We start from the raw sequence: 134,725 nt of genomic DNA, 5'->3' as shown, positions 1-134,725 counted from the left end.
AATAAGAGAGATCCACCTGAAAGAAAACACAAGTATAAAATTTAGTCAGGCTTGTTAGGATACTCTGTGTGAAACTTCTTCAATAGCTTCGGGGCTCTGACATGACGTTTATGGACCCACTCATTTTGTGAGGGAGGAGGTGTTTCCAGGCAACTAGGTACTGAGTTGCTCCATGATATCTCCTAGAGTCAAGGACTTCCTTTATTTCGAAGTGTTGTTCCCCCTCCACCATGATTGGAGGTGGTGGGGGGGGGATTTTTGGCCGTAGAGGTGACTGATGCTCTCTTTTCAGCAAGCTGCAATGAAAAATTGGGTGTATTTGCCTGAGATTTTTGGTTAATTCTAATTCTACTGTTACTGGATTTATGATTCTTTTAATTGGAAAAGGTCCTATGTATTTTGGTCCAAGTTTTTTACAGGGCTGTAGGGACTTTAGGTATTTTGTAGATAAGTACACCATCTCTCCTATAATGAATGGTGTAGGCTCAACCCTTTTTTTATCTGCTTGTGTTTTGTAAGCCTGCCTAGCTTCATCTAGTGCTTTTCTGACTATTGGCCAGGTGTTTTGTAATTTTTCCATCCCTTCTTTCAGCGAGGGGATCGTTGGTTCGTTTGGGGTTAATTCTGGCATGGGGTTGAAACTTTGACCGGTGGCTATTTGAAAAGGAGTGTAACCTGTGCTGGAGTGGACTGCATTATTGTAGGCAACTTCTGCAAAGGGGAGTAAGTCCGCCCACTCGGTCTGCTGGAAACTAAAACATCTTAAATATTGCTTAAGTACTGAGTTCATTTTTTCAGCCCCCCCATTTCCTTGAGGGTGGTGGCTAGATGTCAGTCCCTGAGTGGTTCCTAAGAGGGATAAAAATTCCTTCCAAAATGCACACGTAAATTGCACCCCCTGTCAGAGATGATGCGTTGGGGTGCCCCATGCAATCTGTAAATGTGTTGGATGAAAAGTTTTGCTAAGGCTTTTGCAGTGGGAATCTTTTGGCAAGGGATAAAGTGCACCTGTTTGGAAAACAAGTCCGTGACCGTCCAGACAACAGTATTCCCATTGCTTTCTGGCAATTCCACTATAAAATCCATGGCTATTTCTCTCCAGGGGGCTGAGGGACTTGCCACTGTTTGCAATAGTCCTGGCACTTTCCCTTGCAACCTATTTGCCGTGGCACATTTTGGACAACTGGCTATATAACTTTCAATGTCCTTTTTCATGGATGGCCACCAAAATTGCCGTTTAATTAAATGTAAAGTTTTTACAAATCCAAAATGCCCTGCTGATTTTGTGTCATGGCAAAGGTGCATGAAAGTTACTCTTTGAGTTGTTTGTATATATAACTTTTCCCCTATCCAAGGCAACCCGTCTTTCATTGTGCACACATTTTTGTTTTTCTGGAACCAATCATCTGTTTCCAAACTTTTTCTGAATTCAATTCCAGTTTGGCTGTCCAGTTGTGGTTTTAATTTGGCTTGGTTTCTTGTGGTTACTGGTGCTGCCAGTTGTGACTCTGCCATTATTGGTCTAGAGTCTGTGGTTCGTGCTCTGTTATATTGGGGCATGCGAGATAGTTCATCTGCCAGGAAGTTCTTTCTTCCTGGTAAATGTTTGAGCTTAAATTGGAATTGGTGAAAATGCTGGGACCAGCGGGCTTGTTTGGGATTGAGTTTCCTGGAAGTTTTCAGGGCTTCCAAATTTTTGTGATCAGTCCACACCTGGAAGGGGATTTTGTTGCCTTCCAGGAACTGTCGCCATGTGAGTAATGCCCACCGTATCCCATAAGCCTCCTTCTCCCATACAGGCCAGCGCTGTTCTGTTTCCGTGAGTTTCTTGGATGTATATGCACAGGGTTGCAATACTGCATCATCATTTTCTTGTAAGAGCACAGCCCCCACTGCCACATCACGTGCATCTGCCTGTATTATGAAGGGTTTGTCCATGTCTGGGTGCCTTAGTACTGGTTCGGCAGAAAAAAGTCTCTTTAGTCTCTCAAACGCTGCTTTGCACTCCATTGTCCATGTTAGTGGCTGGCTAGGTTTTACTGAGGATGCTCCCTTCGTTTTTAGCAAGTTAGTGAGGGGCAAGGCTATCTGGGCAAATGAAGGGATGAATTTGGCGGTAAAAATTTGCAAAGCCCAGGAAACTTTGTAGTTGCTTTCTTGTGCGGGGTGGTGCCCATTCTAATACTGCTCTGCCCTTCTCTGGGTCCATTTCAATGCCCTGTGGGGATATGCGATAGCCTAGGTAGTCTATCCTTTCCTGGTGGAATTCGCATTTTGAGAGTTTGGCATAGAGGTGAGCGGCTCGCAGCTTCTTTAAAACCGCTCTGACAAGTTTGACGTGTTCTTCTTTTGTTTCGGTAAAGATAAGAATGTCGTCCAAGTAAACAAGGACCCCCTTAAACAGGTGCTCCCTTAGAACGTCATTGAATTTAATTGCATAAAGACTGCAGGGCCCCCCTTGTATCCAAATGGCAAGACTTGAATTGGATAGACTCCATGGGGGCAGTTAAAATGCAGTCTTCCATTCGTCCCCTTCCTTGATTCTCACGCGATAGTAACTTCCCTTAAAGTCCTAGTTTGATAAAAAATTTTCCTTTCGATAGTGTGACAGCTGTCTTTCATGAGGGGCAGCGGGTATAGGTTGCTTTCACTGATTGTGTTCAGGGCCCTATAATCCACGCATAAACGTAAAGAGCCATCCTTCTTCTCTCTAAAAAGGACCGGGGCAGCCACTTTAGGCTTAGCTGGTTCAATGAAACCTCTCTCCAGGTTTTTTTTTATAAATCTTTCCATTTCCTCCTTCTCCTTTGGGCTCATGGAGTATAATCTGGGCTTCGGGAGTTTTGCCCCAGGCTTGAATTCAATGGTACAGTCTGTGGGTTGGTGGGGGGGAAGCTCATTCGCCCTCTCCTCACTGAAGACTTCAGCAAGGTCCCTATATTCCTCTGGTATTTCTGTTAATCTTTTTTCCTCTCCTATGGATGCTTTTTCTATTCTTGATTCTGGTAGCCTCTCTTGGGGTTTTAAGTCCATAGGGTCCCCCTTCGGGAATTTGATTTCTGTCGTCCTCCAATTTACCCATGGGTTCCATTTTTTCAACCATTCCATCCCTAGAATCATTGGGCATTCCATACCTGGGGTCACCACAAACGTTAAGTCCTCTTCATGGTTGCCCAGGGAGAGGTGTATTGGCAGAGTGGCTAGGGTAGCTGGCACCCCCCCTGCTATGGATCCATCTAGCTGGCCAAATGAGATTGGTTGTTCCAGTCTCCTGGATGGGATGCCCAGATTCCCCACTAGTGTTGGGCTAATGAGGCAGCGGGTGCAGCCAGAGTCTATTAAGGCTTTCACCTTCACAGCTTCGGGCATGGGGGGGATTAATATAGTCACTGTTTTGAAGATGGGTGTGATGCATCCACTTACCAGGGGTTCGCCCTCCGAGCTGTCATCTGAGGCATCCACCGGCCCTGTGGTGTAGGCTGGAGTTCTTTCCCCTTGGTGAGCAGAGGTGGGGGTTTCTGCAATTTCCATCATTCTCATGGCTGTTTCTTTTGGCTTAGCTGAATACTTTCCGGGTTTGTTGATTGGGGATCTGTCTGGGTTGTGCTGGGGGGCCTTTGAGCGGCATTCTACAGCTCGATGCCCTTCTCTTCCGCACTTGAAACACCCCATTTGCTTCTTGGCTGTATCCGATGATTTCACCGGTTGGTGTGTCAGCTCAGGCGGGGGGCGGCTCCATTGTTTTCCTCGGCGGTGCCTCTTCAATATGTCGATCTCTGCTTCCTCTGCCAAGACGTACCATTCCTCAAGTCGATGTGGGTCCCCTCGGGGCAGGCAAGCATCATATAGATCATAGTTTAGTCCGTCTTTGAAACGGCCAAGGAGGATGTCTTCTGGCCAATTCAGTTTGCTGGCAATGGCCCGGAATTCTTGTGTATACTCAGCCACTGGGCGTTTGCCCTGCCTCATCGTTGTTATTCTTTCATGGGCTTTGCGATCAGCCAGGGGGTCTTCAAATCGTCTTCTCAAAGAGGACATGAAACGGTTGAAGTTACTGAGTTCTGGGGCATTGGAGTCATGCAAGTTCACTACCCAATCCGCAGCTGGTCCATCCAGGGCAGATTGCATGATCCGGATGCGGGCTTTGTCGCTGGGAATGTCCTGCCCATATTCCTCCATGTAGCTGAGGACTTGGGTTAGGAAAAACCCCAAGCGTGTTGGCTCCCCTTTGAATTTCACTTCCAACGGTGAACGTCTTGGAATGGATCGGTGTCTCTGTTGTGGGTGGTAGTGTCTTCCGTCCAGATTGCCATCTGTGGTCCGGTAGGGGGTGGGGGCTCCTGGATCAGTAGATGTCCCTGGGGTTGCAGGTTCCACGTCCCCCTCGGTGTCTCTCCCTTTGCGGCTCCAGGAGCTGGGGCGGCCGTAGGGCTCAGTATTCTCCTCTCCGAGGAAGCTGAGAGTTCTCTTCATCAGGTCAATAGCTTTCTCTAGGATCCAGTCTGAGTACGGTGCCCAGCTTCCTCCCTCTTCACTTGCGTGCAGGGATTTCTCCATCTCCTGCTTCCATTCTGGTTGCTTGGTCCCCCGTCTCAGGGTCACCTTTCTTGATTCCTTTCCCCACTCACTTTTCTTTCCAACGCCCATCGACCAGCGAGGCTTGTGGTCCTGTGTCTCCACCACTTCTTCTCCTGAGGAATCTGGCCTCTCGGATCCCAACATATGGCAAGGTTCCAGCTGGGTCAGCGGCTCTCTTTCCAGGGAGTTTTCCCCCTCTCTTGCTCCATTGTCTGACATGGTAAATTTTTGCAAAATCCCCCGGCAAGGGTCTCCCTTCCAGGTGGATTAATTTTGCAAGTCCTGTCTAATGTAAGGACCCACCCCACTTTGCATCTTAAGAAGACAGAACTCTTGGAATAATTCTTCCAACAGGAATCCTTTATTAAGAGAAAATGGCTGCAGGCATGCTAGACAGGACTTCGGGTCCAAGCTCTCCCATTCAAGGTTTTAAGGGGTTCCCCAGTAGTCCCACCCAATCAACCCCCCTTCCAGTGATAGTTTCAAGTATCACAATTCCACTCCCTTTCTTCTTTCTTCCGTCTGGATGGAGACTTCAGATAACTACATGAAAGGCAACTTCCCTCCTTTGGTATGTTAACGCTTCTTCGAGGTTACAATAAACACACATTCAGCATTCAGCTCTTTGAAGTGTAAAGAAGGAAGTGAGGGCCATAAAGCCCCTTTGTTCTCCCCCTTCTCTCCCTCTTATGGCAGAATCCAGAGAAGGCAGAATTGGGAGTTTCTATATTTGATAATTTAAAGATGAAATATAATTGGATTCTGACACCTAGTTTTTTTAATGAGTTCATTATGTGATGCTGGAAATGGTTTACTAAAATCCAGATAGGCTATGTCCATACCACCACCTTTGTCCAAAACATTTGTGACAATTAAAAACTTCAATCAGATTAATTTGACATCATCTATCCTCACTATATCTGTTAGTAAGTCTTTATATCTTACAATGTTTCCTGTGTTAAACATATTGGGGTGTATTAGCGCCTCCATAGTTGAGAGCCAATTTGGAATCTTCAAATAATGCTTTCTCTTTACTTTCTCCCAGACTACTAGAGATATTAAACTCACTGGCGTATAGTTTCCAACTTCTTCCCTAGTCCTCTTTTTGTGGATGAGATCAAAATTAGTCATTCATCAATCCTGGGGAACTTTCAGGTTAGTTAATGGTTCAGTGAGCACACCTAGAAGTTCCCTCAGAACTCAGGAATAAATACAATGTCAGTGGCGTTGTTTGTGTTTGTGTGTGTGTGTGTGTGTGTGTAATATCACACAAATATGTACCTCCAGTAGACAAAATGAAATAAAATGAAATGAGGGAATGATAGGAGGAATATTTCAGAACTCATGTGATATAATTATATACTGTTATGGAAACAAATGCTAATGCCCAAGAATATTTTATTTGTTTATTAAAATTATGTGCTGTCCATTTTGTCTGGATAAAGATTAAAAACATATTTTGAAAGCATAGATACTTACACAATATAAAATTAATGGAGACTAATAAAAAATAAATACTTCTTTTGTTTACATTTTCAGCCTAATTCCTACTGTTAATAATAATTATTTTTTGCTTCTACATGGTTCAGCTGAAGCCTTACTCACCCCCATATTCTTTATTAGAAAATTCTTTCATATAATAAGGGAAGTTAAAAATTTCTGCACATACATTAATTTTCTAGAGTACTAACATTCAGGTTAAAATGCTTTCTTGCAGATAAAATGACTTCATTTTAGTTTATTTATTTACAGGAAAGACAATTTTGTCTCCCAAAAAGTAGAGAAGGGAACTAGGGGATTAGCCATTTTGGATCTAATTCTCACTAACAGAGATGAAATAATAGAAGGTGTTGAAGCCACAGGAACTTGGGAGGATGTGATCATGCAATATTGGAATTCAACATTATGGAAGCACAAGCAATAGAACACAGTCAAGCTAGAGTCTTGGACTTTAAGAGAGCTAATTTCAATAAACGTAGAGAGGGCTTGGGAAGGATTCCATGGATGAGAATCCTCAAGAGGAAAACTCAAGGGAAATTTTGAAAAGTGAGATAATAAAAGTCCAGCACAATACCAACAAAGAGGAAAAATAACAGTTCTCAAAATAAATCAGCATGGCTGCATAAAGAACTCTCTGATAAATTGAAAGATAAAAAGGACAAGTATAGAAAGTGGAAAGAGGGGCACATAACTAAGTCAGAATATCAACAAATAGCCCGAGCCTGCAAAGATGAAGTGAGGAAAGCTAAGGCTCAAAATGAACTAAGGCTTCCGACCAAAGTCAAAAATAACAAAAAAACTTCTTTCAACATGTAAAAAACAAGAAAAAAGTGAAGGAAATAATTGGTCCATTACTGGGGGAAAGTGGCAAGGAGGTGACAAGCAACAGGGAGAAAGCAGAACTATTTAACTTGTTTTTTTCATCTGTCTTTAAACAAGGGGAAAAAACAGACCAACCTACCAAAAATAGTGCCATAAAAAACAGAATAGAAACACAAGTTAAGATGGGCAAGAAAATGGTAAGTGAGCACCTGTCCAGCCTAGACGAGTTCAAATCACCAGGACCAGATGGATTACACCCCAAGGTTCTCAAGGAACTGGCAGATGTGATCTCAGAACCACTGAACTATATTTTTCAAAGATCCTGGAGCACTGGCGAACTACCAGAGGACTGGAAAAGAGCTGATGTAGTTCCCATCTTCAAAAAAGGGGAAAAAATGGACCCAGGAAATTATTGACTATATTGAGTCTGACCTCAATACCTGGGAAGATTCTGGAAAAGATAATCAAACAACGAATCAGCAAACACCTAGAGGCAAACAAAGTCATTACTAAAAGCCAACATGGGTTTGTCAAAAACAGATCATGCCAGACAAATCCTATTGCAGTGACAAAATTAGTGGATCAGAGGAATGCAGTGGATATAATTTACTTGGACTTCAGTAAGGCATTTGATAAAGTAGATCACAACCTACTACTTGATAAGATAGAAAAATGTGGGTTAGACAGCATCACCACCAGATGGATCCGTAGCTGGCTGACCGGCCGTACTCAAAGTGTGGTCCTCAATGGAACCACATCTACATGGAGGGAAGTGTATAGTGGGGTGCCCCAGGGCTCTGTTCTGGGCCCAGTGCAATGGCCCTGCAGAGAGAGTTGGAAGATATCACATCTACGCACAGGTTGGAAGGACTTGGCAGGGAAAGCACTCATAACCGTGTGCAAGCCTACGTTGATGACCAGAGTGTGTTTCAACGTGAACAGGTGAGAGCGCCACAGTTATCCGCAAGCCCCCCAAGACCGAGTAGACAAGAGAATCTCAATGGCCAGATGTGTCGAACAGCCAGAGAGTTGACATCGCAACATCTGGATCATGAGATCTTCCCACTGTTGCTGCACCATTGAACCTAACGAACCAAACCACCAATGGCAACTGGATGGGTCCACCTTCAGCGGCGACGGCCCCACAACAGGACCAGCTGCTGCTCTGGGATGAGACTGCAAGAACTGGAGCCAGACTAGAGTCTCTGCTGCACCAACAGGAGGCAGCATCCCAAAAACCGCTACCAGACCTGACCACAGAGGAGAATCTCGACCACCAGCTGTGCCAACCTATCAGGGAGCCAGCAATGCACCACCTGAAAGACGAGAAACCCTCCAACAAGTAAGCATGCAAGAAGCCAGTTCCCCTCAGCTCAATGCCAGAGCAGAAGAATTCAGACCAAGCCAACAAGGTCCTTTGCATGTGACATGGCAAGATACCCTCAGCGGACAACACGCTGAAGAAAGTCACCAGCCAAACATGGCACACACCCCCACTCCTGGAAGTGATGCACCACTTCCACCAGACTACAGCCCATATGCGGGATCGATGTATCCTCCAACATTCGGTGGAAGAAAGTCGGACATGGCATTCAGAGTCATGCGAAAATTCTCCGACAAACCAGGGAAGGACTATTTATTGTGGAAGCAACTTTTCAAGCAAGCCGGTGAGAGGTTACACCCTGGGGAAGAGCTCAGACTTATGACGACATGGCTAGGTCCAGAATCCTCAAAGGCAGTGGATGAGATCTTCGCATCATGTTTAAGTGACTTACCCGGCGCACTTCGACGAGCCTGGGAAACGCTCAACAAGCACTATGGGGTACCTTATTTGACACAGTCCTCATTCCTACAGAAGCTCTATGATTTCCCTAACATCAATATCAACAATCCTAGTCAGATTTGTAGATTCTCCAACTTACTAGATCAGCTCTGAGCAGCACAAGAAAGTTGCACCAAGCCTGGACTTGCCTGCCTTGACCAATCTGACAAGCAGAAGATTATCATTCAAAAACTACCAAGACAGTTGAAAGATAAATGGTTTGACATGACCCAGTCCCACAGGAAACAGTACCCCAGCTACCCTCCACTCTTTGCTGCTCTTACAGATTTTGTTTCCTATCAATCAGATCTGTACAATGACCCCAATTACTTTGACGCCCAGGAAACACATTTCACAACGCCAAAACGGACCAGTCACAACTTTGGCATTAATAAGAATTCTTTCCAAGCCACAAAGGATAGAATTCCCATTTCAATGTACAAAACAGAGATCACGGCCTGGCCAAAGAAGACTTGAGATGCGCAACTGCCTAGAAGTATTCATTCCAAACCTCGAACCATAGGTAATGACCTGACTTGTCCAATTCATAAATCTTCACGCTCTCTAAACAATTGCAGAGAATTTGGGGGAAAATCCCTGGATGATCGAAAGGCCCTACTCAAAAAGCATAGGATATGCTTCAAGTGTTGTGACTCTATGGATCACATGATTGTGCAGTTAGGGTGAAATGCCACCTGTGTAACAGTGACAAGCACCTGGCAACCTTGCATTTAGAATCTAAGAAGCCCTCTTAGGAGACAAAACAAGCGTCTTCGACCCCTCCTATGACGACGGACACTTAACATGACTCCAAAGAGCACCCAGAAATGTACAGGACGTACTACACAGATATATGTTGTAATTCACCACACCCTCCTTCCTGCTCACCTATCTGTCTTGCAAAAGTCTACCTCAATGGGCAACCTGAAAAGGCTGTTACGATGTACGTCATACTAGATGCACACAGCAAGGTCACAATAGCTAAGCCTGCCCTTTTTGACCTCTTCCACCCCCTGAATGAACTGAAGCATTTCACAATAAATATGTGCACAGTATCGATGCACACGGCGGGGAGGAAAATTACTGGTCTTTGCATAGAATCGATAGATGAAAGTTCGCAGTTCCTATTGCCAACAGTATTGGAATGGGAGACCTTATCAGATGTTCGCAGCGAAATTTCAATACCAGAGACAGCTAGAAAAATACCTCACCTGGTGCACATAGCTGATTTAATACCTCCCCTAGATCCAGAAGCCAAAATCCTACTCATGGTGGGATGAGACGCCCCGGAGTCCATTGGTTCCGATGAAAGAATCAAAGGTCCACCAGGAACCCCAGTAGCCATTAAGACAGAACTTGGATGGGCCATCAGAGAGTCGGTCTGGGTTGACCAACCGCAAACTCCAACCCAGGTGAATATTTCAAGAACCTCCATTCTCCGGAATGGAAGAGATTTCCACTTAAAACCACACCAAGAACACTTCACACTTGCAACAACCAAACCCGTTTTGGAAGCAGCAGTGTTCCAGACCAGTGAAAGCCACAATGACTCAGCCATGGCCATAGTGGACAAACAATCTCTGCAGCTACACATTGGCACTACACATTGGGACAGGCCGCGTCTGCCAGAACAAAAACAAGATTGGGAGTCATGGAGTGCACTCCTAAGATGTCTCCAAAGCATATACATGCAGTGCACGTATGTCTCCAGCTCACCCGCCACCATACAAAAGAAAGAATTGTACGCTTCCTCTGATGTGTCATTGAAGGTGAATACAGCCTTAATATACATCACAGTCTACAGCAGGGAGAGCCCCACTTACGTCGTTTTGATTGCAACCATAAGATACATCAGAGTCTACAGCCAGGAGAGCTGGAGTCTCAGTGTCTTCTCTGGAAAAGCAAGATACAATACAACAAGGCCACAACCTACCAAGGTTAGAACTATGTGGTACCACTTTGGCTATAAAGCTCACCAACTTGACAGCGAAGAAGTTGTGCCTTGAACTACAGTCTATCAACTTCTATGCAGACAGCAAGGTGATGTCAAGCTGCATCTGCAAATAAAGCAGACACTTCTATATCTATGTAGGCAATAGAGTAGAAAAGATTGAAACATCTCTAAGCACTGAACAATGGCAACATGTGCCAACAGATAAGAACCTTGTGAACCAAGTTAAGTGGCCCAATCTCATCAGAGTTAACAGAATTGATCTGGCTAAAGGGTCCTGAGTTCTTGGCTTGTCCAGACAGCCTGATGCCACAGAGACCAAAAAGCTATATGCTTCCAGCTCCAAATCAACATGCCAATGTTCAACCTCAGGCACCCAGTAAATTTCAACCAATTAGCTTCAAACCCTCCCCTAAGCAGAGACAACAGATATTAGGCATAGTATTGATCGTCTTGGTCACTTGCCTTAGCATTCCAAGAACTAGCTTTGTAAGAGCCTGCAAGGATTTACAGACTATTGATGGTATTTGTCATGACCTAGTGACTGACAAATGTCTGAAGGCCAAAAATTACCCTCCCCATGCACCTCACATGGGCAAAGCGTGGAAGCGCATGATTGGCATATCCCACAAAATCATGGGCTCTATGTTGTCAAAGAAACCCACACCCACACATGAAGTCCTCACTACCCTCATGACAACAATAGCAGCCATCTTCAACACTCCACCGGTGGTTCCAGACCCTTTGGTTCCTGAGTGTCCAGAGTCTTCTGTTCCTGTTGTTCCTGAGTCTTTTGCTCCTGCTGTTCCTGATTTTCCAGCTCCTGCTGTTCCTGATTCTCCTGCTCCTGTTGTTCCTGATTTTCCAGCTCCTGCTGTTTCTGAGTTTCCTGTGGTTCCAGCTTCTTCTGTTCCTGAGCATCCTATGAATCCAGGTTCCTTTGTTCCTGAGAAATTTTGGGTTCCGGTTTTTCTGTTCCAGAAGTTTCTTTGGTTCCAGTTTCTTCTACAGAAAGAAAACCTTGTCTTGCTGAGAGACAAGAACACATACCAGAACTATTGGCCCATGGGACTTGTGCACCCAGTTTTGCTGGACTAATTCGCCAAGTTGAGGTCCAGATCGTGAAGCCACATGAGTCAGATCGTGACTCAAAGACTGTTGCACCAGGCTGATTACTGACCAAGCCTGTTGCTGAAAAAGATCGAACTAGAAGATTGAACCTCAAACTATGTATTGTGTTTATGCATTGTTTGATGTAACATTTGTTTATTTCTGTTATAATTGTCCATGTTTTATATTTACCTTATAGTTATGCATGTTTTGATATTGTTTTACCTATTTTAGTCATTAGTTAGTTAGCAATGAGAATTGCAGGCTTCAATGCTACGGTTTTTGCTTATTTCAGTTAGTTAGTAGTGGAAATTTATATTTCCAAGCGGGGAGTATTCTGGATCATGTAACCATGACTAGAGCATGTAGATCTGTATTTTAGAATGTTTGACATTTATTGGGTTAAGCGCTGTCTCCTCAAAAGATGGCTTATGGGTAATGTAGTTTTAGCTAGTTAGCTTATTCCATTGTTAACAAGTCTGTAGGAGGAGCCACTCAAAGTTCATCACAGGATATCCTGGCTACGGGCCAGTTTGGAATGACTTTGTCTGAGATAAGCATGGGACCACCCAGGACTCAGATGGTCCCACTCCACGCTAGAAGTTGGTATGGAGGAAGTATTAATTTCTTACCTATAAGGATGGACAGATGTAACATATCCAGAAGCAACAATCATAAATGCAAGTTTTTCCTTCTGAATAAATGTCTGTTTTGCAATCATCTTTATTGAGTTGTCTGTATGATCTGGGATTACAAAGCATCTTAATTCTGGATCAGAACATATACAATGAAGAAAATGATGTCAAAATTGATATTTTCTTTAATAAATTTCACCCACCTGTCTTTTGTTTTTAATTGAAATATTGAATATGGATCTTCAAATATTTCTTTCTCTTGAGCAATACTTTGCTAAGATTTACCGGTATTATGGTTATAGTTAAATTGCCAGTAGGGGCAACAATACTCATATAATGTTTATTCTTAAAATAACAAAATAACGGAGTTGGAAGGGAATTTGAAAGTCTTTGTCCAGTGGTCTCCAACCTTTCTGGTTTTATGGATTGGCGGGGAGAGAGGGGAGGGTTCTGTATGAGCACACCCATGCGTGCAGCTCTATTTATGCAAGTGGCACCACTCGCACAAACAGAGCTACATATGTGTATGCTCACCCGCTGTGTCCATGTACACTTGGTTCTGAATGGGGCGCGGTCTGGTAGTGGGTTGCAGCCTGGTAATTGGGGACCCCCTGCTCAAGCAGGAGACCCTATACCATTTCACACAAATGACTGTTCAGACTCTTTTTTAAAATCCCCAGTGATAGAGCACCTAGGGAGACTGTGTAATTTAGAAAAGCTTTCTCAGCTCTGAAAATATACGACTTCTGACTTCTAAAGGCACAGCAGATCAGTGGTGGCGAACCTATGGCACACATGCCAGAGGCGGCACTCAGAGCCCTTTCTGTAGGTACGTGTGCTGTGCCCTGGAGATGGCGAGGGACTGGCCACCCTGGCCCCACCCAACCAGTCTGCCATGACCATTGCGGCCACACCCACCCAGCACCCAGTGATAAATAAGTGGGCTTTGGGTTGCAGTTTGGGCACTGGGTCTCTAAAAGGTTTGCCATCACTGGCTTAGATTGAACTATAAGTTAAGCTATCACTGTGGAACAATCTATATGTATACCAATGTCATGCAATCTTTTTACCATTTTGGATTGTACCTGGGCCGTATTTATTTATATTCATTTTCCTTATAGCCAAATGGGAAATTATACCATTGTTATTTTTCTATTTGATTTTTGTGAGGGAGTGTCCTGGAGAAGAAATGGAGGAGTATGGAAACACTGGCAAACACTACCTTTCTATGGGCAAACCCATAAAAATTGACTGGCTGATGCCTGGCTAAAATGTATGTAAAAAGTAACTAAAGAATCATAGCCCAGTGGTGGCGAACCTTTTAGAGACCGAGTGCCCTAACCGCAACCCAAACCCCATTTATTTATCGCTGTGTGCCGGGTTGGCGTGGCCAACTGGGTGGGCATGGCCTCAGTGGTCACAGCAGATTGGATGGGTGTGGCCACAGCAGGTGTGGCCACCTTGATGGTGTTTGTGGGGAGGGGGGCCGGGAAGGGTTGGGGAGATCCAGGGGGTCTCTGGCGGGTGGGGCGGTGGACCGGAGGCGCATCCTGTGGGATAAGGCAAGGAGAGGCAGGGTGAGTGTGCCAACTGCCGCTGGGCAAGGCAAGGCAAGGCAGGGGCTGGAGCAGCTGCTGTCTGACACCATCAGCCCCCCCACACACAGGCCAGCGAGCACATGGAGGTCGCCGATGTCCATCAGCAGCCACAGCCTCCTTCATCATGGCAGCCCCATCGGCGTGAGTGGAGATGGCCCCAGGACAGCTGGAAAGGAGCCCTCACCTGATGCAGGTCCTCTCTACAGGGTGGCTCTGATGGGGGCGGCAGCTGCTCCTTTCCGGCCATCTCAGGGCCATCTCCACTCAAGCCGATGGGGCTGCACTGCGGAAGAGAGATGGAAGCTTTGTTTTCACTCACTCTCCCGCCAAAACTGCTCCTTTTATATGTTTCCTCACCCCGCCCAGCTCTTGTAGCTATTCCCGGACTGTGCATGCATGGAGAAGGGGAGGGGGAGGAGCCCAGAAATGGCGTGTGTGCCCATAGGGACAGCTCTTCGTGCCGCCTGTGGCACGTGTGCCATAGGTTTGCCACCACTGCCATAGCCTACATGCTGGCTGAGGAATTCTGGGAGTTGAAGTCCACAAGTCATAAAAGGGCCAAGTTTAAAGACCCCTGGCCTATGGGTTTGGGAATTACCTTTTTAGTAACCCTGCTTCAGTGCTCCAAGAAAGTTCTGGTTACTTTCTTCCTCTCCTCACATTATGTTTTAAGGTGATTTTCAACTCCCATGTTGATCCCAATGATAACTCCCTTTCTCAAATTCTAGTTCTCAGCAACATATTGGCTGCGCATATTCAGATGAACACCAGATGGCAACACAGAAATATGAAATCATTAATTCTTTGTTGCCATCTACTGATCATTAAATAGTTGACAAATTCACAATTTCCAGAATTAAAAAAAAAAGAATTCAATTGATTGATAGTGCCAAGAAAATGATGGGATAACCAGAGTATTATGATGCGGTAACCAGAATATTATGCATGCCCAACCGGAGGAGCCTTTGTAAGAGAATTGGGAACATCAAAAATAAAAAAAACCACACCCCTTAGAATGTTATGTGTTACAACTACAAGGTTGGCAGTGCAGGTAGGCCTATTCCAGATATGCTGGAAAAGTATTAGTTTTAAAAGAGAGAGTTATTTAATAATTTCCCGTGATTTTATTAGAAAAAAGTAGGACATTACATTTCAAAAATATGAGTGATATTGTAATATTGACTGGAAATATGCTTTAAGGGAACATTCAGATACCAGCTATTTATTACTTGAATAAGTTATCTGCAGGCACTGGTATGTGGAATTGAGGAATGAAATAATTATTGCTGTAAAGAAACTGTAATGCAGTATTAGGAGATTTAGTCATAAACATAATCAGTTAAGAAATTTAACTGTTAGATCAAAGATAGCTGACATATTTTTAACTTAAGTACCAAGTAAAACACAAACAAGTAAAAAACATTTTTCAAATAATTGGGGGGGAAAATAGTTTTGAAAAACTACAAGACAAAATCAAAAGTTTTAAAATTTAATCCAACATTTAGAGAGCTAATTAAATTTTGGTTTTTCTTAAAAAAAAGTTCAAGGCCTTTACTGTAAGAAAAAAAATTAATGGATCAGCATGCAATTGAACAAAAAATTGCTATTTCACTTGGTCACTTTTTTTCCACTGAGATCAAATTAATTATATACATTTGATGTTTGGAATTATAAGTTTTAACAGTTCTGATTTTCTTTTCTAAACCCTGTTTTATACATTTTTTGTATCAATGACTTTTCTATTTTATTTTTAATCTATCCCATTTATATTTTTATATGACCTTTGGGTAAATATTGAACTTCACACAGACATCTTAAGAATATTTCTAACAGCATTTTGGGAGGTTGCTGATACACAAGCAGTCTAAGCTGTGCTGTTCTCCATAGAGCATATTTCCTCAGTTATATTTCCACTGTCCATGTGTTCTACAAAATGATTTTTTGTAAACATTAGTGCATAAAGCATCACAAGTAACTCCTTTAGTTAGCTCCATGTTTAAACACCAGGATAGCTGGTTCACAGCTCTTAGAACTTTAGAACAGATTGCTCCAGTGATCAATTGCAGCCTTTGCTTGGAACATAATATAGCAAATGCACTCGCTGAGGTAGTCCAGTAAATCATTGTCTTAGAAACCTTTCAGAATATTTCTGGAAGGGTGACATTACGAAGAAGCCATTGCTGTGAACGGCTACCATTACAATCCTTGATACTGGGTACCTGGCTGTCTTCTTCAGCGGCTTTATCCAGGCACTGGTTACTGTTCACATGCAACAGGATTAATTTCTTTATTGCATGTGTGGAGAATGAAAAAAGAGGAGACAGAGAAAGAAAATGTGTTAACCCAAAATTCCTAAATAAGACCAAATAATTAAGATATTATTAAACATAAAACAGTCTCTTATGGTTAGACATTATGAAGCAATGGAGAATTATTGAAAACATTTTTCTATCAAGTATGTTTTTCACATAGTCATAGAACAGTCATGGCATATTGACAAGATGGACAACTACCAGAAATAGATGAAGATTATAACAAATGATAAACTCCCAAGTCCCCTCAAGAGCTCTCAGGGAAAATATTAACGACCAGGTGACTGCAAAGAAATACAATCCTTCCTCCCCCCCCCCAATCTGGCCAGAACTATCCTTCCATCCCTCCACCATTTAGTCTCAAATGTCAGTGCCTATCCTTCCCCCACCATCAAAACTGATGAAGCTTCTTGGATGACAACGGAAACATTTTGTTCTTCTTCCTCAAGGAAAAAACAGCCCACTTGCCTTTTGAAACAACTATTACATGGATGACTGAGAACCTTCACAGACATAACCAAGGTGTGCTGTTGGGTAAGTCAGCAATCAAGCTGAGATAATTCAGCATTGTTTATAAAAGAGAGGTAGAAGAAATAAAAGTTTGAAATTTTACCTTCATCTTAAAAAGAATAAGAAGGATCTTTCATATGTAACACTTCAATGGCTGAGTAAGTGAATGAGAGATACTAATGTTGTGGAAACAAAACTTTTAAAATTTGCTGGTAGTCTCCTGGAATTGTCAGCTGGCGTTCACTGAGTTTGCTGAATGTAAGATGCCTAATTTTATATCATAGGACAAGCCTCTTAGATCCCATTAACTCATTAGTTCCACTAATGGAAGAAGATGGCAAGACTTTGGGTTCATTTCTTTATTAGTGACTAAATTAGTGAACAAAAAAAATGCTGTGAATATAGTACACTTGGACTTCAGTAAGGCATTTTGCAAAGTAGACCACAGCCTACTTTTTGATAAGATAAAACAATGTAAAATAGACAGTACCACCACCACATGGCTTGACAATTGACTACAACTGCACTCAGCATGTAGATCTCAGCAGAACTACAGCTACATGGAGAAAAGCATGTAATGGGGAACTTCAAGGTTCTGTCTTGGGTGCAGTGCTCTTCAGTATCTTCATAAATGATTTGGATAAGGATTAGGAGAGCTCATCAAATTTTCAGACAACTCCAAGCTGGGGGGAATTGCTATCATTTTGGAAGATAGATACAAGATTCAGAAGGATCTTGACAGAATTGAGCATTGGGCCCTATTCAAGATGCAGTTCAATGGTGAAAAGTAAAGCAGGAAAAAAGAAATGCACATATATAGAATATGTAGTACCTCACTCAATAGTTCCAATTGTGAGAGGGATCTAGTGGACTACCACTTAAGTATGAGCCAGCAAGTGCTGTAGCTGCCAGAAATGCCAATGCATTTTTAGGCTGCATCAACAGAGGGATAGCATCAAAATCATGAGAAGCAATAGTACGTTCTATACTTGCACTTGTGAGGTTGCACTTGGAATACATGCGTACAGTTTTGGTCACCATGATACAAAAAAGATGCTGAGACCTTATAAAAATTGCAGAATGATAAGAGATCTGGAGATTAAATCATATGATGAATAATTAAGGAAACTAGGTATGTCTAGGCCATTGAAGAGAAGGATCAGAGGTGACATGAGGGGAAGTCACAGAGACAAGGGGACTGAGTTGTTCTGCAAAGCATCTGAGACAGGACAAGAAGCAAAGTTGGAAGATTGTTACAGAGATATCATGCCTGGAATTAAGGAGAAATTTCCTGAAGGTGAGAATAATTAACAAATGGATCAGCTTGCTGTTGTGGATGCTGTATCACTGAAGGTTTTCAAGAAAAGATTGGAGGACCATTTGACTGCGATAATATGAGGTCTCTTGCTTTGAGCATATAGATTCCTGAGATCCCTTCTAGTCCTATGATTCTATGTTCTATATTCTATAAATGAGATCAGAATTTGTTACGTAATTTCTATAGACTCTATTGCCATTGTTAAGCAAAGATTGTGGACTATCAAGCAGGGACCTTATATGATCACCATTTATGTCTTCCCGCTGGCTTCCAACAAGCAAAGTCAATGGGAAACCTGGCTGGAAGTTGCAAATCCCAGTCATGACAAGCCCCTCTTTAGATCTCTTGCAACAGGCTGGCAAGAGAGTTTGGATGAGCATGATTGGTTGAGTCCAGTGGAGAGGCAGGAATGCAGGTCCTATAGTCTGAAATGTGTACGAGTGGATAGATGCTATAGCCCAGAGGGCAGGTGGGTAATGGATGCTAATGGGTTCCTACAAATGTGGGTGGACAGGCAGCCAGCTGCCTGGATCTTATACTCGCCCTACCATCTGGGGGCTCCTCAGGAGAAAAAGTGACAGGAGGGAGAGCATCTTACAAGAATGATTTGTGATCTGCTTCCTCACTGACTGTGGGAAGCCAGCAAGGAATTCTGTAAAAGGCAATCATATGAAATTATGAAATAAATTGACAGAATGTCTTACATTAGTTTTCCTTCTATTTTCTATTTATAACCAGATATTTTCTCAAGAGTTGAGTTTGAGGCCATAAAGAAACGTACCACTGGATCATATTCCCAAAGTTGATTGCCTTTCAAGTGATGACATTTGAGCATTGTGACTGGACCATTAAGTTTGGAGACATCTAAGCACAGATCATCTGTTTGGATCTCCTTGTTAGCTGTGTATGAGAAAACCTTGAGAGAAAACCACATTTGATTATAGCAATGATACTTCATTATAAAATCTAAGTATAAAACCTCCTCCTATTCAAATATTTGGAAAACACCAGCCAAATGAATCTCTTTTTTTGTCACTTAAAAAGTTTTGTAAACAATGGCATTCATGAAATTTCCAGTGGCAATAATGTATTTTCAAATTTCCCAAGTTTGTTTAGATTTCCTTTTTCTTCTATTATATTAAAAACTATAATTCTATTAGCACAATTGTGCTGTTGTAAAGTATTGTATTATGTTTACTCTGAACAAAAATAGTACACGTTACAAATTGTGTAGAGTGGAAAATTTTTTTACCAGTGTCTGTAGACATCAGAGATGACAATTGCTACTAGAAATACTAGAAAATGATGCCTATTAATTGGGATTCATATAGCTGAAATCTGAACTGCATTTACTTATTTGATATGGTAAACTGATTTAAATATTAATGATGCAATAGTATGTGGTTGCATGGGTGTATTTAAAATATTAAAAGTTGCTTCACACGAGATGGAGGTTTATATGGATTATCTTGCTGGAAATGCCACAAAAATATTGGCTAAATGCCCAGTGGTTCCATATTCCATAAATCAGACAGGGCTTCAAGAGAGCACAACAATACTGCCAAATTAACTCTGGAAACAATTTGAATTAATCTGGGATGGACTCTTTAATCTATCCACTACCCCTGTGGAAATTTATATCAGTGATTTGTTTAAAGCTGATAAGATGATGATTGTCCATGAAAACGGATTCATGATATTTTAACATAAGCTCCATTACTGATTATAATGAAAAAGGCCAATAAGATAAACATTTTAAATATATTTGTTAAATTATTTACTGTTCAAAATATAATGAAAACAAACTTTTACATCATTACCTGATTACCACCCATTCCATGGCAATTAAAAATTCCAACTTTTTCATTTTCTTTTCGTGCCATATTATCTAGACATTGATTTGTTTCCACATTTCGTATCTAAAGAAAAGTAAAAAAACTCAGACAAATAGGTAAGATATACACCAACACACACACATCCTCACACACCAGTTACATATTAACTAACTTGCACATCAGCCTTAGAAATTGTGAAGAAGGCCAATTGTCAGGACCCACCTCAACATCTCATCCCAAGAAAGCAGAACTCATGGAAACAAATCCTTCCAAAAGGAACTTTTATAAGGAGCTGATGGCAGGCATACTAGACAGGATCTGAGGGACTCTTGTACAGATCGATGGGTTAAAGTATCCCTAAGCAAATCCCACCCCATAGTTCATCCAGATGGTTCAAACTAGCCAATCCCCAGGTGTTATGTCCATCGTGGGAAAGAGGAGATAACATCGGTCCAGCTCTGGTCGTAGCGGAATGTTCAAGCAGCTCTTCACACTTTCTCTTGAGAGCAGAGAAATAAGCTAGGCTCCAGAGATTATATTTATTTCTCCCACCACTTTTCCTAGCTCACAGGTTAGGGAGAAGAAAGTTCAGAGAGAAATACAGTGCAGGAGCGCAAAGTGTTACATTGCAGCAATAAACGAAACTAAGGTGAAATGTCACACTGTACAAATAGGGAAAGGAGGCAGGGAAGCAAAACGCTACATTGTATCAATAGAGGAAGCTAAGGCAATAAACACCCACTCCGTTTCCCCTCCCTTCTAGGAGTATGGCAGAACCCAGGGAGAGAAGAGAATGGAATCAGGAGATGAGAGAAAGAGAGGCAGGAAGGTATGCAATATGATAGATATGGGTTCTGACATCCTGCCCCCCTTAAAAATATGAGAGATCAATCTGTTGAAAGACAAAACAAAAATGGTGAGAGGTTAGTCCGGATTGTTCGGGTAGTCCGTGTGAAATTTTTGTAATAGTTTGGGGGCTCTAACATGGTCTTTGTACACCCATTCGTTTTGGGAAGAGGGGAGGTACTTCCACGCTACTAAGTATTGAGTTGCTCCATGGCATTTTCGGGAGTCAAGGATTTCTTTTATTTCAAAATGCTGCTTCCCCTCAACCATAATGGGAGGAGGCAGCGGGACGGTGGCCAGTCATAATGGTGATTGCTGCTCTCGTTTTAGTAAGCTGCAGTGGAAGATAGGGTAAACCTGCCTGAGGGTTTTTGGTAATTCTAACTCTACTGTTACTGGGTTTATGATTCTTTTGATGTGGAATGGTCCCATGTATTTCGGCCCTAGTTTCTTGGATGGTTGCAAGGATTTTAGGTATTTTGTGGATAAGTACATCATTTCCTCTATGATTAATGGTTTTGGTTCGACTCTTTTCTTATCTGCTTGTGCTTTATAGGCCTGTCTAGCTTCATCTAGTGCTTTTCTAACTACTGGCCAGGTGGTTTTTAATTGTGCAATCCACTCCTTCAAAGAGGGAATGGCCGGCTCGGTAGTGCTCAGTTCTGGCATGGGGTTGAAGCTTTGGCCCATAACTACTTAGAATGGGATGTAACCTGTGCTGGAATGGACTGCATTTTGTATGCCACTTCTGCGAAAGGGAGCAGGTTGGTCCAGTTCGTCTGTTGGAAATTAATAAAGCATCTTAAATATTATTCAAGTACTGAATTTGAATGTTCCGTCCCGCCATTTGTCTGAGGATCATGACTAGATGACAACCCCTGGGTGGTCCCCAGAAGGGATAAGAACTCTTTCCAAAAGTCCAATGTGAACTGCACCCCTGTCTAATATTATACGCTGGGGTACTCCATGCAATCTATATATTTGCTGGACGAACAATTTTGCTAAGACTTTAGAGGTGGGGATCTTTAGGCAGGGAATGAAGTGTATTTGTTTTGAGAATAGGTCCATGGCAACCCAGATCGCCATATTTCCACTACTTTCTGGTAGTTCTACTATGAAATCCATGGAAATTTCCCTCCAGGGGGCTGTGGGGTTTGCCACTGGCTGTAGCAGTCCGGGGGCTTTCCCTTGCAGTCTTTTAGCAGCTGCACAGGTTGGATAGCTGGCCACATAGCTCTCAATGTCCTTTTTCATAGACGGCCACCAGAACTGTCTCTTCACTAGATGCAGCGTTTTCACGAAACCAAAGTGACCTGCCGGTTTCGTATCATGGCAGAGTTGCATAAACGTGATCCTCTGGGCTTTTGGGATGTACAACTTCTCTCCCACCCATGGCAAGCTGTTAATGATAGTGCATATGTTTTTGTGGCTCTGGAACCATTCATCGGTTTCTAGAGCCTTCCTGAATTCTATCCCTGCTTGGCTGGCTATCAGTTGCTTTAGTTTTGCCTGAGCTCTTGTGGTTACTTGTGCTGCCAGCTGCATGTCCAGCATGAGCAGCTTGGTGATGGTTGGCTGGGAACTATTGTACTGGGGCATGCAGGATAGGGCATCTGCCAGGAAATTCCTCCTCCCACCAAGTGTTTAATTTTGAATGTAAACTGGTGGAAGTGTTGTGACTATTGGACTTGTTTAGGGCTAAGTTTCCTAGATGTTTTTAGTGCTTCCAAGTTCTTATGGTCTGTCCAGACCTGGAAGGGATTTTGTTCCCTTCCACCTCATAGCATACGCCTCTTTTTCCCACACCGTCCAATGTTGCTCTGTGTCAGAGAGTTTTCTGGATGTGTAGGCACAGGGTTGCAGCTGCCCCTTGTTGTTTTCCTGCAGCAATACTGCCCCTACTGCTACATCACTTGCATCGGCTTGGATTATGGTCTATCTGGGTCGGGGTGCTTTAGGACCAGCTCAGCTGAAAAAAGCCTTTTTAGTCTTTCGAATGTGGCTTGACATTCCATCGTCCAGGTTAATGGCTGACTAGGTTTTACTGAGCTGCCCCCTTTCATTTTTAATAAGTTCGTTATAGGCAGGGCTATCTGGGTGAAAGAAGGGATGAATTGTCAATAGAAGTTAGCGAACCCCAGGAAGCTTTGTAGTTGCTTTCTCGTGCAGGATGGTGCCCACTCTAACACCACCCGGACCTTCTCCGGGTCCATCTCTATGCCTTCAGTTGATATGTGGTAGCCCTAATAGTCAATACTCCATTTGTGAAACTCACATTTGGACAATTTTGCATAGAGGTTGGCTGCTCTCAATTTTTTTCAAGACTGCTCTGAATAATTTTATGTGCTCCTCTTTAGTCTCTGCAAATATAAGGATGTCATCCAGGTAGACGAGGACCCCTTTGTATAGGTGCTCCCTCACTACCTCATTTTTCCACTGCATGAAAACCGTGGGGACTCCCTGCAGCCCAAATGGCAAGACCTTAAATTGGTAGCATCCCATAGGGCAGTTGAACGCAGTTTTCCATTTGTCCCCCTCCTTAATTCTTATGTGATAATAGGCTTCCCTTAGATCTAGCTTTGTGAAGATTTTTCCCTTCAATAGGTGGGACAGCATGTCTTTCATGAGGAGGAGAGGGTACAGGTTGTTTTCGCTTATGGCGTTCAAGGTGTGGTAATCCATACACAATGTGCCATCCTTCTTTTTCCTGAAAAGGATGGGGGCTGCTACCTTCTTTGGGAAAGCTGGCCCAAGAAGCTCCTCTCTAAATTTTTATCTACAATTTTTTTCATTTCTTGTAGCTCCTCAGGGCTCAAGGAGTACAATCTAGGCTTCGGGAGCTTTGCTCCAGGCTTGATTTCTATCGCGCAGTCTGTGGGTCGATGATGGGGTAGCTCATCCACCTGCACTCCTTGGGTATTTCTGCTGCTGCTCTTTCTGGAGGGCAGCTCTAGGGGGCTTCCTGGGGTGGCGATCCCATTCGGTCCCCTTTTGAGAACCTGAGTTCCACTGTCCTCTAGTCCACCCTGGGGTTCCATTTCTTTAGCCACACCAACCCCCGTACTATTGGGCACTCCATGCCTGGGGTTACCACGAACGTTATAGTCTCCTTGTTGTACCCCAGAGTAAGGTGGATCGGTAGCATGGCTAGGGTAGCTGGCATTCCCCCTGCTATAGACCTATCTAATTGACTGAAAGATAGCGGTTTTGTTGGAATATTCATGAGCAGGAAGAGTCATGTGGTAACTCAGTCAGCCAATGTGAGGAAAGTGCTACTGTGTCTGTGCAAAAAGGGTATTGAGTTGGGAGCTGGATTTCCAGTCTCAGGTTTGTCTCTGTATCTCTCTGTAAGAAGTCTTCAATTGAGCTATGTTGCTGTAAAGAAGAATGTATGGTATTGTAAATATTTTGATATAAATATAAAGAAGTTATTTTGAATCAGCTAAATGCAGTCAACTGTGAGAGCTTCTCATTTATTTTTTCACCAATAGAGAAATTAAAATTTTCTAACAGGTTATGGGCCCAGAGCTTACTAAGGACTGCATTGTAATTTAAAGCTGGAAGAAATTGCCTGTGTTTAGAAAGTATAAGAACAAGGCAGAATTAGCAGAATGGCTGCAATGGATTTTAAGGAAACCTCTGTGCCTCGTTTGGGCCAGAAGAACTACATTGTGTGGGCTGCTAAAATGGAATGTTTGCTCAAAGCAAAAGAGCTGTGGTATATCATAGAAAATCCACCACAAGTGTTTGCAGCTGCTGATCAGAAAAGTCATGATCGAGCAATGCCTTATCTCATCTTGAATTTAGATGATGAACAATTTCTAAATGTTGCAAATTTAAAGACTGCAAAGGAGATTTGGTTGAAATTGAGAGCTGTGCATGTGAATGTTTCTGCATGCAATATAGTGCAATTGTCAAAAAAACTTTACAGGGCCTATTTGCAACCAGGTGAATCTGTGGAACAACATTTAAATAAAATGCAAAGTTTATTTTTGGACTTAGAACAACGTGGGATTAAATTCCCTGAGTCCCAGAAGGTTTTATTGGTGTTGAACAGTTTAGATAAAACCTGGGAGACAGTTTCTGTGATATTTGAGTGTAAAGAAGAGCAAGACTTAAATTTTGAGGCTTTAAAGGCATGTTTGCTTAATGAAGAAGAAAAGCAACATTTTAGAAGCAGCCATGAGGAGGTGAAATTCCTGAGGAAGGGGTCCAGACTGCAAGTCTCCAGAGAAGAAACATTTTGCAAGCAGAAGGCTCAACAAGAAAAGAATTGCTACATTTGTGGAGCAAAGACACATCTGAAAAGGAACTGTTTGCAGAGGAACAATTTGCAGCGAAGGACATTTGAGCAAGCAAAAAGGACTGATTTGCAAAAGGAACATTTTGGTGTTGCAAAAGTTTGCTGTAGCAACAACAGAGACAAGTGGCTAATAGATAGTGGAGCAAGTCAAACAATTGTTAATGACTCTGAATTATTTTGGAGGTTTATTCCAGTAGCACAAGAAGCTGTGGCTTTAGCAAATGGCCAGAAAGCAAAAGTCATCAGAAAAGGAGATGTAAAAATTCCATATTTGGAATCAAAATTTACCAATGTGCTTTGTGTAACTGAGATGGAACTTAATTTGTTAAATGTGTCTAATTTAGACAAACAAGATTTTGAGATCATTTTTGTAAATGGGAAGTGTCTCATCAAAAGGAATGGGAATATTTGTGCAGAAGGCATAAAGGAAGATAATCTATATGTATTGCAGGGACAAAAGGTTCAATGTTCCCATATATTTAAGAATGTTGCAGAGCATGATTCGTGTGTTCATCTTCTACATAGAAGACTTGGCCATGCAAACTTTAAGGTTTTGCAGCAAATGCAAGAGTTTGCAGACGGGCTAAATTTGAAGGGATGCAAAACATATTTGGACTGTGCAGTATGCAAAGCATCGAAGTCAAAGGCATTCCCAGTTAATAGATATAGCACAAGACAAACAAAAAGAGCTCTAGAGCTGGTCCATGCAGATCTGGTGGGACCTATGCAGACCAGTTTGGGAGGAGCAAAATATGCACTGGTAATTGTTGATGATTATAGCAGGTATAGTTTTTGCTACTTGCTTAGAGCAAAGTCAGAGGTGCTACAACAATTCAAACAGTGGGTAAGTTTTGTAGAGAGAAGGTACAGACAACAAGTGTGTCAGTTGCAAACTGACAGAGGTATTGAATTTATGTCAACTAAATTCCAACAATGGTTGGGGCAGTTGGGGATAAGACAGACGTACAAATCCTTACACAGCAGCAGAGAACGGTATAGCTGAAAGAAGGAATGGTGTTTTGCAAACAATGAAAGATTCATTATTAGAGGATTCTGGTATGAGCAGGTCATATTGGGGAGAAGCCATATTGACTGCCAATTATATAGTTAACAGGCTGTGGAGTTCCTCCATTAATAATACTCCATATGCCATTCTATATGAGAGAAAGCCATCACTGGCAAATTTGAGAATTTTTGGAAGTACTGCATGGGTACATATTCCGAAAGCAATTAGAAGAAAGGGACAGCAAAAGGCAAGAAAGCTCAGGTTTGTGGGCTATGAGCCAGGGTCAAAAGGATGGAAGTAAAAGAATTGTAATTTCAAGGTCTGCTAATTTTGCAGAACAAAATTAGAAGCAGAATTTATTGCTTTATCTGAATTGTATTCTGAAGTAACATGGTATGTACAGTTGTTGCAAGATTTAAATATTAATGTAAAAGAATCTGTAAAGGTATTTGAAGATAATGCTGCCTGTATAAAAATGGCAACTGGTGACAGGGTGAAGAACAGAAGTAAACATGTAGACATTAAGTATTGTAATGTCAGGGAAGCTGTAAAAGGAAAATTGATTAGTTTACATCATTGTTCTTCTGAGGATAATTTGGCAGACATGATGACTAAACCATTGGGTGGTGTTCACTATGCAGAATGTATTAAGTCAATAGGTCTGATGTCTTTTCCTGTCATGAAGGGAGGAGTGTTGGAATATTCATGAGCAGGAATAGTCATGTGATAACTCAGTCAGCCAATGTGAAGAAAGTGCTACTGAGTCTGTGCAAAAAGGGTATTGAGTTAGGAGCTGGATTTCCAGTCTCAGGTTTGTCTCTATATCACTCTGTAAGTCTTCAATTGAGCTATATTGCTGTAAAGAAGAATGTATGGTATTGTAAATATTTTGATATAAATATAAAGAAGTTATTTTGAATCAGCTAAATGCAGTCAACTGTGAGAGCTTCTGATTTATTTTTTCACCAATAGAGAAATTAAAATTCTCTAACAGGTTTCTTCAGCCTCCTCAATGAAATGCCCAGGGTTCCCACCAGCGTTGGGCTAATAAGGCAACGTGTGCAGCCAGAGTCTAGTAGGGCTTTAATCTTCACAGCTTCAGGCATGGAGAGGGCTAGGATAGTCACTGTCTGTATGAGGGGCACGATGGGTCCACTTACCAGGGGTTTGTCTTCGGAGTGGTCATCTGGCGAGTTGGACGCTCCCGCAGTGTAGGCCATGGTCCCTTTTCCCCGTTGGGCCGAGGAGGGGGGGACTTGACAGCCTCGGTACTCCTCATGACTGGCTCTCACGGCTTGGCGGGTGACCTTCCCAATCTCCCAGCTGGTGTCCGTTTAGCCTTCTGCTAGGGGTTCTTCGAGCAGCATTTTGCAGCGCAATGAGCCTTATTCCCACACTTGAAACAGCTGGCAGTTTTTTTAGCTGTGGGTTGAGACTTTGTGGGCTCGCATGATGGTTCAGGGGCTTTCCCCGACGATGTCTCTTGAGTAGGTCAATTTCAGCTTCCTCTGCCAGGATGTACCAATTGTGCAATCGGCGTGGGTCTTCCTGGGGAAGGCAGGCATTGTAGAGATCATAATTCAGTCCATCCTTGAAGTGGCTAAGCAGGATGTCTTCCGGCCAATTCAACTTACTAGCAATGGCTTGGAACTCGTGGATGTACTCGGCCACTGGGCGCCTGTCTTGCTTCACCGTCTTAATCTTCTCATGGGCCTTCCGGTCTGCCAACATATCCTCGAATCATAATCTAAGGGAGAACATAAATTGGTTGAAGTTCTGGAGCTTGGAGATGTCAAAGTTGTGTAGATCCACCACCCAGTCAGCTGCCATGCAATCCAAGGCTGCCAGTATGATGCAGATCCAAGCCTTGTCGGTCGGGATGTCTTGGCCATATTCTTCCATGTAGTTGAGGACTTGGGTTAAGAAGAACCCTAGGCACTGCGGCTTTCCCCAAAACTTGACGTCCAGTGGCTGGAATGGAATGGATGGATCGTTGCCCACGTCATCTGTGGTGTTATTCATCTTGATCAGCAGCTGCTGTGTGATGGGGAGTGGGGGCTGGCCCCGCAACAGCTGCAGTCTCAACTGCCAACCTGACGTTCCTGGGGCTTAGGCTTTGGACACCCCATTGGTGTCTCTTGTGTTGCAGTTCACGGTAATGGTGTGGCCGCGGGGCTCGAGCTTTTCATCCTTGAGATGAAGGTTGACTTCATTAGGTCAATCGCCTTCTCTAGGATCCAGTTCGACTGCTCCCTGCAATCATCCTCACCTTCACTGAGGTGATCTCTCCATCTCTTGTTTCCATCCTGGTTGGTGGCTGCCCCACCTCAGCATCACCTTTCTCGAATTTTTCTCCCACTTGACCTTCTTGCCTAAGCCCAGCGAGGTTTAGGGCTGGGCATCTCCACCACTTCTTCCTCCAAGGTATAGGACATCTCAGGAGTCGGACAGCTGGCAGGGTTCTGATTGAAGGGAGAGCTCCCCTTTCGTGGTGGCTTCCTCCTTCTCTGCACCTTTCTTCGACATGATAGATGTTGCAGAGTCCCCCAACAAGGTCCGTCCTTCAGGGTTGATTACTATTGCAGATACTGTCTAATGTCAGGACCCACCTCAACACCTCATTCCAAGAAAGCAGAACTCATGGAAGCAAGTCCTTCAAAAGGAACTTTTATTAGGAGAAGCTGATGGCAGGCATATTAGACAGGATCTGAGGGACTCCTGTACAGATCAATGGGTTAAAGTATCCCCAAGCAAACCGCACCCCATAGTTCATTCGGATGGTTCAAACCAGCCAATCCCCAGGTGTTGTCCATCATGGGAAAGGGGAGATAACATCGGTCTGGCTCTGGTCATAGCACAATGTTCAAGCAACTCTTTGTACCTTCTCTTGAGAGTGGAGAAATAAGCCAGGCTCCAGAGGTTGTATTTCTTTCTCCCCCGCTTTTCCTAGCTGACAGGTTAGGGGGAAGAAAGTTCAGAGAGAGATACAGTGCAGGAGCGCAAAGTATTACATTGCAGCAATAAAGGAAAGTAAGGTGAAATGTTACACTGTACAAATAGGGAAAGGAAGCAGGAAAGCAAAACACTACATTGTATCAATAGAGGAAGCTAAGGTAATAAACCCCCGCTCTGTTCCCACTCCCCTCTAGAGTATGGTAGAACCCAGGGAGAGAAGAGAATGAAATCGGGAGACGAAAGAAAGAAATGCAGGGAAGTATGCAATATGATAGAGATGGGTTCTGACACCAATTTACCCATCTTTTCTTTAACTACTTGATGACATGGTCATAAGTGATGTTGGTTTTGATTGCGCCTTTTGCTTTTTCCTTGATATAGGGCAACATAGTTTCCTCACAGGCTAGCTTTCTGATAAATTAGCAAACTCTTTTGATTCTACAAGATATATGGAAGCCAGGAAAAACATAATTTTACTCATTATTGCTCAGCCTTTTTTAAAATAAAAATATTGTTTTGGTTTACTATTTGTATTTAGTTAGCCTTTGTAATGCTTTGTACCTGTTTTTTTAATTAACGTTATATATGTTTTAATTGTACGTTAATTTATATTTTATATATTAATTTTTCAAACCGCATTAAATGAAACTAACTTTAAGAATACAAACATTTTCTATTTTTGTTTATAATTTGTAATTATTTGTATTTAAAAATAGTTTGCTATGGGAAAATATCTATCAATGGCATGATGTAAACTTGGACATCTTTAATGCTTGGAAATAAATGCTTTGTTCTTTTTCTCTGTTCTTTTATATTTTTATCTTACAATAAAATTAAACATAAAGAAAGTAAATTTTGAAAGCTTACTTCAAAGCTAATATAAAAAGGGTAATATAATCCTATATTCTCCTATTATAGATAGACTTTCGCATTAAGGAAAAACTCTGTCTTAATCCCACTGTTCCAAATGTTATAATTTTCCACATAAAAAAGCTTAGGAGAATAAAATAATAATAATAATAACTACAACAACAACATGATCTTGGAAAACTGCAAGAAAAGGAAGACCAACCTGAATGTGGCATGGATTGACTACAAAAAGGCATTTGACTCTCTGCCACATGACTGGATAATCAAGTGTCCGTATATATAGCCAAGATATTGTTATGGAGTTTGGCTTGGACAAATGTGCCACACTTACTATCAAACAAGAAAAAGTAGTGAAAACTGAAGGAATCAAGATGCCCTACGAAAATAGCATTAAGAGTCTGGATGAGGAAGATTACTACAAATACTTGGGTATTCTTCAAGCTGACAACATCAAGCACACTGAAGTCAAGAAAAAGATTAGAGATGAATACATCAAGAGAGTGAAGAAGATCTTAAAGTCCAAACTCAATGGAGGAAATACCATAAAGGCAATCAACACCTGGGCAATTCCAGTCATTAGGTACACAGCTGGAATAGTGAACTGGACTCAAGAAGAACTAAAAGCAATGGATAGGAAGACCAGAAAAATAATGACAATGAATCATGCCCTTCATCCACGTAATGACATTGACAGACTTTATCTACCAAGGCAAATAGGTGGGCGTGGAATGCTACAAGTACATCAGATGGTTGAAGAAGAAAAAATGGCTTTGGAAGAATATCTTAAGAACAATGATGAAGATGCACTGAAATTAGTATATCAGGAAGGCTTACTGACTACTGGAGAGACCAAACTGGCCTACAAGAAAGACCAAATGAAGAACAGAATAGAGGCATGGGAAGACAAAGCACTACATGGCCAATACGTTAAAAAAATAGCTGGGAAAGCAGATAATAACAAGACCTGGCAATGGCTAAGAGCAGGAAAATTGAAGAAAGAGACCGAGGGACTAATTCTGGCTGCACAAGACCAAGCCTTAAGGACAAATGCATACAAAGTCAAAATTGAGAAGACAGCAACAGACAGTAAGTGCCGCCTATGCAAAGAAGCTGAAGAAACAGTGGACCACTTGGTAAGCTGTTGCAAGAAGATTGCACAGACTGATTACAAGCAGCGGCATGACAAAGTAGCAACAATGGTGCATTGGAAGATCTGCAAAAAATATCATTTGCCTGTAAGCAAAAACTGGTGGGATCATAAAATAGAGAAAGTCATAGAAAATGATAAAATTAAACTGCTCTGGGACTTCAGAATTCAAACAGACAAGCACCTGCAACATAACACCCCAGACTTAACAATTGTCGATAAGAAAGACAAAAAAGTCTGGATAGTGGACGTGGCAGTGCCTGGAGACAGCAGAATAGATGAGAAAGAACTGGACAAGATAAAAAAATACAAAGACCTACAAATAGAAATAGAAAAACTGTGGCAAAAGCAAGCAAGGGTAGTAACAATAGTAATAGGCTCCTTGGGTGCAATCCCAAAACAACTGGAGCACCACTTGAACACCATTGGCATTGACAAATTCGCTATTAGTCAATTGCAAAAGGCGGCCTTACTAGGAACTGCTTCCATCCTGCGACGATATCTGTAATACCATCAAACATCCACATCTGCCTATCCCAGATCCTGGGTATGGACTCGATAGGTAGACAAAATGACAAATCCAGTCTGAACATCTGGCTGACTGTGCGATGATCAATAATAATAATAATAATAATAATAATAATAATAATAATAATAATAATAATAAAGTTGGAAGGGACCTTGGAGGTCATTGAGTCCAATCCCCTGCTCAGGCAGGAAACCCTATACCATTTCAGACAAATGGCTGTCCCGTCTCTTCTTAAAAACTTCCAGTGTTGAAGCATTCACTGCTTCTGGAGGCAGGTTGTTCCACTAGTTAATTGTTCTGTCAGGAAGTTTCTTCTTAGTTCTAGGTTGCTTCTCTCCTTGATTAGTTTCCATCCGTTGCTTCTTGTCCTGCCTTCAGACGCTTTGGAGAATAGCTTGACTCTCTCTTCTTTGTGGCAGTCCCTGAGATATTGGAACACTGCTATCATGTCCCCCTTCTTCCTTCTCTTCATTAAACTAGACATACCCAATTCCAGGAACCGTTCCTTATATATTTTAGCCTCCAGTCCCCTAATCATCTTTGTTGCTCTTCTCTGCACTCTTTCTAGGGTCTCAACAACTTTTTTACATTGAGGTGACCAAAACTGGATGCAGTATTCCAAGAATGGCCTTACCAAGGCATTGTAAAGTAGTATTAATACTCCACGTGATCTTGATTCTATCCCTCTGTTAATGCAGCCTAGCACTGTGTTGGCTTTTTTGGCAGCTGCAGCACACTGCTGGCTCATATTTAAGTGATTGTCCACTATGATTCTGAGATCCCTCTCACAGTTACTACTATTGAGCAAAGCACCCCCTATACCACGGGCAACCTGCGGCTCTGGAGCCGTATGTGGCTCTTTGAACCTTCTCCTGCAGCTCCCAGCCTCCTCCGCCATTTGCAGAGAGAGAGAGAGACAGAGAGGCACTTGCGCTTCCCTTCTCTCTCCGTGTGTTTGTGTGTGTGTCTGTAAAAAAGAGAGTAGCCTCATGCTATTCTTGGACAAGCTGACAAACTTATTGGGCAGGGCTCCTGCCTTTCCTAGTGTCAGCAGGAAGCAGCAGGAAAGGGAGGAGCCCCACCCAATAAGCTTGTCAGCTTGTCCAAGAACAGTGTGAGGCCACTCTTTTACATACATACACACACACACACAAAGAGACAGAGAGAGAGAAGGGAAGCACAAGTGCCCCCCCCCTCTCTCTCTCACTGAGTGAAGGAAAAGGACTGGCAGACTAAGGGCAGGAGAGAGCCAGCCCAATAAGAATGTGTGTCATCTTGTTAGAGAACAGCGTGAAGCCAGCTTGCCAGGTGAGCAGAAGATCGGAGGGAGAGAGAGGGGGAGAGAGGGAGAGAGGGAGAGTGTCAGAATCCAATTATATTTCATCTTTAATTATCAAATATAGAAACTCCCAATTCTGCCTTCTCTGGATTCTGCCATCAGAGGGAGAGAAGGGGGAGAACAAAGGGGCTTTATGGCCCTCACTTCCTTCAGTACACTTCAAAGAGCTGAATGCTGAATGTGTGTTTATTGTAACATCAAAGCGTTAGCACTAGAGGACCTTATCATAACAAAGCAGGGTATTTGCCTTTCATGTAGTTACCTGAAGTCTCCATCCAGACGGAAGAAAGAAGAAAGGGGGTGGAATTGTGATACTTGAAACTATCACTGGAAGGGGGGTTGATTGGGTGGGACTACTGGGGAACCCCTTAAAACCTTGAATGGGAGAGCTTGAACCCCAAGTCCTGTCTAGCATGCCTGCAACCATTTTCTCTTAATAAAGGATTCCTGTTGGAAGAATTATTCCAAGAGTTCTGTCTTCTTAAGATGCAAAGTGGGGTGGGTCCTTACATTAGACAGGACTTGCAAAATTAATCCACCTGGAAGGGAGACCCTTGCCGGGGGATTTTGCAAAAAATTTACCATGTCAGACAATGGAGAAAGAGAGGGGGAAAACTCCCTGGAAAGAGAGCCGCTGACCCAGTTGGAACCTTGCCAGATGTTGGGATCTGAGAGGTCAGATTCCTCGGGAGAAGAAGTGGTGGAGATACAGGACCACAAGACTCGCTGGTCGATGAACGTTGGAAATAAAAGTGAGTGGAGAAAGGAATCAAGAAAGGTGACCCTGAGACGGGGGACCAAACAACCAGAATGGAAGCAGGAGATGGAGAAATCCCTGCACGCAAGTGAAGAGGGAGGAAGCTGGGTACCGTACTCAGACTGGATCCTAGAGAAAGCTATTGACCTGATGAAGAGAACTCTCAGCTCCCTAGGAGAGGAGAATACTGAGCCCTACGGCCGCCCCAGTTCCTGGAGCCACAAAGGGAGAGACACCGAGGGGGACGTGGAACCTGCAACCCCAGGGACATCTACTGATCCAGGAGCCCCCACCCCCTACCGGACCACAGATGGCAATCTGGATGGAAGACACTACCACCCACAACGGAGGCACCGATCCATTCCAAGACGTCCACCGTTGGAGGTGAAATTCAAAGGGGAGCCAACACGCTTGGGGTTTTTCCTAACCCAAGTACTCAGCTACATGGAGGAATATGGGCAGGACATTCCCAGCGACAAAGCCCGCATCCGGATCGTGCAATCTGCCCTGGATGGACCAGCTGCAGATTGGGTAGTGAACTTGCATGACTCCAATGCCCCAGAACTCAGTAACTTCAACCGTTTCATGTCCTCTTTGAGAAGACGATTTGAAGACCCCCTGGCTGATCGCAAAGCCCGTGAAAGAATAACAACGATGAGGCAGGGCAAACGCCCAGTGGCTGAGTATACACAAGAATTCCGGGCCATTGCCAGCAAACTGAATTGGCCAGAAGACATCCTCCTTGGCCATTTCAAAGACGGACTAAACTATGATCTATATGATGCTTGCCTGCCCCGAGGGGACCCACATCGACTTGAGGAATGGTACGTCTTGGCAGAGGAAGCAGAGATCGACATATTGAAGAGGCACCGCCGAAGAAAACAATGGAGCCGCCCCCCGCCTGAGCTGACACACCAACCGGTGAAATCATCGGATACAGCCAAGAAGCAAATGGGGTGTTTCAAGTGCGGAAGAGAAGGGCATCGAGCTGTAGAATGCCGCTCAAAGGCCCCCCAGCACAACCCAGACAGATCCCCAATCAACAAACCCAGAGAGTATTCAGCTAAGCCAAAAGAAACAGCCATGAGAATGATGGAAATTGCAGAAACCCCCACCTCTGCTCACCAAGGGGAAAGAACTCCAGCCTACACCACAGGGACGGTGGATGCCTCAGATGACAGCTCGGAGGGCGAACCCCTGGTAAGTGGATGCATCACACCCATCTTCAAAACAGTGACTATATTAATCCCCCCCATGCCCGAAGCTGTGAAGGTGAAAGCCTTAATAGACTCTGGCTGCACCCGCTGCCTCATTAGCCCAACACTAGTGGGGAATCTGGGCATCCCATCCAGGAGACTGGAACAACCAATCTCATTTGGCCAGCTAGATGGATCCATAGCAGGGGGGGTGCCAGCTACCCTAGCCACTCTGCCAATACACCTCTCCCTGGGCAACCATGAAGAGGACTTAACGTTTGTGGTGACCCCAGGTATGGAATGCCCAATGATTCTAGGGATGGAATGGTTGAAAAAATGGAACCCCTGGGTAAATTGGAGGACGACAGAAATCAAATTCCCGAAGGGGGACCCTATGGACTTAAAACCCCAAGGGAGGCTACCAGAATCAAGAATAGAAAAAGCATCCATAGGAGAGGAAAAAAGATTAACAGAAATACCAGAGGAATATAGGGACCTTGCTGAAGTCTTCAGTGAGGAGAGGGCGAATGAGCTTCCCCCCCACCGACCCACAGACTGTACCATTGAATTCAAGCCTGGGGCAAAACTCCCGAAGCCCAGATTATACTCCATGAGCCCAAAGGAGAAGGAGGAAATGGAAAGATTTATAAAAAAAAACCTGGAGAGAGGTTTCATTGAGCCAGCCAAGCCTAAAGTGGCTGCCCCGGTCCTTTTTAGAGAGAAGAAGGATGGCTCTTTACGTTTATGCGTGGATTATAGGGCCCTGAATACAATCAGTGAAAGCAACCTATACCCGCTGCCCCTCATGAAAGACATGCTGTCACACCTATCGAAAGGGAAAATTTTTTCTAAACTAGACCTAAGGGAAGCTTACTATCGCGTGAGAATCAAGGAAGGGGACGAATGGAAGACTGCATTTAACTGCCCATGGGGTGCTATCAATTCAAAGTCTTGCCATTTGGATTACAAGGGGGCCCTGCAGTCTTTATGCAATTAATCAATGACGTTCTAAGGGAGCACCTGTTTAAGGGGGTCCTTGTTTACTTGGACGACATTCTTATCTTTACTGAAACAAAAGAAGAACACGTCAAACTTGTCAGAGCGGTTTTAAAGAAGCTGCGAGCCGCTCACCTATATGCCAAACTCTCAAAATGCGAATTCCACCAGGAAAGGATAGACTACCTAGGCTATCGCATATCCCCACAGGGCATTGAAATGGACCCGGAGAAGGTCAAAGCAGTACTAAATTGGGCACCACCCCGCACAAGAAAGCAACTACAAAGTTTCCTGGGCTTTGCAAATTTTTACCGCCAATTCATCCCCTCATTTGCACAGATAGCCTTGCCCCTCACTAACTTACTAAAAACGAAGGGAACATCCTCAGTAAAACCTAGCCAGCCACTAACATGGACAATGGAGTGCCAAGCAGCGTTTGAGAGACTAAAGAGACTTTTTTCTGCCGAACCAGTACTAAGGCACCCAGACATGGACAAGCCCTTCATAATACAGGCAGATGCAAGTGATGTGGCAGTGGGGGCTGTGCTATTACAAGAAAATGATGATGCAGTATTGCAACCCTGTGCATATACATCCAAGAAACTCACGGAAACAGAACAGCGCTGGCCCGTATGGGAGAAGGAGGCTTATGGGATACGTTGGGCATTACTCACGTGGCGACAGTTCCTGGAAGGCAACAAAATCCCCTTCCAGGTGTGGACTGATCACAAAAATTTAGAAGCCCTGAAAACTTCCAGGAAACTCAATCCCAAACAAGCCCGCTGGTCCCAGCATTTTCACCAATTCCAATTTAAGCTCAAACATTTACCAGGAAGAAAGAACTTCCTGGCAGATGCACTATCTCGCATGCCCCAATATAACAGCGCACGAACCACAGACTCTAGACCAATAATGGCAGAGTCACAACTGGCAGCACCAGTAACCACAAGAACCCAAGCCAAAATAAAACCACAACTGGACAGCCAAACTGGGATTGAATTCAGAAAAAGTTTGGAAACAGATGAATGGTTCCAGAAAAACAAAACATGTGTGCACAATGAGAGACGGATTGCCTTGGGTAGGGGAAAAGTTATATATACCAACAACTCAAAGAGTAACTTTCATGCAGCTTTGCCATGACACAAAATCAGCAGGGCATTTTGGATTTGTAAAAACTTTACACTTAATTAAACGGCAATTTTGGTGGCCATCAATAAAAAAGGACATAGAAAGTTATGTTGCCAGCTGCCCAACCTGTGCATCAGCAAAGAGGTTGCAAGGGAAATCGCCAGGACTATTACAACCAGTGGCAAGTCCCTCAGCCCCCTGGAGGGAAATAGCCATGGATTTTATAGTGGAATTGCCAGAAAGCAATGGAAATAATGTTATCTGGACAGTCACGGACCTATTTTCCAAACAGGTGCACTTTATCCCTTGCCAAAAAATTCCCACTGCAAAGGCCTTAGCAAAACTTTTCATCCAGCACATTTACAGATTGCACGGGGCACCCCAACGCATCATCTCTGATAGGGGAGTGCAATTTACGTCTGCATTTTGGAAGGAATTTTTATCCCTCTTAGGGACCACTCAGGGATTGACATCTAGCCACCACCCTCAAGGGGATGGACAAGCGGAACGGTGCCAGTCGGTACTTGAGCAATATTTGAGATGTTTTTTAAATTTCCAACAGAGTGATTGGACGGACTTACTTCCTTTTGCAGAAGTTGCCTACAATAATGCAGTCCACTCCAGCACAGGCTACACTCCTTTTCAAATAGCCAACGGCCAAAGTTTCAACCCTATGCCAGAGTTAACCCCAAAAGAACCAACGATCCCTTCACTGAAAGAATGGATGGAAAACCTACAAAACACCTGGCCAATAGTCAGAAAATCACTAGATGAAGCTAGGCGGGCATACAAAGCACAAGCCGATAAAAAAAGGGTTGAGCCTACACCATTCATTATAGGAGAAATGGTGTACTTATCTACAAAATACCTAAAGTCCCTACCGCCCTGTAAAAAACTTGGACCAAAATATATAGGACCTTTTCCAATTAAAAGAATCATAAATCCAGTAACAGTATAATTAGAATTACCCAAAAATCTCAGGCAAATACACCCAATTTTTCATTGCAGCTTGCTGAAAAGAGAGCATCAGTCACCTCTACGGCCAAAAATCCCCCCCCACCACCTCCAATCATAGTGGAGGGTGAACAACACTTCGAAATAAAGGAAGTCCTTGACTCTAGGAGATATCATGGAGCAACTCAGTACCTAGTTGCCTGCAAACACCTCCCTACCTCACAAAACGAGTGGGTCTATAAACGTCATGTCAGAGCCCCGAAACTATTGAAGAAGTTTCACACAGAGTATCCCAACAAGCCTGACTAACTTTTATACCTGTTTTGTTTTCTTGCAGGTGGATCTCTCTTATTGTTAAGAGGGGCCGGATGTCAGAATCCAATTATATTTCATCTTTAATTATCAAATCTAGAAACTCCCAATTCTGCCTTCTCTGGATTCTGCCATCAGAGGGAGAGAAGGGGGAGAACAAAGGGGCTTTATGGCCCTCACTTCCTTCAGTACACTTCAAAGAGCTGAATGCTGAATGTGTGTTTATTGTAACATCAAAGCGTTAACACTAGAGAACCTTATCATAACAAAGCAGGATACTTGCCTTTCATGTAGTTACCTGAAGTCTCCATCCAGACGGAAGAAAGAAGAAAGGGGGTGGAATTGTGATACTTGAAACTATCACTGGAAGGGGGGTTGATTGGGTGGGACTACTGGGGAACCCCTTAAAACCTTGAATGGAAGAGCTTGAACCCCAAGTCCTGTCTAGCATGCCTGCAACCATTTTCTCTTAATAAAGGATTCCTGTTGGAAGAATTATTCCAAGAGTTCTGTCTTCTTAAGATGCAAAGTGGGGTGGGTCCTTACAGAGAGAGAGAACTCATGCATAGCATCCTCTATTTCTTTTTAATTAAACTCTTCAATCAATCCCCCCTCACGCACACACGCGCACAAGTTTTATAGCTCCCAATGTTTTCTTTTCTCTGGGAAACAGGTCCAAGTGGCTCTTTGAGTATTTAAGGTTGCCAACCCCTACCATATACTATACCTGTACATTTGGTTTTTCTTGCCTAAATGTAGAACCTTACTTTTTTCACCACTGAATTTCATTTTGTTACATAGCGCCCAGTGTTCAAGTCTGTCTATTTAATTGTATCTTAAGCCTGTCTTCTGGAGTGTTGGCTATTCCTTCCAGCTTGGTGTCATCTGCAAATTTGATGAGTTTCCCATCTATCCCCTCGTCCAAATTGTTGATGAAGATGTTGAAGAGCACTGGGCCCAGAACAGAGCCCTGGGGCACCCCACTAAACATTTCCCTCCATGTGGATGCAGTTCCATTGAGGACCACATGCTGAGTATGGCCAGTCAGTCAGCTACAAATCCATCTGGTGGTAATGTTGTCTAACCCACATTTTTCTATCTTATCAAGTAATAGGTTGTGATCTACTTTATCAAATGTCTTACTGAAGTCCAAGTAAATTATATCCGTAGCATTCCTCTGATCCACTAATTTTGTCACTTGGTCAAGGAATGCAATAAGATTTGTCTGGCATGATCTGTTTTTGACAAACCCATGTTGGCTTTTAATAATGACTTTGTTTGCCCCTAGGTGTTCACTGATTCATTGTTTATCTTTTCCAGAATCTTCTCAAGTATTGAGGTCAGGCTGATAGGTCTGTAATTTCCTGGATCCATTTCCCCCCCTTTTTTGAAGATGGGAACTACATCAGCTCTTTTCCAGTCCTCTGGTAGTTCCCCAGTGCTCCAGGATCTTTGAAAAATATAGTTCAGTGGTTCTGAGATCACATCTGCCAGTTCCTTGAGAACCCTGGGGTGTAATCCATCTGGTCCTGGTGATTTGAACTCATCTAGGCTGGACAGGTGCTCACTTACAATTTTCTTGCCTATCTTGTGTTTCTATTCTGTTTTTTATGGCACTATTTTTGATAGGTTGGTCTGTTTTTTCCTTTTGTGTAAAGACAGATGCAAAAAACGAGTTAAATAATTCTGCTTTCTCCCTGTTGCTTGTCACCTCCTTGCCACTTTCCCCCAGTAATGGACCAATCATTTTCTTCACTTTTTTCTTGTTTTTCACATGTTGAAAGAAGCTTTTTTTGTTATTTTTGACTTTGGTCGCAAGCCTTAGTTCATTTTGAGCCTTAATTCAATTATTTTATATACATTATATCAGATGTAGGCAATTAAGTTTTCCAATGGGCCATATGAGAAAGAGACTATTGTGGAGGGCCATTGGCCCACCACCCTGTCACTGCCAATGTTCTGCCTGCCATAGTTGCTGCCGAATGCACTAGGACTGCCTGCGGGATGAATGTAGCCTACAGGCCATAAAATGTCCAGGTCTGCAGTATATGATATTGTACATAAAATTGTTACCTCTCCCAAAGAAAAATAGTGTCGTGGTATTTGGGAATCAGGATAAACATTCTCTAAATACCAGGAAAAAGGTTTGCACTGTAGCTTCTGTCTTAATCCAAGTCGTGAAGAAATGTCTCCATAATCCACCTTTGTAACTCCTTTAAAGAAGTATATATTACTGTTAAAGTCTGCCAGAGAACCACAATATTATTTTTTCTTTTGTACAGTTTTAGTGAAATATAAATACAGCATAAATCATATTACTTCAAAACACCAATCTTTACAGATAATCTTTATAAAGGACTCTGAAAAATTATAATAAATTGGATTTTAAACTGAATATTAGGCATGGACACAAATTTGGCTTAAAAAGTAATTCTTTAATTCAGCCTGTCAGCCCTGCCCTAGCTGGCTCTCTAGGAAAGAAAAAACGCTTGACTCCATCTGAAGGTTTCAAGGATCTTTTACTAGAGACAACTGGATACAGCGAAAGCAAGGCTAAATCTGAAGAAAACCCACACAAATTGCTACATTGTTCCAAACCTTTAGCCCTCCCCCATTTGACTAGTTTATCAGTGTCCAATAAGATGGTAGCTGGATATTTTAAGAACAGGACACTTCAAGAAGCAGTTAATATTCCATTCCCAGATCCTGGGCATTCAAAATTGTTTTTAGACCTCTGCTTCCTATTTGCAATAGTCTCCCCCTTTCCCCCCTTTTACAACAGGCCCTCTTACCCTCCCACCCTCTCCCTTTCCAGATTGTGACAGGTGGTGGAGAAGGCAGCCTAACATGCTGTCCCCGTTCCCAGGGACATTAGTCCTGGAAAGAGAAAGAGAGTGTTTTGTGCAGATATTAGTTATGGAATCTCTTGAGTAGTCTGGGAGCAGGCACATGCCATGCATCTACCCATTCTATTTCAGAAGGGGAAAATGTTTCCAGGCTACTAAGAATTGAACTTTTCCTCTGTGCTTCCAGGCATCAAGAATGTTTTCAACTTCAAAATGCTGTTTCCCTTCAATCAGGATGGGGTTGGACATGCCAGTTAGTGCCAGTTTCAACAAGCTGTAATGAAATATTGGATGAATTTGTCTTAGGTCTTTGGGAAGTGTTAGCTGTACTGTGATAGAGTTGATGATTTTAGAAATGGGAAAAGGGCCAATGTATCTGGGCTCCAGTTTTCTGGACCTGTATGTCTAGATTGGAGGTATTTAGTGGAAAGGCAGATAGATTGTCTCCAATTTTGAAATCCTTTGATTGAGTACATTTTTTGTCAGCAGTATTGTGTGCAGTACGTGTTTCATCTAGCACTCTATGGACCAGGGCCAGGTGTTTTGTAGTTGGGTGATCCAATCAGCCAATGAGGTGGTCTGGGATGTATCTTGGGGCAGCTCCGGCATGGCCACAAATTCTTGTCCCATAGCCACTTTAAAAGGGATGAAACCAGTGCTATTATGCAGGGAGGTATTATATGCTACTTCTGCTAATGGGAGGCGATCCGACCAACTGTCCTGCTGGTAATTAATACAATATCCTAAATATAACCATTTTAGTTTGTTCACAGGCTCCATTGGTCTGTGAATGATGGAAACTGCTGAGTTCCTACTTGATGCCTAATAATTTTAAAAATGCATGCCAAAATAGTGAAATGAATTGAACTCCCTGAACTCCTTATGTACTCTGGTGGCCCATGAAGCCTGTAGATGTGCTATACGAAGAGCTTAACTAGAATGAGAGTTGAGGGGATCTCTAAGCAGGTATGTCACAATTCAAATAATGGAGTTTCCTGAGCTTTCAGGAAGCTCAACAATGAATTTCATAGACATTTCCTTCCAAGGTGCCTGGGGTCTTGACACAGGCTGTAGCAGTCCTGGCACATTTCCTGGACGTCGTTTTGCTGTTGCACATACTGGGCAACTATCCACATATGCCTCAATGATTTGTTTCAGGGATGGTCACCAGAATTGGTGTTTTATCAGGTGCAGGGTTTTCATGAACCCAAAATGTCCTACTGTCTTTGAGTCATGATTCTTTTCCAGGACCAGTCTGCTGGTTTTTTTGGGACATATAGTTTTTCTCCAACCCACACACAGCCTTCATGCAAAGTGAAGTCATTCGTATGGTTGTTAAACCAGTCATCATCTTTTAAGGCTGATTTTAGCACTTAAATTACTTGGTTAGTCATGGACTCAGGCTGCTTTGCTTGAGCTCTTGTAACAACTGGAGCTGCTATTTACCATGAGGGGATAACTGGGCAAACAAGTTCTAGTTTAGCGTTGTTGTATTGTGGCATTCTAGATAAGGCGTCTGCCCAAAAATTACAGCCCCCTGGGATATAGCATAAAGGGGAAAATTGAAACGGTTAAAGAACTATGCCCGGGGAGCGTTGCAAAGTAAGCAAACTTACAAAAAGGGGATCTCTCTCTCTCTCTCTCACATACACATACGCACACATGGGAAGATGGTGTGCAGGCAGGCGAGAGAGCAAACTTGCAGATTAGTTTTGTGGTCTATTCTTGCCTCCTCCCTCCCTAAAATCCAGGCAATAATAAAACTCTTTGGATTGAATGGGAAGTTAGGAATTGGTGTGAGTTGAAATTAAAAGGCCGAGTCAACTCCCTACCACCAATTATTTTGTCGGAGACAAAAATACTTCACTTCATCTACTCTTTTATAATTTAATCCAGCCTTACTAATATATTTTGGGTGTCATGAGCCACAGTTCCCATCATCCTGTGGCTATGCTGGCTAGAAATGCAATGCCTTATTTTCTCTGCAGTATGCGCCTAGGAGGCAGTAGGTCTGTGGAATTTAGATGTATTTAAACATTTGTTTCTTTTGCCTAATTTATTAAATCAACATCTAATTTGAAATTAAAAATTTCTGAGAAATCCAGGGTGGTTTACAAGAAAACTCTCTTGTAACAGCTATTGTAAAGCATCACAAGCACTGCTTAAAACAATATTAAAAGTGTATTTTAAGAAAGAAAAATATTAGTAGTAATTTATTTAGTGCTCTTTGACCATAAAATGTGTTGTTGTTTTACATATGCCTGGCTGAACAGTGTGTTTGGAGTTGCCTCTAAACGGGTGAGGGTGCACTGTTCATATTTTCCTTGGGAGAAAGTTCTATAATGGGGGTGCTGTCTCTGAGAAGGCTCTGCTTGTGGCCACTGTTGTATAAACCAAACCAGGGGGACCAATTGGTCTAAATGGATGGTAAACATAGATGATTAGGGGTCTGGAGGCTAAAACATATGACAAATGTTTGTGGGAATTGGGTATGTCTAGCTCAGGGGTAGGCAACCCAAAACACTTAAAGAGCCACTTGGACCCGTTTCCCACCAAAAACAAAACACTGGGAGCCGCAAAACCATTTTGATATCTAAAATGAAAATAACACTGCATATATCCTTTTTTACCTTTATTATAGGTGTGTGTGTGTGTTTGTGTGTGTGTATGTAAGTGTGTGTGTGTATATATATATATGTATATGTATATGTATGTATGTTTTCTGAGGTTTTCGCGGGTATTTGTATGTAGGTCTTTGGTTGTTCGGGTTTTCTCCCGCGTAAAATTGGAAGTGTCTTGGCGACGTTTCGACGAAGTCCCATTCGTCATCTTCAGGCTGGTGTTTTCAGCTTCGTGCTTCGAGCAGCAATGTGTGGTCTTAGCTGTTTCTTCCTTTTAACTGCCAGTGGGGGTATGAACTGATTGGGTGGGAGCTTGGCTGTGTTCTGATTGGGTGGAGGTGTGTTCTGAATGGTTAGGGGCTTGGCTGTGCTCTGATTGGCTGGGGGAGTGTTCTGTTTGGTTGTGCTCAGGTTAGTCTGAGTTGCAGAGGGGTTTGAGATTTTGGGCTGCCTTGTTATTTTTGGCTTCGCGTTCGTGGTCGTGCTTCCTCTTCATGGAGGGTGTCAGTTTGCTTCATGTATGGATTGGAGGGGTTTAAAGTGGCTAATGATGCAGCTGTGGTCTGGCTTCTGGTTTGTGGTCGTGCCTCGTCATCGGTGTGGCTTTGGGTTTGTTTTTTGCGTGGATGTGTGATGGTGACCTCCTGTGTGGTTTTTGTGAGTGTGGGTCTGGTATCATTTTTTGTGTTAGGGAATCATTTGTCAATAAGGGGGGTTTCCAAATGGCTGGTAGGCGGGAGGTATCACCTCGCTTGTTCATGCTGTGTGGGCGTTTTTCTATCTTGATGGCTTCTCTGATTATTCTGTTATTAAAATGTTCACTTTTGGCAATGGTTCTGGTATTTTTAAAGTCAATTTCATGTCCTGTGGCTTTAAGGTGTTGGACCAGGGAAGATGTTGGTTCCTCTTTTTTGACTGAGTTCTTATGTTCTTCAATGCGTGCACTTATTCTTCTGTTGGTTTGTCCGATGTATGTGGTGGGACAAGTGGTGCATGGGATTTCGTATACTCCTTGATTTTCTAATTCAATTTTATCTTTGGGGTTTCTAAGGATGGTGGATATTTTTCTGTTTGTGCAGAATGCTGTTTTGATGTTGTGTTTATGGAGGATCTTACTGATTCTGTCTGTGGTGCCTTTTATGTATGGGAGGAGGGCTTTGCCGTTTTCTTGTTCTTTGTCTTGGATTTTGGTGGGGGTTTCTTTTTGGATTAGGTTTGTAATCTTATTTCTATGGAATCCATTGGATGTTAGTACATTGGTGAGAGTGTGTAGTTCGGGTTTTAGGTGTTGTTCGTCAGCTAAGCGTTTTGTTCTGGGGATGAGTGTCTTGGCTACAGAGTTGATCTGTGCTGGGTGGTGGTGTGAGAGAGCGTGCAGATAGCGGTTTGTCTGGTAGATGGTGTGTCCTAGGGAGCCATTGGATTTCTTGTAGACTAAGACATCCAGGAAGGGAAGTTGGTTGTTAGCTTCTGTTTCCATGGTGAACTGTATTTTGAGGTGTAGGCTGTTGAGGTATGTGAGGAAGTTGTCCAGTTTTTCTTTCCCATGTCCCATCTACCAGAAGAAAACACACACAAACCGCTATCTGCACGCTCTCTCACACCACCACCCAGCACAGATCAACTCTGTAGCCAAGACACTCATCTCCAGAACAAAACGCTTAGCTGACGAACAACACCTAAAACCCGAACTACACACTCTCACCAATGTACTAACATCCAATGGATTCCATAGAAATAAGATTACAAACCTAATCCAAAAAGAAACCCCCACTAAAATCCAAGACAAAGAACAAGAAAACGGCAAAGCCCTCCTCCCATACATAAAAGGCACCACAGACAGAATCAGTAAGATCCTCCATAAACACAACATCAAAACAGCATTCTGCACAAACAGAAAAATATCCACCATCCTTAGAAACCCCAAAGATAAAATTGAATTAGAAAATCAAGGAGTATACGAAATCCCATGCACCACTTGTCCCACCACATACATCGGACAAACCAACAGAAGAATAAGTGCACGCATTGAAGAACATAAGAACTCAGTCAAAAAAGAGGAACCAACATCTTCCCTGGTCCAACACCTTAAAGCCACAGGACATGAAATTGACTTTAAAAATACCAGAACCATTGCCAAAAGTGAACATTTTAATAACAGAATAATCAGAGAAGCCATCGAGATAGAAAAACGCCCACACAGCATGAACAAGCGAGATGATACCTCCCGCCTACCAGCCATTTGGAAACCCGCCCTTATTGACAAACGACTCCCTAACACAAAAAATGATACCAGACCCACACTCACAAAAACCACACAGGAGGTCACCACCACACATCCACGCAAAAAACAAACCCAAAGCCACACCGATGACGAGGCACGACCACAAACCAGAAGCCAGACCACAGCTGCATCATTAGCCACTTTAAACCCCTCCAATCCATACATGAAGCAAACTGACACCCTCCATGAAGAGGAAGCACGACCACGAACGCGAAGCCAAAAAATAACAAGGCAGCCCAAAATCTCAAACCCCTCTGCAACTCAGACTAACCTGAGCACAACCAAACAGAACACTCCCCCAGCCAATCAGAGCACAGCCAAGCCCCTAACCATTCAGAACACACCTCCACCCAATCAGAACACAGCCAAGCTCCCACCCAATCAGTTCATACCCCCACTGGCAGTTAAAAGGAAGAAACAGCTAAGACCACACATTGCTGCTCAAAGCACGAAGCTGAAAACACCAGCCTGAAGATGACAAATGGGACTTCGTCAAAACGTCGCCAAGACACTTCCAATTTTACGCGGGAGAAAACCCGAACCAAAGATAGATAGATAGATAGATAGATAGATAGATAGATAGATAGATAGATAGATAGATAGATAGATACATAGATATGCCAATAACTCATCAAGTCAATAGTACCATAATTTATGAATTTGACAGATGAAGGAGACTTAATGTAGTAGATATCAATTAGTATATTCAGCAAAAGCTGCAAAAAGGCAAATTGAGAAACGATTTTGCCAAGTATTATTGAAGAAAATTTTACATATTACCCAAACAAGAACCAAAGATAACTTGAAACCCAAAATAAAACTATATCATATCAATATCAAGTTACATAGCTCAGTTTCAATTATTGGGATTTTTATGCTAAAGGTGCCTTGCTCACCTGGAGAAAGTATGTAAAAAATTTTTTTGAACTCATCCATCCAAACTTCTGCAAGTCGTCTATTATTTTTATTAATAATTTGTCCAGTGCCTCCTGGAAAAGTATAAGGAGTGGCTTTTCGAAAAACATGTCCCACATGTGAACATGTTACGATTTCCAAAGTTCCTCCACACTGCCAAATCTGAAAATGCCAAAAAAAACCACTATTAAAAATCATTTAAAATAATAAATATAGTTCCTATACAATTCAAAATAAATTATAGTTGTATATTAAAACCTGACCTGTAGAGACTGAATTCTCAGGTGCTCCCTTTGTATCACTCCATTCTGGCATATGAACAAGGCTTATGTATGCCTTTAATAACACTGCAGAAACATTTATGTGAAGATTCTTCTGTTTCTACTGAAAAATACACCCAAACACATGGAATTTAAAAGGATATTTCTTACTCTGAATGAAATCTCAAGGTTTTCTCCTCCCCATATATCCATTCCAGCATCATATGTTCCAATTTCTTGAAAATAATCTCTGTCTATGGAAAAGAGGCCTCCTGCCATTGTAGGTGTCCTAAAACAAGAATAAAATTTTCTGAACAGAAATGTGATATTTATCAATATTTAACAATGAACTCAAATGGTGAGTGCCAGTCAAAATGAAGATAAAACCAGACCGCTAAGAAACAAGGAGACATTGACTTACTCCAGAACTTTGGAGATATTCACTACAACATTCTATTATGTACAGCACAAACTTTTTTCATTACCCAAACTGGTTATTGAAAAGTCCTTTTTACTGCTTATCAAGAGAGTCCTTATTTAAACTCCTGGTCGTCATTGAATAATGGGTTTGTGTATTATTACCAAAGAAAAACCATTGTTTCCCAATTTCCGGTAATTTACCCAGATTCAAGAAGCACTACTGTGGAGAGTAAAGAAAATAACTTTGATGGAGATTACAAGAGCAACAAAGTGAAACACTGCTTAAATTAAAACAATAGGGGAGGATTATGAAAATGACTCAGACACTCTCGCCCCCCCCCCCAGCAATTCACATGAATGTAATACAGAGATGAGGAGAGGAGTAATCAGACTTGCAAAATCTATATAACCAATCTAAATAAATACATTTTGGGGTCTATTATGGAGTCTGCTTTGTAGGGTTGACAATTATCCAATTTGCATTACTCCAAAATCAAAGCATATTTATAATGTTATAACTAAAATAGTATAAAATATTTTTTTCCTTATTTAAGGTATATGTAATTCAATAGGATTAACTTTTTTTTTCTACCTCCTGGGTCTATTAAACTTTGTGGAGATGATTTTTATGAAGTTTTTACAAAAAAAAAAAAAGATTAGCAAAACAGCTAGATTCTGAGCTATTCATAGATTCCAATTCCAGCCTCCCTCTTCTTTTATTAATTGGACTATAATGATTGTGAAAATCAGGAAACAGCAATAATAAGTATTAAAAAAAAGAAAAGAGATTTTCTAGATAATTATTGTCTAATAATTTATTAAGGATAATCAGCAAATTTTAAATGTGCTTTGAGATCCTTTGCCATTTATTGCAAGGATGAAGAATTAGAAAAAATATGAAAAAACAAGAGTTTTGAATTCTCAAATTGAGAAAACCAAAATTATGAAATATCTTGGAATATATTTTCAAGCTTCCAGTGGGAAAAATGCTTATACTATGTAATTCAGAAAATCATTTTTTATTGATCATAGAGTGCTTTATCTATTTCTGCTACCTTAAAGTTATTGTCTGCTAAAGAGTGCTCCCAGTTAGGTTCTAATGGTTACTACAGGCAGTCCTTGACTTATGATTACAATTGGGATCAGAATTTCCATTGCTAAGCAAAGCGGTTGTTATTTATTTATCTACTAAAATTTATATGCTGCCCATCTCACTATCCAGAGACTCTGAGTGGCTCAAGCGACTCTTATTAAATAAATAGTGTTCAATTTTACATTATTTTTTGCCATGTTGCTAAGCAATGCATTGCAGTTGTCAAGTTATGGTCATTGTAACGTGCCCATGCTTACATGATAAAAAATTGGACTTTAGGCAGTCTACCTGGTTTAAGACCAACCACAGAACTATTGCAACTACCCCCTTTACTCTATCTCAGCCAACCACTCTTAGCATGCATAAAGCTGTTGCAGCCCTGGAAGCCCAGGCCTTCTCCTTTACCCCACCAGGCCTAGAAGGCCTCAGTCAGTTATAGGGGCCAGCAGCATTAAATTGCTTCACTTACTTTTGTATTTTATTGAACTTCTGACAGGCACATCCAGACAATATGAGGTGCACCTTTCTATAGAGTCCACCTTACATCTGTCTTTAAGCAAGTGTCATTTTCACTATTGTTCAAAAGTTCCTTATACAATTTGGAGAAGTCTTCCAAACAAATGCCAGAATTGGCACTTGCTTGCAGAACAGTACAAGGCAACCTCTGTAGGAAGGCCATGCCTCACATCAGTTGGGCACACCTGTCAACAGCTGCAGAAAAATATAAAGGTAAGTGGAATACTTCATGCATACTGCTGGGCCTTTAATCAGCTGAGCCTCCTGGACACGAAGTGGGAAGCAGACCGGTTTCCTGGATGTGGTGGGATGGGAAGAAGGCTGGGGCTTTCTGGCCCATGGCAGGTTTCCACAGACTCATGGGGTGAGGAAGGCCCTGGCCACATACTGCCAGGACTTCACCAACCCCATAAAGAAGCCCATACTCTGCTTAACAACCTGTGTGATTCGTTAACAACAACCAGGAAAGCCAGGATTGCTGTTGTTAGCAAAAAGGTCATGTTATATCTTGCTTAATGACTGCTTTGCTCAATTACCAGAAATTTCAGATTCAGTTGTGGTTGTAAGTTGAAAATTACCTGTAAATTCCATCACAAAGGGCTGTAATGTTAAGCCAGGGCAATATTCTACCAACTGCTATACAACTGGCAGGTATTAAAAAATACCCTATGCTACCCATTTATGCCCTCATGGCAAAGGCACTGTAGAATTACTGCTCATACTTCATTATGCCACATGAAATTATACTCATTTACTCTCCCATAGCAAATACTGTGTATATGAATTCTTATTACAGTATAAGCCTTCCTCTCTACCACTCCAATGTTGCCAAATTCTATATCATATTGTTATTAAAAATAGGCAAGAGATGACATTCTCCAACAGTTTTTGTTGACTGAAACAAAAACTTTCAGTAACAAGATGCAAAAACCCTTACTGTTAACATATTAACTACATCTAACAGCTCTATATTTAGAATTTTAAATAATAGAATATAATTCTTTAGTTTTTGGTTATGGATATAGTTTTAGCTTTAAACCACACAACGATTCTCAGGTTTTGGACTATTTTTAATTCAGGTTTTAGATTGTCTTAGCTTTTTTCGCTCTTTCATTTATACGTGTCTAATTCTTGGAGACTGCTTAGACAAGTCTCTTCAGTTTTCTTGGCATGATTTTTTCAAAAGAGGCTGCCATTCTTTTCTTCCTAAGGGGAAAGAAAGTGACTAGTCCAAAGTCACCCAACTGGCTTTGTGCCTAAGAGAAGACTAGAATTCTTGATTCTAGTCTAATGTCTTAACCATTACCCCAAACTGGCTTCTCCTTTTTAACTTAGTATTAAATACATTAGGATAGCATATGCCAAGGCATAGAAAGTCATCAAAATGGATGGTTCTTTAAGGTGCTACTGTTTTCTGAATTTTTATGCTGATCTTTGACTGAAATAAATATGATACTAATATTGAGCCAAGACATATTAAGTTCAATCAGCTACACAGACTGGTCTGGTTCATGCAATGGTTCCTTTATATTAAGCTATAGAAAAATATATGGGTTACAAAGATGCTATAAATCTGTTCATATTAGGAACAGGGTCTATATAGATTGATTCTCATTACACTATTTGTTTTGGGCATTATGCCAGATCTTTATTGCATATTTATTTATTTAAAATATTAATAAGTCAACTTTCAGGACAAAATTCTTCTCAATATGTCCTTAATAAATAGTGTAAAAAAATCAATAAAACACTTATAAATCAAAAAGTTAAAAATCCCCATATGTTGTCATTAACAGATGATATCACAGGTATTGATCATATAACATTATGATCAATTAAGAGTTTTACATTACAGTAACACTTTTTGGTAAAATAGAAAAGTTACTGACTAGGTTACCAACCTCAGTCATATTTATATCTTATGCAGCATTCCCTGCAAATATTTTGGGAAAGTAATTATCAGTGTGATTACATTTTGGCCAGTATGCCACAAATGTATTGAAACTTCATTTCACCCAAAAATATTCATACTACCCTATACAAGCCAAAATGTCTAAATTAGAGATTATCTTGCAAGCCAACACTATCCTGATAACCTCAAGTTACAATTATTTTATAGATAGTCCTCCGGTTACAACCATTTGTTCAGTGACAGTTAAAAGGTACTGAATGAATAGTAGTTCCCACCAGTCTCTGAAGTTCCAGCCATTGAGCTTTCCCAGTATCACATGATCAAAATTCAGATGCATGGCAATTTGCCTATATGTTTGACATCACTTGCCACTCATTACCAACTCCTACTTCTCTTCCATCTCCCTCCATCTTTTCCCTTTTACTCATTCTGCAATTTAACCTCTATCTCAGCTGCCCCACCTGACTTTTGCTGCCTTCTTTCTCCTGTTTTTGATGAAGGGTACCCAGCAAAGGCAGCTGCTGATCCTTTGTGAGGACTTTCCAAAGTCTTGAAAAGCTACAGTGAAGTTTATGAGGCCTTGGGGGAGGCCACATGGAGAAGCAACAGGGATAGGCAGCAGCAATGGAGTGCAGGGTGGTCAAAACAGCAGAAATGGGGGGAGGGAGGAGATGTAAGAGGAGTAGAAGTTGTGGGTAAGTATGATAGGACAGACGTCCTGGCCTAACAATCACAACTGGGACTATTGGAACTCCCACTACTAAATAATGCAGTCATATGAAGTTTCACTATGAACACTTTGCTTAACAATGACAGTTTAGTCCTAATTAGAGCTACAACCTAAAGACTACCTATTCCAAAAATATTTGAAACTTTTAATTATTTACATATTCATTATAACTTGTTCATATATTTATAAATGATCTTTTAAAACAAACTCATAATGGTATTGGTATCCAGTAATGCAAAACAAATAATTTATCATTTTAGCTCTGTATTCTCATCACTATATACAAACACAAAGGCAATAATTATTGCAAATGTATTATTTGGCTTTAATACTGGAATTCTTGAGTATGTTGCATGTCCTTATAAATTTTATTAATAAATAACTTCTTAATTTGAAAATAAACCAACAACATCCATTTCTTGCTATACTGTCTTCAAAAATATTCTGAATTGCATGGCGTTTGTCAGCTTTTCTCAACCAGCTAGGTGAGAAATTGGCAGGAATAAATTTCTACAAGCGTGATATGGAGCTTATAGGGAAGCTGATGTGGAAATCATAGAAAGGTTGTGAAGCCATTACAAATGCATTACAAATGCATAATTATGATAAACTAATGGTTCAAATTTTATTTACTTATTTGTCATATTCATATTGTCCATCTCATAAAACATGACTTATTGGTTTAAACAGTGTAACAGCTTAAAGATTATTATTTTTGAGTGGAGGAATAGTTTCCATCTTCCTTTGGTTTTGGAAATGGACTAGTGATTTCAAACTATTTGACTGTGAACTTCTGAGAAATATAGTTAATTAATTCATTAATCATAGAGCCTAATACTTATTTATTAATTCATTACTCATAGAGCCTTATACTATATCCTCAAAGGAATATCCATCAAACTGAATATCTATTAAAGTATTCAGTTTAATCAAGAATCAGTTTTCTTTACCTAACTGGAAGAGTCCGATCACCTTTCCTTCTATCCATTTCTCTCTGAGGAACAGGATACCATCGGAAATTTAACTTCCAGTTGAATCCTCCATAAGTCATATCAGAGCCTGCCATATATTCAAATGTGTCATCACTGATTACATCAATGATAGGACAAACTACAATTTTCCTAGAGAAATAAATGACATGGATTGTTATAGACAAAAGATAATAACAGTGCTATGTGTTATTCACTGCGGGGAGCAATTATGCAGCTTATTATTAATTGATTTTCATCCTACTTATTAAACATTGGAGACTAACTATAATAAGGACAAGCCTATTAGAGCCCTATATGTCACTAAATCATCTGGACACTTGTTCAGATTCAGATGTAGAGAATGAACTATTACAAAGATTATATCCAGTTAGCTTTAACAAACTAATATTCCACACAAAACATGTGAGATTCTTTGAAGCTCTATAGTTTTCAAAGTAAAATAGTAGCAAACTACAGCATTAACATTTGATGGACCCATATTAAAGTCTTCTTCGCTTTAAAAAAGCATCTGTATTAAAAAAAAGTCTGAGGAAAAGCAGTGATAGCTGAAATTATAGGAATTTCAATCCAGTATATACACACACCTCATTTAAATATGGTTATGTTCTGTTGCTTATTTTTGTCAAAACATGATCTACTGCACAATAAAACCCTCAAAAGGATCTACAAAGTTTAATCAATGTTTTGAAAGAGTATTGTTATAAACTCATTTAACTAAATTAATAAATATTAATCTTCAACACATTTTATAAAATAACCACCTGTTAGCTTTAATCCGTGCTAACAGAGGCTCAAGCCAACCTAGAGTGCATTCACAATGAGCATCTAAAAAGGTAATGACTTGGCCTTTGGAGGCAGCAGCTCCTTTCAATCTGGCTCTGATGAGTCCAGAACGCTGCTCCATTCGAATCACATACACTGGTATTCGTAATTTTTTCACAAAGTTTTCCAATGGTCTCTTCAAGAAGTCTGAAAAACAGTGTTGAACAAAAAGTGACTTAAATGTTTCTTGCATATAAACCCTTAATAGTATTAGTCAAATTCGTAGGCTGACTTTGATCTAAATTACCTCTCAATTTGATCAGTGACAAGACAATTCAGCAGAGTTGTCCTTCCTTTTTTTTGGCAATTCTTTCTGAAGAAACAGAAAGTTTGACTCACCATGAAGTTTTTTCTGGATGCAGAATATGCAAGTGACATAGTTAACAAGAAGGTAGAGCCTTCTTACTCTATCTTTACAAGAAGTAGGAACTTGATATGCATAAAGTAGACGAATATCTGCAAAGACAATATTTACCTAAACTTTCACAAGCTTAAAGACAACTTATGAATGAACCAGTAACTACTTTTGAAATACCAAAAACTATTAAAAATGAAATCAGGTAAAACTCCAGATCTAGATGGTCTTACAAGCCAACATTATAAATGCTTTTAGAATCAACTCCTTCAGCCACTAAAGCAGAGGTGTCAAACTTGCAAAGTCACATAATGTGTTGCAACGTATCGCAACTTTTTTTTTCCATTGCCAGCAATGGGGTGGGCACAGTTTTGCCATGACGCATCCGGCCTGTGGGCCGGCAGTTTGACACCCCTGCACTAAAGGACATAATGAATGGAGTATTACAGGGAACAAAAATACCTCAAACCTGGAAAGAAGGTAATATTGTGTTATTACTAGAAAAGTGTAAACAACTATAGATCAATTCCATTATTAAATAATGATTATAAACTTTTCACTGCAATTTTGGCAGAAAGATTGAAGAAAGTTTTACAGCCATATATACATTAAGCTTAATCTGGCTTTTTGCCAACAAGACAATTAAAGAGACAATGTGAGGACTGTTTTGAAAATTATTGAATACCTGCAATATCATGAGAAACAGGCAGCTTTAATAGTTTTTGCATACAGTAAAGGCCTTTGACAATTTAAATTGGATTTTTATGTTTAAAGTTTTGGAAGATACGGCTTTTGGGGAGAAATTTATTCAAGGGGTTAAAGCAGATTATATGTCAGAACAAGCAAAGATTATTATTAATGGAGATTTAACTAAACTATGTGAAATTCAAAAAGATACGAGGCAAAGATGCCCCTTATCTTTTCTGTTGTTTATATTGGTATTGGAAGCTTTGAATAGGAATATTAGGCAAGATGAGAAAATAACAGGTACAAATATCAAAAAGGAAGTTTATAAATTGAAAGCATTTGCTGATGATTTAATTATATTTTTGAAATGCCCAAAAAACTAATATAAAATATTTGATAAAGAAACTAAATGAGTTTGGAGCTTTAGTGGGCTTTAAAATAAATAGAAAATAACAATGCTTTTTAAGAATATGACCACTTATGATTATGACATATTGACTAAAAAGTTGGGTTGTAAGGCGGAGAAAAAGGTGAAATACCTGACAAATATAAATGCTAAACTGTTTCAAAATAATTTTGTGCCTCTTTGGAATGATATTAAAAAGGCTTATTAAGGGTTGCTTCCGGTGGTTTAAGCATCGGTGATGGCGGCTACTTTGTAGCCGTCCTCCTGGGAAAGCGTGAGAACCGCGAAGAACAGCAGGCACCAGCTGTTCCGCGGCTCGAAACCTCCCTCCCGGGCGAAGGGGGGGAGGGGAGTATCACCTGAATAGGGGTACAGCCTCTTAAACCCCCCAGGAATTTTTTCTCTGGGGGGTGAAAAGAGAGCTCCCTCGGAGTTCAGGTTGTCTCCGCCTCCCAGCTGTCTTTGTTCCTCTGGGAACAAAGCAAACCGCTGCTTCCACCTCCGTGCTTAAAGGAACTGGGTGAGTTATTTTTAAAAGCGGACAGAGCTGGATAAAGGATTTGATTTATTGGATGTTATTTGGACTTTAGTTTGAAAGGCTGACCTTTCTTTTTTTTCTTTGTTTTTTTTTGTGTGGAGAATGAAAGTAAAATGGCGATTTGGAAGTTTTTTTTTTTTCTCTTTCCGGAAAAAAGTGAGTGAAATGGAATGTTATAGACTACATGGTTTTCTTTTAAACTTTTTCTGAAGGTGAATTTGTGTTTTGGAATGATTTTTTAAACTCTCCTTTGTTTTTTATTTCTTTTTCTCTTTCTGAGGATTTTTTTATTGTTTTTTTTAAGAAGGAAGAAAGAAGAAATAAGATTTTTTCCTTTTTTTAAAATGGCTTCAAAGAGGCAAGCAGCTTCTACAGTACCCAAGGTGGCTTCTTCTCCTGCGATCCTACTGGCACAACAACCTAAAGCTACACCACCACCTTCTCCTCCTTTGCCAGCAATAACGGTACAAGATATGAAAGACATAATGGGAAGTGCTGTGTCTCAAATCAGAGGGGAAATGAAGGAGCTTTTAGAGCAGAATAAAACTCAAATTAGAGGGGAAATGAAGAACCTTTTAGAGCAGAATAACACTATTCTGAGGCAAGACATAGTTATGGCTTTAACAGGACTTGCTTCTGTGGTTGAGAAGTTAGATTCTAGAGTGGAAGAGGTGGCAGACAAGGTGGAAATTTTGGAAGACAAATTTGAAGGTATGGAAAAAAGATGGAAATTTCACAAGATGATATTGTTATGTCTCAGTACAGAGAGATGGAACATGCTTTAAGAATCAGGGGTCTGAAAGAAGATATGCAGCAAGATCTGAGAGAGATTGTGGTAAATGACTTTGCTGTTATTTTGAATAGAGAGAAAGAGGAAATATTCAGAGAAGTTGAAAAAATTTATAGAGTTAACTCCTGGGTTGCAAAGCAAAAAAATTTACCAAGAGATGTGGTGATTTATTTTGCAAAGAGATCTCTGCGTAATGAAATCATACAAGCTTTTTATAATAAGAGGTTCCAGATCGCTGCTCAAGATGTCATCATTTTAAAGGAGATCCCATCTAAAATTCTAAGAAAGAGAAAAGAGTTTGCTTTTTTAGCTAACGAACTTAAAAAAAGATTGATGCCATTCAGATGGGAGATTCCGATGGGTATGGTTGTGAGCCATGCGGGGACACGTTACAGACTTAATACAGTTTCTAAAGCTCGGTCCTGGGAGCAGGCTCACCACCACCTACGATGCAGAAAGTTTTGGATGGTAAAGAGATGGAACAGCAGTCTGAAGGTGTAGGAGTGATGGTTGGTGGAAAGTTACAGGCGGAGTGGTCACAACAAACAGAGATCAAAGAGCAAAGAATGACTCGTGCAGCACACAGACGCAAGGAAAAGGAACAACAGAAGAAGGAAGTTAAAGAATCTCTTCAAGAAATTGTTTCGCTGCCGGTGGGAGGAGCAAGACCCAAGAGTTCTGCAGTACATTCTTCAATGGCAGATCTTCAAGCAGTCTTCTCCAGGCTTCTGGTTAAGGGAGATGGTAAAGCTCCTGACTTGGAATGCTAATGGCCTTAATTTCCCCCAAAAGAGAAAGAAAATCTTTCATTATTTAAAGCAACATAATAATGATATTATTTGCTTGCAGGAAACACATATTATATCTAAAGATCAAAAATATCTAGTTAATGCTCGTTTGGGATCTCATTTTGTATCTTCTGCTCCTGGGAAAAAAGGGGGAGTAGTTATTTATGTTAAGCAAAATCTATCAGCCTGTTTGGTAGAATCTGATCTTCAAGGGAGATATGTTATGATTGAAGTTGGTTTGTATGGTAAGAAAGTACTTATAGTGGGACTGTATGCACCAAATCAACAACAGGAACAATTTTATAGATTGTTACACCAAAAATTAACCCTGTTGGATTACAGATCTGTTATACTAATGGGAGACTGGAATGGTGTTTTAGATACACAAAGAGACAAAAAAGGATCTTCTATTTCTTTTAAACAGGCTAAATTACTTAAAGCTTTTTTGATCTGAAAGAGGACTGGGAGCTGCGAGATTATTGGCGTGAACACAATCAGGAGGAGAGAGATTTCACTTTCTTTTCAGATAGACATCAATCTTTTTCAAGAATTGACTTTTTCTTGATTACAACTGACTTATATTTTAGGGTAAAGAATGTTAAATTTTTTCCCAGGACATTGACGGATCATAGTCCAGTTTGGATGGAATTGGTCGATGAAAAAGAGGAGAGGAGATCGTGGAGGATGAATGAAAATTTATTCAGACAAGAAAAGAATGTTCAAAAATTAAAGGAGCATTTAAAGGATTATTTTGTTTTAAATATGCATAAGGGAACTTCAATGTCAATGGTCTGGGATGCAGGCAAAGCCTTCATGCGAGGGATTTTGATACAAATGAATAATGTTCATAGACAGAAGCAGATTCAGAAACGCAAGGAATTGGAAGATGAGATTAAATTAAAAGAAAATACTTTGATTTTAAATCCTACAGATGAGAAGGTTAAAGAATCTATAAAACTGCTTAAATCACAATTTAATATGTTGATGGCTGATCAAACTGCAACTAATTTATTGTATATGAAACAAAATACATTTTGCAATGCTAATAAACCAGGGAGATGGTTGGCTTACCAACTGAGAAAGAAACAGAGACAGAGAATTATAGATAAAATAAATTATAATGGTAAACTGGTATACCAGAAGGAGTTGATTAAGAAATCTTTTTTAGATTATTATCAAAAATTATATAAGAGTACCAAAGTACAGGTTTTAGATATAGATAATTATCTAAATGAAGCCAACTTCCCTAAATTAACAGAAGATCAGAAACAAGAAATTAATAGTTTGATTACTAGTGAGGAAATTGAGACGGTGATTAAAGAATTAAAATTAGATAAAGCACCGGGTACTGATGGCTTGACATCTATTTATTATAAAACTTTGGTACAAGAGATGATTCAACCTTTAAGTGAGCTCTTTAATAACATATTACAGGGTTTAGAGATCCCTCTGTCATGGGGTAGAGCTTTTATATCTCTAATTCCAAAAGAAGATCAAGATCTTACTTTACCAAAGAATTATAGACCCATATCTCTCTTAAATGTAGATTATAAGATTTTTGCAAAAATCTTAGCTAATAGGCTTATGAGGGTTTTGCATCATGTTATACATACAGACCAAATGGGTTTTATAACTGGAAGGTATATGAAGAATAATGTCAGACAAATTATTAATTTATTAGAATATTTAGATAAAAATAATCAAGTTTCTGCAGGATTGATATTTTTAGATGCTGAAAAAGCTTTTGACCAATTGAATTGGCAATTTATGTTAAGACTAATTGAGAAAATGAATTTTGGAGAAAAAATTTTACAAGCTCTTGGTGTTATTTACCAAAAACAAACGGCACAACTTATAGTTAATGGGGGTTTGTCAGAGGTGTTTACAATAGAGAAGGGGACTAGACAGGATTGTCCACTGTCACCATTGCTGTTTGTTTTAACTTTGGAAATATTGCTGATTAAAATTCAAGAATCACAGCAAATAAAAGGGATAGAAGTTAATAAAAAAGAATATAAATTAAGGGCCTTCGCGGATGACTTGGTGGTTACCTTATCCCAACTTACTTATTCTGTAATAGAACTACTACAATTGATATATCAATATGGACGGGTTTCGGGTTTTAAAATTAATAATAATAAGACTAAAATATTGCCCAAAAATATGACTAATCTGGATAAGCAGATTTTGGTCAATCTGACAGATTTTGAGGTTGTTAATAAGGTGAAATACTTGGGGGTTATTTTATCTGTTTCTAATGCAAAATTGTATAAAAATAATTATGAAAGGTTGTGGGTCAATATACAAAGAGATTTGAAAAATTGGGAGAAGTTGCAATTATCTCTTTTGGGAAGAATTGCGGCGATTAAAATGAATGTTTTGCCAAAGTTTCTTTTTTTATTTCAAATGATATCTATTTTAAAGAATGAGGTTAATTTAGATGAATGGCAGAAAGGTATTAATAAATTTATCTGGGCAGGGAAAAAACCAAGAGTAAAACTTAAAATTATACAAGATATTCGCGAGAGAGGTGGACTCAAGGTACCGAATTTGAAATTGTATTATGAGGCTGTGGTTTTAACATTAATAAGTGATTGGGTTAATTTAACAAATGTAGAAATACTCCTCTTGGAGGGTTGGGATTTACTTTTTGGATGGCATGCCTATCTAATTTTTAATAAAAAGGTCGATAGGGTTTTTAAATCTCATATTATAAGGATTTCTTTACTTCGGGTTTGGAGGAAATATTATAGAAGTGATTTTAAAATTCCATTATGGGCTATACCATGGCATGCGATAGAAGGGATAAGGAGAGGAGTTAAGATGGATAGTGTTTCTTATGCACAATTACTTAGATGGGATGGTAAAAATTGGCAGTTAAAATCTTTGGAAGATTTAACACAAGAAAATATTATTTACTCATGGTTTCAGTATAGACAAATAGTGGATAGGTGGAAGATAGATCGTAATGTGGGTTTGCTTAGAGAAGATGAAAACTTGTTAAAACAAATAAAAGATCAAAGACGAACTCACATTGAGAGAATTTATGGGGTGTTGGTAGAATTGGATTCAGAAGCAGAATTAGTCAAAGAATGTATGATTAAATGGGCACAAAATTTTGGTGAACCAGTTCTACTAGATACCTGGGAAATTATTTGGGTGAGGAATGTTAAATTTACACAAGCCCAAAACTTAAGGGAGAATTTTTACAAAATGTTTTATAGATGGCACCTTGATCCACAAAAAATGTCTCGCATGTATCCTGACTTACAGCCTAAATGTTGGAGATGCGGATGTTTGGATGCTACTTATTATCATATCTGGTGGTCGTGCAAAAATATAAAAGCTTTTTGGATTAAGATATGGTGGAATATTCAAAGAATTTTTAGAAGGAGGGTAAAATTTACCCCACATCTATACAAAAAATATAATTGATTCCAGCTGATTGAGAGAAGAGAAACATTTCAAAATGGAAACTAATTATATGGTTGCCATTTCCTATAATTACCAAAGCTCTGTGAGACATCACCAGTGTTTCTTATTGAACAATCTAACTCTCATGTACTCCTGTGATCCTGACAGTCCAAAGTAAAGCAAAGAAAGTATCTATCAATTATCCAAAAACTGAGAAGGTAATATATTGAAAGGAACTATTCTAAAATAAAAACTGAGGCAGAAGTTCCTTTTTATCACCAGCTATTTTAATTGACTTAAAAAAGAATAACAATCTCTTCCAATACTTTATGGAATTTGATTCACTCCAATAGAACTTTAGCCCTGCACTTTATATCATGCTGAGGAGGAACAAGGGGGTATATTACCACACTTAGCAGAACCCTACTTTTATTTTCCTGGGCTGATTGTTTCAGCCTTCCAAATCCCATTGGGACTCTATAACGACATTAATAGTTGACATGTTGCTAAGTTGTATATACTTATACAACTCCTATCTACATCTGCCTCCTCTTCTCATAATTCAGACCCAAACTGACTACTTTGCTCTACCAGGCACCAACAATCTAAAGAATTTTTATAGGAGATATTGTAGTTATTCTGGATAACCTTTTCCTCAGCATGCAAGCCAAGCTGTCCCATTCTCTGTTATTTTCAAGGTTTTCAGAGACAGAGAAAAAAAAAAAGACTCTCTGAGTGGATGTTGAGATAGGTCACCAACTATCTATTCATCCTGCTTTACTTTTCCCCCCAAATAAGACCTGGTCTTATATATTTTTTGCTTCCAAAAGGGGCACCAGGTCTTATTTTCAGGGGATGTTTTACTCACTTATGTAAGGACCACTGCAGCCAGACCTCCCACACCCCAATACCTATTGTACCGCTGTAGCCATTTGCGTCTGCATGTTACATGGCACATTGCACCACTGCCACCACTCGCAAGCTGCATGGCTTGTTGCGCCAATTGCACTGCTGCTACTTGTGGCACAAGGCCACACAGCACATTGTGCTGATGCCACCACTTGAGGCAGGAGGCCGCAAGGCTCGTCACACTGATCACAAGTGGGTGCGACAAGCCATGTGGCCTTGTGCTGCAATTGATAGCAGCGACGCAATGTGCCGCGTGGCATGCGGCCGCAAAAGAACTCAGGCAGCAGCGCGACAGGTGTTGGGGCATGGGAGGCCTGGCTGCAGCAGTTTTAAGGTAAGCGGGTGTGGAGTGTATGAGGCAGCTCCACCCCCTACCCCCACCCTAGCTTGATTTTAACACTAGAGCTTATTTTGGGGATAGGGCTTATATTGGGTGCACATGTAAAAATCAAGCTAGGGCTTATTTTCGGGATAGGTCTTATTTTCAGGAAAACACAGTAATAAGAGAGAACAGGCAGATAACTGGAAAGAAACAGCTATTGTTTGAGGAGCTTACAGTCTTCTTGCAAGCGCCAAGTGTAGATATTTGCATTTGGGCAACTAGGCTGGCTTATAATTAAAGTAAAACTGTTAAGGACTATCTATAAAATATTTCTCGCTTTCTCTTTGACTACTTAGTGATTACCATTTTTCTGAACTTGTCAATGCAGCACTCCCCACAAAAGACCACCAAGTTTCCTTTTAACCTCAGGCCCAAGAGAAATGGACAATTTCCAACCTGGCTCAAAAACAGTAACTATGAGAGGGGCCTTGGTGTGCTAGTGGACAATCACTTAAATATGAGTCAGCAGCGTGCGGCGGCAGCCAAAAAAGCAAGTACAATTCTTGGTTGTATAAACAGAGGCACGTAAAATATTAGTATTGCTCTATAAAACCTTAGTAAGACCACACCTGGAATACTGTGTCCACTTTTGGTCATATTACAAAAAAGATGTTGAGACTTTGAAAAAAGTTCAGAGAAGAGCAACCAGGATGATTAAATGCCTTGAGACTAAAATATATGAAGAATGGTTGTAGGTACTAGATATGGCTAGTCTAGAGAAAAAAAGCATTAGGGTGAAATGAGAGCAGTATTCCAGTATTTGAGGGGCTGCCACAAAGAAGAGGGAATCAAGTTATTTTCCAAAGGCCCGAAAGGCAAGACAAGAAACAATGGATGGAAGCTAATCCAGGAGAGAAGCAACCTGGAATTAAAGAGAAACTTCCTAACAGTGAAAACAATTAAGCAGTGAAACCGCTTGCCTTCAAAAGTTGTGGATGCTTCATCGCTAGAGATTTTTAAAAGAGACTGGACAGCCACTTCTCTGAAATGGTATAGGATCTACTATTTGAGTAAGGGGTTGGACTAGAAGATCTCCAAGATTCCTTCCAGCTCTATTCTGATTGATTGAACCTCCAACAATTTGAGGAAGATAGATGGGAAAAAAAGGAAATATATATTGGACTTTTGAGGTAGATTGGATTGTATAATGGCAGCCACAGTTTTTACCCACTACAAAGGCAGAGTTTCCAAAGCACTATTTCCTTTCTTCTGATAACCATAACCATACATTCTGACAAATTTGTCAACTCACATGAGACGTTGATGCTTTAGTAAGGAAGAAAAGCTTCAGGTTCAGGTCAACAGAATGGAAATGAAAAAATAGAATGCTGAATTGTCCTACTGGGTTTTACTGGCTGGCACATTGACAGTTTTATTTTCTGGAGAGGAGCTATAAGAAATAGAGCATGGGGTACAAAACTAAAAAATCTGCACTTTTTTAAAGCAACTATAATTAATTTTCCAAAGGGGTAACTTGAAAAACTGGGACTGTGTGGAGGGCCTCTGCCCTCTCATTACCCCCCATTACCCTGGGCTTCTGGTTCTGTGCAGTTAGTGCAACAGCCAAGGGATTTCTGATTTCCGTCTGTTTGGGGACCCTAAATGGGCCCAAAGCTATCCCAGAGAGGTGGCAAGGAAGGAGGGAAGCCCTGTTGATCCTGGGGAGACAGTAGTCAATCCGGATGTCTGGGGAAAGCTCTCCAAAAACCAACAGAAGAAAGACTAGTATCATTCATGAGTCTAGCCGAAGCTACATGCAGCTAAAAAGCACTAAACTAAGCATGATTGTAAACAGAGTGACTGAAGTGGGTAAGAATATGGGTTTTCTCTCTTCTATCTGACTGATTTCCTGAGAAAAAAGAAAAAACCTTAGAAGTAAAAAAAATCCTCTGAAAGTGAGGGTATGCATGTGTCTTTGTTCCACCCTCCTCTAAACGGAAGCAATGAATTAAATTTATGAGAAAATAATACAGAAAATTGAAAGAAAATTGGTGCTGACATCAAGTGGTGGATGAAATACTGCCCTAAATATACAGCTCAGAAAGAAAAGCCTGTTGTCGTGACCTTCAGGGCTTTGATTAAACAAAAAGAAAACATTGTGGACTATCTACAAAGCAATAACTATAAAGCTTAGAAAAAACTGACCTGCCTGGATTATAAATATTTTTTTAAATATTTAAAATTTAAATTTTTTAAATTGAGACTTTAAAGTGATTGGCAGAGAAAGGATTTTGTTTTGTCCTTATGGAGCATCAGATATCTGCAGAAAGAACATACCAAAAAAAAAAAAATAGTTACCAGGAGAAAATGTTTGTTCTGTTACAACAAATGCAAATGGTATTAACTTCAAACATGAGGAAATTAAAAATGAATTTGAAAATTTAAATGAATGCATTCTCAATTTAATGTCACAACAATCAAATGATCAGAAAACAAAAAGAGAGAGAAATCATGTAAAACAGACAACTGAATATAAGCTAGTGGAGACTCAAGTGGAGAATGACTTACAAGAAACATTGAACATGGAAAAGATAACTTGTACTCTAAGACCACAAAGTAAGGAGAAGGAAAAAGATTTGACAAAATGGATTGCTGAGCTGTTGGGAGTACAAGAAACAGGGAGACAAGGGATGATGAGAGAAATCTTCAATGAATATGAAGAGGCAAAACCTTTTACAAAGACATGATGTTTGATTTGCCTACTATATCTACAATATTTACAATATTATGTTTGATTTGCCTACTATATCTACAACATTTACAATATCTGATGCAACGGAATATATTGATTGGGAAAGATGCTTGGCAAAAGAAGAGGGCTAAAGTGAGAATTGAGGAATTAGATGACGGAGTGTAGCAGAGGAAATATTTAAAAATGAAACACTTGTTTGAATATGCTGAAGAAACAGAAAGATTTTAGCTTAAGAGGGATGAGCCCTCCAAGTAAGACAGTATTTTTTCTTTTCTTTTTCGATATGAGAACTATAAAAATGTTTGGGATGATCAACATAAAGGAAATGTTTTAGATATTTAAATGTAAATTGATTTTAAGAAACTTTCAATGAATAACTAAATATGGGAAAATGTTTTGAATAGAGTTAAAAGATTAGATGATTGGATTTAATTATGGGTAAAGAGAACAGAAAAAAAATTGGAAATAAGTTGTTTACTTCTTCTACATCATTATTACTATTAATCTTCCCAACAAATTGAAAATTACTAGAAAACCTTGATTTGGCACACCCAGGAACATTTTAGGGATGTAATAAGCCTTTATTTATTGCACTGCATCTAGTACTTTGTTTTACCAGTACAATAAACAATGAATCAAATTTCATCCATTTACTAAAACAATTGCTCTCAAGGATAAGGAATTTCTGAAAGAGATCAAGGGGGAGAGTATAGAATGTAAGAACTGTTTTTTGAGTATCTATGAATTCACACACATTATCTTGTTAGAAAAATGTTAGAATCTAAATAGAAAAGAACATAGAAAAGAATGTTGGAAGTTAAAACCCTCTGATTTGCCCCCACTCCCTTTAACAGCCATCTGCCAGCAAACTTCAGAATAAACATACAGTCTTAACACTTAACACTTAGCTCCATCAAAGAAATAGGAATTCTTTCAAGGGAAGACATCACATCCTCATAATAATCCACACCTAGAATTTAGAATAGAATAAAGTTGGGCTTTGGAGGTCTTCTAGTCCAGCCCTATGCTCAAGCGGGAGATCCTATACCATTTCAAACAAGTGACTGTCCAGTCTCTTCTTTAAAACATACAGTGATGAAGTACCCACAACTTCTGAAGGCAAGCTGTTCCACTGGTTAATTGTTCTCACTGTTAGAAAGTTCCTCAATTCCAGGTTGCTTCTCTCCTTGATTAGTTTCTATCCATTGTTTTTTGTCCTGCCCTCTGGTGCTTTGGAAAATAAGTCTTTGTGGCAGCCCCTCAAATACTGGAAAACTGTTGGGTCATATTTAAATGCTCATCCACTAGGACCCCAAGGTCTCTCTCACAGTTACTGTTTTTGAGCCATGTTTCATTTAATATGTACTTATACCTTTGAGGGTTTTTTTTTGCCTAAATATAAAACTTTGCTTTTTTTATTTTAAAATTCATTTTGCTGGGTGGGGCCCATTGTTCAAGTGTGTCAAGATCCTTTTAGATCCTGAGCTTGTCTTCTGGGGTGTTAGCTATTCCTGCCAGCTTGGTATCATTTGCACTATACCCCACTGCTTCTTTCACTCTATGTAGATATAGTACCATTACGGACTACTCATTGAGTACGGTTTGTCAGGCAGTTACAAATCCATCTGATGGTGATGTTGTCTATCCCACATTTTTCTAGCTTATCAAGAAGTAGGTTATGGTCTACTGTTGAATGCCTTACTGAACTCTAAGTATACTATGTCCACAGCATTTCTATGGTCTACTAATTAGACACTTTGTCAAAGAATGAAATAAAATTGGTTTGGCAAAATCTGCTTTTAACAAACCCTTGCTGGCTTTTAGTTATAACTTTGTTTCTACATGTTCACAGATCTATTTTTGGATTATATTTTCCAGTGTCTTCCCAGGTATTAATCTTAGGCTGATTGGTCTATAATTTCCAGAGTCTGTTTTTTTTTTTTTTTAAGATGGGAACCACATCAGCTCTTTTCCAATCCTCAGATAATTCCCCAGTTCTCCAGGATTTTTGAAAGATATTGTACAATGGTTCTGAGATAACATCTGCCAGCTCCTTCAGAACTCTGGGATGTAATCCATCAGGTCCTGGGGATTTATATTCATCAAGATCAGATAGGTGTTCTCTAATCATTTTTTTTGCTTATTTTATTTTTTATTTCTAGTCTGTCTTTTATAGTTTTTGATACACTGGGCTATAGTTTCTTTTCGTTTGAAGATTGATGCAAAGAATGAGTTAAACAGCTCTGCTTTCTCTCTACTTCCCGTTACTTCCTTGCCATCTTCTCTTAAGTGGACCTACTATTTCCTTGACCTTTTTCTTGTTTTTTATATATTGAAAGACACTTTTTTTTATTATCTTTGACTTTTGTTGCAAATCATTGTTCATTCTGAACCTTTGCTTTCCTGACTTCATCTTTGCAGATCTGCTCATACTCTGCCTTACTTATGTGTCCCTCTTTCCATTTTTTGTACTTGTCCTTTTTGTCTTTCAGTTTATCAGAGAGATCTTTGTGCAATCATGCTGGTTTCTTCTTGGATTTTTTGCTTTTCTTTTTTAGTGGTATTGTGCTGGACTGGGCTTTTGTGATCATATTTTTCAGAGTTTCTCATTCTTCTTATTTTCCCCTTTAGGATTTTCATCCATGGAATCTTTCCTAGGCTTTGAGTTTGTTAAAATCATTTTTTTAAAAGTTTAAAACACTGGTTGGATTAGGTTCTGTTGCTTGTGTTAGCATTATATTGAATTTCGATATGACATGGTCACTCTCACCCAAAGTTCCAGCAACTTCCCTCTATCACTTCTTCTCTGTTAGTTAGAATTAGGTCCAGTATAGTTTTTCCTTTAGTTCCCTCCTCTACTTTGGGATGGCAAAGTTGTCGGCTAGGTTGGTTAGGAATCTGTTTGATCTCCAATGTTGCAAAATGTTATGTATTCGCTACTATTTATTCAACTCTTAAATCATAGTGTGCATTCATTTCAATTATGTTCATCACTCATCAAAGTTAACTCCATGCTTTTTTAATTTGGCTTTGCAATCATCTGCATTATTTGAAATTCTCAAAACAATAATGGAATTCAATGGAGAACAGAATGTAGAATTATATTTAATCAGATGATACTTGAAGCTATATGTACAAATCAGGAGCTTTTGCTCTCAATCCCATTTTGTTAATTGAATTTGGTATCCTATTTACTAATCACAGCAAATCAGATTTGATTGAGTATTGTTGGAGTTGCAACAATAATTTAGAAAAGTTAAGAACTGAGCTCTAATATTATTCTCTGTTTCCTTTTGAAATTATCCCATGTTGATATAAATGAATGAAGACCTAAACAAGAATCTGTTTGGATATCTGGGGCAAGATAAATAAGATTAAGATATATTTAAATCCCAAGATTGACAGATATTCTGAGCTGCCTTCACACATTTATTTTATGATATTATTTTTTGAATGAGTACATTTCTTTGGCAAATGTTCGGTGATATTTTCATTGTGCATACTGCAATTATTTGTTGAGAAAAGCAAATATAACTTTTTACACTTTTGGGTTTATACTGAACATTTTTCTTAGCTTCTATTACTGGCTGAATTCAATTCTTTTGGCTCAAGTCAACTCCCTTTATTTATTTTTTTAATTCTCTAAAAAGTGCTTAAAGTGGCAAGTCCAATTCCTGCAGAAGAAAGATGGGCTATGCAACCTAACCTATGAAGACTAGATTGAAGAGACTGTACAGTGAAGAAATAAAACCCAAGCTAGTGTAGTAGAACTCCTCTTGCCACAAGTTAGGTAGGCACCAGAGAACAGCAGAGAAAAGAATGTTCCTAGCACATCAAGGAAGAACCACTATAAAGGTGTTTCCAAAACATTTGTCAAAAGATGCAAATATTTCCAATCATTAACATTTTTGCGAATACTTAATATTATGGATATTATTTAGACACATCCTCTTCTCCAAGAAAATGAAAACAAAGATTTTGGCCATTAGAAGGTGGACACTTACTTCCAGAATTCCTGCACTGCAAAATGGAGCTGCTAGAATTATGTAGTCAAACAGATGAACTCTCAAAAACCATAACGTACTCTCACTGTGAACAAAAAAGTAAGGGAATAAGAAGAAGCAGTTCCAGAAGATGTATGATACAGAAGAAGGAAAACACCTGTCAAATAAAATTGTCTTGAAGGCTCCACATGCTGCTGTGAGGACACAGAATCCAACAGTATGAATCAGAGAGCACAGTGAAGAACTCCAATTATGATGTCAGGAATCTGTCTTTACAGGGCTTTTCTTTTCATGTGAGAAATCATTTATATTCAAATATATATAAGTTGTCAGTTACAATATAATTTTCCACAAAATTATTGACAGTACAGTCCTGTACATATTATTTAGAGGTTTCATTTTGTCCTATAATTCTTCAATTAATATACACAGCATAGGATCAATAGATTCAAAAGTCATAATCAGGTTTAGATAGCTATACTTAAATTACCTGGTACTTCACTTTTATGGACCCTAAAAAAATATTCTTTCATATTACACTACCACCCACAACTTAAAGGGGCTTAAAGTCTAAAGGTGAATAGGATTTCAAAGTTCCTTGACATCTTGATAGCATTCTTTGACTTTCTCCAGTTTCTCCATTTCTTTCTAAAATGCTATACCCAGAACTGACACATGCTATCAAAGAGTACTGACTGAATGGCTTTCTCTTTGACTTTTACCACTTGAACATAGATAAAAGTGTGTCGGTGCAATCATTCAAGAAACCATCTTTGCTGATGACTGCTCCTAGCACAGAAGGACAGTGATGTACAGTTGATACTGAACAAATTCCCAGATGCCATTATGCTCTTTGGCTTATCAGTCTGGACAAGACTGAAACACTGTAGTAGACTATGCCAGATACCAAAGCCAAAAAATCTCTGTTAACAACAACCAGTTATAAATGTAAAAAGTTTCAAGTATTTGGAAAGCATCATGACAAGTGATGGATCTTTAGACAAAGAAATTGACTCCAGGATCAGTAAGCTTGGCTCTGGGATTGCTGCATATTAAAGTTCTGAATCAACACAATGTCTTTATCTCTATAAAGATGTAAGTTTACAGAGCTATGGTTATCCCTTCTCTTCTACACAGATGCAAGTCCTGGACTCTGTACCAATGACATCAAACTGGAGAGACTTCTTATGTGTGTTCTCTGCTCCATCCTTGGCATTTGTTGTGAGGACTGTGTCTTCAGTGTGGAATCTTGGATAGTACAAAGTCCACTAGCATTGAGTCCCTGTTTATCAGAGCCCAGATATGGTGGGTGGGACACATCATCAGAATGGATGACCACCATATGTCTTGCCAATTTTTTATGGTAAACTAAAGACCAGAAAGAAGTATTGAGGTCACTCACACAAGCATTATAAAGATAGAGTGAAGGAAATCCTATGCCATTGTATTATCCAGCCGAGAGAATGAAAAGTTGCAACTGCTGACAGAAGCCATTAGTAAGTCCTATGCTACAAAGCTTAAACCAGCTTTGAAGATAGGCACCACTACAAAGAGAAAATCATGAGATACATCACAACATAACACCCACAGCTATTACATCAATGGATTTCCAGTGCCCCCATTGTACTAGACTCTGGGCTTCCAGACTGAAACTGCGAAACTATATTCACAGATGAACTGTACAACAGCATGTTTTCTTTGAACCCAAATAATTATATACCTTAGAACTAGATAAGGTACTCCAACTATAGTCTAATCAATTTAAAGTAAAATGGAATTATTATCCTGTATTCTGGATCTAGTCCTTTTATTAATTTAGCCCCAGTTTACATTACATTTTTAGTCAAGTATCATATAAGTATCATTCATTAATTCATTCACTTATTCATTCATTTTAATGCCATTCATCTCACTGTCCAAAGTGACTTAGTGGTATACAGTATAAACTGATGTTCATGCCAAGCCATGTCTCTCCAGTATAGTACCTTTGCATTTTTTCCTACCAGTCATATACTGCAGGGGTCCCCAACCCCTGGGCCATGGACTGGCATTGGGTTGCACAAACGAGCGAAGCCCAATTTGTGCATGCCTGGGATGCAGGCAGCATGTGAAACCATCCCCCCTCCAGTTCGCAGAAAAAAATCTTCTCCAAGGAACCAGTCCCTGGCGCCCAAAAGTTGAGGGCTGCTGATTGATTTACTGTCATTACTGAACATTACCCATATAGCTCAATTTTTTTTAAAGAACCAAAATGACTTTTCACAATGACTTAGTGAATCTTCAGATGTATTTTCATCAGTCATGTTAAGAGTGGCTCTTGAAATAAATGGTTTTAAACAATTCTATCTTTATTCTTCATCAGTATTCTTTATTTTCCTTGTGCAACAAATCAATAGCCTCCATGATCTTCTTTTACTTTGTACATAGACAACTATTTCCCTCCTTATCTACTTCTCGTGTCTTGTCATTGTCATCCTCACATTTCTTGATAACTATTTTCCCCCTTATTTGCTTTGCGTTTTAGCTTTCTTGACTCTATCCATAGAGGCTGAAGCTACCAGATTATATTCTTTAGTTATTAAACTCTGCTCTCATTTCTTACAGATCTTTTTATTTCTTAGAATGACAACTGGATTGATTTTGGCATTACTTTATTGTTAAAGTTCTTATTTGCCTTCTCCTCACATAGATTGACCCTATCCTTATCTTGTTTTTCAATCTTCTCAACTCTTTTGTGCTTATTTTTGAGATGTTGAGCCATCATATTTTATTCACTTGATTTCATTAAAAACTGCTTTCTTGAAATCCAAGGTCCATGACTAACCTCAGCTTTTTTTCCTCTTGAACTTTACTTGAATTCCAACCCAACATGGCCATTATTTCTTAAAGTGCTGACACCTTTATTCCATTCATTCCTCCTTATGTCTAAAAAAATGAAAATATCAGCAAGAGGGAGAAAAAACATAATGGAATTCCCACATCAGGAGAATTGGTTTTATAACAGATATCAAATACTGTGTTTCCCCGAAAATAAGCCCTGGTCTTATATTTTTTTTGCCTCCAAAATAGGCACTAGGTCCTATTTTCTGGGGATGTCTTATTTTTTCCCCACACCTGTCTTGCCTCGCAAGAACACTTGTTCTATGGCTGCTTTTGGCCGCATACAGCAGGGCGCCACATTGTGTGCACCAATGCCACTGCCATGAGCCTTGGCAAATCTTCCCGATCTGCCCCATGCCCCACCTGCTTTCCAGCTCCGTCACATTTTTTTCACCACCGTGAAGCTGGAGAACCACCCAGATGTTCTCGCTTCCCCAAGCATTTCTCTGCTAACCTGACTTCCAGTTCCATCGCATTTCTCCATTGCATTTCTCTGTCCCGTTTCTCCATTGCATTTCTCCACTGCTGCGTGTGGGGAAACAAAAAAAGTTTATGGGATTAAAAAAAAAGTTCAATCAGACTTTTCAACTTTGCGAGATCTTTTTTTGTTTTGCGAGAAGTTAGAAGCTCTTATTGAACTTTTTTTTTGTCCCACAAATTTCTTTTGTTTCCCTACATGCAATGGCGGAGAAATGCGATGGAGAAATGCAATAGAGAAATGCAACAAAGCTGGAAATTAAGTTAGCAAAGAAATGCTTGGGAGAAGCAAGAGCTCCAGTTCCACAGCAGCGGAGAATTGCAATGGAGCTGGAAAGCAGGTGGCAAGGCAAACCCCTCAAAGGCACCAGGTGCTGAAATGGGCCCTTCTCTCTCCAGCAGCTGCCCAGGCCCATCGGAGGGAAGGCGGGACTCTACTAAATGTGTCAGCATTCTGGCTCTGGTGGGGAAGAGGCAGCCAGCATGGGTGCTGCAGGCAGGACGTCCACTCACTTCAGCACTCTCCTCGACCTTCCAGTGCTTTGCCTGCCGCTTCAATGGCTGTGTGGGCAGAGCTCTGTCAGTCAGTGGGCCGAAAGCACCACCAGTCTGGCTTGGAAGGGGAATGGAAGGGAAGAGGCAGGCAGGTAGGCGGGTTCTTAATTAGGGCTTATTTTGGGGATAGAGCTTATATTAGGCCCACCCCTAAAAATCAAGTAGGGCTTATTTTCGGGGAAACGCAGTAGTTGAATTCTTGCCCTCTTGTAAACTTGATTTTAGAAAAGCATTGTTCACGTTGTATGTATAGGTGTAAACTTCATCACATAAAGATACAAATTTTCTTCTTACTCTTTTTGTCTTACCCAGATGTTTTCAATTAGCATATACAAGATAATTAATTTCTTTACATACAAAGCCTCCACTTCCCTTTTTGTTCTGTACATCTTTTTAAAATGTTATTGTATTTAGGTTCTGTGTTCTAATCAATCTCTTATCAATTAGATTTCCATGATGCCTTTCAGGGTATACCTACTTTTTGAGAATTTTTTCCTCCAGATAGCTAGATTACTTTTCATAATGGCCTGTAGATCAACCTGTGATTTATCCCTCCCCAGCAAGGAGTAAGCCTCTTGAACAAAGCTGCTGTACAGTTATCTGCACATACAGTAAGAGTGGGAAAATAACTATGATTTGCCACTCATATGCACAATGTAATCCCTGATATAGGCTCTTACATGCTTTATTAGATTGAATATTTGGCTTTTTCTAACACAGCTCAGAGGGTCTCTTCTGGCACTTCATATCAGAGAACCCATGATTCATTCAGAATGATGTCATAGGAGCAATTAAATTGAAGACCCTTGTAACATGCATATCTCAGTGCCTCAGTTGATCATATCACCAAATTACCATAAAAAAACCACAAGTACTTCTGGAACCCATCAGAATATATTAGTCATCTGGGGTGGACTAATCTATTAGGTCATATTTCTTTATAGAAAGGGATAATACTGGCAAGACTAAAAACAATCAAAGAGTGATCCAATCATGACAAGGATCAATATTAAAGTCTTCAATATCAAATCACAACTGCTTAAAGGAAAAAAAACAGATCTAAACTGTGTCCTAGATTCTATATCACCCTGAAAAAATTAAAATCCATAAAAATTAGCCTCAGGGATTCTGTTGCTAATCTGGTTATCAAATCTATCAGCTCAGGCAGAACAGCAATAAACCAATTGTTCCACAGAGTGCAACTTCAACCAAAGGGTTTCACATTTGATTATCTGTAGGACAGAGTTTCTAAATCCATCAAACATTCCAAAGGACAATAATCCTCATCCCTCCTACATTCATATCTGATGCCAAACAACTGAACACTGTTCTGCAGGCCTACACTGGTCTTGGTTATACATGAGAAATTAGCTGACTCATTCATGATTAAATCATGATCAAAGATGAATAAGAAAACATACTGATCTGACACTCATAGTTATTGCCAAAGTTTATTAAATTGTTATTAAATTGAATTTGGAGAATAAATATATGAAGCATTGCATAATTCAATGTGCAAAGAATTTGGGGTATAATATAATGCTTGAACAATGGAAAAACATGTGGATGAAGGGTTTAAAATTTATACTATAATTTAAAAGAAAAAATGTATAAAATGATGTAGTATTGGTATTTAACACCCAATAAATTATCAGAGATGTATATAAGGTATTTCAAATGTATGTGTCAGCAGAAGAAATCAGGAACCATGGTTGTTCAAATAAATACAACTTTAATCCATGCTAGCTTACTACAAAACTCTGGATTAACTGTCAGAGTAAATTGGCAATAGATAAGAGTCAGTGGAATTTAAGGAGGACTAGACTTAGATTTCTTGTAGGCATGAAAAGACACTAAAGTGATGATGCACTTAACCCTTCCCTTGGGCTCAGCCTGGTCATCCCCTAGTACGTTGGAAATGTAAATGCAAACAAGAACCATCTTTGGTGGACTTGTGATAAAGCAAAGAAATACTGGGGTAAGATTCATATTTTAATACAGAAGATTCTTAAGTGAATATAAAAATTAAACTGGAGACTTTTCTTTGGAATAAGAATGGACAAAAAACTTGAAAGAAAACATGGAACCTTGCTATTATATATGTTGATAGCAGCAACAATGCTTTATGCACAAAAATGGAAAGATAGTCTAATTTCCACAATGAGTGAATACTGGCAAAAATGATAGAACAGCAGAGATCACTAAATTAACTGCTCTAATCAAAGAAAAGAATATATCCAACTTCTGCTTTGGAAATCACTGCTAGATTTTGTACTTGGGACAGAAAAATATGAAACTTGAGTTTTGCTGTTTAGATTGTTGTTATAGAAATTGATAGTACATGTTAAGTATGTAAAAATAAAAACTTGAGGCTATAATGTTATTATTTTATTCTACTGCACTAAAAGAAGTTGGATGTCAATACTTTTCTTCTTTTCCCCTATACGTTATACTTCTTTCTTTCCCCTTCCTCTTCCCCATTTTCATACTATTTTCATTTTCATTTGTACTTCATACTTTGATAAATTTAATAAAATTATTAAATAAACTGATCTGGCATTTAATAGCAGCAGCTGGATACAGATACATTGAAGACTTAGTCACCTGACATTAGTGATCAATATGAGAACTAGAAATAAGGTTGCATCCAAACCAATAGTTCTACCATTCCCAAATGTGGCCCACCCCCAGCTTCCTGCCACATTTTCTCCTGTCCATCACAATCTTGATAGTATCTTCTTCTCCACTCAGCTTGAACCCCTCCAATAACACCTACAGTAACCTAGGTTTGGACTCATCCAAACATATTCATCCTTCACTCCAATACAACTCAACTTCATCTACCTCCATCCAAGTACACTAATATACTACGATACATTCAACCAATTGCCACAACAGGCCACAACAATCTTCTAGGCCAGTGATGGCGAACCTTTTAGAGACCGAGTGCCCAAACGCAACCCAAAATCCCCTTATGCATCGTTGGGTATGGCCCATTGGCTGGGTGCGGCCGATTGGGTGGGCGTGGCTGCGGTGGTAACGGCAGATTGGGTAAGACTAAAAAGTTCAATCAATCAATTCCAACTTTGCAAGATCTTTTTTTTCTGTGAGAAGTTGAAATTGACTGATTGATTGAACCTTTTTTTGTACACGGCGGCGGAGGCCTAAAGCGAAAAGGTTTTATAAAACCCAGCTGAAGGCCTAGGACTGGGGCAATAGCGCGCGTGCCCAGAGAGGGCTCTGAATGCCGCCTCTGGCACCTATGCCATAGGTTCGCCACCACTGTTCTAGGGTGCTTCTGTCCATAGATATTTCAACATTCTAAGGATGCAATGTTCCTGAAGGTAGACCATCTACCCACATTTACTTAGTTACTTACTTACAGGACTTACATGGCAGCCTTTTTCATACAATCACTATAGATGGCTCATGATTATCTATAAGATGTAGTTAAAAACAAAGGTATCCTTCCCTGTAGGTGCCACATTAAACATTAACACATAATCTCTTTGATTCTGTTTCAAAGGACTGGGACAGTCACCCAAGACACATCTCCAAGCAGGGTGGAAAATAATCGATTATTTTAAAAAAAAAAAGATTTTTTTTAGTTTAAATCGGATTTTTTTTATTTTTATCAAATTTATTTTAATAAAATGCTTTTGGAGTAAAAATCTATCTAAATATAGTTTTCTATTTAAGATACATTAATAATTTAGTTTATTCAGCATGAAATGGAGCTTAGTTATGTAGCATGAGGCTGTATATTCTGCAATATTTACATTTTTGGTAAACTCATTCAATGAATCCAAGCTTTGCAAGCTGAGATAACATATACTGCATTGATGCATTCACACAATTTCACAGTAACCATAAGATAAATCATAAAACAAAGTTCAGGAATATTTTTTATCCCATTGTTTTGCAAATCTATGCACACTACAAACTGTATAATTGTTTGAAGAAAAATGCATCTGTATCAGGCTCTAAGTGCTTTAATTAAATAAAAGAATTTGAATACTTCTCCAACTATCGTGTTTCCCCGAATGTAAGACTCGGTCTTACATTATTTTTGCCTCCAAAAGAGGAATTAGGTCTTATTTTGGAGGGATCTCTTATATTTTTTATGACACCCGCCTCACCTCGCAGTGGTGGCACCAACAGCCCTGTCCAGCAGGCACCCGCGTAGCTGCCGGCCCACTTCTGCTGCGGCCGCTTGTGTCAGGAGGCCACACGGTACATTGCGCCGCTGCCACCAGGTGAGGCAGGTGGGGGACGGGGTGGAGCTACCACACGTGCCGTGCACCTGCTTACTTCAGGGCCCCACCATCCAGGCCATTCCTTGCTTGACAACTTTCCTTTTCACTCCCCTCTCAAGCTGGACCTTCCAACTTCTTGTGAGATCTTTTTTTGTGTGTGAGAAGTCTGACTGAAGTTTTTTTAGGCCCACAAACTCTGTTTGTCTGCAGCAGGAGAGAAACACACCAGAGTTGGAAAACAGGTTAGTGAAGAAATGCTTTCAGGAAGACAGAGGAGATGGGCGGTGATGCACCAAACTCTACAGCAACACCGAGAGGAAAAGCGGCAAGAAACGGGGCTGCCATTTCCAGAATGGAGAAGGGAGATGTGGGATGATGCAGGGCAGCAAGCGAATGCTCTTCTCTGCTCTGTATCACTGTGCAGGGTCACTCCCGTCCCCGTTCTCTGTTCTCTCCAGTGATGGCGATGGAGGGCTGGCGGAAGGAGGCGGCAGGGGAGGCTTGCACTGCCTGATCATGGTGCAAGCCACAGGACAGTTGGTGGAGTAGGAGGCGGCGGCTGCCACCGGGCAGATATCTGTTGGCCACAGCACAAAGAAAGCCCCTCCACGGCGTACAGTGGCAGCGGAGCCTTTTGCCGTCACTCCCACCTGGCTCCGAAACAGCAGAGGGGAACCAGGTCTTTCCCGCCTATCCTCAATAGCATGGTAGTCCAGCTCAGAAGGGGAGTGAAAGGGAAGGTTGCCGAGCAAGGAATAGCCTGGCTGGGGAGGGGGCTGAAGTAACCAGGTATGGGGCATGTAGGGCAGCTCCACCCCCTCTCCTACCATCCTTGCTTTGTTGGGGCAGCAGCAGCGCAACATGAAGACTCCTGCCCCATTGTGGCAGCGAGGTGGGACTGAGTGGGCAGGGTTTTAACTAGGGCTTATTTTGGAGTAGGGCTTATATTAGGCCCATCCCCCCAAAATCAGGGTAGATCTTATTTTCAGGGTAGGTCTAACTTTCAGGAAACATGGTATGTGTGATTAACCTATTAACCTAAAATCAGTTCTGATATTGCTGTTTTACTAACCTAACAGCTTATTATTCTAAATAGGAAACCTTCATTTTGTTTGCAAATAATAATATTAAAGATTCTAATTATTAGGAAGAATGAGTCCTTATATTTAAAGAGCACCTGCCATTTCATATCCATCATGGCAGCACCTGTTAGCGGGCATCTACTCACCTGCTGCCTGCCATGTCCCTCACCTTGTTGTGTCATTGTTGCATCACCAGCCATCCCGTTAAAGTGAGTGGGACTGTCGATGAGTCAACAGCAGGTCAGAGGAGCCATTGCGGGACAGAGATGACAGTTGGTCTTTAAAAATTATGATTTCATCAAGTTGATTTAAATCAAAACTTTTTACTAGTGATTTAAATCAACTTGATTTAAATCAAATCCACCCTGCCTTCAACATTTTATCAGAGGGCAACATCAGATGGCAACACCCTTTCTAACCTAGTAGGATGGGCAGATACTCACAGGGAGAGATGGACCTGAAAGTAACGTAGCTTTGTGCTGTGTACAAAAGTTGATAACTAGTAGCTAGAATTGCACCCAGAACGCAACTGGAAACCAGTGTGACTCATGTAGCCATGGTGTTGCTCAGATGAAACATCGGGAACCCAAAATTATGTGTGCTTTTACATTCTGGAAGATCAGCTTCTGGCTGATTTTCAAGGGCAGCCCCATTTAAAGTGCATTGCAGTAATCAAAATGGAAAATGACTAAGACATGGGTGACTGTGAGTCTCTTGATTCAGGAATGGGTGCAACTGGTGCTCAAGATGGATTTGTGCAAAATTTGTCCTGCTGGAAGCTGAAAGCAGCAGAATCTGTGAATCTAAAATTGCATACCAGATCTCTATAGGAGAGTGTTACCTCATTCAGAATCACAGATGTCAATACTCCTGATCCTGCAGGGGGCGGGGGGGGGGAGAGAGAGAATCGCAACCATTTCATCACGCTGATGACAATGAACCTCATGCTGGTCGATGACCTCTCCAGCAGCTTCATATAGATGTTAAACAGGATGTTATTGTAAGTAGAACAATGACTTGAGCCCTAAGACATCCACATAATAGGCACCTAGAGCTGGACCACTCTTCCTCCACCAATACTTACTAGTATCAGCCACAAAGAAAGAAAAATCACTTCAAAATAGAGGTCCTACTCTCAGTTCCCAGAGCTGATCCAGCAAGATATTGTAGTCAATAGCATCAAAAGCTGCTGAGTGATCCAGTAGGACCAGGATGGATGCAACATTTTCATCCTTAGCCCTCGAAAGGTAACTGACAAGTGCAATCAAGTATGTTTCAGTACTATAGCTCTCTCTACCTGAACTGTAAAGGGTCTAGATGAAAAAACTCAGAATCTTATGAAAAATAATAATCTCGCAAGATTTTAGCCATTTAGAAAAAATCATCTTAACTGAAAGAAGAGAAACAGAACGACTGATTTTTTTTTTCTTTTAATACAGACAAGCATGGATAATATATTGCACTATGAGCAATTCTGGAAATAAAATATATTTGGTCCTCAATCTGCCCTGATGCCAAAATCAAGCGAGATTTCAAACATTCTCCTGATACACATTTATTCTGAAAGAAATTTGTAAATTTTATTCCAAATACGAAGGCACAATTCCTACCACACAAAATATTTTCCGGGTAACAAACCTACTTTATATGAATCTAACCTTAAAGCTATACCAAGAAAAGTCTAAATCTAGGAAGTATGTCCAAATGGCAACTGATGCAAACAATGATAAATTCTTACCTCTTTCACTAGCATCATCTACCAGGATAATTTCTTCCAGCATATGTCTTGGTGATCTGTTTATTACACTATGAACAGTTCGCAAGAGAGTACTCCAAGCTTCATTATGAAAAACAATTACAACACTTGTTGTAGGAAGATTATCAGGATATAATTTTGTCTTACAGCTAAAAATATAAAAACAATTAAAACAATAATTACAATAAATATGTTTGCACAGCAATTTAGTATAAAACATGTTCTATACCACATGTGTTCTATACTAATCAATCTTGGCAGGTACACACTACAATAATAATTTTGAGGCAGCTAGAAAACAGTTTTTTGATCTTCAATCATCCATCCATTTACAATCATACAGCAAGGGCAAATTATAGTAATGATTAAACTATTTAAAACAGATAAATTAACCAATAAAGCATACAAAGTCGTAATATTTAATAAAAGATCACATCAGAAACAATTAAAATATTTTTTCTGATACCAAAATTGTAGAATAGTTCACATCAGATGCAGTTTCAGAAGATGTTTTATTCCCTATAACTACTTGCTAAACATCATCAGTCAAAATACCTAGAAAATGGCTTCAGGGAGGTACATGTAGACATTGGAATTTTAAATATATATACTTTAAAGCACATGCTTCTAATAAGCGAACAGCAAAATCTGGCTATAAGTATGCCTTTTATCAATTCACCCTTATAATTGTTGTTTACATAGGATATGTCAAATGTTTTTAACAGGTATACTTCTTTCTTGAAGATATGAACATAAGAATATCCTAGATTCATGTGTGTGTGTTTGTGTACACAGTAAGGGAAAAATTATTTGACCCCCTGCTGATTTTGTACATTTGCCCACCAACAAAGAAATGATCAGTCTATAATTATAATGGTAGGTTTAACAGTGAGAGACAGAATAAGAAAAAAAAATCCAGAAAAATGCATTTCAAAAAAGCTATTGATTTGCATTTTAATGAGTGGAAATAAGTATTTGACCCCTTCACAAAACATGACTTGATATTTGGTGGCAAAACTCTTGTTGGCAATCACAGAGGTCAGATATTTCTTGTAGTTGGCCACCAGGTTTGCACACATCTCAGGAAGGATTGCAGATCCTTTCCATGTCACTAAGTTTTCGAGGCTGATGTTTGGTAGCTTGAACCTTCAGCTCCTTCCATAGATTTTTTTATGGGATTAAGGTTTGGAGACTGGCTATGACACTCCAAAGCCTTAATGTGCTTCTTCTTGAGCCATTGCCTTGGCCATGTGTATTGGTCACTGTCATGCTGGAATACCCATCCATGACCCATTTTCAATGCCCTGGCTGAGGGAAGGCAGGTTCTCATCCAAGATTTGACAAAGCTTAATGTTTCCATCTCCAGGTTTGATGGTGGGATATTGTTCTTGGGGTCATAGGCAGCACTCCTTCTCCTCCAAACACGGTGAGTTAAGTTGATGCTAAAGAGTTCGATTTTGGTCTCATCTAACCACAACACTTTCACCCAATTCTCCTCTGAATCATTCAGATATTCATTGGCAATTTCATTGTACATGTGCTTTCTTGAGCAGGGGGACCTTGTGGGCGCTGCAGGATTTCAGTCCTTCACGGCGTAGTGTGTTGCCAATTGTTTTCTTGGTGACTATAATCCCAGTTGCCTTGAGATCATTGACAAGATCCTCCCGTGTAGTTCTGGGCTGATTCCTCACCGTTCTCATGATCATTGAAACTCCACGAGGTGAGATCTTGCATGGAGCCTCAGATGGAGGAAGATTGAGTTATTTTGTGTTTCTTCCATTTGTGAATAATTGCACTGTTGTCACCTTCTCACCAAACTGCTTGGAGATAGCCTTATAGCCTATTCCAGCCTTGTGTAGGTCTACAATCTTGTCCCTGACATCCTTGGACAGTTCTTTGATCTTGGCCATGGTGGAGAGTTTGGAATCTGATTGATTGCTTCTGTGGACAGGTGTCTTTATACAAGTAACAATCTGAGATTAGGAGCATTCTTTTTAAGAGAGTGCTCCTAATCTCAGCTCATCACCTGTATAAAGGACACCTGGGAGCCAGAAATCTTGCTGATAGGGGATCAAATACTTATTTCACTCATTAAAATGCAAATCAATTTATAACTTTTTTGAAATGCATTTTTCTGGATTTTGTTGTTGTTGTTATTCTGTCTCTCACTGTTAAAATACGCCTACTATTACAATTACAGACTGGTCATTTCTTTGTCAGTGGGCAAACGTACAAAATCAGCAGGGGATCAAATAATTTTTCCTTCACTGTATGTGTGTACATGGCAAGCTAGATGTTCCAGGAGCTGGGGCACACTTTCCACAGAGATTGCTGGACAAAAGATGGAGCTTGGCCAGTGAAATCTCACCAGAGATTTCACCAGAGATTTCACTCTCATGAGATTGTCCACATGTATTCAGGATAGCTGCTCCTTATAGGTATATTGTTTAAAAAATTGTCCTGTGGTGCCATTTCACTCAAATGGTTATAAACAATCAGACAGAAGGGTTTTAGTAATATGCTAGATTGGGGGTCCTGAACCCCTGGTCCACAGTCCGCAGGCTGTGGCCCATTGGGACCTGGGACATGTAAATGGCGGGTGCATGGACAAAAGCATCCTCTCTCCTCCCCCACCGCTGCTGGTTCATGGAGCCAGAAAAGTTGGGGACCATTGTGCTAGACAACCCATGACCAAATGGATCATTGTTTCAGAGATATTTCCTTATCTTAATAGAAAAACAGAATGCCCACGGGTAGGCAAAAAATCACCGGGAGCAGGAGCAATTTCACAGTTCCTATTGGCTTCCCATTGACTTTCTTGTAGGAACCTGGTAGGAAGCACTGGAAATGATCAACATATGAACACAATTGTAAAGTAAAGTGGCATAGCTGCATTCAAACAGCCACATCTTTATCAATCCCATGGGAATCATGGGTCCTGCATTTTGGACATTTTCTATAAGTTAATGGTACTAGAACTTTATGAGATGTTGATTCTATCCCTCTATTAATGCATCTCAGGATTATGTTGGCTTTTTTGGCTGCTGCCACACATTGTTGGCTCTAGTGGACAATCACTTAAATCATATTATTTAGGTGACTGTCCACTAGGACTCCAAGATCCCTTTCACAACTACTGGCATTAAGCCAAGTTTCGCCTAATCCAGGGATAGGCAATCTGGCTCAGGAATTCTGGAAGTTGAAGTCCACGAGTCATAAAAGAGTCAAGGTTGCCTACCCCAGGCCTAGTCTATTCCTATACAATTGTTTTTTCTTGCTTAAGTGTAAAACCTTATTTTTATCAATGTTGAATTTCATTTTGTTAGCTAGGGCCCAGTGTTCAAATCTATTAAAATCTTTTTTGATCTTGAGCTTGATTTCTAGGGCAAGGCTTTTCAGCCAGTGGTACAGGTACCACCTGTGGTACATTGGCACCTGGCACTTGATATGTGACCATCCTAGAAAACTGGTAGCGGGGTAGGGGAATGAGCTGAACTAGTCGCAGCACCGCACAAGTCTGAGCAAGAGATGGCTGAACCTACAGGGCTGTCAGGGCTCAATGGAAGTGCCAGGATCAGCACTTCTTCAGGGATGTCAGGCCTCAATGGAAGCACCTCAATAGAAGCACCACCAGCTGGAGCTTGGCGTTGATCCTGGCACTTCTGCTGAGCCCAAAAGAAGAGCCAATCAGCTGGCATGTTGCAGCATCTCCAGGGTCTTGTGATTTACATTCAGATGCTTGACAACTGATTCATATTTATGACGGTCACAGTGTCCCAGGGTCATGTGAAGTGACCAAAATCTGCTGCAACCATTCAGCAGACAGGAGGAATAAAAACCAAACACCCCCCCCACCCCACCCCTGTTGCCAATCCTCAACAGAAATGCTCATAACAATGAAAACCTCGGACTGGAGGAAGAGCGCCACTGGGTGGGCAGGCAGGTGTCTTGCTCAGCTGTGGCTGGGGAGCACTGTTTTCAGGGCTATTGTAACTTTGGACAGTCACTAAGTGAACTGTTGTAAGTCAAGGACTACCTGTACTTTATTACTTTTTTCCTTTTTTTTGGTCATCAAGTTTTTGACACCTTGCTAAGCGACTGGTAGTACTCGGATATTGCCATATCCTAAAGTGGTACAATGGGTGAAAAGGTTGAAAAGCCCTGTTCTAGGGCAGGGCTTTTCAACCAGTGGTATGCACACCACCTGTGGTACTTTGCCACGTGGCAGGTGATACACGGCTGTCCTAGAGAAGTGTAGTGAGGGAGGGGAATGAGCCGAAGCAACCCAAGCCTGAGGGAGAGGCAGCTGCAGCTGCAGGACTCTCTGGGCTTGGCAGAAGCCCCAGGAGCCGGCAGGGCTCCAGCTGTTTGGCACTTCTGGAAGCAGCGTGCAGCTGGAGGTGAACTGAAGAAAAGGGGGGAGGAGAGGGGAGGCTATAAATGGAGGTGGTTTGGGCAGTAAAAGGGGAAAAAAGACAACAGGAAAAAAGGAAAGCTCAGCAGGTAGGGAGGAAACAGGGACAGGGAGGAAGCAGCAACTGTTGCTGGTTCATTTTCTCCAGCCAGGAGAATGCAATCAGCGCTGAAGCCGGCAGACAAGCATGTCAGAAAGGAGGTGGGTTTATTTAGTTCTGGATCAGGTGGCAGCTTGATTGAGTTACCATAAGGATTTTTGTACAGTTTTTACAGCGTTTTGTAATTCAGAGGCTCGGTTTGTGTGCTTTGGTTACTGGAATATTTTAGTCTATATTTTAGGCTAGCAATGAGTCCTAAGTGTTGGCTTCCGTATCCTTTTAAACAAATGTAATTAATTTTACCCCCTTATCTTGAGTCTGTCTATGGTTTTAGAAAGTTTTCTTTGAAGGTAAACAGGCTTAATTTACGGCTACCAGCTTTTCGCAATTGCCAAAGCCTTTCAGTCTCGGGTTGCAACATTGTGACATGCCTGAGGCAGCTTAAAGAAAAAAAACATGTTTCTTTATTTTGTGAGCCTTTTTTACTTTGCATCCATTCATGTGTCTTTAAGGATACAGGGATGGGGGGGTGCATTCTTACTACACTGGAAATAACTCAGAAGGGAGAGAAGAAGAAGGGCCGACCAGCTAGCTCAGGGGTCTACAAACTTAGCAACTTTAAGACCTGTGGATTTCAACTCCCACAATTCCTCAACCAGCCATGGGAATTGAAGTTCACAAGTCTTTTTTTATTAAGTTTTACAAATTTAATACAATATAACCCAAAACCCTCCCACCCCTCCCCCCTCCCCCACTTCCCAGAGCTGATTACAGGGTAACAAATAAACAATCATAATCTAACTAACATTACCCACCTATACTATCAATCAAACCATAACATACTTTAACTCCTTTTTCAAAACAAATATTAACAAATTAAAAACAAAAATAATAATACAATTAAGCCATAACTGTCATCGCTCGGAGGTCCTTGAGTCCTTGTGGGATTCTGCCCCAGAGATTGTTGGGTGTGAGTCCCTCCTATTGAAGTTGGGTTCACGGGTTCAGTTGGGCTTGTTGCTGATGTACCTACCTCCCAGCTGCATTGCAACAGCCCTGCCTGCGCTGCTGGAGTCAGTAGCTGGGTTGGCGGTGGAGGTCCCCAGACTTATGGTACTGGGGGACTTTAACCTGCCATCACTCGGCGAATACTCAGAGGCGGCGCAAGAGTTCATGGCTTCCATGGCAACCATGGACCTGACCCAGGTAATCCAGGATCCGACTCATAGGGGTGGTCACACGCTCAACCTTGTGTTTCTCTCGGGGCAGTGGAGACATGATCTGGAATTAAGGGGAATAGAGATCTCTCCCTTGTCATGGACAGATCATTTCCTATTGAGGCTGGACTTCAGAGCATCACTCCCCCACCGCAGGGAGGTGGAGCCGACTAGGTGGTTCCGCCCCAGGCGCCTAATGGACCCAGATCGGTTCCAGGAGGAGCTTGGTGAAATACCTGACTCCCTTGTTCACAACTCGGCTGGGTCCCTTATTGCGGCCTGGAATGAGGCGGCGTCTGGGGCCCTGGATCGAAGTGCGCCTTTGCAACCTCTCTGTGGTAGTGGTCCCCGGAGGGCACCTTGGTTTACTGAGGAGCTCCGGGAGATGAAGCGCCACAAGAGACATCTAGAGCGACGTTGGAGGGCCAGTAACTCTGAATCTGACCGATCACTATTAAGAGCCTATCTTAGGACTTATTTAGTGGTGATAAGGGCGGCAAAGCGTGTTCACTTTTCCGCACTTATTGTGTCTGCAGAATCTCGCCCGGTCGCCTTGTTTAGGGTGACCCGCTCCCTTCTTAAAGTGGAGGAGGCAGAGGAACCCTTGCAGGAGAGAGCTGAGGAGTTTGTTCAGTTTCTTTCGGACAAAATCGTTCAGATTCAGAAGGACCTGGATTCCAACTGGGCAGTGCCAGCCGAGATGCCGGGGGCTGGTCTTAGTCATGTTATCTGGAGCGAGTGAGCCTGTGACCCCTGATGAAGTGGACAAGGCCGTGAGGGCGATGAATGCCACCACCTGTTTATTGGACCCGTGCCCCTCCTGGCTGGTTTCTGCCAGTAGGGAGGTGACACGAGGCTGGCTCCAGGCAATAATCAATGCCTCCTTGATGGAGGGATCTTTCCCGCAACCTTTGAAGGAAGCGGTGGTGAGGCCCCTCCTCAAGAAGCCTTCCCTGGACCCAGCTGTTTTGAAGAACTTTCGTCCTGTCTCCAACCTCCCCTTTGTGGGGAAGATTGTAGAAAAGGTAGTGGCGTCCCAACTCTTGCGATCCTTGGATGAAATGAATTATCTGGACCCTTTTCAATCTGGTTTCAGGCCCGGCTACAGCACTGAGACTGGTTTGGTCGCACTGACCGATGACCTCTGGCGAGCCCGGGATAGGGGTCATTCCTCTGTCTTGGTGCTTCTTGACCTCTCAGCGGCTTTCGATACCATTGACCATGGTATCCTTCTGCGTCATCTCGGAGAGGTGGGGGTGGGCAGCACCGTATTGCGGTGGTTCTCCTCCTACCTCTCTGACAGGTCGGTGTTGGCGGGCGGACAGAGATCGACCCCTAGGCGCCTCGCTTATGGGGTGCCTCAGGGCTCGGTCCTGTCCCCCCTCCTTTTTAACATCTACATGAAACTGCTGGGTGAGATCATTCGGGGACACTGGGTGAGGTATCATCAGTATGCGGATGATACCCAATTATATATCTCCACCCCGTGTCCTTTCAGTGAAGCAGTCGACATGATGTGCCGGTGCCTGGAAGATGTGAGGTCTGGATGGGGGTGAACAGGCTTAGACTCAACCCTGACAAGACCGAGTGGCTCTGGGTCTTGCCCCCCAAGGGTCATTCTGATAGTCCATCATTAGTCCTGGGGGGGAGTTAAATTTACCTCCCTCAGTGCAGGCACGCAACTTGGGTGTCCTCCTGGACTCACAGCTAAATTTGGAACAACATCTATCAGCTGTGGCCAGGGGGACCTTTGCCCAGGTTCGCCTGGTGCACCAGCTACGGCCTTATTTGGACCGGGAGGCTCTACTCACAGTTACTCATGCCCTTGTCACCTCAAGACTGGTTTACTGTAATGCGCTCTACATGGGGCTACCCTTGAAGAGCATTCGGAGGCTGCAATTGGTTCAGAATGCAGCTGCGACAGCGATTGTGGGTGCACCAAGGTACACCCACGTGTCACCATCCTCCGCGAGCTGCACTGGCTTCCTGTGGGTCTCCGGACGCAATTCAAGGTGTTGGTTGTCACCTTTAAAGCCCTTCATGGCTTACGACCAGGTTACTTACAGGACCGCATACTGCCATTTAGTTCCCAGAGACTGGTGAGGTCCCACAGATTGGGCCTCCTTCAGGTCCCATCGGCCAGACAATGTTGGCTGGCGGGCCCTCGGGGAAGGGCCTTTTCTGTGGTGGCTCCGACGTGGTGGAATCAACTTCCCCTCGAGATTCGAACTACTCCCACCTTGCCGGCCTTCAAGAAAGCCATTAAAACTCTCCTGTTCCGGCAGACCTGGGGTTGATGTCCCCGGGGGGGGGGCCAGGATACAATTGGGACATGCTGTGTGAATGTACTCATTTTTATTGTTATATTTATTGTTTTAATTTTGTACACCGCCCTGAGTCCCTAGGGATTGGGCGGCATATAAACTTTATTAATAAATAAATAAATAACACTAAAGATAATATAAATTCAATCATATTATACTATTAATAATGAGCAAGATAATTATTTTCAGTCTCATATTTCTTTTGAATATAATCAATCCATCTTCTCCAGACTGAAATGTATTTCTCTTGTGAATGATCCTTCAAATAAATGGAATTTTTCGCCATTTCTGCTAAATTAGACACCTTAAGTATCCATTCTTCCATAGTAGGCAAATAATTTTTCTTCCAATACTGCCCCACCAATAATCTTGCAGCTGTTATAAGATTCAACGTCAAATTAATTTCTTTAACATCAAAATCAACCGTAATACCCAACAAAAATAATTGTGGAGTAAACTTTATCTTTCTCTTAAAAATCTTTTGAATATTCCACTAAATTTTAATCCAAAAAGCTTTTATATCTCTACAAGCCCACCAAATATGAAAATAGGTTGCATCTAAGCTTCCACATCTCCAACGTTTGTGCTGTAAATTAGGATACATGCAGGACAACTTTTGGGGGTCCAAATGCCATCTATAAAACATTTTATAAAAATATTCTCTTAAATTTTTCGCTTGAGTAAATTTTACATTTCTAACCCAAATTGTCTCCCATGTATCCAATAAAATCGGTTCTTGAATATTTTGAGCCCATTTAACCATACAATCTTTAACTAACTCTGTTTCAGAATCTAATTCTATTAAAACATTATAAATTCTCTTTATCTGGGCCTGAGTTTGATCTTTAATCTGTTTTACCAAATTCACATCCTCTAAAGTGATTCCAACCTTTTGATCTAGAGTCCACCTCCCTAACAATTGATTATACTGAAACCAAGAATATACAATATTTTCTTGCTTCAGCTCAGTTAAAGACTTTAGTTTCCAATCCTTCCCTAACAAACTAAGTAATTCCTTATAAGAAATCCTGTCCAAATTCACACCCCTAGATATTCCCTCTATTGCGTATACAGGAATTCCCCAAATTGGAATTTTATTATTTAACCTATAATAATACTTCTTCCAGACATGCAACAAAGCACTTCTCAAGATATGGGATTTAAAAACCTGATCCACTTTTTTAATCAAAAATTAGATAAGCCTGCCATCCATATACTAAATCCCATCCCTCAAGAGAAAGGATATTTTTATTTGTTAAATTGAGCCAATCACTAATCAGCTTTAAAGCCATCGCATCATAGTACAATTTTAAATTAGGCGCCTTAAGTCCTCCTCTTTCCCGTACATCTTGTATAAGCTTAAACTTAACTCTTAATTTTTTCCCTGCCCAAATAAACTTATTAATCCCCTTCTGCCATTCCTCCAAGTTAGCATCTTTTTTTCAAAATAGGTATCATTTGAAACAAAAAAAGAAACTTTGGAAGTAACTGCTGAAATTCTTCCCAACAAAGATAACTGTAATTTTTTCCAATCATTTAAATCCTTTTGAACTTTTGCCCATAATGTCTCATAATTATTTTTGTACAATTTAACATTGGAAGCTGTAATATATACTCCTAAATATTTAACCTTTCTCACTATTTCAAAACCTGTTAATTTAGCCAAAATATTCTTTTCCTTCATAGACATATTTTTCGATAATATTTTAGTCTTACTATTATTTACCTTAAAGCCAGAAACCTTCCCATACTGAGTTAAAATTTCAACCAAATCCCTAACCGAATCTGTCGGTTGAGATAATGTCACAATCAAGTCGTCAGCAAAAGCTCTCAACTTATAATCATTCTTATTTATTTTTATTCCCTTAATTCTAGATGATTGTCAAATTTTAATAAGTAAAATCTCCATAGTTAAAACAAATAACAATGGAGATAAAGGACATCCCTGTCTAGTACCCTTTTCAATATTAAATGCATCTGTTAATCCCCCATTAACTATAATTTGTGCAGATTGTTGTTGATATATACCCTTAAGAGCATACAAAAATTTATCCCCAAAGTTCATTTTCTTTACCACTCTCAATAAAAATTACCAATCTAATTGATCAAACGCTTTTTCAGCATCCAAAAAAACCAAAGCCGCAGGGATTTGATTGTTCTTGTCTAAATACTCAATTAAATTAACAATTTGTCTAACATTATAGTTCATGTATCTTCCAGTTATAAATCCAGATTGATCACTATGAATCAAATGCTTCAAAACTTGCATTAATCTATTTGTCAGTATTTTTGAAAAAATCTTATAGTCTGTATTCAAAAGAGATATAGGTCTATAATTTTTAGGCTGAGACAAATCCTGATCCTCCTTTGGGATCAAGAAGTTCACAAGTCTTAAAAGTGCCAAGTTTGAAGATCCCTGAGCTAGCTGGTAATGGTGCATATTAATAAACATGAATAAATTCATCATACATTTGTCAGTGCAAAGGGAAAATGAACAGCCGCCAAAGAAATTAAAACTGGTATTTTTTTCCTTTTTTTCTATATAGCTTGTAATATTTTATTAGATTATAGAATAAAATACAAAAGCAAATAGTAGGACACAGTCAGGAGGAAAAGGAACGTTGGCTTACCTGAATGCCTTTTCTCAGCATGATGATGAAGAATCCACCAATGGGTTATTTCAGTCCTCCTACCCAATCAGACTAAGTTGTCAATTTGTCATGCCCCTCCTTGTCTGGGACCTCCCAGTTTCATCGACGGCGTAGCGAATGACAACAGTTCGACGTGATCACTCTCAAAGCAGATACCAGGAAAAAAACAAGACCCCAACACAGACCTAACTAACCTCTAGAAGGGAAGGCGTGGATTCTTCATCATCATGCTGAGAAAAGGCATTCAGGTAAGCCAACGCTCCTTCTCCAGCATGATGACTGAAGAATCCATCAATGGGACATACCAAAGCTCCTGGAGTCCCTATGAGTGGGAGTCAGTTGGAGTCTGTGAACATGATGGTGTCACTACCTGCTGTAAAATACATTTACCGAAAGCAGCCTCAGCCGATGCAAACTTGTCCAAACGGTAATGTCTAATGAAGGGGGAAGGCGAGGACCATGTCGCCGCCCTGCAAATGTCCTCAATGGACACTTGAATTCCCACGCTACAGTTGTGGCAGCACTGCGGGTGGAGTGAGCTGTCACATGACTACGAATGGGCAGGGCAAGAGATACGTACGCATTTGCGATACAGGCCCTGATCCACCTATCTATGGTGGAAGCTGATACCTTTTGACCCATTGAGGAAGGCTGAAAGGATACAAACAGGGCTTCTGACTTACAGAAAGTTGCCGTGTGCTTGATATAACAGCCCAAGGCTCTCCTTACGTCAAGTGAGTGCCACGGCCATTCCAAGTCATGTGACAGGTGAGGACAAAAGTCTGGGAGAATAACCTCCTGTGCCCTATGGAACACTGTGTTTATTTTTGGAATAAATGAAGGATCTAACCTAAGAACCATTCTGTCCTTGTGAAACATGCACAGGTCCCTTCTGATCGATAAGACAGCCAATTCCGATATGCGTCTGGCAGAAGTAATTGCTATCAGGAAGGAAACCTTAAGAGACAGGTACCGCAAGGAACATGTTCTATGTCAGTGGTTCTCAACCTGTGGGTCGGGACCCCATTTGGGATCGAACGACCATTTCACGGAGATCGCCAAACAACACAGTCTGCCATTTTCCCCCCTTTTCCTTAGCTGTGCTACTCCCTTTTATCCTATTGGCTTTTGAAAGCCAATAGAATAGACTCTCTTGAATAGAGTCTAATTCTATTGGCTTTCAAAAGCCAATAGGAATTGTCCAGACTGTCTCTGCCCTGCTGAGCCTGCCAAAAATCCCATTCTGCAAACGGCGCTGCATCAGTTGAGTAGTCCTTGACTTACAACCAGTTGAGTAGTCCTCGACTTATGACTGGTTGGGGGTTGTGGCATTAAAAAGGTTGAGAACCACTGTTCTAAGTGGTTCAAAGGGAGAAGAGGTTAGTGCCTGTAGAACCCTGGGTAGGTCCCAAGAGGGATACCTATGAACCACAGGGGGTCTACTATTGGTGACTCCCTTGAGGAAAGACCAGATGGTAGGGTGTCGAGACAAGGACTCTGAAGAGTCCCAGGAAAGTACTGTGGAAAGAGCCACTAGCTGTCTACAGATAGTGTTGTGCGACAACCCCTTGTTGACGCCCTCTGGTAAGTATTCTAACACCTTGGAAATGGTTACCTGTGACAGACTCACGTGATTCTTGTCACACCAGCGACAGAAGTTCCTCCACGTATGGTCATAAATACGATTAGTCGCTGGTCTCCTGGCAGCCTGAATCATATCGATCACCCCTGACGAATATGATTCCCGAGTCAGGGTGCGGCGTTCAAGTGCCAGGTGGTCAACTGAAGCCATTGGGGGTCTGGATGCTGAAGATCCCCCTGCATCAACCATATGCGGTTGTCTGGAATCCTCCACGAGGCTGAGACGGAGAGGCTTACCAGGTCTGCGAACCATGGTCTTCTGGGCCAGTGAGGAGCAATAAAGATTACCTCAGCCTGCTCCTCCAGGATTTTCCTGATAACTGCTGGAAGCAGAGGCAGTGGAGAAAAGGCATACAAGAGACCTTGCGGCCATTGGCTGCATAGGGCATCCACCCCCTCTGCTCCCCGAAAGGGGAACTGAGAAAAAAATCTGGGCAGCTGGGTGTTCCCTGGCGAGGTGAACAAGTCCACGATCGGATGACCAAATCTGTTCGAGATCTCCCTGAAGACATCCGGGTGTAACTTCCATTCCGAATGGTCCACTATCAACCTGCTGAGGAAGTCTGCCTGCCGATTCGCCTCTCCCGAGATGTGCTCGGCCCTGATGGAAAGCAGGTTGCTCTCTGCCCAGGAGCCCAATGCTCGAGCCTCCGTCATGAGGGACTTGGACCGGGTGCCCCCTTGCCGATTCACGTAAGCTTTTGAGCCACGTTGTCCATCAGGACCAGCACGTGTTGCCCCTTGACTACTGTGTGAAAATGTTTGAGAGCTAGGTGGATCGCTCTGAGCTCCAACCAATTTATGCTGTGCCTCAGGTCTGTCTGTGACCACTGATCCTGAGCCATCTGGGTTTGGAGGTGTGCACCCCAACCAAAAAGATTTGCATCCGTGGTCACGTTGATGCGACTGGGCTCTTTGAATAGAGTCCCCTTGTGAATGGCTGAGGATGTCCACCAGCCGAGAGACACACCTGCCAAGGGACGCGCACCAACTGGTTGGAGGTATTGGTGTGTTGTCTCTGATACGGGAGCAGAAACCACTGGAGGGCCCAAGCATGTAGTCGGGCCCATGGCGCTATTGCTATGCAGGATATCAACTTTCCCAGGAGCTGAGAAAGGAGAGCCAATGAAACAGTCCTGCTCCTGCGTACCCTGAATGCCAGGTCTCTGATGTTCCTGCGTTGCTCCTCTGACAAATACACGTGACAAGAGTCCGTGTCTATTACCGCACCCAGGTGTAACAGGCGGATCGAGGGAGTCTTCTGGCTCTTTTTGAAATTTATTAAGAACACGTGGTCCTGTAGGATCCTGATTGTGAGGATCAAATCCGACTGGGCGGTTGAGACTGATTGTGACTGGATCAGTATGTCGTCCAGATAATGCTGGACGTGCACTGGGACCAATCTTAAATAAGCGGCCAGCACTGCCAGGATCTTGGTGAAGACCCTGAGGGCGGAGGAGAGACCAAATGGGAAAGCCCTGTACTGAAAGTGGCGGTTGAGATAATAAAACTACAGATACCTGCGAAGTTCCGGGAGGATGGGAATGTGCAGGTATGCCTCCTTTAGATCTATTAGATGTTAATAGATCTCCTCGCCTGATACTGCTTGGGATGGAATGTAACATCTGCATCTTGAACCTCCGCTATTGTAGGTGGAGGTTCAACCCCTTGAGGTCGAGGATTGCTCTCCATCCCCCTGAAGATTTTGGGACTACAAATAGGATGGAGTAATACCCCAATCTCCCCTAGTTCAGGGGGACCTCCTCTATGGCCTTGATGCCAAGTGTTGAATGGTGTCCTCCATGAGCCCTCTTTTTATCGGGTTTCTCACGGCTGGACAAGAGACAAAATGGTCTATGGGTGTGGATTTGAATTCCAGGGACAGGCCTTCCCTTATGGTGCACAGAACTCAGGAGTCTGTATTCGTGCTTTCCCACTGGTGGATAAAAAGAGTAAGTCTGCCAATGGGGGGAGCCCCCTCTGAGTCACTTGGCGCGACGGAAGGGTCGACCCCCTCTGCCACAAAAGGAAGGTGTTGTGGTTCCAGCTAATGAAACATTCCAAAGAACTTCCAGGCATTTATTTTCCTAAAAGTCCTTTATTTGTTACAAAATGTCGGCACAGGCACAACCGAGAGATACTAGGATCTAAGTTCTCTTCCTCTAAGCAGTTAAATTATCAGCATGTTCCCTCCCTAAATTAGCCGTCATATCTCACACTATCCAATTAGTGTGAAGGTCAAATGTTTTCTTCCTCTTTCTTTCCTGGGCTTTACCCCCAATGCCCCTTCTACTCTTTATTAACCCCATATTTACCAGATAATTCTGCATATTGTCAAAAGCAAGAATATACAATATTTGCAGCATTGACATCCGGCCCCCTTACAAGAAGGACGGATCCTGTAAAGTAAACAAAAGCATATGTTAAGGGTTATCTTTCGGTTTGTTGGGGTGTTTCATATGAAACCTTTTGACCAATCTGTCAGCTTTCACTTCACTGGATTTCACCCAGGTGGCTTCTGACAACGGGTATCCCTTCCATTGGATTAGGTACTGCAATTTCCCTTTAAAAATTCTAGAATCAAGAATACGTTTTACTTCATAGTGGGTCTGCCCTGCAACTATGAGGGACCCAGGTGCTTTTTTCAGGGGAGGTCTTAAAGTGGAGCCCCGATAAGGCTTTAACAAGCTACAATGGAAAACTGGGTGAATTTTCCCTAAAAGTCTAGGGAGTTTTAGTTTTACTGTGACCGGATTGATGATCTTTACTATGGGGAAAGGCCTCAAGAATTTTGGTCCTAATTTCTTGCTGGGCAATTTGAGGCGTAGATATTTAGTTGACAGATAGACCTTTTCCCCAACTTGGAATGTTCTTTGGGGACCCCTCTTTTTATCAGCCTGCTTTTTATAGGTTTCAAAAGTCTTTTTTAAAGCATTTTTTGTGTTTTTCCAAACTTCTTCCCACCCTCTCACCCACTGATCAAGTGTCTGGGAAGTGGAGGGCAACTGAGGATATTCAAGTATTGGGTTAAATTCTTTCCCTGTGGCTACTTTGAAAGGCGTATAGCCGGTGCTGCTGTGCACAGAATTATTGTACACCACCTCCACAAAAGGGAGAGATCAGTCCAGTTCGTCTGTTGGTAAGAAACGTAGCATCTAAGATATTGCTCCACCATTTTGTTAGCAGCTTCTGCGGCCCCATTGGTGGTCGGATGAAAAGCAGATGATAACCCTTGAGATGATCCAATCAATGTAAGGAAATTTCTCCAAAACTTTGCTGTGAATTGTACCCCCACCTGAAATTATTCGCTTAGGGGTGCCATGCAGCCGGTAGATATGTTTCAGGAACAATTTGGCCAGTCGTTGGGCAGATGGGAGTCCTTTGCAGATGATGAAATGAGCCTGTTTCGAGAACAGGTCTATTACAATCCAGATGACAGTATTTCCCCTACTTTCAGGTAGGTCTACTATAAAGTCCATAGCTATTTCTTCCCAGGGTTGAGAAGGGTCTGCCACGGGTTGAAGTAACCCAGGAGCTTTCCCCGGGATTCTTTTCATTGTGGCACACACAGTACATCCTTTTTCAACCCCGGCCACCAGAATTGCCGGCGGGTGAGGTGTAGGGTTTTCAAATATCCAAAGTGTCCAGCCTGCTTTACATCGTGGCTGTGTTTGAGAGCATTAAGACAGAGCGCTTCTGGCAAATATAACTTCCCCCCTTTGTAAGCCAAGCCATCCATGCATGTTAGGGATGCTTGATTATCTTTGAACCATTGGTCGGTGAGCTCTCATTTTATTTTCTTCACTCCAGGGTCATCAGGATTGGGGATCCTGCGTGGTGTAAGTTGAGCGACAGTTTGTGGATTGGGAATAATCGCCTCGTTAACCTGTTTTCGTTCGCTTTTGTACTGGGGTAACCGGGATAGCGCATCAGCTAGGAAGTTCTTTCCTTCTGGTATGTACTTTAGAGTGAAGTTGAAGCGGTTAAAGTACTGTGCCCACCGTACTTGCTTTGGTGACAATTTGCGGGGAGATTTCAGTGCTTCTAGGTTTTTGTGATCTGTCCATACCTCAAATGACACTTTGCTCCCTTCCAGATAGTGTCACTAGTTTAATAGTGCCCATCTAATTGCGAAGGCCTCTTTCTCCCAGAATGCCCATCTCCGCTCACTCTCAGTAAATTTCTTAGAGGTGTAGGCGCAGGGTTGCAGGATCCCATTTTTGTTCTTTTGCAGTAACACAGCTCCAACTGCCACATCGCTGGCATCAGCTTGAATCACAAAGGGTTCCCCTGGGCAGGGGTGCTTTAGAACCGGTTCGCAGCAAATAGCCTCTTTAAATTCTCAAAAGCTATTTGACAGCTCATTGTCCATGCTAGTGGTTGGCCTAGTTGTGGCTTCCCTCCTCCTTTGCCTGTTTTGAGTAGTTCTGTAAGAGGTAGGACAATCTCGGCAAAAGAAGGGATAGTAATAGTAATAGTAGTAAAATTGGAAGGGACCTTGGAGGTCATCTAGTCCAACCCCCTGCTCAGGCAGGAAACCCTACACCATTTCGGACAAATGGCTGGCCAGTCTCTTCTTAAAAACTTCCAGTGTTGGAGCATTTACTGCTTCTGGAGGCAGGCTGTTCCACTGATTAATTGTTCTCACTGTCAGGAAGTTTCTCCTTAGTTCTAGGTTGCTTCTCTCCTTGATTAGTTTCCACCCGTTGCTTCTTGTCCTGCCTTCAGGTGCTTTGGAAAATAGCTTGATTCCCTCTTCTTTATGGCAGCCCCTGAGATATTGGAACACTGCTATCATGTCCCCCTTGTCCTTCTCTTCGTTAAACTAGACATACCCAATTCTAGCAACCGTTCCTTATATGTTTTAGCCTCCAGTCCCCTAATCATCTTTGTTGCTCTTCTCTGTACTCTTTCTAGAGTCTCAACATCTTTTTACTCAGAAAGCTCTGGAGCTGTTTGCGAGTCGTTGGGGGCTGCCATTCGATTATAGTTTTCACCTTGGCTGGATCCATTTCAATACCCTCATTGGAAATTCGGTAGCCAAGACAGTCTAATCGGGTTTGGTGAAATTCACATTTTGACAATTTGACATAAAGCTTGGCATTCAATAGTTTCTTTAATACTTCTCTCACTAGCTTTATGTGATCAGTCATATTCATGCTGTATATCAGGATATCAAGATACACCCAAACCCCTTTGTACAAGTGATCATGTAGGACCTCATTAATCAACTGCATAAATACCGCTGGGCCCCCTGTAGTCCAAATGGTATGACTTTGAACTGATAGCTCCCCATAGGACATTTGAAGGCAGTTTACCACTCGTCTCCCTCTTTTATTCTCATCCGGTAGTATGCCTCTCTTAGGTCTAACTTAGTGAAGACACTACCGTTAGCCAGATGGGTCAATAAATCCTTTAGGAGGGGGAGGGGGTATTTATTTTCCACACTTACAGCGTTGAGTCCCTTGTAGTCTACGCAGAGACGAAGAGACCCTCTTTTTTCTCTTTGAACAACACAGGGGCTCCCACGGAAGATTTGGCCTGTTCGATAAACCCCCTCACTAGATTTCTGTTCACGTATCACTGCATCTCCTCCATTTCGAGGGGGGACATAGCATACATTCTCGGACGTGGGAGTTTGGCTCCAGGCACCAGTTCGATGGAGCAGTCATTACGTCTGTGAGGGGGTAGGGCATCACATTCTTTTTCACTGAACACCTCCGCCAGGTCCCAGTATTCCTTGGGGATGACTGGTTCACCTGGAGGCAGTGAGGCGGCCATATGCACTCGCTCACTGGGTGGCCTAAGATGCCCAATAACATCTATTGAATCAATGGGGGGATCAGACCCTATAGGTAGTCTCACAGTTCTCATTCCTTTCTCCCACCAGATAAACGGCTTCCATTTGTCTAATCAGGCTAGTCCTAGGATCACTGCCTCAGTCATTTTTAGAGCCACCAGGAAGCGAATAAACTCCCAGTGTGCACCTATTTCTAGGTGTAAAGACTCAGTTAATTGTGTGATAAGAGTCCCTCCCATCAGGGAGCCATCGGCTTGCTCAAATCTCACTGGTTTGGAAAGCTGTTTTGCCCTTATGCCCATTTTCATGGCAAACGCCAGACTAATAATGCAGCGAATCAATTAGTACGTTCAAGTCTATTTGTGCCCCAGACTTAGGGATTATAAGTTTGGCGGCCAGTGAAAAAGGCAGGATTTGTCGACTCACCATTGGGTTGTTTTCTCCTTCATCATCGCTGTCAAAGAAGGATAAAGCAGGGGCGGGTCCATCTGGAGTCTTGGCGTCCTCCTGTGTGGGGGGTGTAACCTGGGGGACAGGTTCCTGCATGAGTCAGTTGGATTTTTTTCTCGTTGGCCACTGAGCAGTTTTCTTTCACATTGCTGGTTCTGGCCTGCTCTGCAGTTGGGGGTAGGGGACTGGGCAGGTGGCTGCTCGATGTCCTCCTTGTCCACACCAGAAACACTTGAAGGAAGGGCATGTAGGTGGCCTGGGTCTCTCAGCTCTTGCAGTAGTCAAAAGCTTTTGTGAGGGTGATTGCTGTCCAGGTAGCTCTGGTTGCTGTTCGGGTTCATGTGGAGAAAGCTTCTTATAGTGAGAGAGCTTAACATCTAACTTCACAGCCGCCTGGTACCACTCCTGCAGCCGATCAGGTACTTCTCGATAGATGCAGGCCTGAGAGAGGTGATCGTCTAATCCCTCGATGAAGTAATGGATGAGGGACTGCTCAGACCACCCCTCTATTCGACCTGCTATCTTGCGGAATTCTCACACGTACTCCAGGGCAGGCCTCCCGGCTTGTTTTATTTTATGAATTTGTCCTGCTGCTTTGAGGCCAATGGATGAGTCCTCAAATCGTTCTCTCAGACTTAAAAGAAAGCGGTGGGCTTTTAGATTGATCTTATTTTATTCTATTTTATCTTATTTTTAATTTTTTTTTGGATTACTTATTTTTATTGGTATTTTTAAGAAGAAAGGAAGATAAATTAAAATGGCTTCAAAACGACAACCAGCTACTGCAGCTTCTAAAGTAACTTCTTCTCCTGCTACTTCTACTGTGCAACAACAACTTAAAATAATACCCTCAGTGCAGCAACCTAAATCCACTCCACCTTCACCTCCCCCATCTGGCACATCAGCACAAGACATTAAAGAAATAATGGTAAGTGCCGTCTCACAGTTTAGGGAGGAAATGAAACAACTTTTGGACCAGAATAAATCTGAAACTAAGGAGGAAATGAAGAAAGAGATGAAGGAGCTTTTAGAACAGAATAATGCTATTTTGAGGGATGATATACTTCTAGCTCTATCTGGAATGGCCTCAGTGGTTGTGAAGCTGGACTCCAGAGTAGAGGAAATTGAAGAAACAGTTGAACTTTTGGATTATAAATTTCAAGATATGGAGAAAAAAGTGGAGACTTCACAAGATGATATTCTTATGTTCCAGTATAGACAGATGGAATATGCTTTGAGAATAAGGGGTCTGAAAGAAGATAAAACTCAAGATTTGATGGAAATGGTGATTAATGACTTGGCTGTTATTTTGAATATTGATAAAGAAGAGTTACGTGGGGATGTGGAAAGAATTTATAGAGTTAATTCTTGGATTGCAAAACAGAGGAATTTGCCTAGAGATGTGGTGATATATTTTGCTAAGAAGTCTCTGCGAAATCAGATTCTACAAATTTTTTATAATAAAAGATTTCAGATTGCTGCCCAAGATATTATTATTTTAAAGGAAATTCCACCTAAAATTTTAAGAAGCAGAAAAGATTTTGCTTTTTTAGTAAATGAACTTAAAGCAAGACAAATGCCATTTAGATGGGAGATTCCGATGGGCATTGTTTTGAGCCATGCGGGGACACGTTATAGACTTAATACAGTTGCTAAAGCTAGGAATTTTATAAAACGGTCCTGGGAGCAGGTGCCCATGATGCCTTGTGACAAAGAGATGGAACAGGAAGGTACAGGGATCAGATGACTGCTGAGACTGGGAGGTTAAAGAACAGAGAATGAGGCACATTAAAGAAAAAGAACAACAGAAAAAAGAAAAAGAAAAAGAAATTGAAGAATCTACTCAGCAAATTGCTTCAGTTGGGAGGAGCAAGAACCCAAAAGCTCTGCTACATATTCATCAGCAGCAGAATTTGAGCGGATCTTCTTGATGCAAAGAGCTGTTTTGGAAGTTGTAAATGGAAACACTTGAAATTACAGCAATGTAGGTGTGCCTATTTCTGGCCTTAAGTAGATCTCATGCTTTTGTGATGATTGGTGGAAGGAATGTGGTTTGTATTTGTTCTGTGGAGAGAAGCTGTTATGTTGAGAACAAACTACTAACCTCGGCATACCATACCTGCAGCCAAGAAAGTTACTTATGGCAGTAGATGACAGGCTTAGAGAGATGGATTGTAAAATCGAATTAAAACAAGATCCCTTTATAAAGATTGTATGTAAATTAGTGAGGGATACTTAACTTGGCACCAACCTAGATCTTGCGAATGCTATCTGGGAGAATTTACTACACTGTCTTAGAGGTTGGGACAGGACCTTTCCAAGAATGGCTTTTTCTATTTTTTCTTAAAATTGGTACCAGCCTTTTTTTATGGCTTTTTTAGTATATATTATTCATTTTAAAGTTTATGTTATGTATATTATTATTATATATATTATTATTGTGATTTTTATTATTATTATTAATTATTTTATAAATTGCAAATGTTATTTTTAAAATATTTGTTAAATAATCCTATATTCAGTTCTGGGAAGTCGGGGGGGGGGTGGGGTGGTTGGGGAGGGGGGGGTGGATTCTTATTTGTAAAACTTTTGAAAAATTTAAAAAAAAAAAAAAAAAAAAGAAAGCGGTGGGGATCTTCCAATTCGGGGGCTTACTCGCTATATAAATTGTTCAGCCATTCAGATGGTTCTCCCTCTAGGTTGGACGCAATGACATCGACCATGGCCCCTGGTTCCGGGTACAGATAGGCCCAGCGTTTCAAGTGAGAACGCACTTGGTTGAGGAAAAAAATCCGCTTCTCTGAGTTGCTGTAGGCCCCAACCTGGCTGCAGATTTATGCCCAGGGGTTGCACGTTTGGGGACTGTGGCCAACCTCCTTGCTGTGGCTGTTCTCCCAACAGCTGCTGATCTCCTGGCTTCTGTACCACCCCAAGGCATTGCAAGGCCTCTATTAGCTGTGGTAAGTTCAGAGGACATGGATCAGTCACCTGCTGGGAAAACCAATCTCCCCATTGCTGCAGAGGATTCAGACTGGGATTCTCTCTCTCAGGGCTGGAGTTCCTGGCAGGAACATTTGCAATGGAAGAGCTGTAGGTTTCACTTTGTAGGAACTGATTTCTGGTTTTCATTTCTAAGTTTTGAAATCTTTCCAACGACTCACCCATAACTGTGTTATCTGTCCATTCTGCTTTTGAAGTCTTTGCTCTCAGCTGGGAAATCTGCCAAATTCCTCTCTCCCCTGGCTTGCTGGCTGTCGCTCCCCCCCCCGGGGGGGAACTGTTGGGACTGTTGCCTGGCCTCAGGCAATCTTTCTTTCTCCATAATGAGATCTTCCCCAAATCTTTGCCAGCTCCTCTCAAGCATAGAGAAAGTGGATGGGGCTCGGGACCCCATTGAAAAGAATGTGAGATCTTAGCATGATGTTGTGGTTCCGGCTAATGAAACATTCCAAAGAACTTCCAGGCATTTATTTTCCTAAAAGTCCTTTATTTGTTACAAAATGTCAGCACAGGAACAACGGAGGGATGCTAGGATCTAAGTTCTCTTCCTCTAAGCAGTTAAATTATCAGCATGTTCCCTCCCTAAATTAGCTGTCATATCTCACGCTATCCAATTGGTGTGAAGGTCAAATGTTTTCTTTCTTTCCCAGGCTTTACCCCCGATGCCCCTTCTGCTCTTTATTAACCCCATATTTACCAGATAATTCTGCATATTGTCAAAAGCAAGAATATACAATATTTGCAGCATTGACAGAAGGCTTATTCTGGGTTTGGTACCGGGATCTGTCCCTATAGCTCACCCTATCAAAGGAGCGCTCTGTCTTAGGAGCTGGGGGCCGGTAGGATTGTCCCGGCTCTGTCGTGTTCCAGTCCGAAAGGACTGACGGCAACTGTAAGGGAGGAAACGCCTGTTAGTTCTCCTAGCCAAATGAGAAATGATCTTCTGTTTTTGTTTGTTTTCAATGAGATATGGAGTTAATGCCTCCCCAAATAATCTGCCACCCGTGAAGGGGGCAGTGGCCGTACGCCACTTGTGTTTGCTCTCAGTCCTCCAGTTTTTAAGCCAGAGTAGTCTTCGAGCGACCACGCTGGAAGACATTACCTGGGCTGAGTGTTTGGCCAAGTACAGGGAGACATCTGCCATATACTCAGATGTGGCTATGAGTTTGGTCAGATCCTGATGGATCCTGACCTCCTCCAATGGAATTCTGTCCTGTAGTTGTCTAAGCCAGGTAATGGATATCCTGGCAAAGAATGAGGTGAAAGTTGCCGCCTTTGCTGCCCATGCAGATGCCAGGTGAACTTTGTGTAAGGCATGTTCAGATTTTTTATCCTCCACCTTAAGGGCGTCTGAAACATCTGCTGGACTGACTGGCTGACTGGCTGCAGAGAAAAGTGGGGTTAGTGATTCATCCACTTTAGGCACTTCCAATAAGTCTGTCAAATTCTTTGCCATGTCCACAATCTTGCGCTCAGATGCTCCCTGGGATGGCTGAGCTGCTGGTGATTCCCTTTGTCCCTGAATGTTCTTCAGGAATAAGGGGGAACATGGGATTTGGAGGTGTTTGACTACTGGTTCGGCAAACAGGGGATTAGTGTCCTGATCTGAGGAAGGCTGTGGTGTTGGAGCCAGATCGGAGGTGAGCTTACCCGCTGCACAGGCTCTGCGCAGCAAGGAGGGAAAGAGAGATGCACTGAAGAGCTCTGCCATGGGCTGAGAGTCATGTGTAGGCTCCTCACAATCTGACCAGCAGTCCACACCTTCGTCATAATCCGAGACATTGGAAGAATCGGATTCAGGAGAATGGGATGGTGACACCATACCTGAACGATCCAATGGAGGTTGTGAGGAGGTAGCTGGCGCAGAGGAAGGCCCTGGAATGGGGGACGCTTGATGGTGACCCAATGATGCCATGGCTTAGAACACTAACTGTGATATCCACGATTGGAGCTGGTCTGAAAAGGACGGCTCTAGCGGAGGCCATAACCCCGCAACAGTCTGTGTGAATGTAGCAGTGGGTGCTGTTGACGGGCCGGGCAGATCAAAGTCCTCCCCAAACAGGGGCGGGCCTCCCTGACCAAAGGTCTGAGTTGAGACCTGCTGAAGTACATTCTCAGATGACCAAGCTCTTGATGTGGACGGTAGAAGCGCTCCCGTCTCAGGTGGTGCGGAGATCGGAAGTGTATGACCATGTTCTGCTGACAAGCATTGGGCCCGGGAGAATTGCTTCTCCAGGGCTCTGTGTGTTTGGTCAGCCTGCCTATTGCTTGCCTTGCTAGCCTTTCTGACGTATTTTGATTTGGCTTTGGCCTTACCTTTAGGCGCCTCGGGAACCAGCTTAGCTTGGACAGAGATGTTGTCTGTGTCCAAAGGGTGGGTTCTGCCATGTCGATTGAGATGCACCCCAGACGAGACTCTGGAACTGACTCGCTCTGCAAGAGACGTCAGGAGCTATCCCGTAGAGAGACTGACTGTACGTGTATAAGCATAAGCCGGCCCACTGGCAAACCTGGGCTCACGCTGGGTGCTCCGAAGTGCTCATTATCAAAGCCAAGGGCATTCCGTATACCAGGCCTGAGGTCAAAATGGTGACGAAATCACACATGTCTCACAATAGTGGCAATGGTCAGGATCTTGCAAGCAATCACTAGATGCAGAGTGGCAGATACTCAGGCAAAGTATGGCGAGCAGGGCCTGATAGACCTTCGCTTCAGCAATGATTCCACCAAATTTGTTGATTTGACGTCTTTAAGTGGAACAATAGAACCTGAAACTAAAGCTCAATAGCAAATTTAGTTTAAATCTAGATGTAATTACGAATAGATATGTTGTATGTAGATATATCAGCTATAACTGTGAATAAAATCTACATGCAATCAATCACAAAATGGCGTTCTAGCCTGTGAATCAATTCTGGGCATTGCTTTATGGCAACAGAAGCTAACAAAATGGAGGACGTCTTGAATCTGGGGGGGGGGGGAGGAAGAGGAAACATATTCCTACAACCAGGCTTTGAATGATCTAATGCCAGGAATTGCAATTTCAAAATTATTCAAAATTTCAAAATATCGAATAAGCGAGTTGCGCCTAACAGCTGCTAGGCACAATCAGTTCGTCACTCCTAAACGAGGCTTCGTTTCTTTTAGCATCAGCCAGAAAAAAACTTTTTAAGACTAACAGAATCGTCCCCCGCAGCAGACTCCGAGCGGTTTATAGCTCTTGTTATTCGACCGAAGAGGCTTCGATGAAGAACTGTAGATCAGCGGACTCAAAATGGCAGCCGTTAACGAGAAGCTCCAACCGGGCCTGGTCAGAGAGGAGGCCACGTGGCCTCAAAATGGCGTCTGTTAAATAGAACTGCGTCCACTGCCAGGAAAATGGGAAAAAACTCAGTCCCCTGTTTAAACTAGGACGAAAAGAACATACCTCACTCCTATCTACCAGTTGAATTGGGGAAACTCAGCAGGCTGCTGAGTTTAGGGAAAAGCAGCCACCACCACCCCCTTATATGGAGAGGAATACTACTCTCACCCTTGAAGGAAAAGGGCCAAACCTCCCAGAGAAGGGAACAATCAGAATATATTTCTCCTATTCTCCAAGAAGAATCCACCAATGGTTTATCAGTATCTAGTCTGACCTGCTATCCAAATGAAGTGAGAGTCAAGTTATCACGTCCTCATGGGCAAAAGACTGAGATGAAACTGGGAGGTCCCAGACAAGGAGGGGCATGACAAATTGACAACTTAGTCTGATTGGGCAGGAGGACTGAAATAACCCATTGGAGGATTCTTCAGTCATCATGCTGGAGAAAGGGAGAAAAAGTGAGGGGGAGAAGGGAAGAGCAGACTTCCTCTGTTGCAGTGAAGGAAGCATTAACACTGACCCTCAACTCTTTACTTTTCCATAATATTATAAACTAGCCATTTCTATAACAAATGAATCTAATCAGTAAAACCCAAAATCCCCCCCTTTTTTTAGTCATCAAGTTTTTGACACCTTGCTAAGCAATGGTGGTACTCAAATATTGTCATGTCTTAAAACTGGTACAACCTGGGAAAAGATTAAAAAGCCCTGTTCTAGGGTGTTATCTGTTCCTGCCAGCTTAGTGTCATGTGCAAATTTGATGAGTTCCCCTTCAATTCCCTCATCTAGATCAGGGCTTTTTCAACTGGTGGTACGTGTTACTTTGGCACCTAGCAGGTGGTACACAACCATCCTAGATAAGTATAGCAGGGGAGGAGAATGAGCTGAAGTGACAGCAGAGTCGCACAAACCTGAGGGAGAAACAGATGGAGCTGCAAGGCTGTCAGGGCTCATCAGAAGCCCCAGAATCAGCATGTGTGGCTACAAGCTAATTGGCCCTTCTGTAGGACTGTTGGGGCTCAGAAGATGCCCCAGGATCAGCATCGGACTCCAGCTGATCAGTGCTTCCAGAAGCAGTGCATAGCTGGAGGTACACTAAAGAGAAAAGTAGGACAGGAGGAGAGAGGAGAGGATATAAAAGGAGGTTTTGGTGAGAAAGGGAGAGGGGGAAAAAGACAATGGGGGGGAAAGAGAAGGGGATAGAGAAATAGAGACATAGCCTTGAGGAGAGGAATTAGCTGGAGGTGTGCTGAAGGGAAAGGGGGGGGGAGGGAGAGGAAAGGATATAAAAGGAGGTTTTGGTGAGAGTGGGAAAAAACAGAGAAAGAGAAGGGGACAGAGAAGAAGCTGTGGAAGAAGAGCCCAACAGGCAGGGAGGAAAAAGAGACAGGGAAGAAGAAACTGTGGAAGGAGAGCCCAGCAGGCAAGGAGGAAGAAGAAACAGGGAAGAAAGAAGCTGTGGAAGGAGAGCCCAGCAGGCAGGGAGTAAAAAGAGAAGAGGAGAAGGAGAGGGGAAGAAGGGCTGACCACAAAGGTAGTGGTGCATATTAATAACTATGGATAAATTCATCATACATTTGTCAGTGCAAAGAGAAAGTGATTCAGTAAAAGAACTGCCACCGAAGAAATTAAAACCGGTACTTTTTTCCTTTTTTAAAATGTTTATAACATTTTATTAGATTATAGAATAAAATACAAAAATACAAAAGCAAATAGTAGGACAGTGGGGAGGAAGAAGGGGAAAAAAGTGAGGGGGAGAAGGGAAAAAGAAAGGGCATTTACTTCCGACTTCCTCTGTTGCAGAAGAATGATGTAGTAACATCAAACCTCAACTTTTTACTTTTCCATAATAGTATAAACTAGCCAGTTCTATAACAAATGAATCTAATCAGTAAAACCCCAAATCTCCCCCTTGTTTTAGTCATCACGTTTTTGACATTTTGCTAAGCACTGGTGGTACTAGAATACTGTCATGTCTTAAAAGTGGTACAATCTGTGAAAAGGTTGAAAAGTCCTGATCTACATAATTTATGACAATATGAAGAGTACTGGGTCTAAGGCGGAACCTTGGGATACCCACTATGTATTTCCCTCCATGTGGATGTCATTCCATTGAGGACTACACGTTGAGTATGATTTATCAGCCAGTTACACACTCACCTGGTGGTGGTGCTATCTATCCCACATTTTACTAGCTTGCCAAGAAGATGATTGTGGTCTACTTTATCACATGATTTACTGAAATCTAAGTATACTATTTCTACAGCATTTTGCTGATTTACTAATTTGGTCACTATGTCGAAGAATGAAATAAGATTTGGCATGATCTATTTTTGATAAACCATATTGGATTACTGATTATAACTTTGTTTGATTCCAGGTGTTGCAGATTTGTTGCTTGATTAGCTTTTCCAAGATCTTCCCAGGTATTGATGTCAGGTTGATTGGTCTGTATTGTCTTGGATTCATTGTGTTTTTTCCCCTTTTTTGAAGATGGAGACCACATCAGCTCTTTCCCAATCCTTAGGAAGTTCCCCGCTGCTCAAAGAACTTTGAAAGATGTGTTTCAATGGTTCTAAAATCATGTCTGTCAGTTTCTTCAGAACTCTGGGATGTAGTCCATCAGGATTTGAATGACAGTGATTTGAATCTATCTAGAGCTGACAGGCATTCTCTTACTTTATTTTTGTATATTTCAATTTGCATTCCTAACCTATCATTTATGGTTCTGTTTTTGATAAGTTGAGTTGTTTTCTTTTTGCATGAAGACAGATGCAAAGTATGAATTAAGTAGTTCTGCTTTCTCTCTATTGCCTGTTATTCTTTGCCATCTTTTCCCATTAGTGGATCAATTGTTTCTTTGACTTTTGGGGTGTTTTTTGTGTTGAAAGAAACTTTTTAAATTGTTTTTGATATTTGTTGTAATTCTTACTTTGTTCAAAGACTTAGCTTTCCAAACTTCTTCTTTGCAAGTTCTCGCTATCTGATGGTATTCTGTTGTAGTTATGTGTCCCTTTTCCATTTTTCATGCCCTTTATCTTTCAGTTTATCTTTCAGGTTTTTTTATTAACTATGCTGTCTTTTTTTCTTTTTGAACTGTTGTTGTTAGTTACAAAGTCATGTCCGACCCATCGCGACCCCATGGACAACATTCCTCCAGGCCTTCTTTTTGCCTTTTGGTACTGTCCATGGGGTTTCATGGCAAAGATACTGGAGTGAGTTGCCATTTCCTTCTCTAGTGGATTTAGGCTTTTATAATCATATTTTTCAGAGTTTCCCAAGCTTCTTGAGTTGATTTCCCCTTTAAGATTTGAATCCATGGGGTCCTTCCCAAACTCTGCCTGAGTTTGTTAAAATCACCTCTTTTAAAGTCTAAGACACTGATTTGATTATGTTTCGTTGCTTGTGTCTGTTTTATATTGAATTCTAAAATGACGTGGTCACTCTCCCCTAAAGTTTCTGCAACTTCAGTCCCTCTATCATTTCTTCTCTGTTGATAAGAATAAAGTTCAGTATAGCTGTCCTTCTAGTTGCCTCCTCTACATTTTGGGTGATGTTGTCAGTTAGGTGGGTCAGGAATCTGTTCAATCTCCCATTAGTTGCAGAGTTTGTCTCTCAGTTGATGTTAAAGTCCCCCGTTATTACTGTAGTGTGTTTCCTGTTGATTAACTGGTTAGCAAAAAGTCCATTTATTTCTTCTGCTTGGTTGAGTGGCCTATAGTATACACCTGTGGCAATGTCATTCTTTTTTTCCTTTTATGTTGACCCATGTGCATTCTACAAGGCTTTCAACCTTTGTTGAGTGCATCTCTACAAAGAGGAAGTGATCTCTAATATACAATGCAAGTCTACCTCCTCTTTTGTTAGGTCGATTTCTTTTAAATAGTTTATATCTTCTATCAGTACATTCCAGTCATGAGTTTCATTCCACCAGATTTCTGTAATGGCAACTATATCATACTTGCCCTCTTGTACTAATATTTCAAGTTCATCCTGTTTGTTTCCTAAACCTTGAGCATTAGTTTAAGTTTTGGCATTTAAGTTCTTTGTGGCTGACCCTGGGTATGCTTTCTACAACTCCTACTTTGTATCTGAGTTTTTCTTCTCTTTATTCCTTGCCTCCATATTTGATTGGTTATCGAGTGGTTTTTGCTTTGAATTAGGTCCTAATGGATGTGAAGATTGGTCACGCCCTTTCAATTTTAGTTTAAAGCCCTTCTGATAAGATGAGCTAATAATAATAAGTTAAGATAAAAAACGTTCTAGGTAAAATCTATACAGATAGTCGTCGATTTATGACAATTTGTTCAGCAACTGTTCAATTATGGCAGCACTGAACAAATAGTACTTATGACTGATTCTCAAAATTACAGCACTGTCCCTGTAGTCACATGATAAAAATTGGGCACTTGGCCATCAACCTGAATGGGGTTTCAACTCCACCTGCCTATCTCCCCCATATGCCTTTTTGGCTCCCTGCATTCTATAAACCTTTGTTGATTTTGTTATATTCTCCCAGAAGTGCCCAAGCTTATTCGATCAGCCCTTTGCAAGGCACCTGCACAAGTTTTCTTTCCTAGGTCGCACATGACAATGTTCTTACAAGACCTGAGGATATTGGCATATAATAAATAGTTGCTCTGCAAAGGGCCTGGTTGGACACACCTTGTCAGTACGGTCAACAAGAAAACAGTGAAGGTCAGCTGGCATGGCAAAGTAGAGCGTACCAGAGGCTTTGGATGATAAGGTGACATGAGCAACTGTGGCTGGGGCAACTGTGGCTTCTCAGGAAGCTGCAATTTTGCACTACACTATTAGACTGGGTTTTGCACTGTGGTGAGACTCAGAGACTTCTTGCAGTGCCAGAGCCACAGTGCACCAAGAAGCCCCTTTGCACCATGCTGCTGGGCTGGGACTTCATGCTTCACTGTGATTCAGAGGCTTCTTGTAGCCCCAAAGCCACATTGCACCTTTTGTGTCTTTGAGGGTAACTCAAGGCAGGGTGTGAGGCAGCCAAAAGGGCAGAGATGGGCAGACTAGGCAATTGGGAAGAGTTGAAGGACAAAGTCAAAACATATAATTTAGTTTTAATACTACATTGATTTGTTTCTCATGCAACAAAATCCAACCAAGAACTAAAAAAAAAATTTCCTGACTGTGAGAACAATTAATCAGTGAAACAATTTGCCTTCACTGGAGGTTTTTCAGATGAGATTAGACATCATTTGTCTGGAATATATAGGATCTCCTGCTTGAGCAGGGGGTTAGACTAGAAGACCTTGAAGGTCTTCCAACTCTGTTATTTTGTATTCTTTCAATATTAACATTTTGCCTGCTACTTTTATGAAACAGTAAAATTATGGAATGGTGTATTTTTCATAAGTTTCAAGCTTCATTCAAAACAAAAAATCAAACATGTCAAAGTAAATTCAATTAAACGTGTATATTATAATATTAAAAAAGACTTACTAATATTAAATCTCCATAGATTCCAAGAAGTGATAAATTGACTATATGCATTTATATATTCTAAAGATTTTTTTCATTCTGTGTAACAATTTTCTATTCAATATTAAATTTTCTAGCCTAACACTGCTAAATATTCACTTATTTAGAGGCTTAAATAAAATCTTCAAATAGTTTCAAATCAGTGATCAAATAAAAATAACCTAGTTAAATGAAAAAAGCAATTTTCATTTCTCAATCAAGTTGAGGATCTAAAACTGATGCAGTTGACAGAAGCTTTGCTTTTCATATGTTAATTGTAGTGATCTGTACATTAGTCATAGAGAAAATGCAGTCCCTTTTGAACTATTTTTTTATATTTGGCAAGAAATCCAAGTTCATTACAAATGTATCATAAAATTAATTTAAAAAACAAAATTTAAAATTAAAATTAAATCTTCCCAAAGAGTCCTGGGATTGTCTATTCGTTTAATACATTTTCACATAAAGACATTATTTCATTTAATAAGAGATAAAGAAGTAATTGGATTATCAAAGAACTATACAATATAGATAGTTATGATGTGGAGTATCATGAAGAAAATAGTTGCTTGTAAGAACTTTTCTGCCAGTTCTATCAGCTTTTCTTACTATATGGCCCTGATGGCATCAAATGTCAATGATTTCTCCTGCTCTGATTTGTACAACAAATAAACCTGTTATGATATACATCTGGTGATAGAGGGAAGTACTAGGCAGCTTCACAAAACTTGAACTTTACTGATTTTATTCTGAAAACATCCATCTCACACACAGAGGGACTCTGTGTACAATAAATACACTTACCCTTCCAGCCTAACATCAGGTAAAGATCTGTTGAGTGCAATAATTTCACTGGCCATTAAATTAAACTGATTGATTTTAAACATTTCCTTCATTTTCTCTTGATCTTCTTTAGCAATGGCAACAGGATTCCCCATTTCTCCTGGACCTTCATGAGCTTTTTGCACCAATTCTGGAACTAATAAAAACATGATCATAACTAAACAATTTAAAAGGACCACAATATCTGTACTTAATATACTACAATACAACCTTTAATACATATTGGAGAATTATGCAGCACTGAGGTTAAGAAAGCTATGTGAAATAAATCTTGAAACTGGATAAAAAGAATTTTGGAGGAAAATGCAAACATTAATTCTTCATAGGAGCCATACATAGTGGCTGCATATCTATAAGTGTGGTTCTCTCATATCTGTTCATTACACATATACACTGGATCATATAACTGACCAGAATGCCATTTGAGAATATTCTAAGCTGAATATATTTGACGAAAAATATGCTCTAGGGTTAGGCTGTATTTTTTGTTCTAATCACTCACAATCTGCTCAGAATTGCCCCAAAGGTACAACTTGCTATAGTTAGTGCCACAGAGTGAACTGACTTATACAGAAGATTACTCAAAACTGGCTGAGGCTGGTAACCTCAAAGTCCAAAGCAATTGTAATGCAGAAAGCAATCACTTCAAAGATATCATGTTTGCAATGAAGTTGTTCCCCATTATATCAAAAATTGTGACAAATTTTCCCAGATACCCATTTCTCTATCATGGCTGTAGTCAGCATGTGGGCAATGCTTAGGGACCTGAACTTGGCGTTGTCTTACCTGAACACTCCTGGGTTCTATGACAGTCTTCCCGCCCCAGAGGTCAAAACGTTGGCCACACCCTTCCTCTTTGCACTCCAGTTTTGACTGATGACGAGTTGATCAACTTTATATTCCTGTTCGATGCCTGCCTTAGACCTACCTGGGTGGGCTCTTCAGGTAAGCAAGCCCCTTGGTTGCAGGATGGCTCAGTCCAATGGTTAACATGAACCAAAGCCCTCATGTCCCCCTGGGAGGGAGTGTCTTTGGATGATAAGGTGACATGAGCAACTGTGGCTGGGGCAACTGTGGCTTCTCAGGAAGCTGCAATTTTGCACTACACTATTAGACTGGGTTTTGCACTGTGGTGAGACTCAGAGACTTCTTGCAGTGCCAGAGCCACAGTGCACCAAGAAGCCCCTTTGCACCATGCTGCTGGGCTGGGACTTCATGCTTCACTGTGATTCAGAGGCTTCTTGTAGCCCCAAAGCCACATTGCACCTTTTGTGTCTTTGAGGGTAACTCAAGGCAGGGTGTGAGGCAGCCAAAAGGGCAGAGATGGGCAGACTAGGCAATTGGGAAGAGTTGAAGGACAAAGTCAAAACATATAATTTAGTTTTAATACTACATTGATTTGTTTCTCATGCAACAAAATCCAACCAAGAACTAAAAAAAAAATTTCCTGACTGTGAGAACAATTAATCAGTGAAACAATTTGCCTTCACTGGAGGTTTTTCAGATGAGATTAGACATCATTTGTCTGGAATATATAGGATCTCCTGCTTGAGCAGGGGGTTAGACTAGAAGACCTTGAAGGTCTTCCAACTCTGTTATTTTGTATTCTTTCAATATTAACATTTTGCCTGCTACTTTTATGAAACAGTAAAATTATGGAATGGTGTATTTTTCATAAGTTTCAAGCTTCATTCAAAACAAAAAATCAAACATGTCAAAGTAAATTCAATTAAACGTGTATATTATAATATTAAAAAAGACTTACTAATATTAAATCTCCATAGATTCCAAGAAGTGATAAATTGACTATATGCATTTATATATTCTAAAGATTTTTTTCATTCTGTGTAACAATTTTCTATTCAATATTAAATTTTCTAGCCTAACACTGCTAAATATTCACTTATTTAGAGGCTTAAATAAAATCTTCAAATAGTTTCAAATCAGTGATCAAATAAAAATAACCTAGTTAAATGAAAAAAGCAATTTTCATTTCTCAATCAAGTTGAGGATCTAAAACTGATGCAGTTGACAGAAGCTTTGCTTTTCATATGTTAATTGTAGTGATCTGTACATTAGTCATAGAGAAAATGCAGTCCCTTTTGAACTATTTTTTTATATTTGGCAAGAAATCCAAGTTCATTACAAATGTATCATAAAATTAATTTAAAAAACAAAATTTAAAATTAAAATTAAATCTTCCCAAAGAGTCCTGGGATTGTCTATTCGTTTAATACATTTTCACATAAAGACATTATTTCATTTAATAAGAGATAAAGAAGTAATTGGATTATCAAAGAACTATACAATATAGATAGTTATGATGTGGAGTATCATGAAGAAAATAGTTGCTTGTAAGAACTTTTCTGCCAGTTCTATCAGCTTTTCTTACTATATGGCCCTGATGGCATCAAATGTCAATGATTTCTCCTGCTCTGATTTGTACAACAAATAAACCTGTTATGATATACATCTGGTGATAGAGGGAAGTACTAGGCAGCTTCACAAAACTTGAACTTTACTGATTTTATTCTGAAAACATCCATCTCACACACAGAGGGACTCTGTGTACAATAAATACACTTACCCTTCCAGCCTAACATCAGGTAAAGATCTGTTGAGTGCAATAATTTCACTGGCCATTAAATTAAACTGATTGATTTTAAACATTTCCTTCATTTTCTCTTGATCTTCTTTAGCAATGGCAACAGGATTCCCCATTTCTCCTGGACCTTCATGAGCTTTTTGCACCAATTCTGGAACTAATAAAAACATGATCATAACTAAACAATTTAAAAGGACCACAATATCTGTACTTAATATACTACAATACAACCTTTAATACATATTGGAGAATTATGCAGCACTGAGGTTAAGAAAGCTATGTGAAATAAATCTTGAAACTGGATAAAAAGAATTTTGGAGGAAAATGCAAACATTAATTCTTCATAGGAGCCATACATAGTGGCTGCATATCTATAAGTGTGGTTCTCTCATATCTGTTCATTACACATATACACTGGATCATATAACTGACCAGAATGCCATTTGAGAATATTCTAAGCTGAATATATTTGACGAAAAATATGCTCTAGGGTTAGGCTGTATTTTTTGTTCTAATCACTCACAATCTGCTCAGAATTGCCCCAAAGGTACAACTTGCTATAGTTAGTGCCACAGAGTGAACTGACTTATACAGAAGATTACTCAAAACTGGCTGAGGCTGGTAACCTCAAAGTCCAAAGCAATTGTAATGCAGAAAGCAATCACTTCAAAGATATCATGTTTGCAATGAAGTTGTTCCCCATTATATCAAAAATTGTGACAAATTTTCCCAGATACCCATTTCTCTATCATGGCTTGTAAAAATGTTGGCAAGCAGTCAGACCTCTTTTTGAGGATAAGGGAGATAATAACAAAATTAAAATTAAATCACAATAGCCTCCAGTAAACATTTTAGCTTCTCAATGCTTATACAGGTAGGTAATCCACAATTTATGACCTTTCATTCAATAGCCTTCCAGAATTATGACGGACTTGGAAAGGGGCGTTGTCTTACCTGAACGCCTTTTCTCAGCAGGATGATGTAGAGTCCAATGGTTGGGTTCTATGACAGTCTTCCCGCCCGACAGACTAGGTCAAAACGTTGGCCACACCCTTCCTCTGGGCGTGACTCCAGTTTTGACTGAGACGAGTTGTTTGTTGAACTTTATATATATATCAGCTCCTTGTTCGATGCCTGCCTAGACCTAACACCTGGGTGGGCTTGGTTCAGGTAAGACAACGCCCCTTCTCCAGCAGGATGGCTGTAGAGTCCAATGGTTGGGACATACCAAAGCCCTCATGTCCCCCTGGGAGGGAGTGTCTAGGCCACTGAATCCTGAGCAGATACAACTTGCTGTAGCACTCTCCTACCAAAGGCAGCATCCGCTGCGGCAAAGGAGTCTAAACGGTAATGCCTAATGAATACTGAGGGAGAAGATCAAGTTGCGGCCTTGCAAATCTCTTCCACCGATGCTTGTGTGGACCACGCAGCCGATGTGGCTGCGCTGCGTGTTGAATGGGCAGTCACGTGCGGGGGCACTGGTAGTGCCTGCGAGACGTAGGCTTGGGCTATACAGGCTCTGAGCCACCTACCTATGGTAAAAGATGACACCTTCTTTCCCATAGTTGATGGTTGGAAGGAAACAAATAATGCTTCCGTCTTACGGAAGGACGAAGTGCGCTTTACGTAGAAACACAACGCTCTACGTACATCCAGCTTGTGCCATCTCTGTTCTAGTCTATGTCTGGGTTTTGGGCAGAAATCAGGAAGAATCAGTTCCTGAGATCTGTGGAAGATGCTGTTTACCTTTGGAATGAAAGCAGGGTCTGGTCTAAGAACGACCTTGTCCTTGAAGAAGGTGCAGAGATCCTTCCTCACTGATAGTGCTGCTAGTTCCGAGATTCTTCTCGCTGAAGTAATAGCCACTAGAAAGGCTACCTTTAACGATAGGTGATACAGAGAACATGAGTCAAGAGGCTCAAAGGGTGCTGATGTCAAAGCTTGAAGAACTTTGGGCAAGTTCCATGACGGGTACCTGTGTATAACAGGAGGTTTAGTATTGGCCGCACCCTTCAAAAAGGCGCTAATCGCTGGATGTTGCGCCAGAGAGGTTAAGTTGTCACAGGAAAGTACAGTTGAGACGGCCGATACCTGTCTACGAATAGTGTTGACTGATAGGCCCTTATTAAGTCCTTCCAATAGGTAATCTAGAATATTGGGAATAGATACTGATCTATTGGATCTAGGTGAAGTAGGACGCACCACCTGCAAAAACCTTTCCACGTAGCATCGTAGATCCTGTTTGTCGAAGGTCGTCTTGATGCTTGTATGATCGATATCACCCCTGAGGAATAGGATTGTTTGGCTAAACTTTGCCGCTCAAATGCCAAGCGGCTAGTTGTAGCCACTGAGGATCTGGATGTAAAAGTTTGCCCTGACTGAGTATTACTCGGTCCGGGGGAATCCTCCACGGGGGTGATATTGAAAGATCCACGAGGTTGGCAAACCACGGGCGCCGTGGCCAATGTGGAGCAATCAAGATTACTTCTGCACCTTCCAGGATCAACTTGCGTATGGTTGCCGGTATCAATGGCAGCGGTGGAAAGGCGTACAGGAGTACCGACACCTGAGAGCGTCCGTTCCCTCCGATCCCAGAGTCAGGAATCTGGAGAAGAACCTGGGGAGTTGAGTGTTCTTTGGAGTGGCAAATAGGTCCAGGTGCGGTTGTCCGAACCTCCGGGAGATCTCCTCGAACAGAGCCTGATCCAGGCGCCATTCCGACTGATCCACCCTGGCTCTGCTCAGGGAGTCTGCCTGGGCGTTTGTCTCCCCTGAGATGTGTTCCGCTCTGATGGAACTCACATTTGCTTCTGCCCACCGAGCCAGAGCTGATGCCTCCTGCATTAGTTCCGAGGATCGTGTTCCTCCCTCCTTGTTGACATGGGCCTTGGCCGTTACGTTGTCTGTTAGAACGAGAACGTGCCTTCCCGTTACTATGTGGGAGAATTGACGTAGAGCCAGGTGAATGGCCTGAAGCTCCAGCCAATTGATGTTGTGAGAAAGGTCCTTCTGATCCCACTGGCCCTGCGCTATCTGGGTTCCCAGATGGGCTCCCCATCCGAATAGGCTCGCGTCTGTCGTGAGCGTGATCCGGTTCGGCTCCCTGAATATACTCCCCTTGAGTATCATGGGGGATATCCACCAATTCAGTGATTTCAGTACATATTTTGGTACCAAAACCCTCCTGCTGGAGGTACTGAGGCTCCTCCTCTGATAGGGGAGGAGGAACCACTGCAGCTCCCTTGAGTGGAGTCTTGATATCTTGCCCATGGGACAATGCCCATGCAAGATATCATCTTTCCCAGGAGCTTCAAGAGCTGTATCAAAGGTACTCTCTTGTCTTTCTGAATTTGATGAGCCAGCTTGGAGATGCTGCTTCGACGATCCTGGGAAAGATATACCCTGCACCGGGACGAGTCTATCACCGCTCCTAGGTGCTGTAGCTTCCTTGAGGGAGTGAGGTGGCTCTTTTCTGTATTGACTGAGAATCCGTGTTCTTGTAGAACGTGGATTGTGGTCTGGAGGTCTAATTTTGCTTGCTCCTGTGAGCTGGATTGAATCAATATGTCGTCCAGATAAAACTGTACACGCACCGGCATCAGCCTGAGGTGGGCCGCTATTACTGCTAGGATTTTGGTAAATACCCTTGGGGCTGAGGATAGACCGAAGGGTAGTGCCCTGTATTGATAATGCCGGTGTGCGTAGGTAAATCTGAGGAATTTTCGGTATTTGGGGTGGATGGGAATATGCAGGTACGCCTCCGTGAGATCTATTGAGGACAGGAGGTCGCCCTTCCTGACACTGGTTAGGATGGATTTCAGGGACTGCATTTTGAACCTCCTGTAATTTACGTAATAATTCAGGCCCTTTAGGTCCAAGATTGCTCTCCACCCTCCTGATGGCTTTGGTATCACAAAGAGGATGGAATAAAATCCTCTTTCTTCTGCTTCCTTTGGTACCCTTTCTATGGCCTGAATTGACAAGAGGTGTGCTATGGCCAAGGTTATCAGCCTTGCCTTGTGTGCCTTTTTGGAGATGGGACATCTGATGAATCGGTTTGGTGGGGGAGAACAAAAGTCTAAGGTCAGGCCATGCCTGATTGTCTCCAAGACCCAGGCATCGGTAGTGGTCTGCTCCCAGACCTCGATGAAATTCCCTAACCGACCTCCTATGGGAGTGTCCTGTCTGGTATCACTTGGCGCATTTAAAGGGTCGGCCTCCGGATCCTCTAAAGGGACGCCTGGACTGAAACTGGCTCCCCTGTTTGGACGATCCTGGAAACGATCCTGTCTTGAATAGAGGGATCGTGAACCTCTAGACCAGTCCCAGGATTGCCCTGATCGAAAGGGCTGTGCCCACTCCCAGGAGTTGCCTGGGCGGAAACTTTGTCTCCGGAATTCCTGACTGCCTCTCCTGTCTAATTTCTTTGATGGATGGACTAGAATTTTCCTTTTGTCCCTACTCTCGCTTACATGTGGATCCAGAATGGATCCAAACAAATGTGACCCACTGTACTTGGACGTCGAAAGACGCCACTTGGCCTTCAGATCTGTCTTCCAATTTTTGAGCCACAGTAATCTGCGAGAGGCTACTGTGGCCGCAATCGATCTTGCCCCATACTTGGTTGCGTGAAGTGAGGCGTCTGCCATAAATTGTGATGCCGCCAGTATCTTGGCCAAAGTTTGGTGAGCTCTGACCTGATCTGGAGGTACAGTGGTTTGTAGTTCGCACAGCCACATGATACACGCCCTGGCGAAGAATGATGATGAAGTTGACGCCTTGGCCGCCCAGGCTGCGGCCATGTGGGAACGACGGAGGGAGTGCTCAAATTTCTTTTCCTCTGGTTTCAAGGCCTCCGCCATGTCCCCTGGAATCGCAGAAGTAGAGAATAATGAGATCAAGGGACTATCTATTGCAGGGACATCTAACATGCCCGAAAAGGAAGGAGAAACATTGAATAGTTTCCTTTCCACGCTGTTAGGTGCTGGTGGTGTTGCCAGGGAAACCCATTGCTCCTCTACTGTGGTGCGGAAAACCTCAGGACAAGGAATGTACTTGTCCTGTGGAACTTTCTTGGCAAAGAGAGGATTTGCTTCCTTGCTAGTAGAAGGATTTTCCTCCTGAACTGAGGTCAAATTGACCGTAGAGACTGCCTTTATCAAAAGTGATTTTGGAAGAGCTGGATCAAAGAGGCCAGAGCTTGTTGCCTGCTCAGGAGTGGTCCCCTCATCCTCCGAGAGTGGCATATCAGACATGTCTAGGTCTAGCAGTTCTCCTTCTCCTATTTGATAGGAGGTCTCAGAAATGTTTGTAGCCGGAGCCTTGTTTGGTCCCTTATGGGATGGTTGAAAGGCTACTTGGCCCTTAGAAGCCATAAACTGGGAAAAGGCATCCTGCATGAATGCCTGAAATTGGGCAGACCATATGTCCTCCTGGGTTTTGTCCATGGATGCAGCCACAATGGGAGTATGGTCTGTTGAAGAGGCAGGTGAGGAGGAATGGGAGGAGTCCAACTGTTCGGTTTCCCCCAGAGGAGACCAAGTTCTGAGAACTTCCTGGGGAGTAGGTTCTGTGGTGGGGACCCCCAATGGGACAGGGGAAACCATGCTTGTCCCATTGGAACTGGTTTTCTGGGCCCTGGCAAACTGTCTTTCTAGAGCCAAATGTCTCCTCGAGGCCTCTCGCTCAGCTGTTTTAGAGGGTCCCCTTTGGGTCAGGTGCTTTGTTTTGGCCTTCTTCTTCCCCCCCACTTCAGATTCTGTGGATCTGCGCTTTTGTTGTTGTTGTGGGGGGGGTGGCTGGGGACCCTGTGTAGCTGAATACGAGACACTGTCTGCCATTGTGTCCAGGTACCCCGAGTAGGCAATACCTGGAGTAGGGGAAAACACTGAAACGCAGATCAAATTGCAGAGTATGGAGGCTGCAAGCCTGGCTCTGAAGGCAAACAATGGCCGGACAGACAGGTACCTTTTTGAAGGGAAAACAGGCCCTGCAAGGCCAGTGACAAAAGGCCACTTTAAAGAACAGCTGGAAGAAATTTACAATTCCTTCGCACTCCTTCACCAAGGCTAATTACTGGTAGTATGACAGGTTAACAAGAGGTGATTGGGTGGAATTATTGTATTGTCCCCCTTATATGGGCTGTTAAAAAACAGACCCGAGGGAGTGAAACTTCGCTCTCCCTCTCTCTCTCCTTTAAACATATATCTCTCTATATCTGGATAAGTATCAGCCTGCTCTCAAGGGACTCCAGGTGGTTGAACCACTGAATGGATCACAGTAATAAGTGCGCTCAAAATGGCGATGAAGGAGAAGGCCACGCCCCCTAACTGCTAACTGCCAAAGCCACGAGGCTAAAATGGCGATTTGAGGCTCTCGGTAACTTCTCTGAGGCAAATTTGCAGGTTGGTCTCAAGAGTGGGGGGGGGTCAAGAAAATCTTTCCTTTTAAATTAACAATGCAGGAGTTTGCGGAGGAGTGTGATCCGCGGATCTGCCTGGCACTGCGGAGATCGCGAGGCCCCGCGCGCCGCAGCTGAGGAGGAAAGGACTCTTTCCCGACGAGGAGAGCTGAAAGGCTTCCTCTCCGGTAGAAAAAACGGCGATCTGCAGACCTGCCGGTCGCTCCGGAGGGCCGCAGAATCCACGCGTCTCAGCTGTTTGAATTTTTTTTTTTTTTAAACGAGAAGAGCAAGGCTAACGTTAAAGGGGGCTCTTTTTTTGGTGCAATCTGCACAGATACGCTCACCACATGGCTCAAACGGACAGGCTCGGTGCTCCAATTTAGTAACCGGAATCGACCTGCTGTGCTCCCTGAGAATTCCTATGAATGACTAAATAAGGTATAAAATAGGTTTTCTGACTATCTCTGGAGCTAAATTTTCTGCTGTTATCGGGCTACGAGACTAAGTCAAAACTGGAGTCACGCCCAGAGGAAGGGTGTGGCCAAAGTTTTGACCTAGTCTGTCGGGCGGGAAGACTGTCATAGAACCCAACCATTGGACTCTACAGCCATCCTGCTGGAGAATATGGCAGTTCTGATCTGTCATTAAACATTGCACTACCTGCCAAGAGGACTTTCTTTCATTTCTGGGAGTTGGCTAAACAAGTTGCTTGAAGAGGGAAAGGTTTTCAAGTTTTCAAACTCTGAAAAATTCAACTTTGTTTCCACACTCTACTGAAATAATTCTTTTCCATGCATAGAGTTAAGCTTTTCTTTCAGTCAGTACCCATAGACAAGAGGGAGCCAAAATCCAAGCAGAGAGTGGAGAGTGAGCATAGTAAAGTAAGAAGTGTGGAGTGCCTTAAGCAATGATTAAGTTTTTGTGTCGCTGCACATCAAGGAAAGTATACATCTGTTATTTGGAGATGGTTGCATAACTACTGCATTTATACTTCTGCAAATGTTAATGGGTTACTAGGGGTACTCAAACAAAGCCTCCCAATAGAAAGTAGGATCAACCAATCAATATGCAGAATGAGCACCTCCATACAATGAGTAGTCGAGATTTGAAGGTGTGCACATCAGCCTGTCTGTAACCTATGCTTACCCATCAACCTCTTCACAGCATAGGTACTGCAGACAAGTCTAAATCAAGCTTCAGAAGGGCGGAAGTGGTCTTGGAAGGTGCAGAGTAGGCTGCAAATGAGTGTCTGGATTTTGAAAGGGAGGATTTTCAGCTCTTGAGCAGAGCCTTCCAGGGTCTCCTCTAACTCACCCTCATACCTGAGACTCTGTCTACTTAACAACCTGCATAATACTTAACAACCACAAGTAGGAATTCAATTGTTTGGTAAAGCAATCATATGGCTCACTCAACAATTCCTTCATTCAACTACCATGATTTCAATCCCAATTGTTGTCATAAATTGAGGATTACATTACATCCACCATTACTGAGAAGACAGGAGGGAAAGAAGAAATTGCTTTATTCCCATTTGACTTCCCACTTCACTATCCACAAATAAAAACTTCATGGCAAGAAGCCAGAATCACACAAATCTCAATAATGAATACTGTTTAAATTTCCATCTCTCCTTCAACTGAAAGCTCAAATTCAAAATCAACTTGCCTCTGCAAAGCTTATTTTGCCATTTCCCCTTCCTCTTCCTTAAGCACCTGCAAGGCGTAACATATCCACTGCAACAAAACAGTCTCTGACAGCTTTGCAGCCAATTATATATCCAAGACAATTTTTCTTTTTTTTCTTTTTTTTTCATTTCTTCAGAAAGTCAGTTTGGTCTAGTAGTTAAAGCACCAAGATAAAAAGCAGGAGACTTTGATCTAGTCTTAATCATGAAAGTCAGCTGGGTTATCTTGGATCCATCACTTTTTCTCAGTCCAATTCACTTCATAGGTTGTTGTTGTGGGGAAAATAGGAGGAGTATTTGGGTATGTTTGCCAACTTGCGCTACTTTCAAAGAAATAAAGGCAGGATACAAACAAACAAAAATGCTGCCATTCATGCTGAATTACTTTTGAAAAAGAATGATATTCAGTTTGTGATACATTATGGTTGGAGGAGATCTACCTCACAATTATTCTGGTCTAGATCACTTTTAATGAAAGCAAACATGCTTTTCTCTTAGTAGTTCAATCACCCTATAGTAATATTTTATAATTCTGAATCACTGTCATTTTTTTTCCAACTCTGGACCATGAAAGCTCTAAGATAATACTTACCATCCCCTGGTGGAAGTCCCCGCTCTTTTTTTTCATCACATTTATTGCATTCACTGAAGTAAAGTAACATAAACATATCCAAAAGGACCCAAACCAATGAAGTGGCAAGGACCACCTTGCAATATGCAAATTTCCTCATGACACTTTTAACTTTAATATATACTTATTTTTATATTTGTTTTAATAGCGCTTCTCGGATCACACATCAGCCATCATATTCTACATCTATGGAAAAAGGAGGAAAATATTAAATGATTGGAATAATAAAGCATTATGCTCAAAACATAAGACAAATTAAAAAGTATCCAATTTTTACATATTACAAAAATCCTCTTAAAAATGGAAAGTGCTTGAAGTATAGACACTCCAGTTTTACTATGAATGTGAAACTTAAATCAGTGTAAGGCCATTCTCAATATTAGTAACTACTCATAGTAAAACAACCTGTAATTTCATTGTGAAAGTCAGTAATTAAAATGTGATTTTGGACTTCCAGGGAAGAAATGATGGGCTAAAGATGGCTCTGTGAAAACCAGAGCTGAAGACTTCAATGGATTGAAAAGCCGATGAGTAGACCAGTTCTTCATTAATTTCTCTCTGGACATGGAGATGGCTTCAGAGCATTCATAAGTGCTCCAGACATCTTCTCTTCATGTGGAGATTACAAGACAGAAGTCTCCAGTGGATATAGAGTTCTGGGAGAGAAGAGAATAGCCATTTTGCTCAAATCATGGTCAGCACCTTTGAAAGGACACTAAGATTGCAAGATGTCTTTTTCTAATTATTTTTGGAAATTGCTTGTAATTACTTTGAAGCTATTAGGAACTTTGCATTAACAGGTTTAAAGCAATGGATGAGTTTCCATCAATTCTTAGCAAAATAAAGTTTAATTACAATTTTAAGAACGAAAAAAAGGTTTTTAAACAAATAGCAAAGATCAATAGAGGTAAACCTTGATTTACAACTACAATTTAGCCCCAAATTTGTTGCTAAGCAAGATAGTTGTTAAGTTAGTTTTATCCCATTTTATGATGCTTCTTGCCATAATTGTTAAGGAAATTACTACAGTTAAATTAGTAAGGTCTCAAAAATATGATCCCAGGACACTGCAACTGTCATAAATACAAGCCAGTTGCCAAGCGTCTAAATTTTGATCACATGACCATGGGGATGCTGCCATGGATATAAGTATGAAAAATGGTCATGTCACTACACGTATTTTGATTTTAGAAAATTACAAACACACTGAGGATCCAAGTAAATTTGAAATAAGAATACTGAATTAATTTTAAAAAATCCTTCCTATAGGAAAATACTTTTGTTTTTAAGTTTCTTTAAAAAACTGAACACTAGAAAGAACTAAAGATCGTAATTAAAGCAGAACACTCTAATTTAACTTACAATTATAGAATGAAACAAAAAATATTTTAATATTGGACATACTAAAGGATATTTCTGAACAATGGACCTAAAAGTTCATTTTAAGAGTGTGTTTAAAGATGTCATGGAAGAGAAACAAGTTCTACTTGACATTAAAAAAATATTAAAAAATAGAAAACAAATGGCTACCATTATGGTGACTTTTTGCACCTGGTATATGCTATCCTAACATACTTCATACCAAGTTAAAAAGGAAAACTAGGCTGGTATAGTGGTTAAGGTGTGAGGCTAAAAACCAAGGGATTTGCAGGGACTAAATTAGTAAATTGATAACTTTTAAAGGTCCATGTGGTGAGTCCAAGTGAGAAAAGGAAGGGGGGGTGTCCTACTGCAAAAGCAGTGTTGTAATGCAAGTCCTATTCTTTTTCTATATATATCAGAATGCCAAATATCGATTCAAAAGAGAGATCTTTGCAATACAGTGCCATAAGCCTGCTATTGTCATTCTATAGATCAAGGCTTTTCAACCAGTGGTATGGGTACCACCTGTGGTACGCAACCATCCTAGAAAAGTGGTAGCAGGGGAGGGGAATGAACTGAACCAGTGGCAGTACCACACAAGCCTGAGCGAGAGATGGCTGAAGCTACAGGGCTGTCAGGGCTCAGCGGAAGCGCCAGGATCAGCACTTCTTCAGGGCTGTCAGGGCTCAGTGGAAGTGCCAAGATCAGTGCCAGGCTCCAGCTGGAGCTTGGTGCTGATCCTGGCGCTTCTGCTGAGCCCAGAAGAAGCACTGGTCAGCTGGCATATTGCAGCATCTCCAGGGTCTTGTGATTTACATTCAGATGCTTGGCAACTGATTCATATTTATGACGGTCACAGTGTCCCAGGGTTATGTGAAGTGACCAAAATCTTCTGCAACCACCCAGCAGATGGGAGGAATAAAAACCAAACACCCCCCCCCACCCCTGCTGCCAATCCTCAACAGAAATGCTCACAACAATGAAAACCTCGGACAGGAGGAAGAACGCCACTGGGTGGGCAGGCAGTGCTGTGGCAGGCAGTGCTCAGCTGTGGCTTGGGCATTTTTTTCAGGGCTATTGTAACCTCGGACAGTCACTAAGCGAACTGTTGTAAGTCAAGAACTACCTGTACTTTATCACTTTATCACATTCAAACAATGTTTTAAATTTCAAAAGAGCTGATTTTAACGAATTCAGAACCTAGGAAAGATTCCACGGATGAAAATCCTAAAAGGGAAAACAACTCAAGAAGCATGGGAAACTCTGAAAAATGTGATCATAAAAGCCCAATCAAGCACAATACCACTGAAAAAACAAAACAAGAACGTCAAGAAGAAACCAGCATTGCTGCACAAAGATCTCTCAGATAAACTGAAAGACAAAAAGGACAAGTACAAAAAATGGAAAGAGGGGCACATAACTATGGCTAATTATCAGCAGACAGACAGAATATGCAAAGATGGAATCAGGAAAGTAAAGGCTCAGAATGAACAAAGACTTGCAAGAGAAAGCAAGGATAATTTTTTTAAAAATCAACATATTAATAACAAGAAAAAAGTCAAGGAAACTGTATGTCCACTAAAGAGAGAAGATGGCAAGGAAAGAAGTAACAAGCAATAGGGAGAAAGCAGAGCTGCTTAACTCATTCTTTGCATCAGTCTTCACACAAAAAGAAATTATAGCACACAAATACCAAAAAAGTACTGCAAAAGACAAACTAGAAACAAAAATTAAAATAAGCAAGAAAATGGTAAGAGAACACCTATCTGACCTTGATGAATATAAATCACCAGGACTAACAGATTACATCCCAGAATTCTGAAGGAGCTGGCAGATCTTATCTCAGAACCATTGCACCACATCTTTCAAAAATCCTGGACCACCGGGGAAGTACCTGATGATTGGAAAAGGGCTGATGTGGTTCCCGTTTTCAAGAAAGGAAAAAAAAAAAAACAAATCCAGGAAACTACAAACAATCAATCTAACATCAATACCTGGGAAGATCCTGGAAAAGATAATCAAAAAGCAGATCTGTGAACTAGAAGCAGACAAAGTTATAACTGGTAGCCAGCATGGGTTTGTTAAAAACAGATCATGCCAAACCAATCTTATTTCATTTGTTGATAAAGTGACTAAACTAGTAGACCAATGAAATGCTGTGGATGTAGTATACTTAGATTTCAGTAAGGTATTTGACAAACTAGACCACAATCTACTTCTGGTAAGCTAGAAAAAGGTGGAATAGACAACATCAGCACCAGATGGATTTGTAGCTGGCTGACAAACTGTACGTTTGTAGTACGAGTAGTCCTCAATGGTATTACATCCACATGGAGAGAAGTAAGCAGTGATTTAAGGAACCACTTCAATCCACATCTTAAGAAAGCAGAACTCTTGGAAACAATCTCTTCCAACAGGAACTTTTATTAAGAGAAATTAATAGTAGGCATAATATACAGGATCTGAGGGATTTCCTTATAAATCGATGTTTTAAAGTGTCCCTAAGCAGCCCCCACCCCGCAGTTCTCCCAGGCAATTCAGACCGGCAGATTTCTAGATGTTAAATCCAGGAAAGATGCCATCAATCCAGCTCCATTGTACACGATCATTCAATAGCTCTTCACACCTTATTTTGATGACAGATAAATAAATCAGATTCCGGAGGCTGTATCTTTTCACCCCCCCACCCTTTCCCTAGCTGGCCGGCAAGGAGGAGAAGTTCAGAGGGGCATAGGATAAAAGGCTAATGGTTACATTGTGATGGTCAGCAGACTTGAGGCGAATAAACAAAAGGTTACTTTGTAGTGAATAGAGGAAGTGAAAGTAATAAAATCCTCATGCATACTCCCCCTTAGGAGCATGACAGGATTCAGGAGAGGGTAAGAATTGGTTTTAAATCAGAGTAGATAGATTGAAAGGAAATATAACTGGATCCTGACAAGTGGGGTACCACAAGACTCCGTCTTAGGCCCAATATCTTCAATATCTTCATCAATGACTTAGATGACCAAATAGAAGTATTAGTACTGCTTTTGTAAAACCCTACTGAAACCACACTTGGAATACTGCAACCAATTTTGGTCACCATACTACAAAAAAGATGTTGAGACCTTGGAAAAAGTTCAGAGAAGACCAACTAAGATGATCAAAGACCTGGAGACAAAAACATACGAAAAACGGCTGCAGGATTTGGGTTTGGCTAGTCTAAAGAAAAGAAGAAATAAGGGTGACATGATAGCAGTATTCCAGTATTTGAAAGAATGCCCCAAAGAAGAGTGGGTCAAATTATTCTCCAAAGCGCCAGAGGGCAGGACACAAAACTGATCAAAGAAAGAAATAACCTGGAATTAAGGAGAAAGTTCTTAAGAGTGAGGACAATTAACCAGTGGAACAGCTAGTGGGTGCTCAGTCACTTGAGGCTTCTAAGAAGAGACTGGACAGTCACTTGTCTGAGATGGTATAGGTTCTCCTGCTTGAGCGGAGGGCTGGACTAGAAGAGCTCCAAGGTCCCTTACAGCTCTATTCTCTTCTAACGTAAGTCTTATGCTGGATCAGATCAACCAATTGATCTTGACAGGGAGTGAGAGATCCAGCCACATAATTCTGTACTCTCTCCTTTCCTAGACTGAGGTATCACCTGCATGCGGATGATATTCAATTTTATATCTCTAGCCCTGGTAACCCAAGTGATGCTATAGCTGCCCTCTAACCATGGCTGAAGGCTGTGGAAACCTGGATAGGAACAACAGGCTTCAACTGAACCCTAACAAGGTCTAATAACTTTGGATGCATGGAGTGTCAACATCTGGGACTCTGACATCCTTAGGTCTGATGGGGTGGCACTATCCCAGGCAGATCTGGTCCTCAACTTGGCAATTCTGCTGGGCTTGCAACTTCTGCTCGAAGAGCAAATGGCAGTCATGGCTACAAAAGCTTTGTACAATATCTTGCCCGTCTGAGGTGAGAATCTTGTGGCTCTTCCACAAGAGCCAAAAGACCTAGGTCTGCTAGTTGATTTGGGGTCCCAATAAGAGAGTATTATACTGGAGATGGTTCATCGACTAATAGCAGTTCCCACCTCCCCCCATACATTCTGCTCCTTTCCTCCCCATCTTTTAGTTTAAGTTATAATTTATATTTCATTATGACTTTATTGTGATTTTACAGATTTGTATATATATTCATAGTCTTATTTTGATGTTGTAAATTGCCCAGAATGCCTTCCAACAAGATGGGTGGCAAACAAATTTATTAAATAAACGAAAGATAAGTAAATGATATACCTTCTCTTTAAAAAGATGAATAAAATCCTGCATTCTTAATTACAAAACAATCATTCACTTTGATAAAAATTTCTTTTTGGTTTTGCATAAATACTAGATATTTCTATTTTCTTTTTCTTTTTCTTATTTCTCTGTTTAACTGGATTGTGGTCTCCTCTGTTAATACCTTCTGTATTTCCATGTTTTTTGCTTTCCAGCTACCTTCAGTATAAACAAGTGTTCAATTAATCTTTTACTTGCATTCTATCATACCAATAAATTGCTGTTTCCTTATAAAAGTCAAAAAAAGAAATTTTCAGTGTAGAAATAAAAGAGTAGACTGTCTACATTAGAAATTAAAAGAGAGTGAAAAAATTACAAGAGTTCTATTACTTCAGATCTTCATTGCCTCCCCTATAAATCAATGCAGTAGTATCTTCCTATGTATACTACCCCACATTTGGACTCTCCACAATTAATTTTAAACGGTTTTTTTAAACAAGGAAATGTGCAGAAGAGATATACAAAATTAAACGTTCTGTTTCTTGCTGAACTTGTTCATGAACTGTGAAAATCCAGGGGCCTTCAGGTTTCCACATTTATATTCGTCAATCAAAAGTGGTTCAAGCCATTCTAGATGAAGCAACCATGTTTTTGAGCTATGCTTTTAATTGCTTCTGGTTTACAGAATCTGCTTCCAGAATCCAATGATCACACCAGAATATCATTTCTAGGGAGAGATGAAACATTCTGGATTTCCCTGGAAATTCATCCTGAATCAATGAATTTGTCATCAGTGTACGGGATATAAATATTAAGTACTACTTTTAAGTACTATTTTCAAGTACTACTTTTTATTTAAGTTCCAGAGAGAGTTGTTTCTTCAATATGCCTCCATCTTTTTTTTTTTCTGTCAAGAAAGGACATAAAACAACTTCAAGCCTGTCTTGAGCTTTTCTAAACTGTTGGCTGTTTGAACAGAAACTTGAATTTGTTTTTCAGTGCCATTCTGCTGATAGTGATCAGTAAGATGCAAGGCACTAAAACATCCTCCCACTAGAGTAATAAAAGTATAAGATGGAAGATTGCAGGGGAAAAATAAGTTTGCCTCCTTTTGAAATCTATAAAGTAGCACAGAATGTCTGATTTGGGGAAGAATTATGCTTTGTTAAAACTGTATCAATTCAGAGTCTGCTTCAGTGCATCCCTCCTGAATAAACTGAAAGGTTAAGGCAAAGAATTAAATGGAGTTTAATTTGTAAAAGCTATTGTAACATTCATATAGCTCAGAATTTTAACAGTAATTAAAATAATTTAAAAAATAATTTTAAATGTTAAACATTCTGAATGCAAAACATTAAGATAAATTCTCTTCCAGCTTAAGAAATGTTATGATGCTATTCCAATCATTTTACAAACTTCTGGACTTTGTGATTGAGATGGAAAAAATGAAACTTAATTTTGGGTTTTACTGATTAGATTGTTGTTATAGAAATGGTTAGTTTATACTATTATGGAAAAGGAAAAAGTTGAGGCTCGATGTTAATGCTTCATTCTACTGCAACAGAGGAAGTTGGAAGTCAATGTCTTTTTTTTTCTTTTTCCCTTCTTCTCATTTTCCTTCCTCTCTTCCCTTCCCCATGTCCTATTTGCTTTGTATTTTGTATCTTACTCTATAATCTAATAAAATGTATAAAAATAAAATTCTAGAAGTGATCCAAGCTTAAAATATTTGTTTTGAACTGAAAACAGAATTGTTTTAAGCTTGAAATATTTTTGAAATTATCAGAAAAATTTCAGTAATTTCAGATCAGCCAATTTTGAACTCATAATGTCTCTAATACTAAATACTTATGTGCCTCTATAATTTGAAACGCCTATTATGAATCATAATTTTATTGCTACATTTTGTTTTATTAATCTTGGTTTTAGAATGAGTAATGAAAATTGCAAGTATGCCAAATCCAAATTGTGATCAGTGTATGTATGTATGCATGTATGTATGTATGCATGTATGTGTATGTATACGTATATATATATATACAGAAAGTTTTTCAGACAGACCAGTCTGATTGATTACACCTTGGAATTTTGACTGCAGTTCTACTTTTTTATAATCTCTTTTGCCTTGCAGCCCCCCAACTAGGGACGTTAAGCAGGCTCAAGTCGCAACTCTGATACATTACAAATTCAGATTCCTTTTTGCTGACAAAGAGTTAAAAGATTTAAGTGGGAGACTAGTAGTCCAAAATAGCTATAACTCTTTGTCAGCAAAAAGGAATCTGAATACACACGCGCACGCGCGCGTGCACACACACACACACACACAGAGAGAGACAGACAGACAGACATAAAATCCTTTAACTCTGGAATGAATATAAACCAGTTGTTTATTGTTAAAACAGTGAAAAACAATAAAACTATTTACAAACCTAAAACAACCTTAGCTTTCGCTGGTCCACTGTCAGCGTCGTCAGAGTGTTGGGGGTGGGGAGTTTTCTTATAAACCCTGCTGACTCAGTATTCTGCCCACTGATTGTGTGATATGGCCGTCCTAACTGGCCATAATTGCCTCAATTGTCCCACCTCTCCTCACTTGCATTACATTTTTGCAGCTTTCTTTCCTCCCATTGTTCCTTCCTTTGTCCTTCCCACTCCTGTCAATGCTCCCTTTCCTTGCCTTGCCCCCCCGGCATGTCCATCTGTCCCTCCCGTCCTTCTTGCCCCTGGCCATCTGATATTATCGCTGGTCTATCTTCCAATCGCCCCCCCCCTCCATAGTCATTGTGGGCTGCGCATCTGGATCTGGTATTATAGATGCCCTTCCATTGTTACCCTCTCCTTCCTCCCCCAGTGTAACCACTTGTTGTTCCTGTCTTCTGCTATTTACCTGTCAATTCCATCTCCTCCAGTCTCTCTTCATGCATGAGCGTGCACGTGTTGCAATATCCTTTCCCGCTGCCTCCTCCATGCTCGATCACCTAGAGTGGCTGCTGGATCGTTTCCAGCTCCGCTGTCATCTGCGTCCAGCAGGCTGCTCCCCGTATGTAGGCGTGCACGTACATTGCGGCGTTCTCCCCCGCCTCGTATGTATGTGATCAGCTGAAGTATTTGCAGGATCGTTCTTAGATTTGTCCCACCGTCCGCGCTGGACGAGCAATTGCTCGTCCTGCTTCTCCTTTCCACAGGTTGTATCATTCTCCTCCACTCGTCGTTCTTCCTCCCCTTTGGACTCGGCATTTTGCCGTGTATCCAGTCTACTTTTGTTCCCATGGGCTATGTAGTTATTACCTTATTTGGCCCCTCTTCTTGCGAGTGTGGTCCGCGTTTTGGATTGCTCCTCATGTGATTTCAATACTTAGTATACTGGAGGTAGCTCTATATGCCAGTTGATCGAGCATGTATCCAAGAGCCAGGTCTCCCTGAGCAAACAGCCACCTTTGGAGACATCCTGGGCAATGGCTTCTACCCTCATGAAATCAAACGAGTGGCCATTACTGATCATGTGTGTCCATATCGTGAGTACTGTTCCTACCTTTTTACAGTCAACTTAAGTTCATGAATCCTGGTTTTGATCCGTTTGGCCGTCTCCCCAGTGTAATTGCATCGGCAGTCCTTACATCGCACTCTATAGACCACAGATGATTTTTCTTCCTCAGGTAATGGCTCCTTGGGCTCATCGTCTTAATACAAAGTGTTTAATTAGGTCAATGGGCCACACTGACATTATATGGTGCCAGTATGCGTGCTGTCGCCTCCGACACCCCATGGACATAGGGTATGGTCGTCCAGGTAGTTGCTCCTAGATCATTTTGTGCTCTATGGGGCTCTTGGCATCTGCTATATTGCGGGATGAAGTTGGCTGGGTAGCCATTCCATCTGCATACCCAGTGTAGGTGGGCACATTCTGCTTGCTTGGCCTTCTTTGTATTGCAATGCGTATTTATGCGGGTGAACAGCATTTGGATGCATGTGACCTTGTAGGCCGTTGGATGGTTGCTTGTGTAATGTAGCATTCTATTGGTGTGGGTCGCCTTTCAGTATACAATTGTGTGGAGGGCGCTGTTAGTTTGGCGGCTGACCAATACGTCCAGAAAGGCCAGATTACCATTGGTCTCCTCCTCCGCCATAAACTGGATGTCAGGGAACACTGCGTTTAACCTCTCCATGAAAGCAGCCTTGAACATCTGTTTGATGATAGCAAACGTATCGTCCACATATCTAGCCCAAAATTCAGGGCGGTAGTCAGACATCACCTTGGATTCCAGGCATAACCCCAGAAATGAGGGACCCCATCGGCATGCCCTTAATTTGTTCGTACATCGTGCCCTGAAATACAAAGTATGTTCTAAGGCATAACCGCAGCAGCTGGATGACGTCATCTGTCCTAAGGGGACCATGATTTTGTAATCCTTCTAGCTGCAATAGGTCTTTTATTGTTGAGACAGCTAGCTCTTGTGGGATGGATATAAATAGTGATGTCACATCGAATGAGATCATGGTTTTATCATCCTGTATTCTTACTGCCTTAAGTGTTTGCAGGAATTCCTGCAATGATTTCACTGTGGTCATGCTTCCCTTCACCAGATACTCCATCTGTTGGCTTAGCCATCTGGCCAGGCCAAACATTGGCATACCCCTGAATGACACAATGGGTCTTAATGGGATCCCCTCCTTGTGTATCTTCGGCAGACCATAGACCCTCGCCATTGCCAAGTCCCTAGGTCATATAGCTCTCAGATCTTCTTCACTAATTCTCCTCCGTCTTCTAAGCTTTTCTATGACCTTGTTGAGTTGGTTCTTTATGGACGTTGTGGGGTCTGTTTTGACCACTCTATATGCGCTGGTGTCATTTAGCAGGGATCGGGCCTTGATTTCCTGTTTCGGCCAGCAGCGTCATCAGCTGAGAGACTCGGAATGCCGAGCTCTTCAGCTGAGTTTCTTCTTGTTTGGGGACCCTAAATGGGCCAGAAGCCTCCCCAGAGAGATGGCAATGAAGGAAGGTACTTTCAGGGACCTAGGAGAGATGGCAGTCTCTCCGATCAGTCCAGGAGAAACCTTCCAGAAACCGACAAAAGAAAGGCTAGCTAACTCCATTGTCTAGCCCTAGCTGCAAGCAAATGGAAATCACAGAAGCTCTACCTAAACTGATTGTAAACAGTGTGTTTGAAGCTGGGTAAGAACTAATTTTCTCTATCCTACTTATTTTCCTGGAAAAAAAAAAGAACTCCCAAGAAGCAAAAATATCTCTGAGAGTGAAAAAAGAGAGGGATTCTCCCCTTCCCTTTTTGGCTATTGGAAGCGGCAAATTTAACACTTTAAGGAGAAAAAAAAAGATTAGAAGGAACTAAAAATGATCCAACACTGACACTTACTGGTGGATGAGGAGCAAAAAAGGCCTTTGCTGGTGGCCTTCAAAGTCTTAGTACACAGCTGTTCAGATAAAATGATATTTATAGAAACAATGGATGTTTTACAAGAGGAAATATATGATACGCTGCAATCCATTCAAAGGACAATGATTTTAAACCACAAAGAAATACAGAATAAGTCAACTTATCTCCAATTTAAGTTCACTTCAAAAAAATCCCCAGGAGAACACAGCAGAGATGATTGAATATAAATTAGAGGGAAAAGATTTAAAGATGGACTTTCACAAAATAGAAGAGTATGATTTAATTCAAGTGGAAGGAAAGACAACTCACACTTCAACATCACAAAATAAACTGGAAGACAAGAGAAGGGATTTAAATGGAAAGAAGAGGGCAAATGCTTAAGACAGAGACATTGATTTACTTTCTACATCTACAGTAACACCTACGATCGTATGGGAAAACCTTTGGATCCAGCAAAGTATATTGATCAAGAAAGATCCTGGGCAAAGAAAAGAGATTAAAATGGAAACCAAGAAAAAAGATGGTGGGACATACCAGAGAGAATATTTAAAAAAGAAACATGTGTTTGAATATGGTTAAAGAAATAGAAAAAAATTAAAACACACCATTCTAAGAGGGATGAAATGTTTTAGATACTTAAATGTGACATATATATATATGTTTTCTGAGGTTTTCGCGGGTATTTGTATGTAGGTCTTTGGTTGTTCGGGTTTTCTCCCGCGTAAAATTGGAAGTATCTTGGCGACGTTTCGACGAAGTCCCATTCGTCATCTTCAGGCTGGTGTTTTCAGCTTCGTGCTTTGAGCTGCTTTCAAAGCACGAAGCACGAAGCTGAAAACACCACTGAAAGAAACGTCGCCAAGACACTTCCAATTTTACGCGGGAGAAAACCCGAACAACCAAAGACCTATACATATACATATACATATACATATACACATATACACATATACATATACATATATATATATATACATATATATATATATAGTGTTTTCTGAGGTTTTCGCGGGTGTTTGTATGTAGGTCTTTGGTTGTTCGGGTTTTCTCCCGCGTAAAATTGGAAGTGTCTTGGCGACGTTTCGACGAAGTCCCATTCGTCATCTTCAGGCTGGTGTTTTCAGCTTCGTGCTTCGAGCAGCAATGTGTGGTCTTAGCTGTTTCTTCCTTTTAACTGCCAGTGGGGGTATGAACTGATTGGGTGGGAGCTTGGCTGTGTTCTGATTGGGTGGAGGTGTGTTCTGATTGGTTAGGGGCGTGGCTGTGCTCTGATTGGCTGGGGGGTTGGCTGTGCTCTGATTGGCTGGGGGAGTGTTCTGTTTGGTTGTGCTCAGGTTAGTCTGAGTTGCAGAGGGGTTTAAGCAAGGCAGCCCAAAA

The 134,725-nt window shown here is 41.2% G+C and overlaps 1 protein-coding gene across 3 annotated transcripts; it reads right to left on the bottom strand.

The window, feature by feature from the left end:
* Window positions 1-15,117: 15,117 nt before the first annotated feature.
* On the bottom strand, window positions 15,118-111,718 carry GALNT1 (polypeptide N-acetylgalactosaminyltransferase 1). 3 transcript variants are annotated; one of them, XM_039332220.1, is made up of 10 exons: window positions 110,964-111,718; window positions 79,694-79,860; window positions 53,680-53,887; window positions 52,877-53,047; window positions 47,427-47,544; window positions 46,977-47,157; window positions 40,403-40,542; window positions 19,977-20,075; window positions 18,938-19,072; window positions 15,118-16,301 (listed from the first exon to the last, which is right to left on the bottom strand). In XM_039332220.1, the coding sequence occupies exons 1-10, from the start codon at window positions 111,155-111,157 to the stop codon at window positions 16,155-16,157; spliced, it is 1,560 nt and encodes a 519-aa protein (XP_039188154.1). In that variant the 5' UTR covers window positions 111,158-111,718; the 3' UTR covers window positions 15,118-16,154. The 3 variants fall into 3 exon arrangements, with proteins under 3 accessions (XP_039188154.1, XP_039188160.1, XP_039188167.1); XM_039332226.1 differs by lacking the exon at window positions 52,877-53,047; XM_039332233.1 differs by lacking the exon at window positions 79,694-79,860.
* Between the last annotated feature and the right edge of the window lie 23,007 nt (window positions 111,719-134,725).

This window comes from Crotalus tigris, unplaced genomic scaffold (genome assembly GCF_016545835.1).
Source record: "Crotalus tigris isolate CLP2741 ecotype Arizona unplaced genomic scaffold, ASM1654583v1 scf7180000017623.1712378, whole genome shotgun sequence".
Taxonomy (NCBI): domain Eukaryota; kingdom Metazoa; phylum Chordata; class Lepidosauria; order Squamata; family Viperidae; genus Crotalus; species Crotalus tigris.
This window is presented reverse-complemented; position numbering and strand designations above follow the sequence as displayed.

Bases quoted from the DNA above. Each gene is read 5' to 3' on its own strand.
- GALNT1 (XM_039332220.1), bottom strand. From the start codon at position 111,157: ATGATCATGTTTTTATTAGTTCCAGAATTGGTGCAAAAAGCTCATGAA. The intron at 47,545-52,876 runs GTAAAGAAAACT...TTCTTGTTTTAG, and splicing joins GATCGGACTCTTCCAGTTAG to GACACCTACAATGGCAGGAG. The intron at 40,543-46,976 runs GTGAGCAAGGCA...ACTTCTTTAAAG, and splicing joins TTTTTACATACTTTCTCCAG to GAGTTACAAAGGTGGATTAT.